General features: G+C 45.3%; 4 protein-coding genes across 8 annotated transcripts; 3 read left to right on the forward strand and 1 right to left on the reverse strand.

Annotated features, from left to right (window-relative positions):
• The first annotated feature begins 6,656 nt into the window (after nt 1-6,656).
• On the forward strand, nt 6,657-23,205 carry ZNF470 (zinc finger protein 470). Of its 2 annotated transcripts, XM_024237905.3 has the most exons (6): nt 6,657-9,616; nt 10,337-10,462; nt 11,856-11,947; nt 15,930-16,056; nt 16,174-16,269; nt 18,245-23,205. In XM_024237905.3, the coding sequence occupies exons 3-6, from the start codon at nt 11,888-11,890 to the stop codon at nt 20,113-20,115; spliced, it is 2,154 nt and encodes a 717-aa protein (XP_024093673.3). In that variant the 5' UTR covers nt 6,657-9,616; nt 10,337-10,462; nt 11,856-11,887; the 3' UTR covers nt 20,116-23,205. The 2 variants fall into 2 exon arrangements, with proteins under 2 accessions (XP_024093673.3, XP_054395139.2); XM_054539164.2 differs by lacking the exons at nt 6,657-9,616; nt 10,337-10,462 and adding an exon at nt 15,446-15,519 and having other exon boundaries at nt 11,861-11,947.
• Nucleotides 23,206-36,824: 13,619 nt separating this feature from the next.
• Nucleotides 36,825-64,804, forward strand: ZNF71 (zinc finger protein 71). 4 transcript variants are annotated; one of them, XM_054539167.2, is made up of 4 exons: nt 36,825-36,889; nt 42,768-42,852; nt 55,158-55,284; nt 62,643-64,804. In XM_054539167.2, exons 2-4 carry the CDS (start codon nt 42,820-42,822, stop codon nt 64,130-64,132), a joined length of 1,650 nt encoding a protein of 549 aa, XP_054395142.1. In that variant the 5' UTR covers nt 36,825-36,889; nt 42,768-42,819; the 3' UTR covers nt 64,133-64,804. The 4 variants fall into 4 exon arrangements, with proteins under 4 accessions (XP_054395142.1, XP_054395144.1, XP_054395141.1 ...); XM_054539169.2 differs by having other exon boundaries at nt 36,866-36,991; XM_054539166.2 differs by lacking the exon at nt 36,825-36,889 and adding an exon at nt 41,716-42,611.
• Nucleotides 55,210-97,600, forward strand: SMIM17 (small integral membrane protein 17). The gene is made up of 4 exons (XM_054539171.2): nt 55,210-55,284; nt 87,154-87,422; nt 89,135-89,211; nt 96,766-97,600. Exons 2-4 carry the CDS (start codon nt 87,254-87,256, stop codon nt 96,874-96,876), a joined length of 357 nt encoding a protein of 118 aa, XP_054395146.1. The 5' UTR covers nt 55,210-55,284; nt 87,154-87,253; the 3' UTR covers nt 96,877-97,600.
• Nucleotides 97,601-104,904: 7,304 nt separating this feature from the next.
• On the reverse strand, nt 104,905-106,942 carry ZNF835 (zinc finger protein 835). Its single transcript, XM_002829840.6, has one exon. The coding sequence runs from the start codon at nt 106,906-106,908 to the stop codon at nt 105,295-105,297; it is 1,614 nt and encodes a 537-aa protein (XP_002829886.1). The 5' UTR covers nt 106,909-106,942; the 3' UTR covers nt 104,905-105,294.
• Nucleotides 106,943-130,591: the final 23,649 nt, after the last annotated feature.

Raw genomic sequence — 130,591 nt, forward strand, 5'->3', positions numbered from 1 at the left:
TTGAACACACAGAGTTTTCCTAGCATTTTGTGGGCACTTTCCCTTTCTTCATTCTGTATTGTTCTGGTGAACTGTCAGTGACACATGCTCCAATTAAGCCAACCAGATTCATTCTCTGTATTTTGATTGGAGACACAGGGACAGGAACAGGGCCAATATTCAGCCTTATGAACCAGTATGGCCAGAATGGATGTTTTTTTTAGTCAATATTCATTTTGATTGGTGGGACCTTTATTATACCTGCTGTGAAGTATGTGGGATATGACTCCTAGGCTGGAATTTGTTTGAATTAAGTCATCCTTTGGCAGCAACCTAAGGATTCCTCCACCTGTCACTGAGATCCATCGAGATGATTCCTGCTTTCTCACATCCTGATTTTAAGTTCAGTTCTTTGAATCTGTGAACTACCTGGTATTCAAATATTTGTAATTTTAAATTAGAGTCAAGTTCTTTGGTTCTCAAGCAAAGAGAGCTAGCCAATACAGAAATTTATACTACAGAATGATTACTAGGCTGTAGAGAAGCAGAGTATTCAAGATGGATGTCCAGTGAGACAGATCAAAGCACAGGTAAATTCCTTATCCTATTTTGTGCTGTGAAAGGATATTCATGATATAGCAGGATCCTAAGCCCATCGTGCACTAGGGGCTGGATAGCTCCTACCAAAAACAAATGTATTGAGGAATACTACTCCCAAAAGTATATATGATACCTCTTTATAATGAAATTGGGTAATTAAAATTTCAAGGCTACTTGAAATTCTGGCCTTAAGGAATTGAATCAGTACCTGTATGTCTCTGTTGGGAAGAATCTCATACTCCTTTTAAGCATGGGGCTGCATTTGCTAAAAAGCAAAGGCAGCAGTAGATGCAGTTATTTGCTCAACAATGATGCTTACTGAATGAAGGGGTGGCCTGCCCCTCCACACCTGTGGGCGTTTCTCCTCGGGTGGGACGAGAGACTGAGAAAAGAAAGAGACACAGACACAAAGTATAGAGAAAGAAAAGTGGGCCCAGGGAACCGGCGCTCAGCATACGGAGGACCCACGCCTGCACCAGTCTCTGAGTTCCCTCAGTATTTATTGATCATTCGCTCTACCATCTCAGAGAGGGGGATGTGGCAGGACAATAAGGTAATAGTGGGGAGAGGGTCAGCAGGAAAACGTGAACAAATGTCTCTGTGTCATAAACAAGGTTAGAAAATGTGCTGTGCTTTGATGTGCACATACATAAACATATCTGGTGCATTAAACAGCAGTATTGCCACCAGCATGTCTCACCCCCAGCCTTAAGGCGGTTTTCTCCTATCTCAGTAGATGGAACATACAATCGGGTTTTACACCGAGACATTCCATTCCCCAGGGACGAGCAGGAGACAGATGCCTTCCTCTTATCTCAACTACAAAGAGGCCTTCCTCTTTAAATAATCCTCCTCAGCACAGACCCTTTACGGGTGTCAGGTGTCGGGTGTCGGGCTGGGGGACGGTCAGGTCTTTCCCTTCCCACGAGGCCATATTTCAGACTATCATGGGGAGAAACCTTGGACAATACCTGGCTTTCCTAGGCAGAGGTCCCTGTGGCCTTCTGCAGTGTTTTGTGTCCCTGGGTACTTGAGATTAGGGAGTGGTGTTGACTTTTAACAAGCATACTGCCTTCAAGCACTTGTTTAACAAAGCACATCCTGCATAGCCCTAAATCCATTAAACCTTGAGTCGACACAGCACATGTTTCTGCCAGCACAGGGTTGGGGGTAGGGTTAGAGATTAACAGCATCTCAAGGCAGAATTTTTCTTAGTACAGAACAAAATGGAGTCTCTTATGTCTACTTCTTTCTACATAGACACAGTAAGTCTGATCTCTCCTTCTTTTCCCCACACTGAATTCACAACCTTGTCACTTCTGTTAAGCAATTAGGGAAATACTGGAATTTGGATTACTGGAATGAGACTAACAAGAAGGATTCAAGGATCTTAGAAAACTTTGACTCTCCCTTGACTCTCCCTCTCAACCCTTAAGCAACCTCCCCACTGATTCTACTCTCCATGCTTCCCTTGTGACTGGAAACAAACCTTCCTTCCTTCCTTCTTCCTTTCCCTTTCCTTTCCCCCGCCTTTCTTCTTTTCTTTTCTTTCTCAGAGTCTTGCTATCCCCCAAGCTGAAGAGCAGTGATGTAATCATGGCTTGCTGCCGCCTTGATTTCCTGGCCTCCAGTGTTCATCCCACCTTGGCCTCTTCGAGTAGCTGGGACTACAGGCGTGTGCCAGCACACCCAGAATTTTTAAATTTTTTGTGGATAGATGGTTGTGCCATGTTGCCCAGGCTGGTCTTGAACTCCTGGGCTCAAGTGATCAGCCTGCCTCGGCCTTCTGAAGTGCTGGGATTACAGGTGTGAGACACCATACCCAGCCTGTGACTGAAAACTTGATTGTCCCTTTTCTCATATGGTCACCATTATTGCTTGGTTGGTAACCAAAATCAGAGCTTAGTATGACCTGTAGTTTGAAATACAGGAAGTTACGAAGGAGAATAATCTCACCCAGAAATATTTAATTTCCTTCATTAATTGTAACATTAAAAATCTAGGGAACATTTTTGCAAGTGTATTTTCAGGGTCAGAAATTACTTTGCATAATATATATGGACTGAAAGAATTCAGAAGTTTATAATGCTGGATTGGATCATTTATGTCCATGCACTTCACTCATCTGCAAGTTCCCCTGTCAGGGCCCAATAGCCTTTCCATATTCCTTTGACATGAAAGAAGCATTGAAAAATGTCCCTATATCTTCACCTTTAGGTGCAGCGACTTTTCATGAGTGATTACATTTGAAAAGGGTATCCGATTTGTGTAGAACTGTGGCATGTGTAGTGGCTGGATTACAGAGCAATCATTAACTATGAGAAGAAAGTAAAAAGGTTATAACAAACCTCAAAACTCTGAGTGTTCTGATTTCTGATATTTCCACTGTAATTAATAATTGATCCCCAGCGTTGAAACTGCACTAAGGTTTTATTTTAATTAAAAACACTCCATGGCATGGCATCCAAATCTCACATTGACTTAAATCAGTGGCACAGGACTGGGTACTCCTGAATGACTGTAATTAAAATTTCTATGAACAATTCCATGGGAATTCGAAAAAGACTTGCATTTATGCAGAGTGAGGGCTTATGGAAGAATTCTTACACAAGCGTAGCTTAGAACAAGGTCTATTGAGACCACAAATGCATACTGTGGCTATTTTTCCAGGTCCTGGGTGTGCATTTGTTAATATCTATGATGTGAGATGTGACTAGATCACCACCAAAAGTTTGTGTTCTTTTCTATTGTCTGGAATTGATCCTGGGATGTGTCTGCCCAGGCACCTTTGCTTCCAGTTTTGTCTATCAGATGAATTTTCTTCAGTGTGGTGTGAATAGAAGCAATATGCCACTCGGGGCTTGGTTTTTAAGAAAAGGATGTTCTGTCCAGACGGAAGTAGAATCTTAATCATATGGAATGGCAAAGCTGAAAGATAGAACTCTGTGTCCCTAAACCACTATTTGGAGGAAAGCTCCCCAGTCATCAAGGAACACCAGCAATGGATTATTATATGAGTGAGAAATAAACTTATATTGTGTTAAGGTAATGATATTTGGATTTCAATTGTAATAGTAGCTACTATAATTCTAATCAATATAACACTTTTGACTAATGATAGAATTCCTATTTTCCCTCACTGAGTCATAGAGTAGGAACTGTGATGGTGTGTTAGTTGCCTGTTGTTGTAACAAATTATCCCCAAAGCTTAGTGGCTGAAAACAGATAGACGTTCATTACCTCAATTTCTTTGGGGAAGGAATCCAGGCACAGCTTAGTTGGGTGCCTCTGGCTCAAGGTCTCTCAGAAGGCTACAGTCTAGCTGTTGGCCAGTGCTGCAGTCATCTGAAGATTTTGTTAGAGGATAATCAGCTGTCAAGCTCAAGTAAGTGGGCAGGACTCAGTTCCCTACAGGCTTTGGCTGGAAATGTTGGTTCCTTTCCATGTGGGCCTCTCTGTAGGGCAGCTTACAATATGGCAAGTGGCTTCCTTGAAAAGTGAGTGAGCAGAAGAGGATGGCCAAGATAGAAGATGAAGTCCTTTTGTAACCTAATATTACAAGTGATATCACCTCGTCTTTGTATTTGGTTAATTAGGAGTCACTAGGTTTAACCTACCTTCAAGGGGAGGGGATTACAAAATAGTTTGAGTAAGAGGAGGTGGGGAACTTTGAGAGACATCGTAATGGCTGTCCACCACAGTCTTCCTCTGTCCCCACTTCCCAGTGATTCATGTCCCTTCCACATGCAGAATACACTCACCCCTTCCAACGCCCCTCTCAAAGAGTCTCACCTCATTACAGGATCACCTCAAAGTCAATAATCTTGTCATCTAACATACGTACAGGTGCTAATGAAGCCCATAAGATATACTTTCTTAAGTATGGGTATTGATCTGCAGACCTTTAGACTTAAAGAAAATAAAGAACAAGTTATCTGTCTCCCCTCCTCCACCACCCCTAACCAATACAGTGGAATCACTGCTCCATAGCAATTCTGAAATCTAGCCAGACAAATGTTTGGAAATTCCTTTATTAGGTCACAAGGCCTGGGATAATTATCCACCATCTGAACTCTTGGTTCTGCCCTCTGAATCCTTTTTTCCTGCAATGCATTTGCAGATCGATAGCTTTCTTTTTTTTTTTTCTTTTAACTATACTTTAAGTTTTAGGGTATATGTGCACAATGTGCAGGTTAGTTACATATGTATACATGTGCCATATTGGTGTGCTGCACCCAGTAACTCGTCATTTAACATTAGGTATATCTCCAAATGATATCAATAGCTTTCTTAGCTTGCTTACTAGTTTTAGGAATCTAGTGGCGTCTCTTCATTTTGTGCTGTCTCTGTCCCTCTCACTCCAGTTGGCAGAGTTTCTACTGATTCTTCTGAAAATGTTGTGGGCTTTATGAGAACCTCATTGGGGGTCACTGCACAAGACAAAAGCCACAGCCACAAATCTCCTTGAGATAAGCTTCTTAGAGGCCTAATTATTTGAGTAAGAGTGTCTGTCAGGTCGCCTTAATCTCTTTACAGAGCTTTTGTGTGGTTAAATAGTACTCTGAGATACCAGCTTTGGTCTTTCTGAGGTTCTGGATTTTACAGCCATGCCCTTAGTTTTTATCTAGACCAGTTTACCTAGCAGCAACTTGGATTTCATTTTTGCTTGGAAGCCCTTTCTTGCTTTTGGCATTGTTTGCCACTACAGAGGCTAAGAATTTTCAAAATCCTAATGTCCTCTTTGTTAACAGTTATTCCCTCAATTTATATCTCTTCTTTTGCATGTTTCTGTAAGCAGCAAGAAAACAACAGCAAAGGGACATTCAGCACATTGCTTGAAAATCTTAGCTAGGTCACCCAGTTCTTCTTCCTGCATTAGCTGCAAATAACAGGCTGCTAAACTTTCTGCCATTAGATAACAAGGACCCTCTTTCCTCCAGTTTTTAATGGAGTATTTCTCACTGTCCTTTTAGCCTTCACCAGCACTTAAGACCCAAAATTTCTGGACAGTCCCTTTTTTATACAAGTATTGGACAAACTCCAAGCATCCCAACAAAGGCTTTAGCATTACCTGTCTCAGTGAGACAAGAGTTGGAGATTGAGTTCAACACAGTGAACTGCCTACTAAAAACAAAATTCAGACAGACTTTTTGTCTGTAGAGACAACAGAGTCTCTACAGTGTGTTACTCATACAGTAAGAATTATTAGATATGTGAAAACATCAGCCATATTCAAGAGAAAAAAGCAATACAAATCCTTAAACATTGGAATTAGCAAACAAGAATGATAAAGCCCCTATTATAATTATTCTGAATGACATAAAGGAAAATGCTATTAATGGATGAGCAGATGGGAATTTCAGCAAATGAGTAAATCAATTTGAAAATGGGAATTCTAAAACTGAGAAATACAATGTTTCAAAGTAAAAATCCACTGGATAGGTTTAACAGGAAATTTGAGGTAGCAGAATAGTTAATGAAGTTGAATATAGATAGAAATTATTTAATCTGAAACAAAAAGGATTGAAAGAAATTAAAAGGACTGAATAGTGCTGGTGATAATGTCAAAAGGTGACTTGTGATAATGCTTTGTGTTCTCTGATCTTCCTAGATCTGTGGTTTGGTGTTCATTTTCTTGCTTTTAGAGACAAGGTCCTGCTTTGTTGCCCAGGAGGGAGTGCAGTGGCAGGATAACGGCTTGCTCAAGTGATCCTCCTACCTCAGCTTCTCGAGTAGCTGGGACTACAAGTGCACAGCACCACACCCAGCTAATTTTTGTATTTTTTTTAAGATGGGGTCTCACTATGTTGCCCAGGCTGGTCTCAATTTCCTGGGCTCAAGCAATCCTCCCGCTTTGGCCCCCCAAAGTGCTGGTATCATAGGCATGAGCCACCACACTGGCTTGGTGTCTTGTCATTAGCTTTAGAAAATTCTCAGTCATTATTCAAATATTTTCTCTCCTTTCTCTCTTCCCCTCCTGGTATTCCAGTTATGCATATATTTCACCTTTTGTAATTGTCCCACGTTTCTTGGATATTCCGTTCTTTTTCTTTTTTCATTCTTTTTTTTTTCCTCTTTGTATTTCAGTTTGGGAAATTTCTATTAACATATCTTCAAGCTCACCCATTCATTTCTCAGAGTGTCTTAGTCTACTGATGAGCTCACTAAAGGTAATCTTCATGTCTGTTACAATGGTTTTCAATTGCTAGGATTTCCTTTTGATTCCTTCTTACAGTTTGCATCTCTCTGCTTATATTACCCATCTGTTCCTGCATGTTGTCTACTTTTTCCAAGATGCTTCTCCTTCTGTGGGCTTCCCTAAGAACTCCTTCTTAAATAGAGTCTGTGCCTTGCAGCTTTCTCTGTTGTAATCTACTGTTATTGACCAGAGCCCCATTAGTGTGGCAGTGAGGTACAGTGGGGAGGGAAGCATTCTATAATCTTATTATTAAATACTATTTTTCTAGTGGGCTTGAGGACTTGTACTGTGATCTTCAGAAGCACTTCTTAGCCTTTCAAAAATCCTGCCTTACTGAAACAGACAGGCTATAGAGGGACTGGAGCTGGCCAACTGCCTCTCCCCAAGGTCCAACAAGACTCTAGTAAGTAGTTTTTCTTGGAGTGCAGGTGTTTATTATGGAGAATGCTGTGGTTACTTTTCTCCTCCTCTTGCCCAAAACCCTGAGATTTTTCCCCATTCTTTACTGAGAGAATTTGATAGGGCTTCTGGAGGTAAAATTCACGAAAGTGTGGGGGCCCATCTAAGATTAGGCCCCTAGGAGTTAACTCACAAGTTAGCCCACACTAAGCCTCCAGCAATTCATCAAAATTATAAAAGTTTCTACCAGTTTATAGCTCCAGTGGCTTCTGCTTCAAGTAAGCTAATCTTGGCTGTAATTTTATGTATTTTTCTTTCTCAGGATTTTGGGGTGTCAGTTACCTTTCTATCTTCAGTTCTCTGATGGATCTAAGAAAAGTTGATTTTCAGTTTGTTGAATGATTTTGTTGTTGTGAGGATGGGAATGAAGGGTTCCGAGCTCTTTATACGCCAGAACTAAAATGAGAATATTATCATTTTTATCCAACTCAAATAACCACAAAAGTTACAAGCTCTAAGATGATATTTGCTGTTTCATAGAGAAAGTATCTTCACAGCTAGACTTGGCTTTATTATGTTGTTTATGATGTCTGACATAAATTGGATCCAGGAGAGTCCAGTCTAGCTGTCACTGTGTGGCCTTGAGTGATTGAGTGTGACTGGGAGGGTGAGTTAATTTCTGGTGAGCCAGTATCTATGATGCTGTGTCTTGGTAAGCTGGGGCTGCTATAACAAAATATCATAGACTAAGTGACTTGACTAAGAGACTTTATTTTTCACAGTTCTGGAGGCTGGGAAGTTAAAGTGCTGGCACATTCAGTTCTTGATGAGGGCCCTGTTGGCTTGCAAATGGGTTACATCCTGCTGTGTCCTCACATGGCCTTTTCTTGGTGGTTGTGTAAACATGGAGACCCCTCCTTCCTCTTTTTTTATAAGTGCACTGACCCCATCTTAAGGGCATAACCCTTATGACCTAATCTAAATCCAGTTACCTCCCCAAAGTCCCACCTCCTAATGTCATCACATTAGGGGTTAGGGTTCCACCATATTAATTTTGGGAGGACATATTCAGCCCATAACATGTTGTGTCATGGTGAGACTGGCAATGCTAGATTTCGTGATTTCCTAAAAAATAAAATAAAATAAAAAAACTAAGCACTTACTATGTGCTGTTTTAGTCACTGAGAATATAACCCTGAGCAGGACGGAAGCTGTGTGCCTTCTTGGAACCCTCCTTCTAGCAGGGAGAGATAAAATGGGGTGGGGGGAGGTGAGAGGCGTACTGTATATCAGAAAGCGGTAACAAGTAGGCATGAAATAAAACAGGTTCCACACGCGCACCATCAGAAAGTCACAAGTGTGCAAAGCAGACAAATCCCAATCTCTCCACTTTTCTATCGGGTAGGCCCCGCCCGCGCCCCAAGCCCCGCCCTGTCATGGTTTTCCTCTCCAGAGGTAGCCGCTACGCCTTACCGACTGCGTTTCAGTGCTGTCCCACTGCTCCTGCACACCCCACGCCTGCGACCCTACCCACCACGGACAGGCGCTCCTGCGAGCTGGAAGCCAGTTCTCTGCGTCCTGAGCCTGGCAGCTGCATCTGAACACTCGGAGCCTGGCGATGGCTTCCAGAAACCCCTGCGCCGTGGGTCGCTTCAGTGAAGGGGCCTGTACTTCGGCGACCCAGACTCCGGGCTGAAAGGCCTCCTAATCCAACCAAGAGGACCAGGAGAGGCCCCAAAGGGGACACAGGGCAGTGACCGCCAGGCTTGGAGAGGAGCCGCTCCTGGCAAAGCCGGCGCCCGATTTCTGAACTCCGCCTCCGTTCGGGACTACACTTCCCAGGGGCTATTGCGGCGGAGGACACGCCCACTTCCGGAGAGGACCCGAAGCCGGGCGAGTGCACGCCCCGCCGGGTGCTGAGGAGAAGGCAGGTCTGGGCTGGGAGGTGGCCGAGGCTGGACTGGGGCGCGGCGGGGGCGGTGTCCCGGCTCCTGCGTGGGAGGCGGGCGTGAGCGTGCGCGTGTGGCCTGGTGGCTGTGAGTGCCCATACGTGGTGAGCGTGTGGTGCGGCGGTGAGGAGGGGCGAGCGCGCCCGGGGATGGCGGCCCGATGTGTGACTGTCCGGTGCGTGGCCGCGAATCTGCGCCTGCGTGCACGTCCCGGCGGCGTGCAGAAGGCGGTGTGTGTTGGAATGAGTGAAGCACTTCAAGTGGCCAAGAGCAGGAAACCCGGCCGGAGGAGGCTTACTCCGTCCTCCCCTGTATCGACTGCGTAGCGCCCAGTGTGGGCAAAGTCCTAGAGCCCGGGGAAGTTGTCCGGGCGGGGCAGCCTTTGCTGAAGCATTTCCTGTCAGCCCTATCTGGAAGGGGCAGAGCTCAGGACATGGCTCCATGTCCACAGGACAGCGAGGAGCGAAGACCATGGGGACTGAGCACACAGGTAAGAGTGACAGATGACGGTTGCGGCAGCCGGAATGGACATTGAGGTTTTGGGTGCTGTCTTTCGGGGTTCAGGTGCTGGAGTAGGATGTCCCCCATTTCTAAGGCTAGTGGACCTGGAAGTCGAAAGATTTGGAGGGTCACCTTGGGTCAGAGCGGAGCTGGGTTTAGTTACGGAGGGACCTTGACTTGGCCAGAGACACCTAACCAGATAACCTGACTCAGGTCCTTGGGATATCACTAAGGGCCCAGGGGAGAGAACACTACCCGTAATATTACCCATTATAGCATTACCTCTGGGTACTCTGCTGCTGTTGAAGGAATAGCTCAGCATTTAGATTTTTACCCGTCAGAGCCTTGTCCCATCTATCACTGTAGGATTTGGGAAGAAGGCGAGATTCACAGCTTCACCCAGAAATGCCGAGGCATTCCAGCCTTTCTATGGCTTAATCACGTTCTAGTCAATAACGGAAGATATCCCCATTCCTTGGGCTTCTCTCCCTCCCCTCTGGCCTCCCACTCCAATAAAGAGAAAGGGGGAAGAAGGGCTATTTTTAGCCATATTGTTCTTTGCTTGTTTAGCTTCCTGCATGCAATAGTAATAGCTAATGTTTAATGAGTGTTTATTATGTACCAGACACAGTTCTAAGACCTTTTGGAAGTATCAGCACCAAACTTCACAACATTATGAAGTAGGAACTATCTTACCTCTTTTTTACAGATGAAGGCACCAAAGCATAGAGAGGATAAGTAATCACTAGCAAGTGGAAGAACCGGGATTCAGATCCAGAACAGGCTGACTCCAGAGTCACTGGCTGTCATGTAGTCTCCTCAACTACTGCCTCAGGTAGGTTTCTTAGCCACTTTTGAGAGTTAAATAAACTGACTCTGAAAGGGTTAAATAACTAAAGAGTTCATATCCGAGAACCTCCACTGAGCAGGTTTGGGGTTTTTTTCTTAAAAAGTTTATGACTCTAAGTTCTTAGGTAAAATGGAGATGGTAATATATACCTCACAGTACTGTCATAAGGATTAAATGACCTCGTACATGTAAAGCACTTGGTACAGTCCCTGCCATGTAATATGTTCATTTTTATCATCATTATGGTAATCCTTTGAGAAGGCAGTGGAATTTAGATGAAAGAAACTAGAATTAATTCAGATACTTTATCCTCTTCCTAATTAAGGAAACGTAGCTCAGTGGAGTCAAGGGACTGCTTCAACACTGTAGTTTGTAACAAAACAAAATGAGATCCTGGGCCTCATGAGGATTTTTTCGTTTGGTTGTCTGCAAGTCACATGGACTCTGTTGTAACAAAAGGAATGCCTCTCTCTGGAAAAGATGGAATTCTCCAAGGAATTTGTCTTATAGAATCTTCACAAATCCTGGCCAACTGCACAGAGGACTTATTTTCTGTTATTTTCTGGTGTATGAGCAAATAACTTTTGTGATAGAGTCAGCCAGACCTAGGTTGGTGACTAGGTTATTTACAAATTTGTATGACTTGTGAAAAAGACTTGACTTCCCAGAGCTTGCTTGTGTAAAATGGTGACAATATACCCGATTCTGTTTGAAGATTGTAGAGATTTAAAGACAGTATTAATATACGCAGCACAGACATGGTGGCTCATGCTTGTAATCCCAACACTGTGGGAAGCCAAGGCAGGAGGATTGCTTGAGGCCAGCAGGTTGATTAGATACCCAACTCCAGGAGGTTGACACCTCCTGGCCTCAAGCAATATAGTGAGCAATTGGGCAATGTAGTGAGACCCCCATCTCTATAGAAAGTAAAAAAACTAGCTGGGCATGGTGGCACATGCCTGTAGTCCTAGCTACTTAGGAGGCCTAAGCAGGAGGATCCCTTGAGCCCAGAGTTTGAAGATACAGTGAGCTATGATCACGTCACTGTACTCCAACCTGGGCAACAGAGTGAGACCCTGTCTTAGAAAAAAAAAATGTACACACACACACGACACCTAGTATTAATAAATCTGTTGTTAATGAATTGGTGGCTGATGGGGAGAGGGGGTCAAGAGATATTATGCTCATCCTGAAAACCCAGAGCAGAGGGGAACCCCAGCTATATATTTCAAGTCTCCCAAAGAGCATCAGGACGGTGGGGTGGGGGAGTTGGAGTGAGGATTGTGAATGAGGACACAAGAAGCTGAAGAGAAGAAAGCATTTTCAGACTTTGATTATTAGTGCTACTTGGTTTCTCACTACTTCTTTTTCTCCCCAGCTCTACAATCCCAGAGTAAAGCTCTTCTCCAAATGAAGAGCCAGGAAGAGGTAGAGGTGGCAGGAATTAAACTTTGTAAAGCCATGTCCCTGGTGAGTTAGTATTCCCCCTCTCCCCACTAAAATAGTTTTGCTTTTCAGGATTTGGTAATACTTGTTTCTTCTGAAAATTTTGTGCTTAAGAGTACCACCCTGAGGCCTGTTTCCTGTTTCTTCCCTTTCTGGTATGTGATGGGGTTGTGAGTGAGGGATAGACTCACACAGCCCAGTGCCCTCTCAGAGGTTCCTTCTCTTCTTCCTGCTCATTGTTTATTTTTCATTCAGGAAATGACCCAGTCTGAGCCCTTCCCTTGTGCTCAGTCTTTTCATAGGCATCTGACAAAGCAGAAGTACAATCCTCAGAGGAAATTTCCATGCCTAGTTTCTAAGTCTCAGTCCTGATTCTCAGAGAGGTTATAATCTGCTGGAGAAATGAAAAGGCAGCAAACACTTATACAGTGTGAGAAGTGCTGCAGGCAGAGAGTAGACTCACAGTGGAATACTTGGGAAGGGCCATTAATAGCCCATATGATGTTTTTGGGTGAATTAGAAAAAAAGGTGCCCCTTCCTCCCTACAGGTGAAGCTCTGTAACAGGCCGCACAATATGGCAAGAGGAAGTCTATCGTATTTTAGCTCCTTCCTGCCTCCTTGGTGAAGGATCCTTGAGCAGGATATAGCCTGCGCCATCCTACTCACTGCTGAGGGCAGGAAGGGTTGGGGGGACTTCACAGAGGAAGTGATTCCTGAGTTATGCCTTGAATGAAATGGAGGAAGTGCAGGCACAGGTGGGATTGGTGGCATTCTGAACAGAGTATGCAAAGGTTTGTTCTCCCCATTTGACCATGGAGCCGTGAACATCTTAAAATGCCAAGGAATGTTTTACATCCTTTCTTCTTTCTAGGTTGAATACCATAATCTGTTTAGTCAGTCCTTTGTTGTTCCGTAGGTAAATTGTTGACAATTATCTGCTATTAATGGAGTGTTGCAGTAATTATTCTTGTAGTTGAATTTTTGCCCTCATCTCTGATTATTTTCTTTGACTAAGTTCCTAGTTTTTCACTCCTTGTGGATTAAAGTTTCTCAAACTGACCCTACTCTGGAACATTTTAAATTTTATTATTTTTATGGCTAACAATAGAAGCTTCAGAGCTACAGTTCATGTTCTGATTAAGATAAACTGCTAATCTAGTTTCACCAGCAAATTGCTTGTTGTAAGAAAGTATTGAATTTGGTTTACAAACTTAGAAAATTAAATTTTTTAAAATGGAGTAGTTAAGTTTTTTTTTTGTTTTTTGTCTTTTTTTTTGAGATGGAGTCTCACTCTGTTGCCCAGGCCAGAGTGCAGTAGTGCAATCTTGGCTCACTGCAACCTCTACCTCCCAGGCTGATTCTTCTGCCTCAGCCTCCCAAGTAGCTGGGATTACAGGCCTGTGCCACCACACCCGGCTAATTTTTTTTTTTTTTTTAAGTAGAGATGGGGTTTCACCATGTTGGCCAGGCTAGTCTCAAACTCCTGACCTCAAGTGATCTGCCAGCTTTGGCCTCCCAAAGTTCTGGTATTCCAGGTGTGAGCCACTGTGCCTGGCAAAATTTTTTTTTTTATAATAGGCATAACAACTTACGGCCAGAGCATGACACCTTTTCTTAGGTATAATGCCACAAAACATACACTACCAAGGTAACTTGTTTCTTAGCGCATTTAGACATTTTAAACAAAAGCATTCATGTCAGTTGCCAGAGGAAAATATTTTAAGAGTGGCAGAATTTGTCATAAAGGTTAAGATGGACTATGCACACTCCACTCTTTTTCCCACTGAAAGTTGCTATAAAACCAGGACAGCGTGCCTGGAACAGCAATCTGAGGTCTCGGTAAAGTAAATAGTAGCAGGCAGGGTGGACACAGTGACTCACACCTGTAATCCCAGCACTTTGGGAGGCTGAGGTGGGTGGATTACCTGAGGCCAGGAGTTCAAGACCAGCCTGGCCAACATGGTGAAACCCTGTCTCTACAAAAAAATATATATATATAAAAATGAGCCAGGTGTGGTGGTGCATGCCTGTAATCCCAGCTATTCAAGAGGCTGAGGCATGAGAATCACTTGAACCTGGGAGGCGGAGGTTGCCAAGAGCCAAGATTGTACCACGGCACTCCAGTCTGGGCAACAGAACAAGACTCTGTCTGAAAAAAAAAAAAAAAAAAGGAGTAGCAGGCAGATTCGGGAAAAAGCCCCAGATTTGAAGTACCACCAGACCATGGTGCGTTTACCTTCAAGAGACTCAAAACCTGCAAGTGGGTAATGGTGTGGACAGAAAGAGCTGCAGGAGAAGCCTTCTAGTTGATAATCAAACTGCTGAAAACTAAAGACAAAAAAATCTCAAAAACCAGCCACTGAAAAATGATGAAGAACTGCCAACCTAGAATACTATGTCCAGGGAAAGTAGCCCTTAGGAATGCAAATAAAATGAAGTTACTCATAGGAAAGAAAACTAAGAACATTCACTGCCAGAATTCTACAAGAATCACTAAAGGAAGTTCTTCAGATAGAAATTATACCAGAAGGGAACTTGGAGCATCAGGGTGAAGGAAGTGCAACAGAAATGGGAAATATTGTATGTAAATACAATAGACTGTTCTCTTGAGTTTATAAAAATATCTTCAATGGTTAAAAACAAAGCTGATAGCTTAACTAAACAGAACAGTATTTTAATATAGGTAATCTAGATTCAGAGACCATGTCTAAACTATTGTAGCATACTACAGTTAGGTAAAATAAAATGTAAGAATTATGATTGAAATACTAAATGAAATGTTTCACCTGTTCTTCTTGGCTTCCTCTTCTTCTTTCTCTTTGTTTTTTCCCTTCTGTCCTTCTTCATCCTTATCATAGGCAACAATTCTTAAGCAATTACATCATGCCAGGCATTTTAGATCTGTTTCTTCATTTAATTTTCACAGTGCTGCCATAAAGCAAGTACTATATTTCCATTTTTCAGATGGGAAAACTGAGGCACAGGGAAGTTAAATTTGGCCAACCTCACCCAGCTAGTTAGTACCACAGACCAAATTCATTGGAGTAATCTGATCTTTTTTCTGATTTATTCAAAACTGGTATTTATTTAAAAGTCTGATGTTGATATAAGTGAAGTCATAAAATAAATTGAAAATCTCCCAGTAACAGTCCAGTGGATCATTTTGTGGGTTGGTTAGGAAATGGATCTCATGTAACAAAACACAGGTTGCTTGATATGTGCTCACATCACATTATTTCTCCTGATAATTTCCCATTAGATTATCAAGAAACAACTTTTGGGCATGTTGGCTCAGGCCTATAATCCCAACTCTTTGGGAGGCTGAGGTGGGAGGATTGTGAGAGGCCAGGAGTTTGAGATCAGCCTGGGCAATATAGTGAGACCTTGTCTCTACAAAATAAAGAAGTAAATAGAAAAACGAAAAACAACTTTTCAAATGTGTTCTTCTCTCCTGATACAAATATATTTTTATTTCAGAAGAAAAGACTATAGCTAGGTGTTTTTTTTCTTTCATTTTTTAGGCATACCTCTTAACATCTCAAGAACACTAAGATTTCTTAGAAAATATTGTGGAGATTGAAATCATGTTCATCAGGTCAGCATCCTTCCTTGCAAGTTTTTCTCACAGTTCCAGAGCTCTTTAGCTTCTCCATGTAGAGAAGTGATTTAGCTCCTAACATGAATAGCATTGCATTAGCACTTGATTATATCCTGTTTTGAGTGTAGTCAGCATTTTTTCATTGGTAATGTATTCTCGCCACCTAGAATTGCAAATGTTTGAAGAGCAAGGAGTATCTCATTTTTTTCTTTTTCCTAATACGTACAGCATAACTAGGCAGAAAAGTTGTCCAATAACTTACCTGACCTGGATCATTTAGACCCTTAGTGCAGTTACTTATACATAGTGTTTTTAATCCCAAAGTGAGAACAGCATAACCCTTTACCCTAGAGTTCACATTGGAATGTGAACACTGAGTAAGCAAGATCATATTTGTGTCATTTTAGGGTTCAGTGACTTTCACAGATGTGGCCATAGACTTTTCCCAAGATGAATGGGAGTGGCTGAATCTTGCTCAGAGAAGTTTGTACAAGAAGGTGATGTTAGAAAACTACAGGAACCTAGTTTCAGTGGGTAAGAGTATCTTCCTCCTTTTGCCTCCCCATGACTTAGTAGTCTTTTATGCCATTATCAGAATTTCCCACAGTTTTCCACAGCATAGGCAATTTTTATATGTTTTTCTACATGCAGGTCTTTGCATTTCTAAACCAGATGTGATCTCCTTACTGGAGCAAGAGAAAGACCCTTGGGTGATAAAAGGAGAGATGACCAGAGGCCTGTGCCCAGGTAAGTGGAGGATACCTAGAGATAAAGGAACTGTTCTCAACATGTTCTTGTCTCTGAAATGTGTTGGAAAACACCTGTCAGACTCCCTCCCAAACTGAAACTTGTTCTTCTAACAGCAGTTTTTGAATGGTTATTCTCTTCCCTACTAGTGTAACTTGCCTCCTTTACCTTTACTGATTTCTTATGCGTACCAGGGTCTATTTCTGAGCTCTTGTTTTACTGATGTTTACCTAATTCTACTCAAGCACCATATTGTTGTCATCGTCCCTGACTTCAAACATTTCTGAATCCTTTAGATAAGCTGATGTTTAGTTTTTTGAACTGGTTTAAATATTTTCCTTTCTTTACAAGGTGAGTTTATTGAGTTAACATGTATTACAGCTATTTTCTTCCCTCTGCCTTTTTCTTTTTTGTATTTCTTGTGTTATTTATTCTTGTTTTGTTGTTTATTAGGTCTGTTTTTTCTCACTCTCTTCTTTATACCACCCCACCCTTTGAATTAGAAAAGTTTTTAGTTCTACAAGTTGTTACCTTTATGTATTTATATATTTTAAGATCTTTTAGAATTTTTCTGCTTGATATTCCAAACATTGTCTTCTGATACCCTTACAAAAGATGAAGAAATTAGCTCATGAATATTACTTTCTTTCCCTGTGTACATCATTTCCCCACTTATATTGTGCTCACTGGGATTTTTGACCCAGAGTATTTTATTCAATTTTTTTTTTTTTTAATTTTCTTGCCTTGCTTTGTAGCTGTTTTACTGATTTAGAAAACTAGATAAGAGACAACAGAAATATATTGCAAGAAAATGAACCTCAAATGAGATGGTCCTGGTTTAATCTGTGTCCTGAAGCGTAGACTTTTCCTACTTTCAGTTCTTCATTTTATTTTATTTTATTTTACTTTTTAAAATTAGAGACAGGATCTTGCTATGTTACCCAGGCTGGAGTTGAACTTTTGGGCTCAAGCAATACTCCCACCACAGCTTCTTGAGTAGCTAGGACTACAGGAATGTATCACCACACCTGGCCCTACTTTCAGTTCTTACAGTTTCAAGAAGAGAATTGTGGGTTACTTGTGGTCCTATGTACATCAATAAATAAGAAATAATGAAAATCAGTAAGCATCCAATTCACAATATTAGAAAAAGAACAAAATGAATTTAAGGAAAACCCAGATAAGTTGTATGTAGTGATTTATACTTCTACAAATAAAAGTAGGAATGAATGAATTAGAAACAGTAGCGCTCCTGAAAATAAAGTATTGTACATAACTTCATTAGAAAACCAACACAGTATATAAACTAAGGACAAATGAGAGAAAACACAAAAACAAAATAATTATAAATAACCACACATGCATAAGAACTTAAAAGAATCATATGAATCTATTTTCCTCAACTCTCCATAAAATAATTTGAAAAAATAGATGATATTCTAGGAGAATATAATAATGTAGGTTACCGTAACTGATACCAAGAGGAGATATAACATTTAAACAAGTAGGTTACCATCAAAGAAATGTAGAATGTTGTATAGGAACTGCCTCCCCCAAGAAAAGAAGCCACATCCCCAAATAGTTCTTTAAGGAAAAATATCATCAATGTTGTTTAAATTGTTCTGGGATAGAGAATAAAAAGAGAGCTTAAAACATTTTCATTTATGAATACAGCATATCCTGTGATACCAAAATTACCAAAATAGCACCAAAAAGAGAAATTAGCGACAAACCTTAATTATGAATATTGGTTCAAAATCTTAAAAGGTCATATTGAAATAGTATACCATGACCAATGAGGATTTATTACAGCAGTGCAAGGATGGTTGTATCAGCTAATCTTATATAAGAACCATAAAAACATGTACTTCTGCTTGTGGGTTTCAATAACTATGTGATTCACATTTTCATTTTCGAAATTTCCATTATTCTAGCATTTAATAAAGGAGACATTTGCTTTCTTAATATCTTTCAGACTTGGAGTGTGTGTGGGTGACCAAGTCATTATCTTTAAACCAGGATATTTATGAAGAAAAATTACCCCCAGCAATAATAATGGAAAGACTTACAAGCTATGACCTTCAATGTTCAACATTAGGGAAAAACTGGAAATGTGAAGACTTGTTTGAGAGGGAGCTTGTAAACCAGAAGACACATTTTAGACAAGAGACCATCACTCATATAGATACTATTATTGAAAAAAGAGACCACTCTAACAAATCTGGGACAGTTTTTCATCCGAATACATTATCTTATATAAAACAGATTTTTCCCATGGAAGAGAGAATATTTAATTTTCATACAGATAAGAAAAGCTTAAAAACACATTCAGTTGTGAAAAAACACAAGCAAGACTGTGGAGAAAAGAAACTTTTAAAATGTAATGACTGTGAGAAAATATTCAGCAAAATCTCAACCCTTACTCTTCACCAAAGAATTCATACAGGAGAGAAACCCTATGAATGTATTGAATGTGGAAAGGCCTTTAGCCAGAGTGCCCACCTTGCTCAACATCAGAGAATACACACAGGAGAAAAACCTTTTGAATGTACTGAATGTGGGAAAGCCTTTAGCCAGAATGCTCATCTTGTTCAACACCAGAGAGTTCATACTGGAGAGAAACCTTATCAGTGTAAGCAGTGTAATAAAGCATTCAGCCAGCTTGCACACCTTGCTCAACATCAGAGGGTCCACACTGGAGAGAAACCCTATGAATGTATTGAATGTGGGAAGGCTTTTAGTGATTGTTCATCCCTAGCTCATCATCGAAGGATTCACACTGGGAAAAGACCTTATGAATGTATTGACTGTGGGAAAGCTTTCAGGCAGAATGCTTCTCTTATACGTCATCGGCGATATTATCATACTGGAGAGAAACCCTTTGACTGTATTGATTGTGGGAAGGCTTTCACTGATCACATAGGACTTATTCAGCATAAGAGAATTCATACTGGAGAGAGACCTTACAAATGTAATGTGTGTGGGAAGGCTTTTAGCCATGGCTCATCTCTGACAGTACATCAGAGAATTCATACAGGAGAGAAACCTTATGAATGCAATATCTGTGAGAAAGCCTTCAGCCATCGTGGGTCTCTTACTCTTCATCAGAGAGTTCATACTGGAGAGAAACCCTATGAATGTAAAGAATGTGGGAAAGCTTTCCGGCAGAGCACGCATCTGGCTCATCATCAGAGAATTCATACTGGAGAGAAACCTTATGAATGTAAGGAATGCAGCAAAACCTTCAGCCAGAATGCACACCTTGCGCAACATCAGAAAATACACACTGGGGAGAAACCTTATGAATGTAAGGAATGTGGTAAGGCCTTCAGTCAGATTGCACACCTTGTTCAGCACCAGAGAGTTCATACTGGTGAGAAGCCTTATGAATGTATTGAATGTGGGAAGGCCTTTAGTGATGGCTCATATCTTGTTCAACATCAGAGACTCCACACTGGCAAAAGACCGTATGAATGTCTTGAATGTGGGAAGGCATTCAGACAGAGGGCATCCCTGATTTGTCATCAGAGATGTCATACTGGTGAGAAACCTTATGAATGTAATGTTTGTGGGAAAGCCTTTAGCCATCGTAAATCCCTTACTCTACATCAGAGAATTCATACAGGAGAGAAACCTTATGAGTGTAAGGAATGTAGCAAAGCCTTCAGCCAGGTTGCCCATCTTACTCTACATAAGAGAATTCATACTGGAGAAAGGCCCTATGAGTGTAAAGAATGTGGAAAAGCCTTCAGGCAGAGTGTACATCTTGCTCATCATCAGCGAATTCATACCGGAGAGTCATCAGTTATTCTCTCCTCTGCCCTCCCATACCACCAAGTCCTATAGATTCAATCTTGTAAATGGTTCTAGAATCCATCTGCTTTTTTCCAGCACATGTCCCATCATCATAGTCCAAGACGCAACCATCTCATATGGATTTCTGCGGTAGCATAACTGTTGCCTGTTTTGCTCCTATCAACTACATGTTTAACACTGTAGGCAGCCTAACCTTTTAAAAATAAAAATACATATTTATGTTATTTTCCCATTTAAAACACTTGATTTGAAAAATATATTAATTCATTTCAAGGATTTAGCACACACTGGCATATAGTTATTGCTAAATAAATGCTAGCCATTAAGGTAAGGTTTCCTTACAAACTGTCATATTAAGCAGCAAGTAAACCAAACAGTAAGTCAAGAGTAAGATTTTAGAGCAGACAGAAGATTACTCTCCTGGTAGAGAGGAAAGATGAACAAACTCAGAATTGAAAGATTTATGGTACACGAGGTAACATGGTGGCTTATACTCCCTCTGTGACATTGTTGATGAGCAACTCTCACTTGACCTGACACTGAGAAGAGAGAATCGGCCAATTAGAACAAAAGCTTTTAGCTGGGTGCGGTGGCTCATGCCTGTAGTCCCAGCACTTTGGGAGGCTGAGGCAGGCAGATTGCTTGAGCTCAGGAGTTCGAGACCAACCTGAGCAACATGGTGAAACCCTGTCTCTACAAAAAATACAGAAATTAGCTAGGCGTGGTGGTGCACACCTGTAGTCCTAGCTACTCAGGAGGCTGAAGCGGGAGGATTGGTTGAGCCCAGGAGGTAGAGGTTGCAGTGAGTCATGATCACACCACTGCAATTCCAGCTGGGCAGCAGAGCCAGACACTGTCTCGAGGAAAAACAAAAAAAGAACAAAAGCATTTGGTAGAATGTAGAACTAACCAGGGTAGGTAGTAGTAAACTAAAAGTAACAAGCCAAAAAAACGTGAATAGACTAATAGCCATGAAACAAACTGAAAAGGGTAGTTCAATACTCTGGCCTTTATAAAAGTACCACAGACAATTCATGTAGTATTTAAATTGTTCTAGCATAAAATAAAATGCAATAAGACCTTCCATCTTGTTCCATGAGATTGACAAGACATGCCAAAACATAAAAGTATGTACACTGCAATTAGTTTCTGAATGTAGATGTTACAACTTAAACTTATTTTTAAAATATTTAAAAATAGGAAGGCTAGACATGCCTCTGTATAGAAAATCTGATAAAAATATTTCTCCCTAAATTGTAAATTCATTGATATTCCAATAAAAATTTCCATCTATTTTTTAGTTAAGAAGCTGATTCTGATCATCTGTAGAATTTTGATTTTAACAAAGAATGTAGTTTACATTGGGAATGTGATACTAATACTAATTGAACATTTGCTAATGTTTCACATACTGTTTTAGATGCTGGGGGATACAATAAGGTACAAGATGGACAAAAATACGTGCTCTTACAGATCTAGTAGAACAGAAAAAATTAAATGCATGCCATGTGATAAGTATTAAAGAGAAATGATCTAAAAAAGAAGCTAGGGAGTGCTGGATCAGGCACCTTACTATCACCAGAACATGTTGGTATTAGAGGATGAGGGAAGCACTAGAGGTAACTGCGAGACACAAAAGGCATAATGAAAATAGTCATGATAGTCCCACGGCAGATATTGTTTATGATGCTTTGAGTGTTGGAGGAAGGGAGGATTGATGGTTTAACAGAGATCATGGCAGTTATGTTCACTCATACAAATGTTGATTTAGAAGCTGGTGGAATGGTATTTTTTGAGTGACAGCTTTATTGAGACAAAGCAATTCTGGAGAAGAACACCCATATCCTTCTCTCTGTATCCATCAGCAGAAGTGAAGAGGGAGCCCCAAAGCTCCACTTAAAGTGTACAACTTATGGCTTTTAGTTCATTCACGGAGTTGTGCAACCATACCACCGTCAATTTTAGAACATTTTCATCACCTCAAAGAGGAATCCCTTGTCCTTCTGTAGTTATGGCCATCCCTGGAAGAGTACTTTTTTTTTTTTCCAACTGAAGCACCCGGAGCTCTTGGGTTCCCTCTTAACTGCTTTCTGTGGAAGTATAGAGGGCCATGTGAGGGAAGCTCTTATCCAGGGTACATGACTGCTAGAAAATGGAGCTTGGGGCTTCCTCTTCACTTCTGCTGATAGAAGCATAATGGCTAGGGGATGGGTAGTCTCACTAGAGAATGTGGAGCTTTCAGACTCTCCTTATATATGATAAAAAGGACTTTTCATTGTAGTGGGGAAAAGGTGGTTTGATCAAATGGCATTGGGAAACTTAGCTCACTGGAAAAACAGATCTGTACCTTTCACACTAATGAAGGCCTGAGAGATTAAAGGTCTAAATGTAAAATTAAAGTACATGAAAAACAGAATAATATTTATGTACCCTTGGTTTGAAATAGACTTTAAGCACTAATGCATAACCCTAAAGCTGACATTAGGCTTTTATATGGTGGAAAACATCATAGTCAATAGATAAATGAGAGACTGACACAAAGTGTTTGCAACAGATATAATAAAGGACTGTAATTCGTGATATTCAAAGTACTATTACAAACCAATAATAATCTGCAACTTAGAAAAATGGACTAATGTCCCATTCACAAAGGATGAAATAAAAGCAGTTAATGAAAATTATCCAGTATCACTAGAAATCAAGACATGCAAATTAAAGTGATTATCTACTTTTTCCCCAAAAGACTGACTAATAGAGTGATAACATTCAGTATTGGTGAATGTGTGGAAACAAGGGAGTTCCATTGTTGATTACATATCTGTTGCTTTATGTATATATCCTTTGAATTAATATTCCTTGGAGACCAACATATACAAAAGTAGATAAATGTATTAGTGGCAAAAAAATTAATGGTAAACTATTAAAACAAATGTCCATCAGGGTAATAAATAAATTAATTATGGTATATAGCCATTCAATAGGAATTATGCAGCTGTTGAAAAAAAATCAATGTGTATAGTCATAGAAAGATAGCTGTGCTATACTAAATGAAAAATTGCAGACCTGTATTGTAGTATAGGCCCATAATTGTAATATCAAAAATAAAAATCAAAATATATATTACAGTGGGCATCTGTTTTTCTCTCCCCAGTTTCCCTTGCCTCCTCCTTTTGGCTGCACTATGTCATCTTTTCCTTTTGAGTAACTGGCCATACCCTACCATATGTTTCTGATGGACGTGGCCGATAAAATTGTCTCTGAATTTCAAAAGGCATTTGGATCTGTGTTATCCAATGGCAACTCCCTAAAAGCTGATGCAGTTATTCTTTTGATTGGTCCTTGGAACCACCCTGGTTTTTGTACTTTCTAAGTCTGTGATTCCTCAAGCTACCCATTATCTTTCCGGTACTTGATTTTTGCCTCCTGTTGGTCAGTTGCTTGCAAGTAAAGAAACAATCATACAGAATTTGGTACGAAGATTGGGTAATAGGCATTAGAATCCTTGGAAAAATCGGGTATTTGGAGTTGCTTTTTGGATGAGATGGGGCAAATAAGACTTATTTTCTAGACTGGAAAGCATCTCATGGTGTGCGATGAGCAAACACCTGATTATTCATTATAGTCACCTGGGATGAATAGAGGTCTAGGGTTCTGGATAATGACAATTTTAAAAGGATGGAGAATGCTGAGTCCAAAAGGTACATGTAATACTGGTATCTAACTGCTTTGAATAACTTAAAGTTTAGCTCTTGAATTTCTAGCATTAAGGCAAAAAAAAATTCAACTAAGGGATTTTGTATGATATGTTGAAAGATGTCTTACATTGTTTAAAGTCATAGGGTTAAGATGGCTCATAACCAAATTTAGAGACTATTTTTATGCATTGTTAAAGTGGAATGCTGGTTAAATTTTATACTTTATTCACAAGAGTCACTGTGAATTGAATTGTGAATTCAGTTCTGAATTGTGTTCCCACCAGCACCACCAAATGCTGGCCTCTACCACCACCAAATTTACTTGTTGAAGTCCTAAACCCCAAAGTGACTGTATTTGGACATAAGGCCTTTAAGAAACTAAGGTTAAGTTAGGCCATAAGAGTGAGGCCCTAATCCCATAGGACTAGTGTCCTTATAAGAGGAAGAGACACCAGAGCTCTGTCTCTCTACGTGTGCACAGAGGAAATGCCATGTAAGGACACAAGAAGAATGCTGCCATCTGCAAGCCGAGAGGAGAGACCTCACCAGGAACCAGCCCTGCCAGCACCTTGATCTTGGACTTTTAGTCTCCAGAACTGTGAGAAAATAAATGTTGGTTGTTTAAGCCACCCAGTCTGTGGTATATTGTTACGGCAGCCTGAACTGATTAATGCAATTACCATATAATTTATTGTCCAAACTGGGACATTTTTGAGAGTGAAAGGGGTAGCTAACTGCACAGGGCACTTGACGACAGGTGTTCATATCCTCAGCAAAGCAGGATATATGGTCATACTTCTTGTGTAACAGAATATTGAATAGAAAAAAATATAGCTGTACTATTGGAAAGGTGATATTGGAGATGATTGAAAGGGTTGGAATATACTGAACTTCCGGATTCGTGTGATATACCACCTATTAACATCTGTTTGCATAGGTACATATGGCTGCTCTGAAGAGACAGCTAACAATTCATCTTATTCCCCCATTCCATTGTTGCTCACATGGAATAACAAAGTGAATTTAACATGACCATAACATTAAATGCAAAAATCAGGCTGAGCACAGTGGCTCATGCCTGTAATCCTAGCACTTTGGGAGGCCCAGGCAGGAGGATCATTTGAGACCAGGAGTTTGAGACCAGCCTGGACAATGAAGCATGACCCTATACCATATCTAAAAAAAAATTAAATTTTCCAGTCATGGTGGCACCTAGCTGCTCGGGAGGCTGAGGTGGGAGGATTGCTTGAGCCCAGGAGTTTGAGGCTGCAGTGAGCCGTGATCACACCACTGCAATCCAGCTTGGGTGACAAAGCCAGACCCTGTTTGAAAAAACAGATAAATAAAATCATACATACGTACAAAATTAAAATAGGGCAAAGAGTAACTGTATCTTAGAAGAATTTTTGGCCATTAGTTTACTAGTGTAGATTAAGAAAAGTCCAGGGCATTTGTGGAAGTGAAATTTGAGGAGGCTGAATATATTGACAAAGTGGCTTGAGTAGCCTGCCATGGTTCTAAGAATTTGTTGAACTCATCCATGTACCAAATGCTGGCTGCTAATAAATTACATTATAAGGCCAGAAATCTCTTAACATAACGTAAAGGATGTTGTTCAGACTTCAAAAGGCAGGAATACTGGATTGGTTCTTGTGTTGCAACATCGGGTCTCCTGACAAGAATCCAGAAACCTATACATTCATTCTTCCCATGAGAAAAACACCGTTTGTCTAGTGGATTTTAAAATCATTATACTGACTCTCTGGCAGGTCAAGAATGCTATGTAGAGAGATTGTAATTGAAGGAGCATCTCTGATCAAAAGACTAATTGAAATGGGAATGACACCAAACTGCCCCACCAGGTGAGCCTCCTCTGGGACTAATGTGACTTCAGAGAGAGCCTTTAACTCAGCATGCCCTGAGAGTCCTTGGGCAGATTGTTTGGGGCCTTGGGGAGGCTTTTTGGGGCTCCTGGAGGCAGAAGCAAAGAACAATTTAAAAATAAGATTTAAAAAATTCTACCTACAATAGCATCAAAAGGAATTAAATACTTAGGAATCAACAAAAGTACAAAAGTTAGATTCTGAAAACTATAAAATATTATTGAAAGAAAATCCCATATTTATGCATTGGAAATCTTAATATTATTAAGATGGCAATGCTTCCCAACATTATCTACATGTTCAATGCAATCTAATTTCCTTTTTGTGGAAATTGACAAGCTGATCCTAAAATTCATATGGAAGCACAAGGGACTCAGAATAGCCAAAACAATATTTAAAAAGCAAAACAAAGTTGGAGACTCACACTTTCCAATTTTAAATCAAAACTGTAGTAACCAAGACTATGCATTACTGGCATAAGGATAGTTATAGAGATCAATGGAATAGAAATTAAGGTCCAGAAATAAACCCATACATCTATGCTCAATTGATTTTCAATAAGGATGTCAGAACAACTTAATGTGGGATAAGAAGAGTTGTTTCAGCTGGGCACGGTGACTCACGCCTGTAATCCTAGAACTTTGGGAGGCCGAGGCAGGTGGATTGCCTGAACTCAGGAGTTTGAGACCAGCCTGGAGAATATGGTGAAACCCAGTCTCTACTAAAAATACAAAAAATTAGCCGGCTGTGGTGGCGTGCACCTGTAATCTCAGCTACTCGGGAGGCTGAGACAGGAGAATTGCTTGAACTCGGGAGGCAGAGGTTGCAGTGAGCCGAGATCATGCCATTGCACTCCAGCCTGGGTGGCAGAGTGAGACTCTGTCTCAAAAAAAAAAAAAAAAGAAAAGTCATTTCAACAAATAATGGTGGGATCACTGGATATCTACCTGCAAAAGAATGAATTTGGGGCCGGGCGTGGTGGCTCACACCTGTAATCCCAGCACTTTGGGAGGCCATGGCGGGCGGATCGTGAGATCAGGAGATCGAGACCATCATGGCTAACACGGTGAAACACTGTCTCTACTAAAAATACAAAAAATTATCTGGGTGTAGTGGTGTGCGCCTGTAATACCAGCTACTTGGGAGGCTGAGGCAGGAGAATGGCATGAACCCAGGAGGCAGAGCTTGCAGTAAGTCAAGATCACGCTGCTGCATTCCAGCCTGGGTGACAGAGCAAGACTGTCTCAAAAAAAAAAAGAAAGAAAGAAAGAATGAATTTGGACCCCTACCTCACACTATATATGAAAATGAATGCAAATAGATCAAACATCTAAATGCAATAACCCAAATCGTAAAACTCTTAGAAGAAACATAGTGGTATATATTCATGACCTTGGATTTGGAAATAGTTTCATAGATACAACTGTCAAAGTACAAGCAACAAAAGCAAAACAAGTTGGACTATATCAAAATTAAAAACATCTATGCTTCAAGGCTGGGCATGGTACCTCATGCCTGTAATCCCAGGACTTTGGGAGGCTAAGGTGAGAGGATCACTTGAGGAAAAGTTTGAGACTAGCCTGGGCAACATAGTGAGATCTGGTCTCTACAAAAAAAAAAAAAAATAATAATAATAGATGAGTTGGTGCATGCCTGTAATCCCAGCTACTTGAGAGGCTGAGGTGAGAAGATTGCTTGAGCCTAGGAGATCAAGGCTTCAGTGAGCTGTGAACGCACCACCACACATCAGCCCGGGTGACAGAGCAAGACACTGTCTTAAAAACAAACAAACAAAAAAATATATGCTTCAAAAGACACCATCAAGAAAGTGAAACAATAAATTCACAAGATGAGAGAAGGTATTTGCAAATCATTTATCTGTAAAGGACATGAATCCAGAATTACAACTTAACAATAACAAGACAAATAACCCAATTAAAAATAGGCAAAAGGTTTGAATAGACATTTATCCAAAGAAAATATATGAATGAAAAACAAGTATATGAAAAGATGCTCAACGTCACTCACCATTAGGGAATGTGTATCAAAACCACAATGATCTGCCCCCTGAAAGGGCCAGACAGGGGAAGGAATGCTGGGGTGGGGTTTTGTCATCCTGGGGATGGATAGGTGACAGAGCCTTCCCAATGTTCTCACTTTCCAATGACAGCTGGAAATGTGGTGGTTTGTGAAAATGAAGGCAGATGAGTCGTGAGAAGAATGGGCTAAAAATCCTGTAACGTGTGCACACATATTTATTCCGTCTTTATTTTGTTCTAACAAAACACCTTGCATAAAGGAACCAGCCACGTATTCCTTTGTTCCCGCTGAAAGAGTTTTTTCTTTATTAAAAAGAAGTACACACATATTGATCTACTTTAAGCACACACACATTGATCTTTACGTCCAATGTAATTCAAAAAAAACAAAGTAAGATTTTTAATTGACCATTGTAGACTGATTCTGTTACCACAACTGGACTCTGAGTTCTTTGGCTCTCATGTAAGTAGAATTTAACATCAGGCCAAACAGAAATTTTCTCAGGCAAGGTTTAAGAGGCTTGAAGCTCAAGCTATGCAAAGTCACTTCCACATTTTTGGGTATCTTTTCAGCAGCACCCCACTCTACTGGTACCAATTTACTGTATTAGTCTGTTTTCATGCTGCTGATAAAGGCATACCCAAGACTTGGGAGAAAAAGAGGTTTAATTAGATTTACAGTACCACATGGCTGAGGAGACCTCAGAATCATGGTGGGAGATGAAAAGCACTTCTTACATGGTGGCGGCAAGAGAAAATGTGAAAGAACTAAAAGCGGAACCCCTGATAAACCCATCAGTTCTCGTGAGACTTATTCACTGTCACAAGAATAGCATGGGAAAGACCATGCCCCATGATTCAGTTACCTCCCCCTGGGTCTCTCCCACAACACGTGGGAATTCTGGGAGATACAATTCAAGTTGAGCCTTGGGTGGGGACACAGCCAAACCATATCACTATCCTTTGGGAAACATAAAGTTAGGTTGCCAACTTTATAGCACTTCAAAGTTTAAATTATTGTAGGAGGACAAGTTCCCATTTCTTTCTTTTTTTTTTTTTTTTTTTTTTTTTTTTTTTTGAGATGGAGTCTCACTCTGTCATGTCACCCAGGCTGGAGTGCAGTGGCGCGATCTCAGCTCACTGCAAGCTCCACCTCCCGGGTTCACGCCATTCTCCTGCCTCAGCCTTCCGAGTAGCTGGGACTACAAGCGCCCACCACCATGCCCGGCTAATTTTTTGTATTTTTAGTAGAGATGAGGTTTCACTGTGTAAGCCAGGATGGTCTTGATCTCCTTGCCTTGTGATCCACCTGCCTCGGCCTCCCAAAGTGCTGGGATTACAGGCGTGAGCCACCAGGCCTGGCCAACAAGTTCCCATTTCTTACTAAAGAGAAGTCTTGGCAATAACTGAACAATGTCTCTGGCAGTTTACCCCAGAAGGACAAACCTTGACTTTTACAGGAAGCTGGCCAGGAGTGACATAGGAGCCATCTGATAAGTTGAAGGAATTGACATTTCTAGATCACAGTGGAAAAACTCCCACCACCCACCCAATGTGGCCTTCACACTGACATGTTTGTTGTGTTCCTTGTATCCAAGGAGCCTGGAACTCAGAATGCATGTACCTCATGGAACATTAAGGAACAGCCTTCATAAGGGCATAAGGGCTGCTGTTCTTGTGACTAAACACTATTAATACAGTGCCCAAACGGGGACAGTCTGAGTTATACACAATTTAGAGTAACTCCAATTGATTCCTCCGTTTTTAATTAATAGCATATTGGTGTTTTAAATAAAGTATTTTCAGAAGAGTAAAAAGGGCTTTAATTAAATCTGAGTAATTTTAAAGGAAATATATGATCAAAAAAGAGGAAAAATTTGCCTCAAAATAGACATAAATGGCTTAAATGAATGTTAAAACTGAAAATCAAAATAATTTAGAATGCACATACTAATTTGGAAACAGGTAAAATAGACATAAGGGTTTTATTTGTAGGGGGAGGGTCTGTAAAGTTAATTATGTGAACTTCTGAGTTGTAACTATGTATTGTTACAATCTACTCTCTGACTATTTCCTTCTTTGGGGAACAATGATTTAGATATCCTGAAAATGCCACATCAGTAAGTTGAACAAGAAGAACAGGAGCTTTAAGAACAAGATTCAAGATGAAACAATACAAGTTTTGAATATTTTATAAATAGCTAAAGGCAGAAAAAGTTGCCAATTATCTTAGACTTCCAGAAAGTGAAAAAGAAAAACAAACAAACTAAAGTCTTAATTGAAAAGAAGAAGAAAGAAAGACATGAAGAAAGAGATAGAGAATGCATGTTGAGAGTGGGGACAGGTAAGTACCAGCTGAACTCTTACCCTGGGCTGTTGGTCCTGAGGATGTGGTATAGGTTCAGCCTAAGCACTGGCTCCACCCCTTGAAATAGTTTGGATATTTGTCCCTGCCCAAAATCTCATGTTAGATTGTAATCCCCAGTGCTGGAGATGGGGCCTGGTGGGAGGTGTTTAGATCATGGGGCAGGTCCCTCATGGCACGGTGCTGTCTTCTCGATAATGAGTGAGTTCTTGTGAGATTAGGTCCTTTAAAAATGTGTGGCACATTTCGCCCTTCTGTCTTCCTCATGTGTTTTTGCCATGTGATGTGCGGCTCCCCTTTCACCTTTTGCCATGATTGTAAGCCTCCTGCGGCCTCCCCAGAAGTCAAGCAAATGCCAATGCCATGTTTCCTGTACAGCCTGCAGAACTGTGAGCCAATTAAACCTCTTTTCTGTATAAATTACCAGGTATTTCTTTACAGTAACGCAAGAATGGCCTAATACACTCCTCAAGGACCTCATCTCTGAGAGATCACACAATTCTTAAATCAGAGGGGCAGTTCATTGCTGAATCCAGGAAGACAGGCCCCAGGTCCAGGTTTTGGAATGAGTCCTGGAGGCAGTAAAGGGTCTGCTTGCCTGGTGGGGAATATTCAGGGGCCATCACTGAGGAGGGGGCCCATTCTCTGAGCAGGTGAGGACCAGCAGCCAGAGCTCCCACCAGCCCACAGGGGCAAGGAGGGAGGCCACCTTGGGCAAAGGAGATGAAGGAAAAGGAGGCGAGGGTGCTGAATGAAGGCTGCGGTCCTGTCCTCTGCCTCACCCCCAAAACCCAGAGGTCAGCCTCCAGCCCCTCACACTCCACAGAGAGGCCTTGGGAGGCTTGATGGGAACCCATTGAGTACTGAGCTCCAGGTCCCAGGAGAGCTTATAGCCACCCCCAAGTCACCATCACCTGCTGCTCTGGTAGGGGCCCTGGCTTCTGCCTCCAGGAACCCCTAACAAGCCTCCTCAAGGCCCCCAACAACCTGTGCAAGGACTCTCTGGAAATGCTGAGTTAAAGGCTCTCTGAGGTCACACTAGTCCCAGAGGAGGCTCACCTGGCAGGGGAGGTTGGTGCCATGGTCTGGAGGCTCTGGGTTGAGGATGAGCATTGGAGTTGGGGGGCCCAGGGAGGCCAGGCAAGCCCCCATTCAGGAGGAGGTAGAGACTGAACCCCCCTCACAGACCCAGGAAACAAAGACCACCATCCTTGGGTGTCCAGGTTCCGGGATCTCTGGAGCGTGGACATTCAGCTGCTGGCTCAGAGGCGGGAGGAGAGAGGAGCAGAGACCAGGACTCAGAGAGGACTTCAGGGGATCCCCCAAGACTGCCCCCTTTTCAAATCTGAGCCTGCTCCTGCCCACTCACTGGGAGAGGTGAGAGGGTCCCATTTCAGCCCAGCTCGTGGAGTGAGGGGCCCACACTCCATCCCTTGTGCCCTCCCTAGAACCAATTCCGTACCTGGCACATGCACTGACAGCCCGTTAATTCAGTGACATTATCTGACAGTAGGTCCTCTCTCTACCTGAACATAGCACCTCCCTGTATCCCCCATCTAGGCATCTCTGATGGTCAGGGAGCAGTTATAGGTTTGGGGGTGCCCCAGGGAGGCAAATGGGCTCTGGGTCTCCTACATTTTATGGGGAGGGTCATTTGTGGCCACTGGATCATTCAAATTAAAACCATGGACTTGGCACCCCGAGCTGGAAAAATGTCAGACAGGACATTCTGGGGGAGGTTAGAGGCACAGGGCACCAGGACACACAGGCCCTCCTGCACCCACACTGAACTCCTTCACTCACAGCTGGAATCGTGGATCCTGAGCCAGGCACTCTGGAAGAAACATCTGGGGAGGAATAGCTGTGGTTGGTTCCAAAGGACCAACAACCTGGGTCCCCAACAACCCCTCCCTTCTGTACCTCCCTTGGGATCACTCACACTCCCCGCGCCCCCACACACACATAAAGCAGAGGCCACAGCAGCAGCTCAGTGGCATCTCTGTGCTGGAGAACCAGGCCCACCCCCATACCATCCAGTTCCTCTTTTGGGGAAGAAAGAGGAAAAGCCCCACTGGAAGCCACTGGGAAAGGTCAGGATGGTGATTGAACCCAGAAGGGAAACTTCAGATACACAGTCCTTGGAAATCAAAGAAGGTCTAAATAAATTGAGAGAGATTCCATGTTCATGGGTAGGATGACTTGGTATTGTTCAGATGTCAGTGCTTCCTAACTAATCTATAGACTCAACCAATCCCAATCAAAATCCCAGCAAGTTATTTTGTAGATATTGAGAAAGTGATTATAAAGTTTATATGAAAAGACAAACATGCTCAGAATAGCCAACACAATACTAGAGAAGAAGAACAGAGTTGGAGAGCGGATACTACTCGACTTCAAGACAGAGCTATTGTAATCAAGACAGTGTAGTGTTGCCTAAAGAATAGAGAAGCAGCAATGGACCAGAATAGAGATCCCAGAAATAGAACCACATGAATATAGTCAGCTGATCTTTGTCGAAGAAGCAAAGACAACTTAATGGGGAAACAACAGTCTTTTCAACAAATGATGCTGGAACAATGGGATGTCTGCATGGAAAAAACAGACACATTTTTCAAAAAATTAACTTAAAATGGATCATAGACTTAAATGTAAAAATGCAAAATTATAAAACTCCTAGAAAGGAACAGGAGAAAATCTAGGTGACCTTTGGTTTAGCAATGAGTTTTTAAATATAAGATTGAAAAGCACAATCCAAAATAATTTAAAAAAAGGAAAAAAAAGAACAATCCGTGAAAGAAAAAAATTTATAAGTTGTTCGTTAAAATTAAAAACTACTCTGTGGGCCGGGTGCAGTGGCTCACACTTGTAATGTCAGAACTTTGGGAGGCCGGAGGAGGGCGGATTACCTGAGGCCAGGAGTTCGAGACCAGCCTGGCCAACATGGTGAAACCCTGTCTCTACTAAAAATACAAAAAATTAGCCAGGTGTGGTAGCAGGCGCCCGTAATCCCAGCTACTCCGGAGGCTGAGGTGAAAGAATCGTTTGAACCCGGGAGGTGGAGGTTGCAGTGAGTTGAGATCGTGCCACTGCACTTCAGCCTGAGCGACAGAGGGAGACTCTGTCTCAAAACACAACAAAACAAAAAACAAACAAACAAAAAAAACTTCTCTGTGAAAAAATACTGTTAGACTTAAAAGACAAACCACCATTGGGAGGACATGTTTTCAAAACACATAGCTGCTAAAGGACTTACATACAAAATATACAAAGACCTCATAAAACTCAACAATAAGAAAACAATGCACTTGAAAAATGGGCAAAAGATCTAACAAAAACTGCAAAGAGGATATACAGATGGTAAATAAGCATGGAAAAAGATGCTTACCATCATATTACCATCATATGTTATTAGGGAATTGCAAATTCAAGCAACAACAAGATATGACTACACACCTATTAGAATGACTAAAATCCAAAAAGAACTTTCAATATCAAATGGTGGCGAGATTGTGGACAGCAGTTCTCATTAATTGCTGTGGGTATGCACTTTGGAAAACAGTTTGGTGATTTCTTACAAAGCGAAACATACTCTTGCATATGATCTAGCGATCACACTCCTGGGTATCTGGCTAGGATTTGGAAAAACTGCTCTCATAAATTGATGCCAGGAATGTAAAATGGTACAGCCGCTCTGGAAAACAGTTTGACAGTTTGTTAAGAAAAAAACTAAACATACTATATGATCTAGTAATTACATTCCTGAACATTTATCCCAGGGAAATGAAGAGTTAATGTTCACACAAAATCTTGTAATAAGAAAACAATTAACAGTGGGAAGAGGCAGCTTACTGATTGGGAGGAAATATTGGCAAACCATATATCTGATAAGGGGTTAATATTCAAAATACATAAGGAACTCCTTCAACTCAATTACACTAAAAAACAAATAACTCGATTTAAAAATGGGCAAAGGACTTAAGTAGACATTTTCCCAAAGAAGACATATAGATAGCCAACAGGCATATGAAATGATGCTCAACATCACTGATTTTCAGGGAAATGCAAATCAAAACCACAGTGAGATATTACTTCACCCCAGTTACAATGGCTATTCTCAAAAAAAGGTAACGTGTTAGTGAGGCTGTGGAGAAATTGGAACCCTTGTTTACTGTTGGTGGGAATGCAAAGTAGTGGTGCTTCTTGGAAAACAGTTTGGAGGTTTCCCAAGAAATTAAAAGTAGAACTACCATATATTCCTGCAATCCCCATCTGGGTATATGGCCAAGGAATTGAAACTAGGATCTCAAGGAGATCTCAAGGAGGTTGCAATGAATAATGCACTTCCATGTTCATTACAGCATTATTTACAATAGCCAAGAGATGAAGATAATGTACATGTCCATTGACAGATGGACAGATAAAAGTGACACACACACACACACATACACACAATGGTGTATTTTTAAGCCCTAGAAAAAGAAATCCTGTCATATGCGACAACATGGATAAATTTTGAGCACATTATGCTAAGTAAAAGAAGCCAGTCACAGGACAAATACTTTATGATTCCACTTACATGTGGAATCTAAAATAGTCAAACTCATAGAAACAGAAATTAGAATGGTGGTTTCCAGGGGCTGGAGGAGGCGAGAAGATGTTACTCAACGAGTATAAAGTTTCTGTTATGCAAGATAATTAAGTTCTCTCTATATAGCAACTTGAATATATCTCCAGAGAATTGTGCTGAATGAAAAAAGCCAATCCCACTATTCACATACTGTATGATTCCATTTGTATAACATTCTTGAAATGACACAATTGTATATATGGAGGACAGACTAATGATCGAGTCTGGAGGAAAGTGAGTGTGGCTATAAAAGGGCAAGATGAGGGATCCTTGTGGAAATATTGAAGAGATCCTTGTGATGGAAATGTTCTGTCTCTTGAATGGACCGACGTCAGTATCCTACTTGTGATATTGCAAGATGTTGCCCTTGGGTGAAATTACCTAAGAGACATAGGTCTCTCTGTATGATTTCTATATTATGTTTTACAACCTGACGTGAATAAATCCACATTTATCTCAGAATAAAATATTTCATTTAAATACATCATTAACCACCACCTAAGGCTAGCTGCTGTTGACAGTTTTGTGGCCACTCGGACGTTCAGCAAATGTTTTTAAACTTGGCTTTGTGGTTTACTATAGAAAAGGGTCTCAGCCAGGCACCTGGTTCCTACCTTTCCTCTTGTGTAAGCTCCCCTGTCTGTATTACCCAACTAATTTGTAAAGTAGCTTGGCTGTGAAGATTGTTTATAAATCATAAAAGTGTGGAGACCAGGGGTCAGAACAAAGGAAACTCACAACAACAAGGATTAATGCTTTTTTCTTATATCTAAAGATAAAGGGAATTGACATTTAGTTTAAAGATCTAGTTGTTTTTTATTTGCAATTCTAGAATCCAGCCACACCTCCTTCTATAAAATAGAACTAGTGTTCTGGTGATCCAAGCAGAGGAATATGGCTTCATACACAGAAACGGGCTGAGGAAAGCAGAAACAGAGAACAAGAGTGGATGGGTCATTTCAAAGTTACTTTCCCTGTCAAGGTTAAAGCAAAGGGGATTTCTTTTATCATGCCTGCTAAAACTGGCCTGTTTGGGACTTGGCTATTATCTCTCTCTCTCTCTCTCCTGAGAGGAGGTCAGATAACAACTTAGTTGGAGTTGGTGGCCTGGGACTTCAGCATGAGTACTCCATTTCGGTTTGATCTGTTGGGCCTAGTGCAGGAATTCAGTCCAAACCGATAGTCTCCTATACATTTTATTCTACACCTATGCTCATTTTCTTCTTTGCACATCTGTATGCTTTACAAATGTCCTACAAATAAGCATGATTATCAGGTTTAAAGTTGCCTGGGACGGTCCCTCAGGCCAGTCTATTGGCTGGACTGCAGAAATGTCTGCAGCAGATGTGACATGCCTCTTTTATTTCCCTCATTTCTCTGCCTCCACCCATCCCTTGTCTTTTCTATTTTCCCTCGTCCCTCCTCCCTCTCCTTACCCATTCTTTCTTCTCTTTAGCCTGTCCTGCCCTCCCCAACTCGACTTTCTCTTTCCTTCCTCCTTTTCCCACCCTTCTTCCTTATAGTTCTTTTCACCTTCTCGTCCCCCTTCCCACCCTTTCTTCTTTCCTCCTCCTTGCCTTCTCCATTCTCTTCCTTTCCTGCCTCCCTGCCCCTCCCTCCTCCCACCCCGTTCCCTCTTCTGTTGGTTCTTCTGCTCTCTGACCTGTTGTCTTCCCTTAGTCTCTCCCCAGCCCTTCCTCCTTCCCCTCCATCCTTCTTCCAACCCCTCCTCCTTCTCCATCTCTTCTTCCTTCTCTCCAGCTCTCCTCCCCAAGTCCCTCCCCATCCTATTTCTTCTCCCTGCTCCTCCCCATCCCTCCTCCCCTTCCATCCTTCTTCCCACCCCTCCTACTTCTTTTCTCCCTCCTCCCCCCTTCCCTCCTGTCCCTCCTCCTCGCCCCTCCTTTCCCTCCATCCTTCTTTCCACCCTTCCTCCCTCCGTCTCTTCTCTCCTTCCCTTTCCCTACCTCCTCCCCCTGGATCCTCCCTCTTGCCCCCGCCTCCTTGGCAGCGGAGGCCTCTGTGAGATAGAGGAGCTCAGTTGGCTCCGCTCGGCCGGGCTCGGCTGAGAAAACCCGAGGGCAGGTGGCGCGCGCGGGCTTCTGGGAAGCGTAGTCCGGCGCAGTCCGCGCAGGCGCACTGTGGCCGGGCGGGCCTAGCGGGCGCGGTCATTGTCCTGGCAGAGCGGCGAGCCGGTGAGTGTGGCTGCGGGGTCCCGCCCACCCTCTACCTGTGCCGGGGGCCGGACCCTGGCCCCGGGGAGGGCGCGGCCTCGGGGAGAGGGCGTGCAGGCCCAGGTACGGGGAGTGCAGGGCTGGTTGCAGGTCCAGGGCGTGCGGGCGCAGGAGAGGGCGTGCAGGCCGGGACCGAGGTGCGCCTGGAGAGGCTGAGCGGCCGAAGAGAGGCTGAGGGGAAGCTGAGGGGCTAAGGAGAGGCTGAGGGGAGGCTGAGGGGCTGAGGAGAGGCCAGGGCCAGGGAGGGAGAGGCGTGAGTCGGTTGGAGGTAGGAAAGTTGCATGAACACCAGGGCCATCCTGGGGGGAAGGTGGCCTGGGTGAGAGACAGGCAGTGCATATCCTCCTGAGGATGAGGCTGTGTCTTTGTGGATATTGTGAATGTGTCTGTGTGTGTGTCTGTGTGGGTCTGTATGTGTGTGTGAGACAGATTGTGTCGTCCTGAGGGTATGGCTGTGTCTCTGGATATTGTGATTGTGTGTTTGTGTGTGTGTGTGTGTGTGTGTATGAGAGAGAGAGAAACTGCGTGTCGTCCAGAGGCTGGGTCTGTGAATGAATGTGAATGTGTCCATGTGTGTCCGTGTGGGCCACGTGTGGTAGCGTGTGTGTGTGTGTGTGTCCCACTTCTTCAGAGTCTTGGTCTCTCTGTGGAGCTGTGTCTCTCCAGGTCCCTGCCTATGCATGTGTGGTGATATCTCTGAGTGACTGCCTGTGTCTTTGTCTGGTGTTGTGGGTGTGTCAGCCTTGATTTCTGTCCATGGGTGTCTCTGTGGGAGGGTGCCCTCTGGGTGTCCACTATGTCTGCTCTTTCCATGCATGTCTCTTGGCATGAGTGTAGGGGTGTGTCTCTCCAGGGGCCAGTCCTGTCCGGATCTTTCCTATCTCTGTGTGTCCACTTGTGTCTAGAGTATTTCTTGATGTTTGCATGTGACTCTGCAGGGGTGGGTGCGTCTGGGTGTGCCTCTTCCAAAGACCGTATGCCTGGACAAGGGGGCCTAGCAGAGCCACTACCTTCTCACCCTACACTTCTCCTAGTCTGCCCGCCCACAGTTCCCTGGCTTTTTCCTGCCCATAGAAGGCTCTGGAGGCGTAGGGGCCTGGGAGTGACAGGGGCCGGGTGGAGGAGGGGAAAAGGAAGGCTGTTTTTTCTGCCTCCCACAGGATCTTCTTAAAGTGGGATCAGACTCCCAAAGGGTCTTTGTGCCTTACTCTGTTCTGACCAAGGAGAGGTTGATTTGTTCAGGGAATGTGTATGCAGCCAGTGCTGGCCATTTATAGGTGTCCCAGTAACTCTGAGGTAGGGACCATTATCATCTTTATCTTACAGATGGGGAAACTGAGTCTCAGACTAAGTGACTCACCCAAGGCTACCTCAGGCATCCAGGTTCCAGAGCCCCCACAATTAACCACCAGACAAATGGGAGATCCTTTTTTTCCCTTTCTGCTCAGCTGACACAAGGTTGCAGGATTTTCCCCAGGGGAATCCCCGCTTGGAAACAATGGAAATGGAAGAAAGGAAGGAAATGCTAAAAAGCTCGGAGGAAGAAGAATCCAGATCTAAGGCCAAACTGGGTTCAGCAGTCACTGGCCATACTCTTGGGCAAGTCACTTCCAGGGCCGCTGCATGATTTTTAAGGGTACTTTGCCTTCATGGGCTCCTTGCTCCATTGTTTTTTTAAAGCACTAAAAATTACATTTTGTTATTTCATTAATATGAAGACAAATATAATCTAGGCTGGATTAGATCTTTTCTTACGATTTTAAAAGAAATTAAGACCTTCCTATGGGCCCCTAAAGGTTTCATGGGCCCCAGGCTCTGTGCCTACTGGGTAAGTGGGCTCTGGTCACTGCTGTGATCTGGCAAAATGGGCCAGTGTTCTTGACCTCATAGGACAGGGGTGAAAGTCAGAGACCACTGATCTGCAAGGAATATGTTTTTTTAAATTAAATTCTGTTTCAAACATGTTGATGGTAATATGAGGTTTCTACACCCAGGGAAACAATTCAAAGAGAAAGAAAAAATAATTAATAACTCCTACCCCCTTCTCATTCCCACTCCACGCCCTCCAGACACAAACCCAGCCTCATTCTACAGTCTTCCCCAGGCTGGAAAACGCTGTACAGATGTGTCCACATCCACATGTGTTGGTTTGTTTTTTCACAAAGGGGCTGAAGTTATACATAAAACTGGGTAACTTGCTTTTCTAACTTAGTGAAACCACAGACATGTCAAAAGATGTAGAACTAACTTTGCTTCACAGAGGTGACCTGATATTTCATACTATGGAGACCCTACCCTTGATTTGATTCCTTAAGTAATGTTTATTAATTTTGTTTTCAGCGTGTTTTTTTGCCTCTAGAAACAATGCTGCCATAAATATCTTTTTTTCCTATATGTAACTTTTACACGGAGCTTTTATTGGTGTGGACGGATTCCCAGGAACAGGGTTGCTGGGTTATGGGATTTGTGTATTGCCAGCTCACTTTCCAGAAAAATGTTGAGCAACTCACATTCCCTCACCAGTGTGTGAGAGGGCCTGTTCCTTTGAATCCTGGCCAGCACTAGAAGTTAGCTCATCTGTTCATTCAGCTTGATGTCTAAGTGCCTCCTGTGTGTTAGACATTGTCCTAGATATCAGAAATACAATCTAAAAGTGATCATCCCTGCTCCCTGGGGGCTTCTGTTCTCATGGAGGGAAGACAGATGACAAACTTGAAAACAACTATTTTTAAAACGACAGTTGTCAATAGTGGTTTGTACTGCAAGAAAATAGAGGGGGAGAGAGTTGCTGCTGGAGGTCAGGTGATTGTGGGTAGAGGACTTCTCCAAGGAGGTAACGTTGGAGCTGACCAGGAAGCAGGGGTAGTCATGGGAAGAGCATTCCCTCCAGAGCGAACAGCAGATGCAAAGGCCAGGGGGCCTGGGGCCAAGCATGGGAGAGGGGAGTAGAGGAGATGGAAGGGGAGAGGGGAGTAGAGGAGATGGAAGGGGAGAGGCCATCAGGGACACATCATAAGGGCTGTGTGGGCAGCAGTGAAGACTTTGAGTGATTTCTAATGGTGGGGGAAACCAACGAAGAGTTTTGAAGAGTTTTAACCCAGAGGATATTTTCACTGAGTGATTACAGTTGGCCAGATGTGGTGCCTGTGTACAGGCATTAAGTAGTAGGAACGCCGAGCCCACACCTTTGTGATCCTTTTGTTCTACAACAGGGCTTCTCAACCTCCACACTACTGACCTTTGAGCCTAATCATTCTTTGTTGTGGGGCCTGTCCCGTGCATTGTACAATGTTTAGCAGCATCCCCGGTCTCTACCAACTAAACGCCCATAGTACTCCCCTGCCAAATTATGACAATTTGGCAAATGTCTCTAGACGTTGACAGATGTCTCCGGGGGGGGGGGCAAAATTGTTCCCGATTGAGTTCCAAAGGCTTCTGCCATCTTGGCCTTATGTATATGCCCCCCTACAATTAAAATTACTTTTCACTTGTGGAAGTTGGGGCCATTTGGCCTAAGGAACGCTCTTCTTTGTCTTAGTGGTTCTTATGCTTTAAGAGGTGTCAGAATCACCTGGGAAACTTGTTTAGAAATGCTGATTCAGGGGCCCTACCCAGGTAGTTTGATTCAGAGGGTATGAGGTGGGGGGCAGGAATATATATTCTGAGTGATATTTTAATAAGCATCCCCAGTGATTCTGGTACTTTGAGAATTGGTGCACCAGCTAAAAGAGCATTGTGTTGGAGAGGACTGAGGTTTTTCTGGGTGATCCTGAAGGGTTGGAGATGTAGAGAGGCATGTTTCTGTTTATAGCAGAAGAAAAACTCATTTCCAGTCAGAGGTGTTGGTGGCATGGGTAGCGAGCCCCCTATCACGGGAGAAGCCAGGACTGAGCCAACACGTCTCAGACTCCAAGAATTTGTCCTCATCTGTGTCATGGATCCTAATTTTTTACTTTGCCATTTACTTGATTTGGCTCACTGATTTTTTTTTTTTAATTTAAATCAACTTAGTTTAAAAGGGCATTCTGTGTGACTGCTGTAAAAGGAAGCTGAGTTTTGCTGTAAGAAGGGAAACAAACTTTAAAACAAATGGAAGTAAAGCCAGGTAGTTCTAATGAGATATTATGGTTACCCTAAGTTTGGGCCTGAACCCTGCTTTTCTTTTTAATTTTAATTTTTAATTTTTGTGGGTGTGTAGTGGATTTATATATTTATGGAGTACATGAGATATTTTGATACAGGCATACAATATGTAATAATCACATCAGGGTAAATGGGGTATCTGTCACCTCAAGGATTTATCCTTTGTGTTACAAACAATCTGATTATATTTTTAGTGTTTTGTTTTTTTTTTTCTGAGATGGAGTCTCTCTCTGTCGCCCAGGCTGGAGTGCAGTGTTGCAATCTCAGCTCACTGCAAGCTCCGCCTCCCGGGTTCACGCCATTCTCCTTCCTCAGCCTCCCGAGTAGCTGGGATTACAGGCACCTGCCACCACACCCAGCTAATTTTTTGTATTTTTGGTAGAGACGGGGTTTCACCATGGTCTTGATCTCCTGACCTCGTGATCCACCCGCCTCGGCCTCCCAAAGTGCTGGGATTACAGGCATGAGCCACCGAGCCTGGCCAGTTATTTTTAAATGTATCATTAAATTATTATTGATCATAGTCACCCTGTTGTGCTGTCAAATAGTAGGTCTTATTCATTGTTTGTGCGTCTGGTTTTTTTTGTTTTTTTGTGTGTGTTTTTTTTTTTTTTTTTTTTTCTGAGACGGAGTCTCGCTCTGTTGCCAGGCTGGAGTGCAGTGGTGCAATCTTGGCTCACTGCAACCCTCTGTGTTTTTTTAATACCCATTAGACATCCCCACATTCCCCCCACCCTTCCACTACCCTTCCCAGCCTCGGGTTTCTTCATCATTCTAGTCTCTATCTCCATGAGTTTGTTTTAATTTTTAGCTCACACAAGTGAGAACTTGAAAAGTTTGTCTTTCTATGCCTGGCTTATTTCACTTAACATAATGACCTCCAGTTTTATCCATGTTGTTGCAAATGACAGGATCTTATTCTCCTGCTTTTCTTTTGTTTCAAGGGGCGAGTGATGGGTTGCAGGGATGTTAAGATACCTCTGCACTTGAGACTTTGTCCTGAGCTTGTCAGGAGAACTGGAAGATAATTGAATCAAGATGCATTTCTCTAGGCGAATCTGGCTCTGAGAGCCCCTGGGTGGAAGTTGCTTACACTCATATCTGCTAGTTGAACCTCATGATAACCCCATGAAGTCTGGAGGAAGTGCTCAAAGAGGCCACAGGTGGTTCTGGGGCATCTCAGGGGGCCTCGGTCCAGCACTCACACTCAAGGAGAGATCCAGGCAGGGCCATTGGGAGAGGGCAGGGTGTCTGGTGGCCCTCAGCAGCCTGCGGGAATGTGTGTGAGTGTATGTGTGTTAACCGTATCTGTGGGAGTGTACATGGGAGTGCGTTTGTGAGGCATTGTAGCCTGGAGGCTAAGCATGTGGACCCAGACATACTCTGCCTGACTCCAGTCCCAGCTTTGTAATCTTGAGCAAGTGGTTTAATCTCCTCGGGCCTCAGTCTCCTCATCTGTGAAATGGGTGGGTAGAAATAGTACCTACCTTCCAGGATGGTTGGAAGATCAAGTGAGATACATTCAAGTTCCCTACATGCAGTAAGCCCTCTAAATACTCACTGTTGATGTATGTGTATGTGTGTCTATCTGCCTGTCTGCTTGTCTCTCAGTGGGTGTGTGTCTGTCCTGTCTACATTTGTGAGGCCAGCCTAGGCCTGGTCTCTCAGCATGCCTTCCTCTCTCTTCTCCTTACAGCACTGTTGGCCACCCCAGGCCTGTCTTCCTGTTCACCGTGGGCAGCAGAGGGATGGCTGCTCAGCTGCTGACTGATGAGGCACTGGTGAGTCATGTTGCCCTGTCACTCTCCTTTCCAAAGGCTGGATCCTGCCTTGGGTGAGCCTCTGCTGCTCGAACCCTTTCCAAGGCCCCCAGTCCCATCTTCTGGGGCTGTGTCTGCCCTGATGAAGAGGGCTGTGCTTACAGATGATGCTGACCCTGGCTGTGGGGTCACTTGTAGGGGACAGGGAAGTTTTGGAATGGCCAAACTAGCTCTCTGGACTCTCAGGAGACACAGGTGGGCACCTGTGGGAGAGTGGTGGTTTAGACATGTGACATTGAGTGAAAACTCGCGCAGGACCATGCTGGATGTGTGACCTTTAAAATGGGCAAACACACTAAATGCTCCTTGTGAATGCCCACATGTGTGATGAAAGCACAAAAGCTTATGGGAATGAGGCCCACAAATTCACCCATGATTTTACCCCAAAAGATAATCACTCTGGAATGTTTGAGTCTGGCTAAGCAATTTTAATGTTAAAGATTGCTTTTTCATCAGATATTTCATCCTGAGCATTTCTCCACATCATTAAAAACTCCTTTGTAACATCCATCTTAATGACCACATAAAAGTGTTGTTCAGTGGCCATACCCTGGTTTACTTAATGGTTCCTCTGTTGTTGGACCTTTATTGGTTTCCAAGTATTCTTTTTTTGGTTATAAACACCGTCATGAGGGACACTGGGCACAAATCTTTCCTTGTGTCTTATATGATTTCTTTAGGAGCGATTCCTTGAAGAGGAAGATTGGGTTGGGTATTTTTGAGGTATTTTGATATTACTTTCCAAATCAGTTATGGCGGTATGTATTCCCACCAGCATGTCTGAGCGGGTCTCCGATGATTTATATGGCTGTTGTCAGGCATTTATTCTGCATGTTGGATAAATTTAGATTGGTGCAATATTGCACCATGATAATAAATGATAAATGGATATAAATGACAAATGCTATAAACCATGATGAGCCTGATAGGGGACAAGTGGTGCCACGTGATTTATTTCTGAGTAGCATTGTTTGTATTATTAGTGAAGTTCAAGTCTTAGAAAATGTTTACTAGCCATTTCTGTGGGCAGGGAAATGATCCATCTTGTGCTTTAGCAGTCTACAGGAATCTGAGTATGCTTTAAAGACTTTACAGAAGCAAATGTGTGCATGTAAATATTTGTGGCAAATATTCTTCCCAGATTTGCTTTTTGTTTCTTTATTTTACTTTATTTTTTCTGTATAAAAGCATTTCATATTTTTAAAATCAAACCTGTTGGTTTCTCCCACTGTGGTGTCTTTCTTCATCTTTAAGCTGTGAAAGGGTTTCTCCATCCACAGGTCACATAGCAGCTATATTTTCTTCCTTTTCACCATTTGTCATTTGAATGTTAACAATGAACTTTTGAATCTACCTGTAATTGATTTTGCTATATAAATGTGTCAGTAGACTTATTTGGGAGCTTTGGTTTACTCTGTCTTCATTTGTTTGGTACCTTTGTTGAGGTACACATCACATATCACAAAGTGTACAATTCACTGATTTTGGGTACATTCATAGAGTCGTGTTAACCATCACCACAGTCAATTTCAGAATATTTTCATCATCCTGAAAAGGAGCCGAGTACCCATTGGCACTCATTTCCATTTTCCCCCATCAGTCTGCGGCCCCTGGCAACCAATCAGCTTTCTGTCTCTATGAATTTGACTATTCTGGACATTTCAAATAAATGGAATCATACACGGTGTGGTCTTTTGTGACTGGCTTCTTTCACTCAGCATAATATTTACAAGGTTCATCCACGTGGTAGCACATATAGAGCTTCATTCCTTTTTTTGACTGAACAGTATTCCACTGTGTGTTTTACACATTTTATTTATCCTTTCATCAGCTGATGGACATTTGGGTTGTTTCCACTTTTTGGCTATTATGAATAATGCTGCTATGAATATTCATGTATAAGTCTTTGAACATATGTTCTCAGTTCTCTTAGGTGTGTACCTGGAAGTGGAATGTTGGGTCATGTGGTTAACTCTGTTGAACCATTAAAGGAACCACCAGACTGTTTTCCTAAGCGATTGCACCATGATGCCTTCATTTTTATCTCATCTGTGATTCTTGCCTTGAATTCTTCTTTTACCTACATTACTTAGAAAGATTTGTTGATTGTTTTTATTTCAACAGGGTTGGGAGTTTTGGTTTAAGTTTGGTTTTTTAAAAATTACTACTAGTGTAATTACATTCTGATTTTTTTAAAAATTGAGGCTGTCTGGTTTCAGCTCTTTAGAGTTTTCCCTGTGGTGAAACAGTTTGTGTCATTACACAGGAAACCGAAAAAGATGGAGTACCAGAAAAAGTGGCCTTGGACACGTATGTGCAGAGAACTCAGAGGCCCTTTGTAGCACTTCTGTCCCAACACGATGGGCTCTCAGACCTGGAAGGCTGTGTTCTGTGTCTCAGCACAACCCTGGTGCCAGTCTGGGCTTGGTGCCTGGAGACTGCTCAGTGAATATTTATTGAGTGAATTAGGTGGGTGTACTTAGGGAAGACTTCAAGAAAGAATTGTTATATTACAATTTTGTTAAATAAATAAATATAGGAGTGAGAGGGAACTTTTGGAGGTAATGGATCCGTTTATGGCCTTGATGGTGGTGATGGTTTCACGGGTGTATATTCATCTGCAAACTCATCAAGTTATGTACATTATTAAATATGTACAGCTTTTTATATATCAGTCACACCTCAATCAATTAGTTTAAATTTTTAGAAAAGGAGGAATTATTAGCTGGGCTGGCTGAAAGATATATTGGGCCAAAAGATCAAATAATATCATATAAGGATCTATAGTTGTATATAAGATATATATTAAATATCAAAATTAAATAATAATAGCAAGAGTCAACATTTACTGAGAGCTTCCTCCATCACACGAGGCACCGTGCTTGGACCATATTTGTACACATTTAACCTCATGACCCTGTGGAGGGGGACATTGTTATCAGGAAGCCTGCCTCTCATATGAGGCTCAGAAAGAGAAAGACAGTTATTCAAGGAAACACAGCTCGTGAGGGGCAGAGCCAGGATTCTGTCGCAGATTGTGGTTCCTGAGCCCACATTCTGAACCACCAGCCCAACTGCTTTCTATCAAAGGTGACCTCTCAGGCAGAGGAGGCTATCCTGAGCTCAAGCCCCAGAAGGGTACCCTGGGACCATGGAGGGAGTAGCCAGCAGGGGTGAAGCCTCCCCTTGGGATTCAGTTGGTGGTGGGGAGACTCAGTATGCTGGAGAGAGCCAACGAGCTCTGGGTGTCAGTAACAATAGCTGGCAGTTATTGAGTGCCTACTGTATGCTATGCACTACCATTCTGAGTATCTTATATAAATAAGTGGGCAGGTGGGGCCTGTGGGAAATTGGAGCTCTCTTGCCCCATCAAAGGGCCAGCCACCACTCAGCTCCAGCCTAGAGTGGCCAGATATTCTGGTGTTTAAAGAGAAACTAGAAATTCATTTTCTTGGTAAATTGTGAATTTTTTTTCATGTGAGTAATAATTAAAAACAATTTTGAAACCCTCATAGGAGCAAAATAGAAGTGTGTACAGCTGGCTTCAGGCCCAGGCACATCTCACATGAGGTGCGTGCTCAGAGCTCCCGTTCTTTCCTTGTGCCATGGGGGTTGTACCACTGAATCAGTTCAGAACAGCAGGTCCCTCTGTAGGACACAATAGGTCTCTCATTACTCACATGCCATGCTGTGTGGAAGCCCAAGCAGCCATAAGGAAAAGCGATGTGGAGAAAAAGAGATGCCCACCAAGGCCTCAGCTGTGCCATCCATACCAGCTCAAGAGACAGACATGTAAGCAAAGAAGCCAGCAGACTACTCTAGCCCAGCTGCCATCCAACTGCCACCACACAAGAGATGCCAGGCACGAACTGCCCAGCGGAGCCCATCAACCCCCAAATAGTAATAAATTGTTGTTTTTGAGCCATTAAGTTCTGAGATGGCTGCTACCCAGCAAAATATAACTGGATCGGAAATTTAATCTGTGGCCGTGGCTCAAGATCTTCATGTGGCAGAGTCATGCATGGATGATGTGATCAGCCAGCAATAATGTGAGACATGCAGGCCTTCATCACACCAGGGAGGAGGTCGGCTGTCAAGCACCATCTCTGGAAGTGGCTTCAGGATCGCTTGTGATCTATCTGGAAGAGAAGCGCCAGCTGGGACACTCTGCGATATTTATCCAACTGTCTTCTTTATAGGCAAAAGACATACCATCCATCTCAGGGTCTGATCCAAACTAAACTGCTCCTTGGCCGTGATGCCAGCTAGATCGGTATTATACATGGATGAGGCCATCTAATATTGGGGCTGAGAGTTAAACTGACTGGGTTTAAAATGCTGCCACTCCCATCTGTGTGACCTCTTGTGCCCCCGTCTCCCCCTTTGTAAAAGAGCTCATAAAAGTGCCTACATAGTAGGGTTGTTTTGAAGATGAAGTGAAATGATGTGTGCAATGGGCTTAGAACAATACCTGGCATGTAGTATGTGCTTAATGAGCATTAGTTATTTTTATCATTATTTACTAATGAATTAGTATGGAAGAAACCTGGTGCCAATACCATGTCTGTCTTATTCACAGTTGTATGCCCAGTGCCTGGTGCATAGCAGGTGCTTAATAAATATTGGTCAAATGAATGCATGAAAGGGTGAAGTATCACTCTGTGTGTTTCCAGGAACCACCAGTGAACATATTTAGAATATGTCAGAATATGTATTAGATACGATTGACCTAGAATTCCTGTTTAGGGGGTAAAAATTCAACCATACTTTTCTGGTAGCCTGGAAAATTATAAATTAAAACACCAGTTAAATTTCCGATCCAGTTATATTTTGCTGGGTAGTAACCATCTCAGCACTTAATGGCTCAAAAACTACAATTTATTACTATTTTGGGGTTGATGGGCTCAGCTGGGAAGTTCGTGCCTGGCATCTCTTGTGTGGTGGCTGTTGGATGGCAGCTGGGCTAGAGTAGTCTGCTGGCTTCTTTGCTTACATGTCTGTCTCTTGCTCTGCTATGGATGGCACCGCTGAGGCCTTAGTGGGCATCTCTTTTTTTCCACATGGATTTTCCTTGTAGCTGCTTGGGCTTCCTCACAGCATGGCATGTGAGTAATGAGACATAATGAGACACCTATTGTGATGACTGGCTTCTCCCAGAGCAAGTGTTCCAGGAGGCTGAGGCAGGAGCTGGAAGTCTTCTGCAATCTAGCCTGAGAGTCCCAGAACATTACCTCTGCCAGATTCTATTGGTCAAGCAGGTCCCTAAGGCAAGCCCACATTCAAGGATAGGGGAACTAGATTCCACTAGTGAAGGATTTGAGGCCATTTTCAATCAGTCTACCCACTTACTATTGTCTACTAAAGCTGACTTATATTGAAAGAGACTGTGAAAATGGGTAATTTGATCCAGCAAAATATAACTGGATCAGAAATTTAACTGGTGTTTTAATTTACAATTTTCTGGGCTACCAGAAAAGCATGGTTGAATTTTTACCCCTTAAACAGGAATTCTAGATCAATGGTATCTAATATGTATTCTGATATATTCTAAATATGTTCATTGATGGTTCTTGGAAAGGTACCCGCATTTTCCTTGCTTGGGCAGCAGGACTGGGCATTCTGATTCACAGCCCTGAGAGTATGATAATTGAGAGTATGAGAGTTGTATGCTCATTTTGGGCAAATACTCAAAGCAGGTAGCTTTTTATGTGTCTTCCTATCACATACGATTACTTTCTCGGGCCTGTTCAAGGTACCATGTAAGAAATTTAAGGATTCAGTCATTTGCTGTACAAACATTTATTGAGTACCTACTAAGTGCCAGGCACTGTTCTAGGGCCTGAGGATTCTGTGGTGGCCCAGGCAGACACAACTTCACAACCCCCCATGAAGTTGATGCTGTTATCCCCTTTTAACAGAGGAGGAAACTGAAGCCTGCAGAGGTTAGGTAATTGAAGATGTTCACTTTCATACATTCACATAGCTAGAAAGTGGCCAAGCCAGGGTTTGATAACAGGTCTTTGTACTTCCCAGACATGCCCTTAAGACACTGCACTGTCTTTCAAAAAACAAACAAACAAAAACACTCACCCCCCTGTATTAGTTGTAGCTGTGTAACAAGTTACCCCCAAACTCAGCTGCTTAAAGCAACAATTATTTACTATCTTAAAGCAACAATTATTTACCATCTTACACAGTTTCTGAGGGTCAGGAATGGGGGCATGGCTGTGGCTCAAGATCTTCAGTCTTCTCAGGGCTTCCCGGGGTTGGAGAATCCCTTCTGAGAGGCTCACACAGTGGTTGATGGTGGGACACCTTAGCTCCTTGCTGACATTGGTGGGAGGCTTCAGCTGCTGGTCAGATGGGCCTCTCCAAAGGACTCTACAGGGCAGCTGGCTTCCTCCAAAGTGAGTAATCCAAGGGAAAAAGAGAGGGAGTGTGCCCAGGACCAAAGCGGTGATCTTTATAACCTTTTTGTCTTTTTTTTCCCCTAAATTTCTTATTGTGCTAAAATACACATAACATAAAATTTGCCATCTTAACCATTTTTAAGTGTACAGTTGAGTGGCATTAAATGCATTCCTAACGTGCAGCGCCACCACCATCCATCTCCAGAACTCTTTGATCTTGTAAAACTGAAACTCTGCAGCCATTAAACAAACACTTTCCATCCCCCTCCCCTCCGCCCCCAGCAGCCACCATTCTACAAGTCTCTATAAATTTGACTTGATACTTCATTTAAATCATGGAATCATGCAGTAATTTTACTTCCGTGTCTGGCTTATTTCGCTAAGCATAGTGTCCCCAAGGTTCACCCTTGTAGCATGTGTCAGAATTTTTTTTTTAAAAGGCGGAATAATATTCCATTGTATGCATAGACTGCATTTTGCTTATCCACTCATGTGCTTACGTACACTTGGGTTGCTTCCACCTTTTGGCGATTGTGAATAGTGAGTGTGCATATAACCTTTTCTTGGAAGTGACACCACACTAACCTCTGCTGTATGTTGTTTATCACACAGAATCACCCTGGCACAGTGAAGGGGCTACATAAGGCTGTGGATACCAGGAGTTGGGGATCATTCAGGGCTGTCTTGGAGGCTGCCAACATACACATACACATACATACACGTAAAACATGAAAATATTCACAGTGTCACTCCTCTGATACAGCTGCTGTTCACATTTTGACACATTTCCTTCCGTCTTTTTCCTGTGTATTGTTTTCATGTGGTTGAGATAAAATGGTATTTAGAATTTTGGAAACCCAGAAGCAACTCTACATGGAAAAGCTCTGCATAATCTTGTAATGAAAATAGCTATATAATTGGCCATGGGGGTGGGCTATTATTTAATGAATCCCATGCCATGGATGTTATGGTTGTCCAAAGGCTTGCCCATATAAATAAAATGGAGTGGACATCTTTGTGCATGAAGCTTTGCCCAATTTTTGGATTATCTTTTTGGGATAGATTTCCAGAAATAAAATGTCTGAACATTTTAAAGACATAAAATGTGTAATATTAACCTTTTAATTGAAGAAACAATAGGTAAAACACACCTATTTGAAAATTAGTAAACTGGGAAAATGAATTCTCCCACTTCCCCTCCCCATCCTGAAACTACTGGCATCACCTGCTCTTACCAGATTCTGTTTTGGTTAAGAGCTTTATTGAGGTATAATTCACGTATCATAAAATCCGCCCATATAAAGTAGACACATTAATATCCAGTGCTTTTTAGTTTATTTACAGAGTTATGCAACCAGTACCACAATATTTTAGAAAATTTTTACCACTCCAAAAAGAAACCCCATACCCATTGGCAGTCACTCCCCATTTTTCTCCAACCCACCCTCACCCCTAGGCAACCATATATCTACCTTCATTCTATTTTGCCCATTCCGGACATTGTATATAAATGAGGCATACGATATGGATTTTGCCCATTCCGGACATTGTATATAAATGAGGCATACGATATGGATTTTGCCCGTTCCGGACACTGTGTATAAATGAGGCATACGATATGGATTTTGCCCGTTCCGGACACTGTATATAAATGAGGCGTACGATATGGATTTTGCCCGTTCCGGACACTGTATATAAATGAGGCGTACGATATGGATTTTGCCCGTTCCGGACATTGTATATAAATGAGGCATACGATATGGGTTTTGCCCGTTCCGGACACTGTATATAAATGAGGCATACGATATGGATTTTGCCCGTTCCGGACACTGTATATAAATGAGGCATACGATATGGATTTTGCCCGTTCCGGACACTGTATATAAATGAGGCATACGATATGGATTTTGCCCATTCCGGACATTGTATATAAATGAGGCATATGATATGGTCTTCTGTGTCTGGCATCTTTCACTTGGTGTCATGTTTTCCAGGTTCCTTCATGTTGCAGCATGTGTCAGAGCTGTTGTGTGGACGAACCACATTATTTATCCATTCGTCAGGAGATGGACATTTGAGTTGTTCCCACTTTGGGACTATTGCGAATAACATTGCTATGAGCATCAGTGTATAGTTTTTGTGTGGCATTCTGTTTTCATTTTTCTTAGATATCTACCAGGAATGGAAGTGCTACTTCATAAGGTAACTCTGTGTTTATTCACTTGAGGAAATGCCAGACTGTCTTCCAAAGCAGCTGAACCATTTTACATCCCCACCAGCTGTGTATTCTTACCAGTTTCTTGCATTCATTTCCATAAAGAAGTCTGCGCCTGTATAAGCACATATGTGTAAATTTCCCTTTATTATTTCCTTTTATGGAAATGTTAACAAACTAGACACACTGTTCTGGGCATTGATCTGTTTTTTCATGTAACTGTATATTCAGGAGATCATTCTGCATCTGCAGCTAAGGAGCTGCCCCCTTTTTTTTTGTTATGGTTGTGTGTATTCCACTGTGGTGGATTCACTGACCTAATTTATCCAAACCCCTACTGATGGCCATTTGGGATGTGTTCAGTCTTTTTACTTCTTCATCTGATACTGTAATAAATATCCTTACACATATATGTTTTTGCATGTGTGTTAATATATCTGAATTAGTCTAAAGTGTTCAAAAGAATTTGAATATTAGTTTTGATAGATTTTGCTAAATGCCACTCCATAGACATTGTCCCAGTCTGTTCTCCTATCTGGAGTGTCAGAGAGGAATGTTTCAGTATTTGAGTTGGAGAGAGTATTTCCTTTCGAGAGGGATGTTGCAGTATTTGTCCTTTTGTGACTGGCATATTTCACTGAGCAGAATGTCCTCAAGTTTCACCCATGTTGTAGCATGTGTCAGAATTTCCTTCCTTATTAAGTCTGAATAAGATTTCATTGTATATAGAGACCACATTTTGTTCTTTTTGTCTGTTAGTGTACACTTGGGTTCCTTCCACCTTTTGTCTATTGTGAATAGTGCTGTTAGGAACATGGTTGTGCAAATACAGAGTGCACCTGTAAAATTCTAAATTAGATTCTGTCCCTCTCCTGCTCAGACCTTCCAAAGAATGAATAAGAAGGAGCCAGCTTAGGCCAGACCTGAAGGAAGAGCATTTTGGGCAGAGGGAACAGCTAGTGCAAGTGCCCTGGGGTATATTCAAGGAGAGAAGGCAGGCTGGCGGGCTGGAGCACAGCACAAGGGGCGGAGCAGGTGTGGGGATAGGGTGGGGGTCAGAGGTCAGAGTCAGGACTACATGTTTAGGCACCACAAGTTTTCATTACCTGCTGCTCTGGATGGTTCATGAGAGGCAGCAGCCTGCAAGGATGAGGACTCAGGCTCTGGAGACAGCCCATGGGGTTCAAAGCCTGGCTGTCCCACGCAGTAGCTGTGTGCTTTGATCCAGGAACCTACCCTCTCTGTGCCTTGGTTTCTTTATTTCCACCTTCCAGCCTCCCTCCAGTGCCCCCTATTGACAGAGCTTCATGGGGAGTAGCTGCTAAGGCAGAAGCACCACCAGATCGCAAAGTCAAAGCCCGCAGATCTCTGTGCAGAGTGTGGAAGGGGGGCTTTTGGGGATGAAAGACAATCACTTAATCACTTTTAAATAGGCATACTATATTATAATGTTAGTGCCTGCCTCATAGGTCTGTTTTAAGTTAATAGTGAATGAATCAATATGTGCCAAGCACAGTATCTATTTCTCAAGGCTGCTGTAAATCAGTACCACAGACTGTGCAGCTTAAACAAAGGACATTTATTCTGTCACAGTTCTGGAGGCTGGAAGTCCCTGATCGAAGTATCCGCAGGACCACGCTCCCTCTGAAGGCTCAAGGGAAGGCTCTGTTCCAGGCCTCTCTCCCACCTGCTGGCAAGTTCCCTGGCTTGTGGCAGCATAACTCCATTCTTCACACAGCCTTGTCCCTGTGTACATGTCTGTCTCTGTCCACATTTTTCCTTTCTGAAATGCAAGTTAAAACCACAACACCACCTTACCTGAGCCAGGATGGCCATTATTAAAAAGTCAAAAAACAATAGATTGGCGTGGATGTGGTGAAAAGGGAATGCTTATACCCTGCTGCTGGGAATATAAATTAGTACTTCTTTGGAAAACAGTATTGAGGTTTCTCAAAGAACTAAAAGTAGATCTCCCATTTGATCCAGCAATCTCACTACTTGGTGTCAACCCAAAGGAAAATAAGTAATTATATCAAAAAGACACCTGCACGTGTATGTTTATTGCAGCACAATTCACAATTGCAAAGATATGCAGTCAACCTAAGTGCCCATCAACCAATGAATAAGAAAAGTGCCCAACAACCCATAGATAAAGAAAATGTGATACACACACATATAATATATATGTATATCACGTTTATACACATACACACATACATACACACACATACCATGGAATACTGCTCAGCCATAAAAAATAATGAAATAATGTCTTTTACAGCAACTTAGATAGAACTAGAGGCCATCATCCTAAGTTAAGTAACTCAGGAATGCAAAACCAAATGCTGTGTGTTCTCACTTATGAGTGGGAGCTAAGCTATGGATATACAGAGGCATACTGAGTGGTATAATAGACTTTGGAAACTCAGAGCGGGGCAAGGTGGCAGGGGGGTGAGGGATGAAAAACTACATATTGGGTATAATGTACACTATTCAGGTGATGGGTGCACTAAAATCCCAGACTTTACCACTGTGCATTTCATCCCTGTAACCAAAAATTACCTGTACCCCTAAAGCTATTGAGATTTTAAAAATTGAAAAACAAATTTCCCCTTTCTATAAGGACACCAGTCCTGTTGGATTAGGGCCCCCTACCCCCACTCCAGGATGACCTCATTTTAACTAATTACATCTGCAGCAGCCCTGTTTCCAAATAAGGTCATGTTCTTGAGACCTTGAAGGTTGGGACATCAGCATATGAATTGGGGGGGCTCATAATTCAACCCATACCAACCACTTAGAGTAGTACCTGGCACATAGCAGCTGCTGCATAATGACTGGTGTTGCCTACCTCATCATCACCAGCCACCCTGCTCTGCCAGGTTCTTTCAGTCCATAGGCTTATGACATCTACCACAAAGCTTGTGACATCTACCACAAAGTGCTGCTCCTTCCACGTGGACTTCTCTCCACTCCCCAGCAGTCTCATCTGCCTTTTCACCTTCAGGTCTTGATCCAAGCTCTCTTCCCTACCCAGACTCTCCCACTAAAGACCCAACCACCAGTTCTCTTCACAGACTACTCAAAGTCTTCCTGGGCACCCCCCACAGCTGGCATTACTCAGGGACCTGGAGACCTTTGTTCATACCTTCATGATTGATTGTGTTTACCAAATTATGTGTCTTTGTCTGCCTCTGCCATGAGGAACTAGTTCTTGAACCTTTTGTGTCTCTGTATCCCAGCACTGGGCTTGCTGCCTGGTGCTTAGTAGGGGCTCAGAAAAGTTAGCTGTGCCCCTGGATTCCATCTGGGGCTCTTCCTCTGCTGTGCTCCTAATGCATTTGTTGATTCACTGGGTTAGACTCACTTTGCCTTCAGTTCTTTTCCATCTGGTTCTCAGATCTGTGACCTTCTGTTCCAGAATGTTTCATATGGGATTTATTTCTCTGTCAGAGTGCCAACCCAATATAACTAGACACAGAGAAAACTGTGAGTGATCCCTTTAGAATTCTGCATCTTATTGAAATCACTTCAGCTACATCCCATCTGCCTCCCCTAAATCCTCTTGGCTTTTCTGGCCATTCCTCCACACCTCTGTAAGGAGGGCCCTGCGATGAGCGGATGTGGGTTTCCTCTTACAGGAATCAGTGACGTTCAGGGATGTGACTGTGGACTTCACCCAGGAGGAGTGGCAGCAGCTGGAGCCTGCCCAGAAGGACCTGTACAGGGATGTCATGCTGGAGAACTACAGGAACCTGGTCTCACTGGGTAAGGGGCAGCTTCGTTGAGTTACTCATCATTGGCCCATAACTTCAGGACCACAAATAAATTAAAAAAAAAAAAAGATCAACAGATCTGACTACATGGAAAGTTTTAAAATTTGCTCTACTTGAAGCTAAAAATAAAGTTGATCATGATGGTATGGGAAATAATATTTCTCACGTGTTTTACATTCAAAGGGTCATAATTATGTAAGCAGCTCCTGGGAATAAGAAAAAAACTAAGCGAATGATAGAATGGACCAAACTTATGACCTGGTGATTCATAGATTTAGAAATACACAAAGTTACACTTTATAAAAGTTTTTTTAAACCTTACTACTGGAGACACACAAATTGAGGTACTAGCAGTTTTTGCCCATGAAGTGCACAAAGATCAAAAAAGAATAATAGCCCATATTATGAGGCTGTAGAGGAAAGGACTCTCATTTAAGGAGTATAAAGTTGGGACAGCTCTTTTGGAGGATAGCTTGGCCTTATCAGTCAAATATTGAAGGATTCCATTTTTAGAGATCTGTCCTTTAGAAATTCTCACGTAAGTATGCAAAGTTTTCCATGGGAAGAAAAATCAAGGAAAACGACCTAAATGCCCAGCTGTATAAGACTGACTGAACGTATCAAGGCCTATCAATATGATGGAAACCAGGCAGCTCTTCAAAGCTGAGGACTGTTTGTAGGCACTGCCGTGAAAAGATGCCCCACAACATACTGTTAGGTGAAAACACTCACTTTTGGAATCGGAGTGTGGTCCTATTTCTTTAACAGCTTTTCTGGAGGTATTATTGACCTGTAATTAACCACGCATATATAAAGTGAAGAGTTTCATGCATTTTGACATAGTGCATACCCAGGAAACCATCACCGTGATCAAGATAAAGGACATATCCATCATCCCCAAGAGTTTCCTCATCCTCCTTTATTACCCCTCTCTCCCCTTCCTCAACCCCCATCCCCAGGGATCCCCTGGTCTGCTTTATGTCACTGTGGTTGAGTTTACATGCTCTCCAGTTTTATATACATGGAATCATACAGTATGTACCCTTTTTTTTTTGGTCTGGCTTTTTTTGGTTTGACTTGGCATTATTTTGAGATTCACCCATGTCATTGCATGTCTCATAGTTCATTTATTTTTATCTCTGTGTATTATTCCACTGTATGGGTATGCCACAATTTGTTTAGACATTTGCCTGGTGATCAACATTTGGGTCATTTCCAGTTCTGGGCTATTACAAATAAAGCTGCTGTGAACATTTGTGAACAGTTCTTTGTGTAGACATTTCCTTTTCCTTCTGTTGAGTGGAAAGTCTGGATCATGTGCTACATGTATATTTAACTTGTTTAAGAAACTGCCAACCTGTTTTCCAAAGTGATTGTACTATTTCACATTTCTACCAGCAGTGCACAAGCTTCATTCTAATTGCTTTATCTTTTAAATTTAGCCTCCCTTGTAGGTGTGTGGTCTCATCACTGTGCTTTTCATTTGATACTGACACTTGTAGGTGTGCGGTCTCATCACTGCGCTTTTCATTTGATGCTGACACTTGTAGGTGTGTGGTCTCATCACTGCACTTTTCATTTGATACTGATAATCTTTTCATGAGCTTATTTGATGTTTGTATATTCTCTTTGGTAAAGTATCCGTTCAAGTCTTTTGCCTGTTTTTTTTTCTGCTGGGTTATTATTGAATTTTGAAAGTTCATTATGTATTCTTGATACAAGTTTTTTTTTTAGATATATGCTGTGCAAATATTTCCTCCCATTCTGTGGATTGTGTTTTCACTTTCTTGATGGCATTATTTCTGACTCTAAAGTTTTTAATTTTGATGTAGTCCAATGTATCTATTTTTTATTGTTCTCGTTGCCTGTGTTTTTGGTGTTATATCTAAACAATCTTAACTCAAAGTCACGAAGATTTATTCCTGTGTTTTATTCTAAGGTTTTAGTGGTTTAGCTCTTCACTGAGGTCTTTGATCCATTTTGAATTAATTTTGTGAATGATGTAAGAAAGGGGCTCAACATCATTCCTTTGCATGTGAATATCCAGGTGCCCCAGCGCAATTTGTTGAAGAGCAGTTTTTAATTCAATGAAGTCCAGTTTATCAACTTTTTGGTTTTGGTGTCATTTGTAAGAAATCTTGGCCTATCCCAAGGCCTCAGAGGTTTTCTTCTGTAAGTTATATAGTTTTAGGTTTTACATTTTGTTCTTTGATCCATTTAATTTCTTAATATGATGTAAAGTATTAATCCAAGTTTATTGGGGTATGTGGAGGGGACAAATGTATGTCCAGTTGTCCAACACCATTTGTTGAAAATACCACTTTCTCCAATGAATTGCCTTTGCACTTTTATCAAAAATCACTGTCCATACAAGTGTGGGTCCAATTCTGAATCCTGTTCTGTCCATCTGTTTGTCTGCCTTTGCACCAATACCAAGCAATGTCATCCTTTCAGATCTTGCTTTTATGACTTGCGCCAGTCTAGAATGACATTCTCCTCAAGATCATTCTGGGTTTTCTGCCCAAAGCTCCATGAATGACAAGGATTTACAGTCTGACTGGTAGGAAAAGGCACTGTTCCCAGCCCTGTGTCAGCTCTGGGCACTGTTTTCAAATCCTTTCAGACGGTTTTTTCCTGTGTTGGGTAGTTTCCTGACATGCACATTTTGACCAATAGTCTGCTAAATACTGGAGGGAGTTCCTTGCAGGTCTTCAGAACACTCTCTGTGCAGCTCATTCCTCTCTAGTCTGTCCTGGGAACTCTATCTGCCTTGGTCTCTCAGCTCTGTCTCCTCAACTTGGGGAGTTGGCCAGACTGTACCTCAATTTAGCTTTCCTTTGTCACAGCCTGGAAACTTCCAAGGCAGTAAGCTGGAGCAGTTGTAGGACCCACGTCGTTTGATTTTCTTCTCTCAGGGATTGTTGCCCTTCATTGCCTGATATTCAGTGTCTTCACAACCATTGTTTTATATATTTTGTTTTAGGCTCAAGGGAATCTTATCCTTTATACTCCATCTTGGACAAAAGCCCCATTTGGGGGAAAAATGTGTGTGTGCATGTACAGGTGTGTTGTGTGTATTTTTTTAAAGGTATGCTTTGGAGGGGAGTCTAAAATATAAACCAAACTGTTAACTCTGGAGAGTAAGATTACAGGAGACTTCCATTTTCTTTTCTTTTCTTTTTATTTTTTTTTGTTTTTGAGACAGAGTCTTGTTCTGTCGCCCAAGTTGGAGTGCAGTGGCATGATCAGAGCTCACTGCAACCTCCGCCTCCCAGGTTCAAGCGATTCTCCTGCCTCAGCCTTCTAAGTAGCTGGGATTACGGCACCTCAGCCTCTCAAGTAGCTGGGATTACAGGTGCCCGCCACCACACCCAGCTAATACTTGTATTTTTAGTAGAGATAGGGTTTCACCATGTTGGCCAGGCTGGTCTCGAACTCCTGACCAAGTGATCCACCTGATTCAGCCTCCCAATGTGCTGAGATTACAGAGACCTCCATTTTCTCTGTTACTGTTTTGGTGTTTGATGTTTTAAAAACAAGTGTGAATTACTTTGTAATCAGAAACAAGCATAGAAAGAAAACTGAAAAACTGTGAAGGACAAGAGATTTAGCAATGTGAAAAAAGAATGCACCTACATTTGTATCAAAAGGACTGAATAGCGCTTTGCACATTAACGGCTTTTGGCGAAAGTGCCCTCTGCAGAAACTTTGGATGTCTCCCATGACAGTGGCCATGCCGCCAGGCTTCCTGCTCTTTTGCTGACCTGACTACAGAAAAGGTGTGATCGGGTAGTTTTAATCTGGCTGGTGTGGAACTGTGTTTTCACAGCTGTCGTGGTTAAGCGCTGAGTGTTTGCTGTTTGCAGATGATCTCTACTGCAGGGTTTTAACCTAAGAAAGGGAGGTGGCTTCCTTCCCCCTGTCCCTCTGCTGGTATTCTGCCCCCAGCTCTCCTGATTTCTCCAGGTCATGTTCACTCCAGGAGACTTCCAGCTGTATTCACAACCAAGACTCCTGGTCCTCTCCGATTGCTGCCAGCTCATATTCCAGAGCATCTCAGACTCCATCGGCCCCAAACCAAATTCGCCATCACCCCTGGAGACAGTCTTCTCTCCACCGAGTCTACACCCCACACTACCATCTGTGCCAGCATCTGGGCATTGTGCCACACCCTGACTGGGGTCTCTAAACCACGATCATTCTCCTGCATGAAGTACTTCTCAGCTCTTTTCCTCTGAGATGGGAAAAGTGATGCATGGTGATATAGCCACTCCTCAGGAGCCACAGCTCGGGGGCCACACTGCCAGGGCTTGAATCCTGCTGTGCCTCAGGTGTATTGTGCCCTCGAGTACATCCCTGACTCCATTCTTGTATCTCCGTTTCCTCGTCAGCAAAATGGGGATGGTCATAACTGTCTACTACTGTATGTAACTCAAGTATGATTGTGAGAGTCTTCAGAGATCCATGCAAATTGCTCAGCACTGTGCCAGGCATGTTGCCAGTGCTCCATACTCGCTTATCTGGTACCTTCTGTGTGCAGGCTGTGTGAGAAGCTGGGGGGTGAGCAAGGCCCTTGCCTCTAGTGGAGCTGACTCCTGCTAGGGGCTGATAATAATTAGATCAAAGGACAGGCAGAGAAAAATTGCAACAGGTCACTGAGTGTTCATAAAGAAGTGGGCAGGAGGACCTTCCTTCCTTATGTAGGGTGGATTGGGAAGGCTCCCGTGGGGTTGTGGGGAAACAGGCCTGAAGGATAAGGACGTCCATGGCAGGTCCACAGGACAGTGGGTGCAGAGGCCCTGAGGCAGGAAGAACACACAGACAAGAGGGAGAGCATGGTGATGAGAAATTGGGAGGGAGGGAGCGCAGGGGACAACTCAGGCAGGCCGGCTGGGTGCTGAGGGCCCTGAGGCTGCTGGAGGTCCTGGCATCATTCTCAGTACAGTAGGGAGGCCACGGGAGGGCTTGATCTGACTCCTCAGAAGACCGCACTCCTGGAGGAGTGGAGGACGCATCGCAGGGGTGAGAATGGGGTGGGGAGGACAGAGGAGCTGCTGTCGCATTTCAGGCAAGGAGCCGTGGTGGCCAGCCAGCTCTTTACCGGGAGATTTGGTCTGCTTCAGGCTGTTTGCGCACAGCGATGCTTGCCAGCAGTCAGGACGGTGGGAAGGAAAGGGCAAGTCAGGGTGTCTAAGTCTCTCTGAAACAATTTTTAAAGTTTTACATTTAAAACTGTGAAAAGTATATAGAGAACATAAAATGTACCATTTTAACCACTTTTAGGAGTACAGTTCAGTGGCCTTAAGGACATTGATGTTGTTGTGCAGCCATCACCGCCATCCATCCCCAGAGCTCTTTTCATCTCCCGCAAATGAAACCCTATCCCCATTAAACACCAGCTCCCACCCACTCCTCAGCCCCCAGCATCCTCTGTTCTATCGTCTGTCTCTGGGAATCCGACCTCCAGGTACCGCAGATGAGTGGAATCACATGGCATCCATCCTTTCATGTCTCATTTATTTTACTAAGTCTCTTTGATGGGCTTTGCTTTTTTAAAAAATGTTTTCCATGGGGAAAGTCTGAAATCCCAAGTTTCGTATTGGATGTGTTAGGCTTGGGCTATCCAGTTGAGATGCTGGGCTTTTTTGAACAGTTTGGACATAGCCCAGAAAGCAGGTCTGGGCTGGAGGTGCATGTTTGAGCAGCATCAGCCTGTGGATAACATTTAGATCCAGACTCACTTCGTGTGGCTTTGAAGGTCCGGTGTGATTCAGGAGAGGGGTCTGAAACTCAGGTGGCCTCAGGAACTACCAGGTGGATCATTTATGTGGGGGAGGGGGACAGCTGCTGCCCCATGCAATGTCTTGTTGCCCATAAGAATGAGGCTCCATGTGGCCATATCTTCACGTTTTTTATGACCTAGCAGCCACATGGACAGCAACTTTTAAATGCTGGTAATGAGTCCCCTGATGCAGAGTCTAGACTCCACCTAGGCTAGAAGTCGAGGTTTAGAAATGAACAGGATACACGTGGAGGGTGATTGAAGCTGTGGGCACGGAGGTAGTTAGCCAGGGAGGGGTGGATAAGCAGATGAGAGGGTCTGAACCCAAGTTCCACGGAATGCCTGCCACCCAAGAACCAGGCAGCAGAGAGGGGTGTGACGGAGCAACAGAAGCAATTGTGAGACCCCAAGTCATGTGATTATTGTGGGCTCAAGTGAGCGGTCCTGTGTGTGTGAACACTTAGTGCTGAGGCTGATGAGAGGGCCGGGCTGTGGGAGGGCTGGGGCCAGCCAGGGCAGGTGCGTGATGAGCTAGTGGGAGCCGGAGCCCCAGCCAGGGGAGGGGATCTTGCAGCCAGCAACCCTGGGGCAGCCACACCAGAGAAGTGGCAAAGGGGCAGGAGAAATGCCCAATTTTTCTCTCATTTCACTTTCAGTTTCCTGCCTTTGGCCAAACACACAGGAAGCCAGTGGGCAAAGTCAGCATCCTGAGTACAGGACAGGTCAGAGAAGGGTGGAGAATAGAAAGTGGGTTGAAGGAGTAGAGAATAATCAACACATGCCATATAAATGCTAGCTATTTATTATTTCTTTATTCTTTTTTTTTCAATATTTATTTATTTATTTTTTAAGAGACAGGGTCTCACCCTGTCACCCATGCTGGAGTGCAGTGACGTGATCATAGCTCACTGCAACCTCGAATTCCTGGGCTCAAGTGATCCTCCCACCTCAGCCTCTCAAGCAGCTGGGACAATAGGCATGTGCCACCATACCCGGCTAATTTAAAAAAAAAAATTTTAGTAGAGGCGGCAGGGGGGTCTCACTATGTTGCCCAGGCTGGTCTCAAGCAATCCTTGCCTCGGCCTCCCAAAGTGTTGGGATTACAGGCATGAGCCACTGTGCCTGGCCATCTTATTATTTCTGATAAAAACTGTTGCTTGAGGAGCATGACTGGTTGTGGATCTGCAAGATGAAGTGAGGAGGCCCTGCAAGTCAGTAGCCAGCTGCAATCGTTTCTACTCAGGTTTTCAGAGCGTGCCCTTCGTTCTCTGAAAGCCCAGCTCACTGCTGCAGTTTCTCTCCAGGAGTGCCTGTCATCCCTCTTCTGAAGGGACATTTGCTCTCCCTGCTCACCTCCTGTGTTGACTCTGCCTCATAAACCACATTGGCCTCAGTTCCATGCCTCCCTCCTCCCTCCCTCTCTGATCCAAGGTTCTTCTTTGCTAACTCGCTCTGTGCCTTGGGCCTCATTGGGGTCGGTTTCATTTGCTCCTTCCTGCTGTGGAGCTTCCTCACTCCCAGCATCTTTAACTACAAGTATTTGCATCTTCTGTTTTTGTTTTTTTCAGACTGGGAGACTAGACCTGAAATGAAAGAGTTGGATCCAAAGAATGACATTTCGGAAGACAAGCCCTCCGTTGTTGGGGTGGCCACGGGGGGACCCGCGAGGAATGGTGCCAGGGGTCCTGGCTCAGAAGGAGTGTGGGAACCAGGCAGCTGGCCAGAGAGGCTGTGGGGAGATGCAGGTGCCGAGTGGGAGCCATTGGGAATTCCCCAGGGGAACAAACTCTTGGGGGGCTCAGTACCCGGATGTCATGAACTGAAGGCATTTGCCAACCAAAGCTGTGTCCTGGTCCCACCACGGCTGGACGACCCCACAGAAAAGGGGGCCTGTCCACCCATAAGGCGTGGCAAGAACTTCTCCAGCACTTCAGACCTCAGTAAGCCCCCCATGCCCTGCGAGGAGAAGAAAACCTATGACTGCAGCGAGTGTGGCAAGGCCTTTAGCCGAAGCTCGTCCCTGATAAAGCACCAAAGGATCCACACGGGAGAAAAGCCGTTTGAGTGCGACACCTGTGGGAAGCACTTCATCGAGCGCTCGTCCCTCACCATCCACCAGCGGGTGCACACGGGCGAGAAGCCCTATGCCTGCGGGGACTGCGGCAAGGCCTTCAGCCAGCGCATGAACCTGACTGTGCACCAGCGCACGCACACAGGCGAGAAGCCGTATGTGTGCGACGTGTGTGGGAAGGCCTTCCGGAAGACCTCCTCTCTCACCCAGCACGAGCGGATCCACACGGGGGAGAAGCCCTACGCGTGCGGGGACTGCGGCAAGGCCTTCAGCCAGAACATGCACCTCATCGTGCACCAGCGCACGCACACCGGGGAGAAACCGTACGTGTGCCCCGAGTGCGGGCGAGCCTTCAGCCAGAACATGCACCTGACCGAGCACCAGCGCACGCACACCGGGGAGAAGCCGTACGCCTGCAAGGAGTGCGGAAAGGCCTTCAACAAGAGCTCCTCGCTCACCCTGCACCAGAGGAACCACACCGGCGAGAAGCCCTACGTGTGCGGCGAGTGCGGCAAGGCCTTCAGCCAGAGCTCCTACCTCATCCAGCACCAGCGCTTCCACATCGGCGTGAAGCCGTTCGAGTGCAGCGAGTGCGGCAAGGCCTTCAGCAAGAACTCCTCGCTCACGCAGCACCAGCGCATCCACACCGGCGAGAAGCCCTACGAGTGCTACATCTGCAAGAAGCACTTCACGGGGCGCTCGTCCCTCATCGTGCACCAGATCGTGCACACCGGGGAGAAGCCCTACGTGTGCGGCGAGTGCGGCAAGGCCTTCAGCCAGAGCGCCTACCTCATCGAGCACCAGCGGATCCACACCGGCGAGAAGCCGTACAGGTGCGGCCAGTGCGGGAAGTCCTTCATCAAGAACTCCTCCCTCACTGTGCACCAGCGGATCCACACGGGCGAGAAGCCCTACCGATGCGGCGAGTGCGGGAAGACCTTCAGCCGGAACACGAACCTGACGCGCCACCTGCGGATTCACACCTGAGCGCCTCCGAGCAGGGCTCTCCCTGGCGGTGCTCCGGCCGGACGCCAGATGGCTGCGCGCTTTGTCAGCAGTGCTGTGAGAAGTTCTCCCCTGGGGTGGGGACTCGGGGTCAGGGGAGCTCAGGAATGTGGGGTTGTGGAGGCGCTGGCTGATCACACATGCCCCCTCCTTACTGAGCATCAGAAAGCAAGCCCCTCGGTGTCTGACGTATCTGGGGACACTTCAAGGTTCACTGTAGCTGAGCCATGGCCGCTGGTAACAGACATCAGGGTTCCAGACTAGCCCTCTGAGTAACTGTCCTACGAGCTTGGACAGGTCACGCCTGCCTCCACATCTCTGTTTCTTCAATGGGAAAGTGGAGCTGGTGGAGGGGAGGGAGGAGACATCTCCCTCTTTGTCAGATACATCCTGGAATCCAGATGCAGCTTGTCACCATCGGCATTTTCTCGGTGGGTTGGGAGTGTGAGGGCCTTGCTATCCCTCCACCCACCGTTTCCCTGCAGTGCGCGCTGGCAGCCACCAAGCTAGGAAGTGGCAGGAGTTTGCCGGTTGTTTGTGAGGGGAAAATTTTTTTTTCAGAGTTAGCAAACAACAGTAACTACTGCTTTGAATGCCAAAGTTTCTTAGAGTGGTCTGTTACATTTTTTAAAAATAAAACTTTTAATTAAGGGAGACTATGTTATTTTAAACAGTCTTCTGTTTTGGCCAGTTGTCTGGTCAAAATCGGCTTCAGTGATTGTGGGAGGGGCAAGAGGGAAAAGAAACAGCAGCAGGTTTGATATTCAGAATGAAATATGCATGGATTCAATAAGTATATACATCTGAGCACAGACTATTTTTATAGTGATTTTTGCAGCTAAATGTGAAGGCAACTGTCTTAAGTCCCTTCCTGCTGCTGTAACAAAAGACCTTAGACTGGGTAATTTATAAACAATAGAAATTTGTCACTCATGGTTCTGGACGCTGGGAAGTCCCAGATCAAGGCTCTGGCAGATTTGTTGTCTGATGGGGTATGTTCTTCATAGGTAGTGCTTGTGTCTTGATGTGTCTTCACGTGGTTGTAAACGGCGGACTTCCTCAGGCCCCTTATAAGGGTGCTAATCCCAGTCACAAGGGCCCTGACCTCATGACCTCCCAAAGGTCCTCCCTCTTCATACTGTTACATTGGGGATCAAGTTTCCAATATGTGAATACAGGGAGGCACCAACAGACCATATCAGTAACTTCGAGTGAGTTTCCTAAGGCTGATTGAAGCTCTGTTTACACATAAGAGTGTTCCCCAAAGTGCACTTTCTCTGGGGCCTTTTAGGCCATCCTTTTTATTTTGTTATTTGATACTATACTGGTTGCTAATGTCCTGGCATTTGCAGTTGTTCCGCACTCCCTGACACTGGTGTACACAAATAAATAATACAGAAAAAAAAATTATACCAGCAAGCACATTCTGCAAATAAGAAAAACAGCCACTCTGGCATGTATAAACAAAGTGGACCGTTTTTCAAATTCTGGCAGTCAAGTGGGCCTCAGGGTGGGTTTGATTCAGGCTGTCATCATTGGAGCCATAGCTCTGGTTCTCTGTGATTCTCTGGCTCTCCCTTCGTGAGTTAGTATCATCCTCAGGCTCGCTTCCCACATGGGATTGTGGTGGTTTCCAGCAGCGAGTCTTGATCAGACATTGCTTTAGTTGCATCTGTTATGGGAATAAATGAGAATATCTGTGCACTGCAGAGAATGGAGTGTTACAACAGTCAACAAATATTAGCTCATATATACACAAGATTTTACTACTCTTTAGTGGCAAAATGGAGGGGGAAGACCTTCTAAGGCCCTTTGGAGAGATGAAATGGCTCATTTAACCCTCGCAAGATCCTTGAGGTAGGGATTCATGTGCATGTCGTATAGATAAGGAATCTGAGGTTCAGTGAGGCAAAGTAAGCTTCCTGAGGGCACACAGCATGGAAGTGGAGGGGCCAGGGTGTGAGCTGGGATCCGCCTGGGCTCCAAGGTCCGTGCTCCTTGCCTACACTGGACTAATTCTAGAGATGGACATATTGAATTTCTCAGGACTTGACTCCTGGCCTTGGTTTCCTGGACTCCCCAATGTGTGAAGCAGAGAAGGGATCGAGGCCGCACCACCACTGTCCCCCTCTCCCATCCAGAGAACCAGCCAGGCCACCTCTCAGGTCCCTCCTGTTTCTTTTCCCTGCAACCCAAGCTGATGTGGAGGGCATTGAGGCTCCTCTGGAGGGATACTGTGGTACCAGGTGGGTCTCACATCCCTGGTCTCCCGCCTCTTGGGCAAGCTCCTCACTCAGGGCTCCACGTTTCCGCAAGAGGAACCCTGAGGGGGCTGGAATAATGGCCACATTGATGGAGTCACTTGTCCACCTCTGAGGGGGTGCTCTCATCACCCCCACTCTACAGATGGGGAGACAGGCTCGCAGAGGTTCAGGCACCTGCCCAAGGTCACACAGCTCCTGGATTCAAACCCAGTCTGACTCCAGAAGCTGGACTGCAGTCCACAGCACCACTCCACCCCCTAGTTCCTCAGTCAGGTACTTACTGAAGCCAAATTAAATTTACCCCTGTGAAAATGTGGGTTTGGCAGGGATCAAGCAGGTCAGGAACCTGCTTTTTAACAAGTCTTCTATCCCATAATCTGTCCAAGGCACTATTTGGGGTTATGTGCTGGCCTTTGGGTTCACCCTCATGGGGCTCTGTGTCCCTGTGTCCCCAGGCCTGACCCAAGCCTGGCCTTGAAGTAGAGGTCGTGGGTGCCGGGTGGGGTCTGAATGACCCCTTTACTCACTTGGAGTAAATGCCAAACTCCTCACAAACCCCCGTGTGACGCAGCCTCTCCCAGCTCCCGTCCCGCTCCCCCTCCTCACTCTGCTTCAGCCACACTATGCTTTTGTCCAGTCCCAGCGCTGGCCCAGCCCACTCCCACCGCAGGGGCCTCTCCCTTCTTGGCCCGACACCCACGCTGAGCTTCCTCAGGTCCCTGATGCTCAGTTTCACGTGTTGGCCTGGCTGGGCTCCAGTGCCCAGCAGGCCCATCGCAGTGAGTCCTGGTGGTGCTGAGAAGACACTTTATAGATGTGGATGCCACCCACATCAGCTGACTTTAAGTAAACGATTATTATCTGCAATGTGGGTGGGCCTCATCTAATCAGTTGAAGGCCTTAAGAGCAAAACCAGTTTCTTGGAGAGGAAGAAACTCTGACTCAGGATTACAGTGCCAACTCCGGCCTGAGTTTCCAGCCTACCAGCCTGCCTTATGGATTTGGGACTTGCCAGCTCCCACAGTAGCAAGAGCTGGTTATTTAAATTAAATCTATTTACATATAAAAGTATACATATGCCATATGTATAACAAGAAATATGAGGTATATAAAAGGATATGTATAAGATATATATAGGGTAGGGCATGGTGGCCCACACCTGTAATGCCAGCACTTAGGGAGGCCAAGGTGGAGGATTACTTGAGACCAGGAGTTTGAGACCAGCCTGGGCAACATAGCAAGACCTCATCTCTACAAAAACGTTAGAAAAATTAGTCAGGTGTGGTGGTGTGTGCCTGTAGTCCCAGCTACTCAAGAGACGGAGGTGGGAGTATTGCCCGAGTCCAGGAATTAGAGGTTGCAGTGAGGTATGATCGTGCCATTGCACTCCAGCCTGGGTGACAAGGGAAGACTCTCTCTCTCTCTCTAAAAAAAAAAAAAAAAAAAAAAAAAAGTCAGTCAAAGTGGCTCATGCCTGTAATTCCAGCACTTTGATAGGCCAAGGCAGGCAGATCACCTGAGGTCAGGAGTTTGAGACCAGCGTGGCCAACATGGTGAAATCCCGTCTCTACTAAAAATACAAAATTAGCCGGGCATGGTGGCATGTGTCTGTAATCTCAGCTACTTGGGAGACTGAGACAGGAGAATCATTTGAACCCGGGAAGTGGAGGTTGCAGTGAGCCGAGATCATGCCACTGCACTCCAGCCTGGCCAACGGAGTGAGACTCTGTCTCAAAAAAAAAAAATCTATATGGGATATATAATGTATATATAATAAATATATAATATATGTAATAGCATATATATGATATATCTATATGGGATATATATGATCTAAATAAGGCAATCTATATGATAGGACATATATAAATATATTAAGTTGTATCACTACTGCCTCTCTGGAGAACCCTAACTGATATGAGGCCCTCCCTGATCACCCTTCTTCCCCTGCTTCGTATTCCCCATCACACGCACTGCAGTCTGTATTGATACTTGTTTTCTTTCTTTACCATCCATCTCCATCACGGGCATTCAGGTAGAGATCTGGATGTTGCTGGTTCTGCTCGCTGTTGTTCCCCCAGCACTTGGCATGGCACAGGCACATAGTAGGTGCTCAGTAAATGTCCGTTGAATGAAAGAGTTAATAGAAGGTGCTCAATAAATGCTTCCCGGCTGAATCATGAATAAGCAAGTGAGTTTTCTGAGGCAGCAGCCCATTCCACCCTGGACCTAATGTAGTCCCTGGAGACCTGGATCTGACTTGGATTCCTCAGCCTTTTGTCCACAGCCCCTCTCTGATTTAAAATGTAGGTTTTATTCTTATTCTGGGAAGGTGAGGCCCATAGGTCAGGAGACACCAGGGAGTGAAAAGAGAGTTGCTACAGTTCCTGAGAGGCGAGGGCAGTGCCAGGCCACACAGGGAAGCCCAGGGCAGGTCAGGAGGCGGAGGGGCTGGGGGAAGATGGGGGCAGGAGCTTCTCTGTCGCTTCCATAGCAAGGAGCAGGATTGGCTTCTCTGAGTAATTTAGCAGTTCTGGGGCACAGGGGCTGCCCTGGTTGTCTGGTTCTCAGCCCTGGATGAGGGCAGGTGCACAGAGCCCCTGAGTGTGGGAGCCCAGTTGGGGAGGTGCTGGGTGTGGGCTCTGAATTGGGTGGTTTGCTTGTGAAAGGCATGCTTTCAGGGGGATTGTTTGCTGTCTCTAGGAACCACCCAGATCTGGGAGAGACAGTGCCTCCAAGGTCGGCAAGGCTTCAAAATGTCAAAGCATCAGAAAATAAAAGGCATGGTTCATACAATCTTTGCTCTAGCCAGAGATAATCCCCTGCAGTCAGCCTTAGCATGGGCAGCTGGAGAAGGCTCTGGGCCCAGGCCTTGGCTGAGGGGCAGCCTCAGGAGACCCAGGCTGCAGAGGGAAGGCCCTTCTGCTCCTCCCTGCCTGGACACCGTCTTATTGTAGGAATCCCAGTCAGTACCCGGGAACCCAGTGCACCCGCCCCAGAGCATGACGAAGGGGCCTCCTGGGTGGACTGATGCCCCTGGCAGCGGCAGATTCCTGGCCTGAGAATGGTCCAACTGAGAGGCTGGGCCTCAGCTCACAGCCTCAGATATGGGGGAGAGGAGGAAGCTCTTCCTGCAGAATCCCAGCGTGGTGGCGGTTTCCAAATTACATGAGATGAGCTAGGGATCCTCTCCGAGATCACAGACTTTTCTGTGACCCCTGACAGGCCAGGTGTAGGGCCATAAACATGAGTCATTTGAGTCAAGCAGGTGCACTCTCCAACACACACGTTACGGCCCTAATAATATTTTATTATACATACTATTATTTATTAATAGAAAGTTTATATTTGTAATAGAGTCTTAAATATGTATATATAAGAGCTACATACATTAACAGGGCTTACATCATTAATATAGGATAATACTATTCTCACTTTCAATTGAGGAAACAGGCTCAGAACACTAATAATTTGTTGGAGATCATGGAGCTGAAAAGCCAGACTTTATGTGCAATGTTTCTGATTTCTAAATGGCAACAAATTTACATATTTATTAAGAAACGCTATTTTGGGTCAGGCGTGGTGATGTGTGCCTGTCCTCCCAGCCACTCTGGAGGCCAAGGTGGGAGGATTACTTGAGGCCAGAAGTTGGAGACTGCAGTGAGCCATGATTGTACCACTGCACTCCAGTCGGGGCAGGAGAGTGAGAGGCTGTCTCAAAACAAACAAACAAAAAAGATATGCTCTTTGGGCTTGGACTGGACAGGCCACACAAAATACCCCTGGGGAAGAAGGAGATTTGACTCCTGGCTTGCAGCCTGTGTAGGGCCACCAGGTGATCAGGTGGGGTCTGGGGTCAGGGAATCCTGGGCCCAGCTGCTAGTTCCACCACTTACAAGCTGGCGCTTGCTGAGCTCACTTGGTACCTGGGGATGGTCCTAGCATCTTACGCACAGGGATGAGGCTCCGGGTGAGGTTGCAGATCATGTGCTGGTTGGCATGGACTGGATGCATCAACAAGCCCCAGAGACCAGGAGAAATCCCATGCTGGAAAGTATTCCTCATGCATCAAGTCTGATTCTGCTGCTCTCCCTCAGCAGGAGGATCTACTCCATGGGGTGATTCAGGGATCCAAGCTCCCTCCACCGTAATTTCTCAAGTAGACATCTAGGCAGCAGACAGGGGAGGGCAAAGCCATTTCTGGACACAGCTCTCCTCTCCTTCCACTGGTGAGCAGTGTTCCTTGCACCCTCCTGCACTCAAAGGGTCATGGGAAGTGCAGTCTCTGGTAGGGGGTCAGCCAATTCCCAGGACCAGCTCCACACCCTGGAAGAAAGGTGCAATGGTCTGAATTTGTGTGTCTCCCCAAAATTTACATGTTGAAACCCTAACCCCCAAGGTGATAGTATTAGGAGATAGGGCCTTTGGGAGGTGATGAGGTCGTAAGGGTGGGGCCTCATCAATAGGATTAGTGCCCTTATGAAAGGGACCCCAGAGAGCTCCCTTACTCCTTCCTTCATGTGTGGGCACAGCAAGAGGGCTCCCTCTGTGAACTGGGAATGGGCCTTCACCACACACTGAATCTGCTGGCATCTTGACCTCAGCCTTACCAGGCTCCAGAACCGTGAGCAATGAATGTCTGTTGTGTATAAGCCACCCAGTCTGTAATATTGTTCCAGCAGCCCAAAAAGAAAACACAGAGTTTGAGGGGAGGCTGGGCCTCCTGCTACCCAAAGCCCAGAGTGGTACCAGCACATGTAGACATCAGGTACAGGTATAAAAGGTTAAATTCCCAGTGTTTGGTGGGGGGCATTTCTGAGGCATGACAGTAACAGAATAAATTGCCACCCCTGCCTGGTCCCAGCGATGCTAACCCCTTGCTGGGATGATTGCAGAGGTCTCCCCGCCTCACTCTTGCTCCATCCTCCCTGCCCCGAGCCTGTTCACCACGCAGAAGCCCTTCACGTCCCTCCTCTGACCATAACCCTCCATGGCTAAATTATATTCAAAGACATACAGACTGTGTTGGAATAAATTATATTGAAAGACATACAGACTGTGCCTATTTGAACCAGATAAAAGTTCTAAGGGCTGGAGAAACAGCTATGAACAAGACTTACAAAACCCCTGCCCTTGTGGGGTTGATGTTCTTCTGGGAAGTGACAATTTTTTAAAGCCGTGGAGAAAAAAATCTCAGAAAGAAGTGGATACTATGCAGAGGGTCGGGGCAGGTTCCAGAGTTAAGAAGGTGGAAGGGGGAGACCCCCTGAGGAGGAGACAGGAGGAAAGCAGAAACTCGGAGGCAGGACAAGGTGGGTAGGGATGTGGGGGAAAGTGTTTCAGGAAGAAGGAAGAGCCAGGGCAGAGGCCTGGGGTTTCGCTCACGCCTGAGGCAGTGACAGGAGGACAGAGAGCAGACGGGGGCTGGATCAGGAGGGGCGCTGGCCGGTGGGGTGAAGACTGCAGCTTGACAGGGTGAGGTGGGAGCCATGGAGGGTTATGGGCAGAGGAGGGACGTGATGGGCTTCTGTGTGGAGAACAGGCTGGGGGCAGGGAGAATGCAGCAGGGGTGAAGGGGGGAGACCCCTGCAATTGTCCCAGTGAGGGGTGAGCATGACTGGGACCAGGGAAGGTTGGTGAGAACGTGATGGATTCTGGGTAGGTTTTGAAGGTAAATCCGTGATACAATGGACTTCGGGGACTTGGGGGGAAGCGTGGGATGGGGAGGCGAGGGATAAAAGACAACATACAAGGTGCAGTGTGATGGGTGCACCAGAATCTCACAAATCACCACTAAGGAACTTACTCCTGTAACCAAATTCCACCTGTACCCCAAAAACTTATGGAAAAATAAAATAAAATAATAATAATAAAAAGAAAGTTAAGCCAATGGGATTTATGATCCAACACAGCATCCAACTCCACTGTATAAATCTTGGATCTCCAATAGGAAAGCACAGCTCTGAAGGGGTCTGGGCTGGTGAGCGTTGCAGGCTGAATTGTGCCACCCACCAAATTGATGTCCTAACCCCAGTACTTCCCAATACAGTGACTGTATTGGGAGATGGGGCCTTTAAGGCCTTTAACCAGGTGGTCAAGGTCAAATGAGGTCACAAGAGCCAGCCCTAATCCAATCTGCTGGTGTAATTACAAGGAGATTAGGACTCAGACATGTACAGAGGGTCGACAGTCTACAAGCCAAGGAGGGAGCCCTCCAGGAAACCAGCCCTGCCAACAAATGACAGTGTGTACCTTTGGAGGCTAAACCCCAAGAGGCCTCTGTGCTCTCTCTTCCTCTCAGGTCCCTGCTCAGCCATGTGCACTGGCTTGAGCTAGCTTGCTGGAGGTTGACAGGCCTATGGGGGAAGTCATCCTGGTCAAAGGTATTCTAGGCCAGCCAGCACAACCCCCAGCCCACAGTCCAAGCTCTGGACAGATACAGGAGTAAGTCCAGCCAAGATCAGCCAAATTCAGATCAGCAGAACTGTCTAGCTGGTTCATAACTTCATGAACTATAATAAATAATGGTTGTTTCTGTTTTAAGCTTCTAAATGTTGCCATGGTTGGTTGGTTATACAGCAATAGCTAACTGATACACCTTCCCAGAGCAATGTCTTTATTGGTACTCCCACCACCAATGTATAAGAACACTTATCTCAGTTACTCCCTGACCCATCCTGGGGAATAACTGCAAACTTCTGATTTTTTAGATCTTCAAGGTTCCAGGTGGGTGTGTAGAGACTGCTCATTGTTCCCCAACATCTGGTCTCTCCTTCTTCCATAGTACTAGAACCCTTACATTTTAGCTGCACTTCCCAGTCTCCCTTGCAGCTAGGTGTGGCCATGTGACTAGGTTCCAACCAATGAGGTATAAGTAGCAACATCATGTTGCCACTTCCAGGAGACGGACTACTGCATTCAGATTCTGGTTTTGCCACTTCTCTGTTGAGGAACTTTGGAAAGGTGACTTAGTTTCTCTGGTGCATCAGTTTCCTCATCGGTAGAGTTGGGATAACAATAGTATCTGCCTTATAGTGTTGTCAAGAAGAAGTGAAGTAACACAATGATGCATTTGGAACATGCTTATGGCCAAATGTGGTGGCTAACGGCCAGATGTGGTGGCTAATGCCTGCAATCCCAGCACTTTTGGAGGCCAAGGTGGGCAGATCACTTGAGGTCAGGAGCTTGAGACCAGCCTGGGCAACATGGTGAAACCCTGTTTCTACTAAAAATACAAAAATTAGCTGGGTGTGGTGGTGCACACCTGCAGTCCCTGCTACTCAGGAGGCTGAGGAATGATAATCGCTTGAACCCAGAAGATAAAGGTTTCAGTGAGCCGAGATTGTGCCACTGCAATCCAGCCTAAGCAACAGAGTGAGACTCTGTCTCAAAAAAAAAAAAAAAAAAGAACAGTACTTACACATGGGTAGTTCTGTTATGTGTTGTTATCATTACCAGTATAATAATACTTTCATTTTATTTTTTGAGAATGGGTCTTGCTATATCCCAAGGCTGGAGTGCAATGGCGTGATCATGGCTCACTGCAGCCTCAACCTTCTGGGCTCAAGTGATTCTCCCACCTCGGCCTCCTCAGTAGGTGGGACTACAGGTGTGTGCCACCACATCTGGCTATTTTTCTTTTAAATTTTTTTGTAGAGATGGGATCTCTCTATATTTCCAAGGCTGGTCTCAAACTCCTGGGCTCAAGCAATCCTCTCACCTCGGGGGTAATAGGTGTTAGCCACCACACCCAGCCAATAATACTTTTATTATCAGCTCCTAAGGTTGATGTAAGGTTTAAGTATGACCAAGCTCCATATCTATTATCAGAACAATTTTCCCTGATGCTCATTTGTCTACCAAGACCAGGAAAAACTATTAGGAATTATACCCATCCATCTACTCCCTCCTCCCCAGCACCACCCCATAAGGGTCAATAGATTTTCCATTTCCTTCCTGATATGTACTCATTTGCCCAATAAATCTTTTTCAAGACATGAAAATTCATAGGGGGATCTTTTTGGGCCCAAATTTCTTGTAAGAGATGCCTACAGGGATGTAAATGTTCATTTATAGCTGATCACCTGTTTTACAGAGAGGTTGAGAGGTGGAAAGAAATGGAGGGAAGGAAGAGGTAGGTGTGAAGTTGGCATTTTTCATTGTTGATCCAATGTAGCACAGAGACGTTGGTGTGAGCAGATGCATGTGGAAAGGAGGAGGAGAAATTTGGGTCAGGAAGGAACCTGAGCTATTTTTTTCTCTCAGTGGTGGGTGAGTAGCTGTTTTAAGGAAAAAGAAATTGGAAAAAAGGAAATAAGAGAGTGAATGCCTAGTATATAAATACTGAGAACTTCTGCACCCTCTGATAAGTAGGAACCCCAAGAAATAAGAAGCTTTGGGGGTGAGCGGGGTGTCGTTCATTCAATAAACATCTGAGCACCTATTCTGCGCCAGGCACTGTTCCAGGGTCTGGGAACCGAGCAATGAACAAACCAAAGTCTTTTACCATATGGAACCACCACTCCTAATTTCTGGGCATGATCAGAGAATGGGATGAAATGGAGAGTGAAGGGGAGGCCGCCTTAACTTCAGTGGTCAGAGAGGGCCACTCTAAGCAGGTAACATTTGAGCAGAGACCCACTTGGCAAAGAGAAGACAGTTACATAAGTATCTAAGGAAGGCATTCTCCTTTCATCCAAGTGTTCACTGATGCTTTGCTTAGAAGCATTGGCAACACCCAAGAGTCCATCCTTAGAAGACTGGCTAAATATATCAGGATTCAACCAGGTGAGAAATGAGTTGAATATTTGAATATGGTAGGAGTTCTGAATTACAGAATTAAATGAAAACAAAGAACCATTGATGACAGCACGTGTGTGTACTCTCATTTGTGCTTTCTTTAAGTGAGGGGGCTTCAGGGACTTTCACTCAGCAGCTATTTACCGACTTTCACAGAAACATTTCAATAAATTAGCAACCTATATAGAAGTAGTAGTGCTTCTCTGCCAATTATCAGCTGTGTATATAAAGTGTATCAGTCAGTTTTGCTGTGTAACAAACCACTCCAAAACTTAGTGACTTAAAATAACAAGCATTATTAGCTCGTGAATGTGGCCACTGGGGCTAAGTTAAACTGGATAGTTCTGGCCTCAGCTGACCTCATGCGTTCAACTGTGGTCAGCTGTGGGCTGCCTGGTCCAGAATAACCTTGTCCAAGATGACTCGCCTCTCCTCCCTGGGCATCTCATCCTCCAGCAAGCCAGCTCAAGCCAGTGCACATGACTGAGCAGGGATTTGAGAGGAAAAGAGAGCATAGAATTCTCTTGAGATGTGTGTGTGTACGCATTGATCCTCAGCCTCAATTTTCCTATACATAGAATGAACCTGGTTACTATAACCCATTCCATAATAACAATGCCAGATGCCTATCAGCTGCATGCTATGAGATATGCACTGTTGTTATTGGATAAGTTGTGATAAGTAAATTATTTTTTTTTTTGAGACACAGTTTTGCTGTTGATGCCCATGCTGGAGTGTAATGGCACAATCTTGGTTCACTGCAACCTCTGCCTCCCAGGTTCAAGCGATTCTCCTGCCTCAGCCTCCGAAGTAGCTGGAATTACAGGCGCCCACCACCACGCCAGCTTTTGTGTGTGTGTGTGTGTTTAGTAGAGACGGGGTTTTGCCATGTTGGCCAGGCTGCTCTCGAACTTCTGACCTTGGCTGATCCGCCCACCTCACCCTCCCAAAGTGTTGGGATTACAGGCTTGAGCCACCGCACCCTGCCAGTAAATCATATTTTATTGATGCTGAGTTGTTAGTTATTTACATTTTAATATTTCTCACATTGAAATGTGTCTTACAATTGTTCATATCTTTGGCTTTTCTTCTTTTTTCTTTACAAAGTTCTTAACTTCTTTATCTTATAAGCAATACATCTGAAAGGAAAATCGTCACATTCATGGCATGTCATAGTCAGGAAGAAAAATTAGGTTGCATCCTGAGGTTGACCAAACATACCAGATTCACCCTGTTAAGTCCTGGTCCCCAAATAAAACATTGAGCACTTCCTGTAAGCTGGACTCCTTAGCAAAAAAAAAAAAAAATATATATATATATATATATATACAATGACTACCACATCCAGAAAGTTTGTGAACTCTCTTCAAATCTCAGCATGGCAAAACTCAGATATATAATATAGATTATATATCTATATTATATATATCTATATAATATATAATATATATCATATATAATATAAAATACATTATATACTATTATAATATATAATATATATTATGTAATATATAATATATAATATAATATATAATATATATTATATAAAATATATTATATAAAATATATAAAATATTTTATATTATATATTTATATTATATAAATATATAATATAAAATATTTTATATAAATATATAATATAATATATTTATATTATATATTTTATATTATATAAATATATTATATAAAATATATTATATTTATATATATTATATATAAATATTATATAATATTATATAATATATAGTATAATATATAAATATATGTTATAAGTATATATCATATATATATCATTCATAATATATATATTTATATATATATATATCTGAGTTTTGCCATGCTGAAATTTGAAGAGAGTTCACAAATTTTCTGGATGTGGTAATCATTTAGTATTATTACCGCTTTTTTTTTTTTATCATGAAAGAACAAATGTAATCTTGGTAAGCTTGGTAATCTTGTGTTTTTTTTCTTTTAAATACCTTTTGTGTTTTTAACTTGAGAAGACTTTATACATATATCTATGTGCCCACAGATAATATCGACATTGTTTTATGTGTTGTTGGGTTTTCACATCATTCATGTCAGACTGCATCTGTAGATTTGCAACTTGCTCCCCCCGTCCTCCCATGAAATGATGTGTCTTGGAGACCTTCTCATATCCATCCGTGATGATCTATTTTGTATTGGTGAGGACACATTAAGCTCTCAATAAATGTTACTTGATTTATAATGATTCTGTCTTTGGAATCATTTTTTCTAGCGAGACTGCAGAAAAGCCCTGTGGGCTGGAAGTGGCTAGGAGAACCTGTTTCTCTAAGCAGACTTGGCAGCTCGCTGCCCTTGTATGATTTACCCCATACACCCCCAAGTGATGGTATCCTTCTAGGTTTTAAATAACAAGGTGAGTTTTCCCATTTCAATCATATTTCTTCCCCTTGCAACCCCACCTTAAATAAATGGAAATTTTTTAGTAGTAGTGAAACAAGAAGGTCTTTGGGGACATATTGCTCTGGGTTTAATCCTGGATATGCCATTTCCAAGCTGACCTGCCCCAGGGGGTCCGAGGCTCCGAAATGATCACAGTTTGGAGACGGCCACATAAACTAGATACATCCACACAATATGATTAATTCCCTGCAGTTGCTGAAAAGCATGAAATAGATTCCTCTCCTTGTGGGATGGTCCCTACTGATAGGATTCCCTGCTTGGTGCCACAGAACCCTTCCTTATGGGCCACAGCAGATGCACCAGAGGATAGAACAGGTCACTGGCCCATGAAGTGGTCTTATGGCAAAGTCTTACTCAACAGGGGTCTATGATCTTGGATGTCTCAACCTGGCAGATCATAGACTTCATCCTGCCAACTGATGAGCACAGTTCAGGTCACGTCACTCATTTTCCTTTTAATTTAGTGAGTTACCATCATTAAAACATTGAGATTGTTTACATTTACAAACACCATCTCTCATTCATTCGACTGTTTCAAAACAACATTCATGGGCCATCTGGTATGTGCCAAGACATGTTCCAGGTTCTGGAGGCTCAGAGGTAAATTAGAAACACAAAGCCCATACCATCATGGGTCTGTACCATTTTAGAAACAAGGCAGACAGTAAGCAAAAAGAAATATTCATAATGTAATGGGTTTCAGCTTACTTTGCGAAATTGAAATATCAAAACTCACTGGGCCAGCAACTCCATTAGAGGACATAATAGAAAGATAGTGAAGAGCCTTATCACAGTGGTTCTACGTAAACAAAGAGCTCAAAGTCAGAGGCTCAAAGCTCTCTGGCCCTTGAAGAGTTGTGATTATCATCCTATTAGGCATAGAGGATATGCTTCAGGCATACTGGGTGTCACCTGCAATGTCCAGCATGTAGTGAGTGCTTTATGAATGTCTTTCTCTTGAGTGATTGTGGAAGCTGTGCCTTTTCTGGTGACCAGATCGTTGGGAAGAACACTTATTCATCATTCAACAATTCCAGAGAGGTTTGATTTTGTGAAGGACTCACTCTTGCAGAGGGTGTACAATTCAAAACCCACATAATTCAAGACTAACCCTGACAAAAAGATGGTGGGTGTGTCTATTCACCAGCTAAAGTGACACTAAAATAACAGTCACAGTTTACAATGTATGTGATTGGTTGTATTTGGAAGCATGGGAAATTGTAGCCACGCTGCATTTCTGTAAATCTACAATAACATCCCTCTTGTGATCCCAGCTTGCAACATAAAAAATAGGGCTTTGCAGGCTGAGCGCGGTGGATCACGCCTCTAATCCCAGCACTTTGGGAGGCCGAGGCGGGCGCATCACGAGGTCAGGAGATCGAGAACATCCTGGCTAAGACGGTGAAAACCCGTCTTTACAAAAAAAAAAAAAAAAAAAAAAATTAGCCGGGCGTGGTGGCGGGTGCCTGTAGTCCCAGCTACTCGGGAGGCTGAGGCAGGAGAATGTCGTGAACCTGGGAGGCGGAGCTTGCAGTGAGCCGAGATCACGCCACTGCACTCCAGCCTGGGCGACTGAGCAAGACTTCATCTCAAAAAAAAAAAAAAAAAAAAAATAGGGCTTTGCCAATAACTCGCATATACTTATATAGCTGTCTCCTCCCCACTCCACTGCTTCTCCCAACCCAGAATAACCAACAGCCTGAATCCGGGGCATACCTTTCTCTGAATTTCCTTTCTGTACTTTCTCCCTCTTCAGAGCTGTTTGGGAAACTTCATGTTAATAATTTCAATCCGGTTGTAGCCAGGCCCTGCTGTCCTAAGAACCAAAGCTGTCACTTAAAAATGACTTTGCAGTTCTTGCCCTCATTTGCTTTCATCCCATGCTCTCCACAGCCCAGAGATCTTTGTTTCCAGGCAACAGCAGGGCTTTCCCCAGGCGGACAGGTTCTTTGAAGGAGGGAAAAAAAATCTCCAGCTAGTCTGTGTAGAGCGTCAGCACCACCGAACGCTGATGCTTGAATGGTTTAGTACCGCGGACAGCTCATGCCAGACAGATTCAGCACCACGGACAGCCCCCTAAGGCAGCACGTGAAGTGAATGGTTTAGCACAGCAGACAGCTCAGGCTTCGCAGGACAGCCCTGATGGAAATGGTTCAGCACCACGGACAGCCCTGCTAATATCCATCAGAACCACGGGCAGCTCAGGCCAGAATGGTTCAGCACCACGGGCAGCCCCCCAGCCTCGCAGGACAGTCCCCGCAAGCCTCGCAGGGTAGCCTGTGCCTGGACTATTCCAGCATCACGGAGATCCCTGCTGGACTGGTTCTGCAACATGGATAGGAACAAGTGTCATTTCGCCACCACCTGTGCTAGATGTAGGCATTCCTGAGTCCACTCTGCAACCCTCACCCCTGAAGGCTCTGAAGGGGCTATTTGGGTAATCCAGGCTCTTCTGAAGTTGATCTCAGAAATGGAGGCATCCAACAGTTAATATGCCCGAAAGGGAACTCTGGATTTTCCCCCCAAAAAACCTTGATCCCAGTTAGTGCACTTCAGGGCACTCAGTTGCTCAGGCCCAAAGCCCAGAAGTCTCCCTTGATTCCTCTCTTTCTCTCACACCTCGCACTCCACCCATTAGTGAGTTCGCTCAGCTCCACCTGTAGAGCAAATCCTGAATCCACCCACTGCTCTCCATCCCCACTGCCACTGCCTCACTCCAGGCCACCGTCACTTCTCACCTGGTTTACTGCAAGAGCCTCCTAAGGGATCCTCCTACTTTATTGCCCCTTCTAGTGCATTCCCCACACAGCAGTTTCAGTGACCCTTGGAAAATATAAACCAGAGTCTATCACACCATTCCTTAGTACCTTCCACTACTTTCCAATACACATACAATAAAATTCAAAGATCTTCCTGTGGCTTTCACGACTCTGGATGCCCCTGTATCCTTATTTTTTTATTTTTTATTTTTTTTGAAACGGAGTCTCACTCTGTCGCCCAGGCTGGAGTACAATGGCGTGATCTCAGCTCACTGCAACCTCTGCCTCCTGGATTCAAGCGATTCTCCTTCCTCAGGCTCCTGAGTAGCTGGGACTACAGGGGTGCGCCACCACGCCCAGCTAATTTTTGTATTTTTAGTAGAGACAGGGTTTCACCATGTTGGCCAGAATGGTCTCGATCTCTTGACCTCGTGATCTGCCCACCTCAACCTCCCAAAGTGCTGGGATTACAGGCGTGAGCCACCGCGCCCGGGCGCCTCTCTGTCTTACATCCCATTACACTCTCGCTTTCCTGGTCACACTGGCCACACCACCTCCCTGTTTGTTCCTCAGGGCCTTTGCCTCTGGTGTGCTCTGTCCATGGTGCTGAACGCATTCACGTGTGGATTCAACTATAACTGTTTCCTTTCCACCGTTTGGTCCTTAGCTCAAAATGTTACCTTTTCTAAAAGGCCTTCCCTGACCATCCCCATCTAAAGTGGCTTCAAAGTTACTATCACAGTGATTTATTTCACAGAATTTAGTACTTCACAGAATTCAGCACAAACTATATTTCATTTTGCATTTATTGGTTTACTTGACACTGTCTGTTTTCATCATTAGAATGTAAGCTCCATTAGGCCACAGACATCAGTTGCCTTAGCTACCCGGAACAGCTTCTTCATATGGCAGTTGTTTAATAAATATTAGTTGAATGAGTGAATGAATGAATGAGTGGATGAATTCTCAGCCCTGCATTAATTTTTCTTTTCCTGGCTAGTCACGGAGCCCCAAAAAGTTGTCAGCAGCACTCACCTCATGGTAAAATTGTGGTCCAGGGTTTGTGTTGGGGTCCCCAAGATCATCCTCAGGTTTAATGATTTCCTGGGAGAAGGACTCAAGAGAGACTCAGCACATAGTCATACTCACAGCTATGATTTACTACAGTGAAAGTATACAAAGCACAATCAACAAAGGGAAAAGGCCCATGGGCATAACACATCTGTACTCCACCCCTTGACTTGCCATGAGGCTATGGCAAGGCAGGATAATGAAGAATTGGAACCAATAATTCAATCTACCACACCTAGTGGTGGCATGTAGCTATAATTTTTTAATCGTGATTTTATTTCCCTTTTAGATTATGGCACTTGAAACTGGTTTTCCATTTATAGGAGTGCTGTAAAGTTTCCATTAAAGGTACTTCTTAAATGGTTTTAAAAACAAATTCATTTTAAATAAAAATATTAAGTAAATAGGAATGTGGGGATGTTGTGTGTCAATGAAAGAAATAATGAAGATGCTATTCATTGCTGCAGAAACAGGGCAAACATTGAAAAAGGATGTTTGAGAGGTTGAAGTTTGAGAAATATTAAAGTAAGACATAAAACAGGATTTCCCTTCATTGTTTTCTTCCGTTTCGGGAAGAAATCACCTCTAAGGGGTCATTCAGTAACATTCCTTTGGGCCAGGCGCAGTGGCTCACGCCTGTCATCCCAACAGGTGGCCAAGGCAGGTGGATGACCTGAGGTCAGGAGTTCGAGACCAGCCTGACCAACATGGAGAAACCCCCATCTCTACTAAAAATGCAAAAATTAGCCGCGTGTGGTGGCACAAGCCTGTAATCCCAGCTACTCGGGAGGCTGAGGCAGGAGAATCGCTTCAACCTGGGAGACGGAGGTTGCGGCGAGCCGAGATTGTGCCACTGCACTCCAGCCTGGGCAACAAGAGCAAAACTCCATCTCAAAAAAAAAATTTTGTTCCCTTAGAATTCTGGGGAAGCCCCTCAAACTTGAGTCCATTTTGAAACAACCATAATTCATCTGGACTATCAGGATCATAACTGGAGATTTTTACCCCATATTGAGGACCTGCTGTTCAATAATTATAATGATAATACCAGTGACATTTACTGAGCACTCAAAATTAGGAGGCATATGTATTAACTTATATGATGTTCACAATAATCCTATGAGGTAGAAAATATTATTGCCCCCATTTTGCAGGTGAGGAAACTGAGACCGAGTTAATTCACTTCCCAAAGTTATACAGCTAGTACATGGTTAGATCCGCATCTGGACGCCCAGTTCCTAACCCTCTCAAGACTCTGTGACCTGGGGCAGCTCACCTGGTCTCCTGCTCTAAATGTCTTGTTATCAAAGGAAGTGATGAGGATTGGATGAAATGTCTAATTCTTGACACTTCATCTCTCTTCTCTGCACACTCTGAACTATCTTTGGAATGGCAGGAAACTCATCTCCTAAACATAGAAATGAAGAAAATTTCCCCTCCCAATTACATAACCTGTCTGAAAACTCCTAGGCAAACCCGGTCTCAGTCCTTCCATAATCTTGCTGTGTGTCCTTTGTACAACTCATGTAACTCCTTTGTGCCTCAGTTCCCTTCTCTATTAAATGGGGATAATAATACTACCACTTTGGGCTGTTGGAATTAAATGAGATAATATTAACGAGATGCCTTGCCTTACAGCTTTTTTTTTTTTTGATAAATGACAGTTATTTTTGTTTTTCTGAATAATCAGGGTAATTCAATTTTCTATCCATTTGGAAAAGGAGGTTAAATCCTTACCTCATATCATTCAAAAAAATTCCAGAAGGTTCAAACAAAATAAATATATAAATAAGACTGTAAGATATAAGATTATACAGGAAAATGTGTTTATGAGAGTAAGGTGAGGCCAGGTGAAGTGACTCATGCCTGTAACCCTAGCACTTTGAAAGGCTGAGCTGGGAAGATCACTTGAGGCCAGGAGTTTGAGACCATCCTGGGCAACATAGTGAGACCCTGTTTCTACAAAAAATTTAAAAATTAGCCAGGTGTGGTGGCACATGCCTGCAGTCCCAGATACTCAGGAGGCTGAGGCAACAGCATCACTTGAGCCCAGGAGTTCAAGGCTGCTGTGAGCTATTATTACACTACTGCACTCCAGCCTGGGTGACAGAGTAAGACCCTGTCTCAAAGAGACGGGGGGAGGGGGGGTTTGGGGGCGGGGAAGAGAGGGAGAAAGAAGGCTGAGGAAGGACATCTTAAGACCCTAAAAGCAAGAAATAAATAAAAAGGATATCTTGGATTTTTATTAAAATTCAAAACTTCAGGCACTGTGTAAACACAATAAAAACATAAGGGAGGAGCCAGGAGAAAATATTTGCCACAGATAGAGTAATAGACAAAGGATTAATGTGCAGAATATAGAAAGAATGTCTATTAATCAGTAAGTAAAAGCTATATAAACACATAGAGCAATGCGGAGAGGAGGAGATAAACAGGTAATTCACAGAAGAGAGAATAAGCCTGTTCAAAAACATGTGTTTAATTCTCCTCACTAGTAACCAGGGGAATGTAGCTAAGATGATGCAGGGACACCGTTTTCCCCCTACCTATGGCTTTGCCGAAAATTTTAAAAATTTAATGTAGCCTCCATGAGAGCAACTTGGCTGTAGTCACTGAATTGTAAATTTGAACAACAATGGTCATTGATAATAATAGCAGCTATTAGGCACTGTTGTAAGAACTGTACGTGTATTATTATTATTGTTATTATTGTTTTACTTTCACAGTAATCCTGGGACTTGGTAACCATAATTATTCCCACTTAACAGCATGGGCAACCGAGGCACGGAAATGTTAAGCAACACACCCCAGGACTCACTCGTAACAAATGGCAAAGCCAGCCACTGCCCCAGGCGGTCGGGCCTCAGGGTCCCCGGGCTGCCACCCCCTGCCCCAGCTCCTTCTCCCTTCTGCCCACCCCGGAATCCCGGTTTGCAGACTGGAGAACCACGGGGGGTGTGCGCAAAGCCGCTGGCCTTGGGGCGTCTGTCGCAGGGGACCTCGAACATAACCTACGTGCTCATCAGCTGGGGATGGACCAGCTCGGTACCACACCCCCCTGCAACCACGCCGCGGGTACCACGCCTCTGCGGCCCCTCCACTGCCTTCCCCACGCCCCTCCAGGTGCAGGCTTCCCGGGGGTGGAGGAGGGGAGGAGGACGCCCACGCGTCCCAATTCCCCCACTTCCCACCTCCCCCCACCACCCCGCAGCCTCCGCGTCTGCGCAGCCGCAGTCAGTGCGGCGCCAGCTCTGCAGAGCCCAGACAGGGTCCGGTTGGGGAGGGTGAGTCCTTCGAGGGACCCCCGCGGGCGGGAAGGAGGCAGAGAAAAGGGGCTGGGGGCGCGGGCGGCGATCCGGGGATGTGCGCGCGAGTGTGGATGAGCAGAGTGTGTGTGCATGGGCGAGGGTGAGGGGCAGAACCGCTCCAGGGATAGGGTCCGGGGAGAGGGCGTCTCCAAGCCCGTCCGGTGGGAGAGGGCCGGGGTCTATCGGGGTCGGGTCCGTTTCTCCGCAGCGGCGGTCTGTGTCCTGGCTTGGGAGTTGCAGGTGAATTCCAGCCTCCTCGTGAGGAGGGGAGCACAGACCTGTGTACCCTCGTGGGGCGGCACGGGCACGTGCGCTCGTCTCGCTGGGGCCCGGTGTCGATGTTCGCTCCCCCTGGGGTGTTCAGCGCACCTTCCCGAGTGTGCACCTGTGCGTGTTCGCGTTGTGTGTCCGCCTGGGCCCCTGTGGACCACCCTGCAACGGTGGGAGCGCAGGCTCTCAGCAAACAGGTGCAGCAGCCCCGCCTCCACTCTTCTGAGCTGTGTGGCTTTGATCAAGGGACTTCCCTGTCTGTTAAATGGAAACCTAATAGTATCTGTAGCGAGAAGTATGGCGACCTTTATGTGAGAAAAGGGATTCGCAGGGCTCAGCAGGGCTGGGCACAAGGAGAGTTCTGGGCTCCGGGAAACACTGCCGATATTGTTATTGCTTTTACTGTGGTTGCTGGTTGTCGTTGTTGTGACTGCGTCTCCATCCTCTCAAGGGATAACTTGTTTGCTATTTCACCAAGAACACTGAGGCTGTGGGGTGTGAATCTCCTCCCCCCACCATACCTCTGTCTCTTCCCCTTTCCTTCTTCCTCCTCCACTCACTGCGGATCCAGCTTCTACTGACCTTGACCTGATGGCTCTTGTCTTTCCCATCTGTCACCCCGCTTGCCTGCATTTTCTCCTTTCCCATGCCTTCTCCTCCCGTCAACCTAGATCCATGATTAATCACGTCTCATATTAAAAACAAAGCCACACAAAACCCCAAAGCAATAAACAAATCAGAACTCCCTAATGGTACTCTCTAACACTCTTTCCCACGAAGGTCCCATAGGAATTTTCTTCCCCGGAAAATGTCTAGGCAGCCTCCTCTCCTCACCCCCAACAGACTCCCCAGCCCACACTGAGGTTGCAAATGGGCAACCCCAGGGTCTAATTCAGCCCCACAACTTGTGCTATTTGACTAAAGGTGTCTTCCTATTAAACACTGGAAATAATTATCGACATCATGAAATGTAGAAAATGCCACCTGAAAATGTAGATTTCCAGTCTTCTTTTGAGAAATCACAGGATGGGCAACACCAATCCCATGCGTTTGCTCTGCAGACGTTAGCTGAGTTGCATGGTGCAGCTTCCTCAGACATGAGACCTGATCTCTCTTGCCACAGTCCCCACTGCCCCTGTCATCCTCCCCATGCCATATATCCACTGCCATTTGTTCATGTGCTCCTTACAATAGAGAAGTATTTCTCTTGACCTACATTTAATTTTCATTGGTAGAAAAGTGACAGGAAAAGAGTCCTCTTGATTGATTCATTGATCGATTTTTGAGAGAGTCTTGCTCTCTCACCCAGGCTGGAGTGCAGTAGCATGATCCTAGCTCACTGAAGCCTTGAACTCCCAGGCTCAAAGGATCCTCCCAGTAACTGAGACTACAGGCTCGTGACACCATACCTGGCTAATTTTTAAACATTTTTCTAAAGACTGGGTCTCACTCAGGCTGGCCTCAAACTCCTGGGCTCAAGCAACCCTCCCACCTTGGTCTCCCAAAGTGCTAGGATTACAGGTGTGAGCCACCTCGCCTGGCTGATTTATGTATTAATTCATGTCGTTTCCTATCCCATTCGTTATATACAAATGTGCAGACTGGAGAACCATGTGTGGCTGTAGGTGTGTATATGAGTATGTGAGTGTGTATGTGTGTGAGTGTGAATGTGTGTGTGACTGTGAGTGTGTATGAGTGTGTGTGTTTGTGTTGGTCTATGTGAGTGTGTGTGAATGTGGATGTGTGTGTGTTTGTGTTAGTGTGTGTGTATGTGACTGTGTGTGTGGATGTGTGGATATGTTTATGTTTGTATGCGTGTATATGTACGTGAGTATGTGTGTCTGCATGTGCCTGCCCATGACAATCATTCCCTTTCCAGCTTTGTCTCCAGAGTGCTCTCTACCGCTTGACCTGCTGTGTGCTTTATTTGTGCCCTGCCTGTCTCTTTGTCTCCCTACTAGAATGTAAGCCCCAGGAGGGCAGGAATCTCCACTTGATTACTGCTGTATTTCTAATGCTTACAATCGTTCCTAGCCCCTGCTGGCCCTCTGTAACGATTCACTGAATGATGAAATGTCCATCAGTCCTCAGGTTCTGAATCCTGTGCCTGGGGAACCAGAGAGGACCCTGGAGCGGGAGGAGAAAGAGAAGCTTGTCTCAGAAGCTCCACCTCCTCCTGAGGCAATGCAGAGTCTCAGGCCTGAGCAGACACGGGGGCTGCTGGAGCCTGAGAGGACCAAGACGCTGCTGCCTCGGGAGAGCCGGGCCTGGGAGAAGCCTCCCCATCCCACCTGCACCAAGGACTGGGAGGCTGTGGAGGTTGGGGCCTCCAGCCATGACAGTGATGAGAAAGGTGAGAGGCAGGGGTCCTTTGGGAAGTGAGTGGGTAGAGAGGAAGGAATTGGCAGAGCCTAGGGAAAGACTAAACATTCAGCCCTTCACTCATCCATTCAACAGCTATTCATGGAGCACTGTGTCAGTCAGCTTTTGCTGTGTAACAAGTCATCCCCAAACTTAGGGGCTTAAAGCAACAATCACTTATCAGCTCATGATTCTGTGGGTCAGAAGTTTGACCTGGCTTCAGGGGACACTTTTCCTGCCTGTGCTTGTCTGTGCAGCCTCAGAGAGCTGGTGAGGCCACTGGTCGATCTCAGACGGCTTTACTCCCATGTCTGCTGGTGCTGGCTGTTGGCTGGCTTGGTGGTGCTGAGGACAGGCCATGTGTCTCCAGCAGGATTTTTCGGGGTTATCCTCATGGGGTGCTTGCAGGGTTCTCAGGGATGGCAAGAGAGGGAACTCCCCAATTTTCAAGCACTGGAAGATTTGAAGAGGAAAAACACATGATCTCATTTGCATTTCAAAAATATTCCTCTAACTCAGTGGATTTCAACTGGGCATGGTCTTATACCCCACTTCTCCTCCCCAGGCGATTTTTGGCAGTATCTGGAAACATTTAGGATTATCCTAACTGTGGAGATGCTGCTGTTGTCTGGTGGGGAGAAGCCAGTAGTTATGCTGATAAACGTCCTACCATGCACAGGACGGACCCTCCCCTCACAGAAAGAATGGTGCAGCTCCAAATGCTGTTAGTGCCAAGTTTGAGAAACCCTGAGTCTCACTACATGTGAGAATGCATTGTAGGGCTAGGAAGTCAAGAATAGAAGGTGGGAGGCCAGTTAGGAGACTCCTGCAACTGTCCAAGACAGAGGTGAGGTAAGTGGAGAGATTTGGGACATCTTTGGGAGGAGGAATGAGTTCTTGCTGATGGATGTGGAGAAGGGGAGGAAAAGAGAGGTATCATGATGACTTTTAGGGTTTTGGCCCAAACAGATGGATAAAGGGTGGTGCCATTTGCCGACATCTCAATGGCACCCCATAGCAGAAAGGGGCTGAACCTTATACCAACGACTAGGCACTGTCTTTTTCCTCAGGGGATGAGCAGGCCTGGGACAGAAGGCGTGGATAACAGAGGCCAGCTCTGCTAGTGAGGCTTGGCACTCCTGGCTGGGGCTAAGGTGCAGGAAGAGTGGAAAATGCCAGGATTTGCCCAGTCTATTCAGCTTAGGGATGAGAAGGACGCTAAGGTTCTGACTATGGGGACATGTCCCAACTAGTGTCTGTTCTTTGGAAGCTGGGGAAGCCTTCATCATCCTGGTTTACTTCTGCGGCTTTTTCTTCTGCTCCTTCACTCAGTTTCTGCTGGGGGCCTGTAGAGAAGGAACTCTTTTATCTACTGGACAGGTAAGGGACTGAAGACTCAAGTGGCAGGGCACATCAGGTGACCCAGTTGAAGTTTTCTAGGTAGTTATAGAACAGAATTCAGGTCTCTCATTCTCTCAGCCCCATCTGAACCATCATGTAGGCATGTGTGTTTGTGTGTGGGGGGTTGTGTGTTTGTGTGTGTGTGTGTGAGAGAGAGAGAGAGAAGGAGGGTGAGGGAGAGAGAAAGAGAGAGAGAGGAGGCTATTACTAGAAAAGGGACAAGATGCCAGTGGGAAGAGCCCACTCCCACCATCTGGCCACTCACTCATGGCTCCTTTTTCCTCCACTCCCACCCTCACCCAGACCTGTCTTCTCAAGAGACTGGGCTTTCCCAGGAGTGGAGCTCGGTGGAGGAAGATGACGAATCAGAGGGCTCCCAGGTACACTGGGGGGTTTGTTCTTTTTCCACAAATGTCCCACTCTGTAGATCTCAGCAGTTTGTCACATTTGCATTCTCAGCTTGGAATTTACCTGCCCCATAAAAATCTCAAGCGATCTCTTGTGTCTGATCTCTGTGGTGATCAGACACAGACTGGAGGGTCTCCATGTGGTGTGTGTAACTCAGTTCACATGTACCCTCCAACACTTCCTTCATAAATCCATCTACCCATGCATCCACCTCTGTACTTCATCTTCTATCCACTTATTCATCAACCCTCCCTTCCACCCACCCTCTTACCTTTCCAATCACTCATCCATTCATTCATCTACCTCTCAAACATCTACTAGCCATTCACTCATCTGTCCACTCATTCATCCACCTAAACTTTTATTCGCCTACTCCCTTGTATACCCATTCCATCCATCCATCCATCCATCCATCATCCATCCATCATCCATCCATCCATCCATCATCCATCCATCCATCCATCCATCATCCATCCATCATCCATCCATCTATCCATCCATCCATCCATCCATCCATCCCTATACTTCATCTGTTTATCCACTTATCCATCCATCCATCCAGCATGCATCAACCCATCCCTAAATCTCAGCTGTCTGTCCACTTGTCCATCCACCCATAAACCCTCCCTTCCACCCACCCTCTCACCTTTTCATTCACCTATCCATTCATTCATCTACCCATTGAACATCCACCAACCATTCATCTGTCCACTCATTCATTTACCCAACCTTTCATCCCTTATGCATCCATATACCCATTCCATCCATCCATCCATCCACCCATTCATCCATCAATATATCCAGTTATCCATATACATACTCATTCACCCTTTTAATCAGATGCCATCAATCCATCTATTCAATCCAACCACCTACATACCCATCCCCTATCCACTCATCTGTCCAACCACCTATTGATCCCTCTACTACCTGTTGGCTGTGGTGAGGATATGGCTAGTATGCATCCACCATATGCCCACTCATTCATTCATCCATCTGTATCTATTCACACATCCAGTCATAAGACCACCTACCAATCCATTCACCCATCCACCCACTATTCCATTTATCCATCCACTAACCATCTACTGAGTTTTAATCCACATACTACAAGGAAAACAAATTTCTAATTATCAAACACATTTCTTTCACTCAAAAACCTAATATTTTCTTTTTTGAGGAATAAGACGTCAATATAAGAAAACCAGTGGTTCTTTCATTTATACATTCATCTCATACATGAGAAAAATCACATAATCACTCTCAGTGAGCACATGAGAGTCCCATCCATCTCCCAATCATGTCAGGAATGTAACTCTGGCTGCCTCAAGCCAGAAAATGGATTTACTGACTTGTGGTGCAGGGGTGAGGGCGAGGGAAACAAACTGGCCAACAAACCATGATAGTGCAGAAATAAGTGCTGGGCACAGTGGGGTGGCCCAAAGGAAGAAGTTAACTGCATGCCAGGAGGTTTATTCTTGGATATCCTAGAGAGGAGGACACACCAGGCCTGGGGTTTTCAGGATAGTAAGAATTCCACAGGCATAGCAGGGAAGGGAGGAACATGTGCACAGGCAAGGTGGTATAGCAAGGTACGTTTGGGGGACACTGAAGTTAAGGGCAGAGTAGTGGGAGGTTTGGGTGAAAATATGGCTGGGATGACATCATTCATTCATTGCACGTCTATTTCTTGAGCACCTACTCAGTGCCAAGCAGTGTTCAATGCACAGAGCATACAATAGTGAGACAGAAATGGTCCCTGCCTTCATGGAGCTCACAGTCACCGAGGTAGACAAATGACAATTGAAATAAGCAGCTAAAATATGAATTGCGCTGAGTGGTGATAACTGCTGTGGAGAAAAATGAAGCAGGAAGGGGGTTTGGGAGTAGGAGCTGGGGCTGGGGGTTGCTATTTTAAGAAGGGTGTCTAGGAAAGTCCCCACTGAGAGGGAGCTATTGAGTGAGGACCTGAAGGAGGTGGGGAGTGAGACTGGCAGGTGTCTAGGGGGAGGGGGCTCTGCGCAGAGGACACAGCAAGTGCAAAGGCCCTGAGGTACAGACGTGCCTGGTACATTTGAGGAACAACAAGAGGGGTGGTGGTCAGTGTGGCTGGAGGGTGGGAGGGAGGACTAGCAGGTGAGGTCATGGAGGCGATGGGGTGGACGATGTAGCGTCTCATGGGCCATGGTGAAATGTGAGTTTTACTCTGAGTGGGTTGGGAGCCATAGGCGAGTTCTGGACAGAGAAGGGACACGTTCTGATTTGGCCTTTAGCAGGACTCCTCTCACTGCTAAGTCACACACCGAGGAGGCTGGATGTGTTTTGCAGGCAGTGGGAGCCATAGAAGGGGTCCGGGGACTTACAGAATCACTCTGGGAGCCCATGTAGAAGGAAGGTGGGTTGGATGTGGCTGGGGTTAGAGTTTAGAGGGGCAAAGGAGCAAGTCAGAAATGTGTAGTTAGGGAAAAAAAGGTAGAAACGAAACAGAAGAGTTGCCACTTTCCTTGTGCATGTTACAAGCTTCATGCTATTCTTTTTTTTTTTTTTTTTTTTGAGACGGAATCTTGCTCTGTCGCCAGGCTGGAGTGCAGTGGCATGATCTTGGCTCACTGCTCACTGCAACCTCCGCCTCCTCTGTTCAAGCGATTCTCCTGCCTCAGCCTCCTGAGTAGCTGGGACTACAGGCACACACCACCACGCCCAGCTAATTCTTGTATTTTTAGTAGAAACGGGGTTTCACCATGTTGGCCAAGATGGTCTTGATCTCTTGACCTCGTGATCCGCCTGCCTCGGCCTCCAAAAGTGCTGGGATTACAGGCATGAGCCATGATGCCCGGCCAGCTTGACGCTATTCTAAGCGCATCTTATTATAACTCATCTAGTAACTTAACACTCATTAACTCTCATGATTAACTCATGAGCCTTGTGAGATCGTTAGCATGGTATCCTCCTCTGCAGATGAGGAAACTGAGGCAGAGAGAAACCAGATGTCTTGCTTCAGGTCCCACAATGAGTGGGTAGCAGAGGTAGCATAGAGTTTGGGCTTGGAGGGGAGAACAGGAGCCAATGGGACCCAGGACGTGTTGAGTCGGGGACCTGATGACATTTCCAGACCTGTGGGACGTAAAAGGTGAAGGAACAGGGGCAAGCCCAGGGGCAACACGTGAATTCTGATGTGGGGACAGGGCAGAGGGAGGTTCTAGCCTTCAGCATAGGGATCAAGGAGGCAGTTTGGAAGAAATGACAAGGTCGATTTTAGACATGCTGCTTGGGAGAGGCCTCTGTGACATCATTCATTCACTCACTCATTCGCCCAGTTGTAATTCATTGAGCCAGCATTGATGGAGCACACACCAGGGGGCTGATAGGGGAGGGCCTCTCATTGGCAGGCCCTAGGTCAGTTTTCTGCATGGACAGACCCTCCTTCCTGCAGACAACCACCCTCTTTCAAAAAAGGAAGAGGAGCAGGCTGTCTGGAACCAGAGGCCTTTGATGACAGTTAACAGCCTCATCATGGGCCGGGAGCTGGACTTTGTGCTCCACTTACCTTAATTTACTTGGTCCTCTTATCAGTCCTTGATGTAGGACCTGTTATCCCATTTTACAGATGGGAAAACTAAGGCTCAGAGAGGTCATGTGACTTTCCCTTGTCATGCAACGTGTAAATGGCAGAGCTAGGATTTGTACCCAGCATGTCTCTTAACCACCAGGTGTCCTGCCTGTTTGGGGCTTGATCCTGCCCCGAGAGAGGACTGGGGACAGAGATGAAGGCCTCTCCCTGTTCTCCTAGTCACTATACCTCCTGTGGAGAGGAGCGAGTGAAGAAGTGGAAGAAAGAAAAACAGTTACTTTCCGGGAGGGCAGAAGTTCCCAGTCTGTGGGCCCAGAAGAAAGCAAGCAGGGGAAAACGGTCCCATCATTACCGTTCCCTAAAATGCAAGCATATGTAACACCTGCAAATCTTATCTAAGTGCATGAGATTTCAAAAAGATCAATGCCCAGAAATAACCCCTGGTAAAAGTTGCTGTGACAGGCCAAATTCATCCATAGTGTGAGAAGTTGGGGTAGTGGTTACCTTTGAGGTTGGGGGATTTGCGGGGTTGATAATGATCTGCTTCCTGTTTGGGGTGCTAGTTACATGGTGTGTTCACCTTCTGAAGTTCCCTCAGGCTGTACACCTAGGATGTGTGCGACCTCCCCTTTCTACATTCCACTTCAACAGAATGTTTTACGCTGGCTGGGTGCAGTGGCTCACATCTGTAATCCCAGCACTTTGGGAGGCAGAGGCAGGCAGATCACTTAAGGTCATGAGTTCGAGACCAGCCTGCATAACATGGCAAAACCCCGTTTCTACTAAAAATACGAAAATTAGCTGGGCATGGTGGCGCATGCCTGTAATCCAAGCTACTCAGGAGGCTGAGGCAGGAGAATCGCTTGAACCTGGGAGGCAGAGGTTGCAATGAGCTGAGATTGTGCCACTGCACTCCAGCCTGGGCGACAGAGTGAGACTCTGCCAAAAAAAAAAAAAAAAAAAAGTTTCTGTATATATCCTTGTGTATATCTTGCCAAATATGTTTCCCTATATACTGAGACTGAATTGAGATTTGTGTGCCAGTGCTTGATCGAGGGTTGTGCTCTCAGGTGAAGCCCAGCGGGGAGTGAGGGAAGCTGTAGAGGAGAGGAGAGGAGCCAGGCAAATATACTGGTAGAACTGAAGTCCAGCCTCCGTCTTATCCCAAGGGAACCCTGGAATGTGAATAGAGAGTTGTTCTCCTCTGGGCCAGGTGCAGTGGCTCACGCCTATAATCCTAGCACTTTGGGAGGCTGAGGTGGGTGGATCACGGGGTCAAGAGTTCAAGACCAGCCTGGCCAAGATGGTGAAACCCCGTCTGTACTAAAAATACGAAAATTAGCTGGGCATGGTGGCGGATGCCTGTAATCTCAGCTACTCGGGAGGCTGAGGCAGAGAATTGCTTGAACCCAGGAGGCAGAGGTTGCAGTGAACTGAGATTGTACCACTGCACTCCAGCCTGGGCGACACAGGGAGACTCTCCTTCTTAAAAAAAGAAAGAAAAAAAGATAGAGAGAGAGTTATCCTCCTCTAGGTCAATGGAGTGGCCTTTTGTATCCCATATGAGTTATTGTTGGCTGTGGACTGCCCTGGAGGGCGAATTAACCTCCTGGGTAATCTTCTAAGAAGGAGGATCTCATTAGCAAAGGGCATTTGTCAGAAGAGAAGGAGCAACTACAAACTGTAAACCATATAAGTAGCAGCCAATACCCCTAGCATCCAGGGGAGAGCTGCACCAGCCTGAAAAACAGAAATAGAGAGGAATTAGGTGAGGCATCTATGGGTTTATTATGTGTGATGTGTATAAAATTATTGGATTTCAGATTACCTGTATTTATTACATTTTCTTAACTCTATATTCTGCTTTTCAAAATTGAAGTATAATTATTTCCAATAAAATGCACTAACCAGAGAGTGTTTACACATGTACATCCATGTAACCAACACCCCAATAAAGATATTGAGTGCTGTCATAATTCTAGAACATTCTCTTATTTTCCCTTCTGGTCCATCTCACTCCCCAGCCCTGGAAGCAACTACAGTTCTTGATTTCCACTTGCATGGATTAGTTTTGCTTGTTGTTGAATTTTATATAAACACTGTCATGTAGTAAACTACATATATATTTTTTAATTCCAAAAAAGGAAATTATGGCAAAATTGTTATTCCTCCAGTTGGCGTTTTCACTTAATACATGCTGGGCAGTTTTCCATTTAATACATATTGATTATCTTCATTGTATTTCAAAGTTACTTTTTCCTGCTGCTAAATATTCTCTAGCTTGGTTGTGTCAGACCCATTTCCTTGGCTGATGAATTGTTAGGCTCCCATTGTTGTCACTGTTACAGAAGGCAATGCTACAATGAGCGTTTGTTCAGTTGGCCCAATTTTATGCATGGATTATGAGGAACTTTATAAAAATTCATATTATCTGGTTCTCCTCAGATACACTGAACCAGACAATCCAAAGGGGATCCCAAGATATTTGAAAAACTCTCCCAACAACTTTTGGTGCTCTACCAGGTTTGGGAACTGCTTAAGTGGGTCATTGTCCCTAGGTATCTGGTTGTAAAGGAAGATTTGAAATGAGGTGTCATCCAGAGGGAATCAGCAGGCTAGAGGGAGGAATTTGTTTTCAAAGATTAGAAATGTGAATTCCATCAATGATTTATAATATACTTTAATAATTCATAGTCTGTTTCCTTCCATTTTTCTTCTCTCACAGGATTTTTTTCAGTGTTCACCATTGCCTAACTTTCCAGATAATCCATTATGTCTTGTACATTCACCAAATTTCCTTGATATTTTAATAGCAATTACACTAACTTCATCATTAATTTGGAAAATTATCATCGTTAAACATTTTGTCTTCTCATCTCTTATCATGGTATATTTTTTCATTTATTAACTCATTCAACAAATATTTACAGAGTTCATACCCTGTTCCAGGCACTGGGAATACAGTAGCAAACAAAGCAAAGGTTTGCCCTCTTGGTGCTTACAATGTCACTGGAGGAAGAGACAATAAACATACATAGCATGTCAGGTGGTGATAAGAGCATGGAGAAAAAGACAAGGGGCATGCATAGTGCAGGGTTAAGGGTATCTGGAGGAAGGGCATTCCAGGAAGAAGAACTCGTAACTACAAAGGCTTGGAAGTGACTGTAGCTGGAACAGGGTGAGAAAGGCAAGGAATGACATCAATGTTAGAAGGAGCACTCTGACTGGCCCATGGACAAGAAATTGGGTGGGATTATCAAGATAAGAAACGAAATTCTGTCTCAAGAGTACAAGATAGATGACAGTGGCTTTGGCCAGCGTGGTGGAAGTGAAGGGGAGGGAAATGGTCAGATTCTGAATGTTTTGAAGATAAAGCCAACAGTATTTGCTGATGTCTTGAATGTGGGTGGTGACAGAAAGAGAGTCAAGGATACAACAGTTGGAGGTCTGGAGGGGCCTGAAGGGGTAATGGGAGGAAAACTGCATGAGGAGCTTTCTTTCTTTTTTTTTTTTTTTTTGTGGGGGACATTAGAATATTTGTTTGGGGACATGTGAAGTTTAAGATGTCCATCAGATATCCAACGGGAGATGGCAAATAGGCAATGAGATATATAGTTGGGTCAACGAATACACATACATATGCATGCACACACATATCTCTTGAGGGGGTGGGGTCATTAGAGCATAGATGGTATGTTAAAACTGAGATTTAATATACCAGTGAGATTTTGAAATTGTCATCCCATTATTCGAACATTTCCTCTAAGAGAGCATAGTTATTTTACATTCTTTTGTTTATCTTATATCTAGTTACTCAGTTGTACCATTTTAAATTCAAACAGCTTTTCTCTTGATATGACATTTCATTTCCGAACATATAAGTCTATTTTCCTGCAAGTAACAATGATGGCCCCTTCCTTTCCAATATTTATCCTTTTCCTTTTTTCTGTTTCAGGGCTTTGTGGAGTGGTCAAAAGCTCCACAACAAACAACCATAGTCTTGGTAGTGTGCGTGCTTTTTTTGTTCCTGGTTTTAACAGGGATGCCTATGATGTTTCACATTTAACTATAATGGTGGCTGTTGTTTTAAAAGTTTAATTTAATGAAATAGATGCCCTATGTCATGTTAAGGAATTGTGCTAGTTAAAAATCAGGAATAGGTGTTGAATAGTTTCAAATGCCTTTCAAACATCCTTTGAGATGATTTTTAAAAAATTTTTGGTGTGAGTTTTCACATAATTTATTTCCATGAAATGAAGACATCATTGATTGTAAAACATTATTTTGTATACCACGGAGAAAGAAAAGTGCTAATTAATCGTAAGATGCCACCAACTGGAAGATATCTCCTGACTTTGAGAAGATGAAAAAATGTGCAACTGAGGATTGATGAAATCTGGTACATTTCCTAACATCAAACCAACTTTGCATTCTTAAGGTTTTGGTGCACCAGTCTTTTCATGCACTAAATTATATTTATTGATATTTTATGTAGGATTCTTGCCTCTATCTTCACATGTGAGATTGGTGCTATTTTGTGAAGTTTTGGTATCATGGTTAAGCTTGCATCATAGAAAGACTTGGGTAACTTTTACCTTTTCTATGCTTTTAAATAGTTTCTGTAGCTTAAGAAGTATCAGTCCCTTGACATTTTAAATGAATTCATTGTTATAACCAGGTCATAGAGTCATGGAGAGAACGTTTCAGCTAATTCTTGGGGAGCTTTCTTAGTTCTTTACAATGTTATCAGTTTATTAATACTTTTTACCTCTTGCATTTATTTTGGCGAATTACAGAGGTTTTTGTTTTTTTTTTGAGACCGAGTCTCACTCTGTCACCCAGTCTGGAGTGCAGTGGCGCGATCTCAGCTCACTGCAAGCAGAGGGTTCATGCCATTCTCCTGCCTCAGCCTCCCGAGTAGCTGGGACTACAGGCGCCCGCCAGAGTAGCTGGGACTACAGGCACCCGCCACCATGCCCAGCTAATTTTTTGTATTTTTAGTAGAGACGGGGTTTCACCGTGTTAGCCAGGATGGTCTCGATCTCCTGACCTTGTGATCTGCCCGCCTTGGCCTCCCAAAGTGCTGGGATTACAGGTGTGAGCCACCGCGCCCAGCCCAGAGTTCTTTTATCCTCTAGAAAATTCTTCATTCCATAGAGCTTTTTCATATTATTAGCTTAATTATGCATACTGTTTTATAATTAAAAATTTCTCTTTATTTTGTTCTATCCCCTGTGTCCTGTCAACTGCTGTTTGTGGCTTACTCATTATTAGATTTGTCAAAGTTTTATCTAGCTTACTATTGTTTTTCCAAAGAACCAGCATTAGGATTCACTTATATCCGTTATTTCTTTTATTTGTAATTTGTTTTTCTTTGATACATATTGCATTTATTTTTTATTGTTTTTCTTCTTTGTCTCAGTTTTTATACCGAATACTTGATTTATATTCTCTTTATATTTTCTATAATAGCATACTTATTAATACAAATGTACTTCTGGATATGGCGTTGGCCACATCTTAACATTTGATTATTCATTTTTGTTTATGTTGTCTAAATATTACATTGTAGTGTGTCTAAAGAGTGCTTTGAAACTCAGTGATTTGGTTTATTTTTTGTTTAAAAATAGTTTTGTTTTCTTGTTTTACTGCACTGTGAACACAGAATGTGGCCTATAACACATCTGCTTCCAAAACTTTTTAAAAAGCTTTTAGTGTGGCCTAGAACATGTCCATTTTTTGTAATTGTTTCACGAACATTTAAGATGAAGATTTCTTCTCTGTCTGTAGAACTGAAAACTTTACATGCCTGTTGGTTAACTCAGTATCATCAATTATATTGTTCAGATTCATGTGTTATCTAATTTTGACCTATTGCATTCATTAAAAACCAATAAGGTTATGTGAAACTTTGTTAGTACAATTGTTTTTGCTAATAAATTTTTATAATCTTTGCTTTACGTACTCAACAGCTGTGTAATTCGATGCATATAAGTGCAGCATTGTTATGTCCTTGTTAATTAAGTAATATATGTAAAGCACCATAGGACAGTGGCTGGCAGATAGTAGGCACTCAATAAATGTTAATTAAAACCTGATTCTGAATCCTTTGTTAAATATAAAATGATTGTTTTCAGTCAATTTAATCCTTTGCCTTAAATTTTACCTTGTCTAATACTGGTTCACATTACCATCCTGTGCTCTTCTGTCTATGTATATGAGGTTCTCTAGAGAAATTAACATGGAAAAGTATGGATTCTCTCTCCATTCCTCTCTCAGGCTGATTGCCTGCAACAAGCAACCAGCCCTTAAAAGAAAGGAAAACAGGCCTTAACTATTACATTTTTTGAGACTCTACTGGAAATAAGAGAAGCTCAATTCAAATGAGCTTAAGCAAAATAAGAATAATAATAATAATTATTATTATTATTTGTTCATGTTACACCAAAGTTTGGGATAAAATTGGCTTTATTTACAGCTGGTTCTGGGGGACCTAAAAATATCACTGGGGCTTTTCCTCTCCTCACCTCCCTCTCTTTCTTCTACATGGCTGGGGACAGCTATCAGGGACCCTGTGATCATCGGAGACCTGGCAGATTCTCATCATGCACACCCGCAACTCGCATCCTTGTTCTGCCTTGGGGACAAGAGTCCTGAAATTAGGGGAAAGAGAGCAGCAACTGCAAAGGCCCTGAGACATAAACCAACTGCTCAAGTAAAGGATGGAGAATGGACTGTAGCAGGGCAAAGGCGGAAGCAGGGAGATGAGTATGGAGACTGTCTTAGGTGTCCAGTCAACAGGGGATGGGCCGGGCATGGTAGCTCACGCCTGTAATCCCAGCAATTTGGGAGGCCAAGGCAGGAAGATCGCTTGAGGTTAGGAGTTTGAGACCAGCCTGGGCAACACAGTCAGACCCTGTCTCTACAAAAAATAATAAAAATAAAAATTGTCAGGCATGGTGGCATGCACCTGTAGTCCCAGCTACTCAGGGAAACTGAGGCAAGAGGACTGCTTGACCCCAGGAGGCTGAGACTGCAGAGAGCCATGATCAGGCCACTGAACTCCAGCCTGGGTGAAAGAGTGAGACCTTGTCTCAAAAAAAAAAAAAAAAAAAAAAAAAAACACCCAAAAACGAAAAGTAGGGGATGATGTTGGGGGGCTAACTGGGCTCTGATTAGCTCAGACAGTGCCACAGGTCTTGATTGATTTTGTGGAATATTGAAAATAATCATGGCCGGGCACGGTGGCTCACACCTATAATCCCAACACTTTGGGAAGCCAAGGTGGGCAGCTCACTTGAGGTCAGGAGTGCAAGACCAGCCTGGCCAACATAGTGAAACCCTGTCTTTACTAAAATACAAAGAAATTAGCCAGGTGTGGTGGGCACCTGTAATCCCAGCTACTCAGGAGGCTGATGCAGAAGAATCACCTGAACCCGGGAGGTCGAGAGGTGGAGGTTGCAGTGAGCAGCAGAGATTGCGCCATACCACTGCACTCCAGCCTGGACAACAGAGCAAGACTGTCTCAAAAAAAAAAAAAAAGAATAAAGAAAGAAAGAAGGAAGGAAGGAAGGAAGGAAAGAAAGAAAGAAAGAAAAAGAAAGAAAGAGAGAGAGAGAGAGAGAAAGAAAAGAAAGAAAAGAATCATGATACTATCAGTAATATAAATCATATTAGCAATGGTCTGCTAATTAGTTCTACAGTATGCCAGGGACCTAATTTCATTGATGACAGAAGTATCCACTCAAGCCACTGACGTTCCATTCTCTACCCAACAGCTGGATAGATCCCATTAAAACATAATCAACCAGATTGGGCAACATAGTGAGACCTTGTCTCTACAAAAATAAAATAAAAATATTAGCCAGGCATGGTGGTGTGCACCTGTAGTCCCAGCTACTATGGAGGCTGAGGCAAAAGGGTCACTTGGGCCCAGAAGTTCGAGGTTACAGTGAGCTACAACTGTGTCACTGCACTCCAGTCTGCACAACAGAGAGATACCTTGTTTCCAAAACAACAATAATAATAATAACAATAACACAATTAGGACCATTCATAATCCTCCCATTTCAGGTAAAGCCAGTCTTCACAATGCCATTCAGCCCTATTCCAGGTGGCTTCTGTTCCATCCTCCTTATCTTGCTCCCTCCCACACAGCCACACTGGCCTCCTTGCTGTTTCTCAAACTCGCCCATCATGCTTACTTCAGGACTTTTGCACTGTTCCTGCTCCCCGGAATGCTCCTCCCCCGGAAGCTCACATGGCTCCCTCATCTCCTTCAGGTCTCAAATGTCACCTCCTTAGAGAAGCCTTCCCCGACCACCCTCAAGTAGCATCTCTCTCCGCAGGTCCCGCTCTACTCGTCTTCACAGATTGTATCATGACCTGACGAGTAATGGGTCAATGCAGTTCCAGTCTAGCGTCCTCAATGGCCATTCCTGCTCTTTGGGTGGTTCTCTGTGGAGGAACTGTGAAGATGGAATTGGGGGAGGAGAGGGCTGTGGAGTTCAAGTTGTGCCTCCCAGGAACTCCTCACACATCCATGTCAGCTTGTGGCACCTCCGCACGACCCTACCCCCATGCTCTTGAAGCTGCTGTCTCTTCCTTTTTTTTTTTTTTTGAGACGGAGTCTCGCTCTGTCGCCCAGACTGGAGTGCAGTGGCACGATCTCGGCTCACTGCAAGCTCCGCCTCCCGGGTTCTCGCCAATCTTCTGCCCCAGCCTCCCAAGTAGATGGGACTTCACGCCCGGCTACCACGCCCGGCTAATTTTTTGTATTTTTAGTAGAGACGGGGTTTCACCATGTTAGCCAGGATGGTCTCGATCTCCTGACCTTGTGATCTGCCCACCTCGGCCTCCCAAAGTGCTGGGATTACAGGCGTGAGCCACGGCGCCCGGCCGCTCTGTCTCTTCCTTTAACAGGGCACGTTGGACCAGGGTGGTATTTGAATATAGTATCTAGGGAACACTGTGTAGGGGGAAATAAGTACTAGAAGTTGGTAAATACGGCAAATCTAAAATCACAGGGATTAGGCCAGGCGCAGTGGCTCACGTCTGTAATCCCAGCACTTTGGGAGGCCGAGGCAGGTGGATCACCTGAGGTCAGGTGTTCGAGACCAGCCTGGCCAACATGGGGAAACCCCATCTCTACTAAAAATACAAAATTAGCCAGGCGTGGTGGCGTGTGCCTGTAATGCCAGCCACTCGGGAGGCTGAGGCAGGAGAATCACTTGAACCCGGGAGGCAGGGGTTGCAGTGAGCTGAGATCGAGCCAGTGCACTCCAGCCTGGGCAAAAAGAGTGAAACTTCATCTCAAATAAATAAATAAAATAAAGTAAAATCACAGGGATTAAGTGGACCACCCCTTGGGCCAGTCATGTGGCCTGTGGTTAATAATTCTCATAGTGAAATAGCCCGATTACCGGCGAGATGGTTTGGGAGGGATTAATGAGAAGGCTGCATGCTGCCACCAGAGGGCGGCTTCGGCATCCAGTGCTGTGAGGGTTCACAGAATCCTAGGTCCTCTTTACCTTATCTGTCAATCCTTACATTTCAGAAGCTCAGAAATATTTTGGATAATTTTTCCTCCACGGACTCAGAGGACTCTAACCTCCCGGGTGCTTTTCTCTTTCTACAGCTGGAGGGGTTCATGGCAAATTCTCATCACCCCTCCCTATTGCTGCTCCGCCACTCAACAGGAGTTCACAGCTGACCAATCTGCCCACACCAAAGACACTTTCCAGCGTCGCCGCCCATGGGCGTCCCAGCTCCGCGGGAAACTCTCTCACCAGCGGATGCAGCCCGACGCCTGCGCACTGGAGAGGCGCCAAGCCCCCTGAACCTGCGCACTCCGTCTAGGCGGGGTCTCCTCGAAGTCCTGGCGGAAGGGTTCGGAGGACCGACGCCGACCACGCCCACTACCACGCCCCCAGCCCTGCCAGTTCCCCACAGAGCGGGTTTGACCCAGCTCTTTCTGCTGCTCTCTTGGGTGATAAACTGTGCCCCATGTCTGTAAACTAGGGTAGCATTTCACGCATTCATCCTTTCACCCGGCACCACCTGAGCACCTACTGTGTGTCGAGGCCTGGACTGGGCGAAGTTCGGGTCTCTGTGGTCCCTGATTCTGAATGGCTCTAGGGCTGGTGCTGGGATGTTCAACTTACTCATTCGGTCACTCAGCTTTTCTTGAGGACCTACTGTGTGCTGAGACCAGGGCTGAGCAAACTTTGGGTCACAGGAAGAAACCAGAATGCATGGTCCCTGCACCTGTGGGCTCCAGGGCTGGTGCTGAGGATGTTCACCTGTTCATCCATTTATTTGGCCTCTCCTGAGGACCTACTGTGTGCTTGGCCTGGGCTGGGGGATGTTGGGGGTGAGGGAGATAAGGAGAAACTAAATGTGTGGTCCTTGTCCCTGAATGACTCCGGGGCTGGTGCTGAGGATGTATAACTATTCATACTGTCACTGACAATTATTGAGGACCTACTGTGTGCTGAGGCCTGGGTGGTCAGTCAGGAGCCAAGGGAAGAACCAACTGCTTGGTCCATGGCCCTAAAAAGCCTGGGCGACAGAGCGAGACTCCGTCTCAAAAAAAAAAAAAAAAAAAAGAAGAAGAAACTTCTGCATATCATATGCTACCATTTGTGAAGAAAGGTGTACTATATATCTTTCCAGAATATTCTATGCATATAAATATTCATATATATGCTTACATATAGTAAGCAGTGGCTTCTAGTGAGGGGGACTTGGTAGCTGGGAGACACAGGAGTAAGAACAGTTTTTTTTTTTTATCTTTATAAATTGTGGACTACATGAGTGTATTCCCCCATAAAATTATTTTCCAATGATTATAGTCATGTGAAGTTATGAGATTATAACTTTAATTCAACATTGTAGTAGGTGGATTACATTCATAACTCCTACTTTTCACCCTTCCCTGGGACCACACTCTTAGGAAGGCTCTTCCTGTGCTGATCCTAGGCTTGGCTAGGCAGCTTGCTTTGGCCTGTGGGACTAGATGCAAACGTGACAATATCAGAGGCTTGAAAGCATGCCTGTGTGTCCACTTCCTCTCAGACTCCTGCCACCTCCCTGAGAACACACCCAGGTGAGATGTGAGTCAGGAGAAGAAGATCAAATTGGCCCAGCTGAGCCCTCCTGGTCCAGGTCCAGACCAAGCCTGGTCCAGACCAACAGAACCAGCAGCTGACCTCTAGATGCATGAGAAATAGTAAATGGATAAATGAGGGCTGGATGGTTTGTTACACAGCAAGAGCTGACTGATACAAGCATTAAAGTCAGGTCTTTGAGTTAGGGGAAAAAATGCTGGAGATGGGTAGTTGTTTCCTCATACTGAAAAAAAGACCAGGCCCACTCTAAAAATCTTTTGTAGAGGAGAAGCACTCCCTTCTTCTAGATAACTTCCAGCTCTAGATTTCTCCTGATCATTTTCTCTAAGCACTATTTCTATCTTAGTGAATCCAGATTTCTTCTTCAGACTCTGCTCCTTTAGTAAATATGCCAACTTGGCCAAAGGAACCAAACCTTTTATTCACTTTAATTCAATTAAATTTACTGAGCAAGGGCTTACTCAATAAAATCAACAATGAAAAGTTCAGCTGGCCAGACACGGTAGCTCAGGCCTGTAGTCCCAGCACTTTGGGAGGCCAAGGCAGGCGGATCGCCCGAGGTTAGGAGTTCGAGACAGCCTGGCCAACATGGTGAAACCCTGCCTCTACTAAAAATACAAAAATTAGGCCAGGCACGGTGGCTCATGCCTGTAATCCCAGCACTTTGGGAGGCCGAGGCGGGTGGATAACGCAGTCAGGAGATCGAGACCATCCTAGCCAACATGGTGAAACCCCGCCTCTACTAAAATACAAAAAAACTAGTCCGGGCGTGGTGGCGGGCGCCTGTAGTCCCAGCTACTCGGGAGGCTGAGGTAGGGGAATTGCTTGAACCCGGGAGGTGGAGGTTGCAGTGAGCCGAGATTGCATCACTGCACTCCAGCCTGGGCAACAGAGCGAGACTCTACCTCAGGAAAAAAAAAAAAAAAAAAAAAAAAAAAAAAAAAAAATTAGCCAGGCTCCTGTAATTTCAGCTACTCAGGAGGTTGAGGCAGGAGAATCACTTGAACCCGGGAGGCGGAGGTTTCAGTGAGCCGAGATCGCTCCACTGCACTCTAGCCTGGGTGACAGAGAGAGACTCTGTCTCAAAGAAAAAAAAAAAAGAAAGAAATTAAAGGCAAGCCATAGGTGTTTCTGCAGGTCTACTTGCCTGTGCCCCATTTATAATTTTGCACCAGGAAGACTGCAGGGGAGTCTGGCAGATGTGAGGTACAGTCCTAGCCCTGTGTCTTCCCCACTGTGTGCCCTCAGGCAAGTTAACAAGCTTCTCTGAGCCTCGGTTTCCTCACAGGAAGCGCAGGGGATAACACAGTATCTCCCCCATAGCATTGTGAGGTTGGAAAGGAGGCCCTCAGCTCTTAATCTTCTGCTGGTCCACGCAGGTTTCTGCCAGGGCACCCCTGTTGACAGGTTTCTCCTCCCTGTGAGAGCCCAGGTGTTGAGTCAGGCGTGGGAGCTGGGCAAAGGCGTCCCGAACTGTCTGCATGCGTCCTCTGGTGTCGGATGAGCGCGGAGGAGAAGCTGAAGGCCTTCCCGCAGCCGCTGCACTCATAGGGCTTCTCCCCGGTGTGCACGGTGTGGTGCTGGATCAGGTAGGAGCGGTTGCTGAAGGCCTTGCCGCACTCGGGGCAGGTGTAGGGCCGCTCGCCCGTGTGCGTGCGCTGGTGCAGGGTGAGCGAGGAGCCCTGGCTGAAAGCCTTGCCACACTCGCCGCACTTGTAGGGCCGCTCTCCGGTGTGGATCTTCTGGTGCTCTATAAGCGAAGACACGTGGCTGAAGGCGGCCCCGCATTGCAGGCACCTGTAGGGCCGCTCACCGGTGTGCACGAGGTGGTGCTGGAGGAGGTGGGAGCGGTTGCTGAAGCGCTTGCCGCAGTCGTGGCAGGGGTAGGGCCGCTCTCCGGTGTGCGTGCGCTGGTGCTGCGTCAGGTGCGACACCTGGGTGAAGGCCTTCGCGCACTGGCCGCACGCGTAGGGCTTCTCGCCTGTGTGGATGCGCCGGTGCTCGGCCAGAGAGGCGCTCTGGCTGAAGAGCGCGCCGCAGTCCTGGCAAGTGTAGGGCTTCTCGCCCGTGTGCACGCGCCGGTGCTGGGTCAGGTGCGCGATCTGCGCGAAGGCCTTGGCGCACTGGCCGCAGCGGTAGGGCTTCTCCTCCGTGTGGATGCGCTGGTGGCGGATGAGCGCCGAGGAGAAGCGGAAGGCCTTGGCGCACGCGGAGCACTCGTAGGGCTTCTCGCCGGTGTGGATGCGCTGGTGCTCTATCAGGGACGAGCGGTTGCGGAACGCCTTGGCGCACTGGGCGCACGCGTAGGGCCGCTCGCCCGTGTGCACACGCCGGTGCTGGGTCAGGTGCGTGACGCGCGTGAAGGCCTTGCCGCAGTCGGTGCAGCGGTGCGGCTTCTCGCCCGTGTGCGTGCGCCAGTGGGACGCCAGGTACGAGCCCTGGCTGAAGGCCTTGCCGCACTCGTGGCAGGCGTAGGGCTTCTCGCCCGTGTGCGTGCGCTGGTGCAGGGTCAGGTGCACGCTCTGGCTGAAGGCCTTGCCGCACTCGGGGCACGCAAATGGCTTCTCCCCGGTGTGGATTCTCTGGTGCAAGATGAACGCGGAACAGTAGCTGAAGGCCTTCCCGCAGTCCCCGCATTTCCACGGCTTCTTGGGGCCTCCACCTCTCTCCCGCTGGCGGCTGTCTGGATGCCTCTCCTTCGGGCTCTCCCCAGGCGCGCTGCACCTCCAGGGCCTGCTGTCGTCAGGGACACTGGCTTGGGTAGCAGCAGGGCTCGATATGGTTCTTGGGATTCGGCTGAATTCATCGCGTTCCTGGATGCCGTCCGCGGCAGGGTCTCCATTGCAGGCCACAGCCTCTGGCTCTGGACAGCTTTCCTGGTTTTCCTGCAGGTCCTCAACCTGGCCCTCGTGTTTCCAGTTTCCTTCCAACTCTGCGCCTTGGAGGGCGACGCTCAAGAGTCCCTCCATCCTCGATCCCTGGGCTGCTGTCTTGATCTCACATCTTTTCTCTGGGTCTGAAAAGAAAAAGATAGAAAAAAAATTAAACATTGCCACTTGTCCTGAGCTGGAAAAATGGCTAACAGCTGAACTGGGAAGAACTTAGCATGGGGTCCCTGGACCTCTGTGCCAATGACATTTTGGGTCCAATAATTTGGTGTGGTGGGACCCATCCTGTGTGTTGTGAGATGTTGAGCAGCGTCCCTGGTCTCTCCACACTGGATGCCAGGGACACTACCCCCCAACCCCTGAGTTATAACAATGAAAAATGTCTCCAGGCTGGACGTGGTGGCTCATGCCTGTAATCCCAGCACTTTGGGAGGCCAAGGCAGGTGGTTGCTTGAGCCCAGGAGTTTGAGACCAGCAAACTGTCTGCTGCCTGGGCAACACAGCAAGATTTCATCTCTACAAATGAAAAAAAAAATTAGCCAGGCATGATGTTGTGCACCTGTGGTCCCAGCTACTCAGGAGGCTAAGGCAAGAGGATCACCTGAGCACAGGAGGTTGAAGCTGCAGTGAGTAGTGATCACACTACTGCACTCTAGCCTGGGTGACAGTGTGAGACCCTGTCTGAATTTTTTTTAAAAAGTCTCCAGACACTGCCAGGTGTCCCCTCCCCTGGGGACAAAATTGCCCCCAGTTGGGAATCACTGATTTAATGCAACTAAAAACAAATTTAAAAGATCCCTGAAAAAGAAAAAAAAAAGCATGAATCTGTCAGCTCTTAAAATATGGCCTTGTAATCTGGTGCTGTGAACTGAATTGTGCCCCCTCAAAATTTATACATGGAAGCCCTAACTCCCAAGGTGATGCTTTGTGGAGATGGAGCCTTTGGGAAGTGATTAGCTTTAGAGGGGGTCATGAGGGTGGGGCCCCCACAATGGGACTGTTTTTTTTTTTTTTTTTTTTTGACATGGAGTCTTGCTGTTACCCAGGCTGGAGTGCAGTGGCACAGTCTTGGCTCACTGCAGCCTCCACCTCCCGGGTTCAAGCAATTCTTCTGCCTCAGCCTCCTGAGTAGCTGGGACTACAGGTGCACGCCACCATGCCTGGCTAATTTTTGTATTTTTAGTAGAGATGGGGTTTCACCATATTGGCCAGGCCGGTCTCAAACTCCTGACCTCAGGTGATCCACCCACCTCGGCCTCCCAAAGTGCTGGGATTACAGGTGTGAGCCACCGTGCTTGGCTGGGACTAATGTTTTGATAAGAAGAGGAAGTGACACCAGAGCTCGCTGTCTGTCAGGTGAACACATGGCAAGAAGGCAGCCATCTGCAAGCCAGGAAGTGAGTCCTCAGCGTGGTCTGACCATGCTGGCACTCTGATCTCAGACTCCCAGCCTCTAGCACTGAGAAGAAATAAGCGTTTGTTGCTTCAGCTACCTAATCTGTGATTTTTTTGTAAGCTGGAGCTAAGATAACTGGAAAGACAGTTTTCTTTTCTGGGGAAAAATCAGTTGAAATTTTAATTCCCAGTGTGACAGTGTTTGATGTGGGGCCTTTGGAGGATGATTAGGTCATGACGGCACTCTCCTTAATAGGACTAGCGTCCTTATAAGAGGAGACACCAGGGGGCTCAGTTACTCTGCTCTCTCTGTCCTCTCTGCGTGTGAGGACACAGGGAGAAGGCGGCCGTCTGTAAACCAGGAAGAGAGCCCTCACCAGACAGAATCAGCCAGCAGTGATCCCAGATTTCACATTATGGGGACACTATTCAACTCACTATGCTCCCCTTCTACAGGGCTCTGTCCGTGAAGGAGCTGCCCAAGGTCTCCCAGGCTCAGAGGTTCATGCTGGCCCCTGGGCCCAGGGTCCTCATTAGAGATGGTAATCTCAAGCTGTTGTAGGTTACCTTGTCTGTGCTTTCCACATTCTCAGTGGAAAACAGGGATCTGTTTTTCTATGAGCCCAGGAAATCACTGTGCTTTTTAGAAAGCCGTAACAGAAGCCATACATTTAGTTACTTTTAGTGGGGCTGTGATGCTGAAGGATTTATACCAATTGCCTGGTGTACACTGGACATGCATGCTAGACAGAAACTCACCACTGACTTCTAATGCTTTAGTTCTAACAGAATGGGAAGACAGATGGACAAATGACCTCCAGGTGCTGAGAGAGGGAAGGAGGCAGCTGCCTGTGGATCCACTGTGCTGGGGCTAGCCCCAGAGGACGGGGCTTACACTGCTGGGGGGTCCTTTCCAGGCTGTGTGGCTGCAGGTAAGTGGCTACCTGCTCTGAGGCTCTGCCTGGTTTTCTCTCTCTAAACAGGGCTCCAGCCTCCCCTTCTCCCGAGGGCGATGGCAGGGGTCTCAGGAAGCTTGGCCTCATGTTATGTGTGGACTCAGCCCCTCACACAGGCATTCCCTGAACCAACTAGTAGGCTGCATGCATACAGCAGACAGTGCTCAACCTTGGGCTCCTCCGGGTACATTCCTGCTGCTGCTGGACAGGCTATGTCTGAAGCTTGTCTTCCCCACTTCCTGTGTCAGATCCTAACCCTTTGTGGTGGTGCTAGGAGGTGGGGCCTCTGGGAGGTGATGATGACATGAGGCTGGAGCCCTCAGGCGTTGGATTCCTGCCCTTATAAAAGAGGACCCAGAAGGCTCCCTTGCCCCTTCCTCCAAATGAAGACACAACAAGAGGGCCTGGTCTATGAACTAGGAAGCAGCCCTCACCAGACACCAACCTGCCAGCACCTTGGCCTTGGACTTCCACCCTCTAGAACTGTGCGGAAATAAATGCTGTTTCTTTCTTTCTTTTTTTTTTTTTTGTTGTTTTTTTGTTTTGTTTTTGAGACAGAGTTTCGCTCTTGGTGCCCAGGCTGGAGTGCAATGGCACAACGTTGGCTCACTGCAACCTTCGCCTTCCGGGTTCAAGCGATTCTCCTGTCTCAGCCCCCTGCATAGCTGGGATTAAAGGCATGTGCCACTATGTCCGGCTAATTTTTTGTATTTAGTAGAGATGAGGTTTCACCATGTTAGTCAGGCTGGTCTCGAACTCCTGTCCTCAGGTGATCCACCCGCCTTGGCCCCCCAAAGTGCTGGGATTACAGGCATGTGCCACCGTGCCCAGCCAATAAATGCTGTTTCTAAGCCACCAGAGTATGGCATTCTGTCACACCCCAAAGGACCTAAAATAGGGCTTTTCTTTCTTTCTTTCTTTCTTTTTTTTTTTTTTGAGACAGGGTCTTTCTTGCTCTGTTGCCCAGGCTGGAGTGCAGTGTTGCGATCATAGCTCGCTGCAGCCTGGGAATCCTGGACTCAAGTGATCCTCTCACCTCAGCCTCCCAAAGGGCTTGGATCACAGGCAGGCACCACCAACCACACCTGGTCAAGACACGGCTTTTGTTTGGGCTATTCTTTCTGCCTCACATGCTCTTCCCGCAGTGTGTGCCTCAGCAAGAGGACAAGAGGAGACCCTGAGGAAGGGAGTGATGATGTTTGTGTTCAGGGTGGAGAACACAGCAAGTGCAAAGGTCCTGGGGCAGGATGGTGACAAGGGTGATAGAGAAAAGGTAAAGGGGGTGTGGGGCTGGACAGAGCAACTGAGGTGCAAGGCAGGGGAGACGCAGTAGAGCAGGGTGGGGGTCAGCTCACACAGGAAGTCATGTGTGCTGGTAAGAACTTTGCTGGTGGGGGCCAGGCTGGGTCGGCTCAGGTGCCACGTCCACCGGCATCCCTGGAGTGTGTGGGGGTACCCACCTCAAGTGTGGGGGGAAGGCAAGTGGGTTCACAGCGGGGTTGGGTAAACCTGCGGCGTTGTGCACACACACACAGGAGCCCAAGGGGAGACACAGGCTTGCTCGGGGGCAGTAGAAGAAAGCTGTCTACTCCCAGTACTTCTGACACGTGGGCTTTCTCCACACCAACAACCAAGTCTCCAATCTGCTCTGGCTGGGAGGCACAGGAAGCTACCAGCCATAAAACTGCCTCAACCCCTCCTTGGGTTTGGTGATTTGCTCACATAACTCATTGAACTCAGGGACATGCTTTATTTACGGTTACTGGTTTCCAATAAAGGATAGGAACAGCCAGATGGAAGACACACAGGGTAAGGTATAGGGAGAGGCTCAGAGCACCATGCCCTCTCTGGGTGCTCGACAACCCTGGAGCTCAGCAAACCCTAAGTTTAGGGCGGTTATGGGGGTTCCATGACACAGGTGTGACTGACATAGGTGTGATGACACTGGCCATCGGTGATGAACTCAACTTCCAGCCCTCTCCCCTCCCAGGAGGTAGGGGCTGGCTGAACGCTGGAATGCTCATCAGGGCTAGCTCCCGTGGCAACCAGCCCATCCTAGGGGCCTACCAGGAGTCCTCCATTAGCATAATTGTACTTAGGGGTCTACCAGGAGTCCTCCATTAGCATAAACACAGGTGTGGTTGAAAGGGGCTTATTAAGAGTTGCAAAAGACACTCCTTTTACCCCTGTCACTCAGGAAATTCCAAGGGTTTTAGGGGCTCTGGTACCAGGAGCTGGGGATAAAGAGTAAACATATATTTCTTATTATATCACAAGATCACAGGTAGACACATGCATTATGTCACACTCTGACACACACAGGGTCATACACAATCATACCTGCCCAGACACACACAGACATGCAGAGACACCCACACCCATATCCAGGGACACACAGTCGCCCTCCCAACCCCCATGCAAGGAGGCAGGTGGGAAGCCATCACCTGCAGCCACACTCATACATGCACACAGGGTCCCGGGCACACGTAGCTACACACACACCCAGCCCCACACGTAGCTCCCTGTGTGAAGAGGTGCACAGAGAGGGACAAGGTCACACATGCCACCTGCTCCACACAGGCAGGCCATTACCGGGACACACCCACAGGGGATGGCTGGACACATGTGCAGCCACACTCGGTGGATAGAGCTCCAGCATAGCCAAAGCCCACGTGTGCAGCGTCTCCATCGTGTGCAGAGGCACACACTTCAGACAGCACGGCACACTACAGGCTCATACACCCAGGTCACCCATCATTGTGCTGGCAGGCACATGGGCCGAGCCAGCCTACACGGTGGCACACCCAGACATGCACACGTGGGGTCACACACCTCACACCCAGGAGGACTTTCAGACTTGCCCAAAGTCAGTCACACGTGTATGTGACATGCTGTGATATGCAGACACCGCTTCACATGAACGAGCACATAACACACCAATAAAGTGTCACATGCCTTTACATGCAGTCACACACCTGCCTGGGCTGGCACCACTGAGTGAGCAGGTGCAGACACAGTGACACTCAGGGACGGGCTCACAGGCAGTCACACATCTTCACGGCCTGGCACCGCCAAGTGAGCAGGTACAGACACAGTGATGGGCTGGCACCGCCGAGTGAGCAGGTGCAGACGCAGTGCCACTCAGGGACCGGCTCACAAGCAGTCACACACCTGCACGGGCTGGCACCGCCGAGTGAGCAGGTACAGACACAGTGACGGGCTGGCACCGCCGAGTGAGCAGGTGCAGACGCAGTGACACTCAGGGACGGGCTCACAGGCAGTCACACACCTGCACGGGCTGGCACCGCCGAGTGAGCAGGTACAGACACAGTGACGGGCTGGCACCGCCGAGTAAGCAGGTGCAGACACAGTGACAGGCTCACAGGCAGTCACACACCTGCACCGGCTGGTACCGTCGAGTGAGCAGGTGCAGACGCTGTGACACTCAGGGACGGGCTCACAGGCAGTCACACACCTGTACGGGCTGACACCGCTGAGTGAGCAGGTGCAGACACAATGACACTCAGGGACGGGCTCACACGCGGTCACACACCCGCAGGAACACGCGCGCACGCGCACACTACACACCGTTCCCCTCGCCTCCCGGTATCACCTCCGAACGCGCTGGCCGGCCCCCTCCTAGCCTGGTGGAGTCGGCTCCGCTTCTACTCAGTCTCTGGTCCTCCTGGGCCAACGCAGACCCTGGTGCCTCCTTCCTTAGAGGAGCGAAAGTCAAGACTTCTGTTGCTGCGTAGGAGCCCGCGCACCAGGCCCGGGTGGACTGCGCCTGCGCATCGGGCCCGCCTGGCCCTTAGGAACTACGACTTCCAAGAGGCGCTGCGCGCTCGTCGGCACCGCGACTAAAGCGCGCAGTGCCTGGGTCATCGAAACTACAACTCCCAGAAGGCTAAGCGTCTGCACGCGCTGGGTCCGCAGGGCCCTGACCCCTGGGGGCCCGAGGAGCGCCAGGCTGCTGCCCCGAGCCCCGCCCACTACAGCCTCAGTGCCTGGCGGTGGGCGCAGCCAGGAAGTCAGGGGTGGGACTGTTTTCTTGCTCAGGGGATGAGGCCGAGCCCACAGGCTTAGAAAGAAGGAACCTGAGTCCGGGCACCTGTCATCCCAGCACTTTGGGAGGCCGAGGAGGGTGGATCACCTGAGGTCAGGAGTTCGAGACCAGCCTGGCCAATATGGCGAAACCCCCGTCTCTACTAAAAATACAAAAATTAGCCGAGCATGGTGGCGTGCGCTTCCAGCTACTTGGAAGGCTGAGGCGGGAGAATGGCTTGAACCTGGGAGGCGGGGGTTGCAGTGAGCTGAGATCGCACCACTGCAGTCCAGCCTGGGTGACAGAGCGAGACTTCGTCTCAAAAAAAAAAAAAAAAGGAGAAGAAGAAGAAAGAAGGAAGCTGAGGTTCAGACAGGCTAAGTCCCTATTGCAGGCTGCGCAATCTAAAAAGGTAGGTGCCAGGGTTTGCAACCCACACTTTTGTTTTGGTCTCAGGTAGCTGATGTCATTCCAGTCTATGGCAAAGAAGGTGGCAAATCCATTAACATAGATGAATAATTTCATTTTACTTTTTAGTTTTATTTTTTAGAAACAGTTTCACTTTGTTGCACAGGCTGGAGTGCGGTGGTACAATCACCGCTCACTGCAACCTCGACCTCCCCAGCTCTAGTGATCCTCCCGTCTTAGCCTCCTGAGTAGCTGAGATTGCAGGCGTGTGCCACCACACTGGCTAATTTTTTTTAACTTTTATTTTTTGTAGAGATGAGGTGTCGCTATGTTGCCCTGGCTAGTCTCGAACTCCAATCCTTCCACCTCGGCCTTAACTAATTTTAATATTAATAGTTGACATGTACATGGCATTTACTATTGGCCAGCATTATTTTAAGGTGCCTACTCTGAAGGAATTCTGTTAGCCTTCCTAAATTATTCCCTTGGCCATTAGAAACATAAGCATGACATCATTTTTAGATAATTGGAAAAGCAGAGAAATCTGTGAAGATAGAATGGGAAAAAAATGCATTTCACTAAACCAACAAACCATTGATTGTGAGATACCACATTACTTTATGTAGCCCCAAGGCTGCCCTTAAACCATGACACATGCTTTATTTACAGTTCATATTTTACTTATTCGTAGACCTCAAGAGGCATTGTATGCTTGCCTCTTCCTTCTGGAAGCTTCATGAGAAGGGACATTTTCCTCAAAGGATGGACAACAGAAACAACTCAAATATTCATTTCCTTTAAATATGGTTTTTAAGACAATTTTCTTTAGAAAGCCACATTTACCTGTTGGGGGTTGATTTATGCTCACCCCCCTCCCAAATATATGTTGGAATCCTAAACCCTTATTCCTCAGAATGTGACTTTATTTGGAGATAGGTTCTTTACAGAGGTAATAAAGTTAAAATGAGTAAATAGGGTGGGCCGTAACCCAATATGACAGCTGTCCTTATAAAAAGGGTGCATTTGCACGCAGAGACACGCATAGAGAGAACATGATGTGTAGAGGCACAGGGAGAAGGCCGCCATCTGCAAACTAAGGAGAGAGGCCTGGAGCACATTCTTCTTCATGGTTCTTAGAAGGAACCATCCCTGCCTACACCCTGATTTCAGATTTCCAGCCTCCAGAAGCGTGAGGTGATAAATGTCTGTTGCTGCAGCCACAGGTTGGTGGTGCTTTGCTACATTAGCCTTAGCACCTGATAGATGGTCTCTTTACATGTCAAGCACATTGCAGTGCACATTTACACACAGGGAGATGGAAGCTTCTGGAGGATAAGTGATTTGTTTGTGATTTTGAAGGTTGCAAGTGGAGGAAATGGGATTCGAACCCCTCTCTGTGTGATGCCTATGCCTCCTCTGTATTAACATTTGTTTTTACTTATTTTTATTTTTTAGTTTTTGTAGAGATGGGGGTCTCACTATATTGTCCAGGCTGGTCTTGAACTCCTGGGCCCAAACGATCCTCCTGCCTTGGCCTTCTGGTGTTGGGATTACAAGCATAAGCCACTGCTCCAGGCCTACACTTCCTCTTTAAAGCACTTTGCCTCTTTCATTTCCTAGCCTGGAGAAAATGTACTTCTGTGGTCACTAAGAAAACACCTTCACAATCAGGCAAAAATGTCCCCAGAAAATGCTGGCTTGGGCTGCTGAGGAAATGCACCATCAAATCAGGCCACACAACGTTTTAGAGACCCTGAGGCAGGGACTCCATGTCCCAGCTATGTTTGTTACACACCAGTAGGCAGCCTCTACCCAGGGGTGGAAGATTCTAGGCCCAGCTATAGGCTCTGGCAACCAGGGCAGGCAACTCCTTCCAGGAACCCCAGGTTTCTGTGGTTTTCTTTGGTCACTTCCATTAAGTCTTAAACACCCCCTGGAAGAAAATGAAAGTGTGACGTTGAGGAACGTGAGATCAGATGGCAGAGTAGTTTTCTAGAGCCACCATAACAAAGCACCACAGACCAGGGTCTTAAACAATGGAAACATTTCTTCACAGTTCTCAAGGATGGAAGTTCACGATCAAGGTATGGCCAAGGTTGGTTTCCCCTGAGGCCTCTCTCCTTGGCTTGCAGACGACCGTCTTCCCCATGTCTTCATATGGTCGTCCCTCTGTGTGTGTCTGTGTCCTAATCTCTCTCACACACTTTTTTTTTTTTTTTTTTTTTTTAAAGAATGTCAGCCATGGGCCGGGCGTGGTGGCCCACACCTGTAATCCCAGCACCTTGGGAGGCCGAGGCGGGTGGATCACCTGAGGTCAGGAGTTCCAGACCAGCCTGGTCAACATGGCGAAACACCATCTCTACTAAAAAAAATACAAAAATTATCCAGGCATGGTGGCAAATACCTGTAGTCCCAGCTACTTAGGAGGCTGAGGCAGCAGAATAGCTTGAACCTGGGAGGTGGAGGTTGCAGTGAGTCGAGATCACGCCACTGCACTCCAGCCTGGGCAAGAGACTGAGACTCCATCTCAAACGAAAAACAAACAAACAAACAAAAACAAAAAACAATGTCAGTCATATTGGACTTGGGACCCACCCTAATGACCTCATTTTATCTTAATTCTCTTTCTCCATCTCCAAATACAGTCACATTCCAAGGAATGGGGGATTAGGACATCAACATAAAATTTGGTGATGGGGCACAATTTGGCTCATCACAATGGGTGAAATGGGGCATTAAGCTCACATCCTAAATCTAAAACCCACAAGAGGCTGGAGTACTTTGCTTTCCCTGGTTCATGATCACTGTGCTAACTGGAGCGTGGTCACCTTGAAATTGGCTTAGAAGAAGATTTATGATATCCTCCCAAGTCAAGGGCTCTGGCTCTAAACACTGGCTTAAATAAGAGCTGAGTGAAAGTCCACAAATCTTGTTACATCAACTTCTGCTGGATTTTGTTGGACAGATGCTGAAGTCCTCTGTGGAGAAACACCTTAGCAAGTTGTCCAAGTAGTTCCTTTCTAGAGATCTCATGACCAATGAGCAATTATTCTAGATTCCCCATGGGTTGAAATATTCTGAATTTTATGCTGCATTATCATTATAACTGGCTTATCTCTGGCTTAGCATCACATTTGTGACCTCCTGCCTTCTGAATGTTTAGTGTCCACCTGGCCTCTAACCACCAAAAGATCCTATTATTCCCACCAAGCTCATGGAATCCAATTTCCTTATGGCATTTTCTCCACCCTACAATGGATAGCAGCCACAGGGCTCTTTGCCGATCCAGAAGCCTCTTCACCTTACAGTTTTGGTGAGGCAGGTCTCCCATGGGCCCTCTGGGGGTATGTTTAAGGGTAGCTGGGCAGTTTGCCTGCATAGACCGATGTCTACATTCACGTTTCCTTAAGCTTCCAGACTCCCCCCTCTACCGTGTACTAGGAAATGGCTGGGATTTTGACCTCAAGAGGGTTGCCAGTCCATTCCAGCTGCTATCACAAGACAGCATAAACAGGGCAGCTTATAATGAGCAGAACAGGTGATGTATTTATTTATTTAAACAGAGATGAGGTCTCCCTGTGTTGCCCATTCTGGTCTCAAACTCCTGGGCTCAAGTGGTCTTCCTTCCTCGGCATCCCAAAGCGCTGGGATTACAGGTATGAGCCACTGTGCCTGGCCTTGAAAAGAATAGTTCTGAAGGCTAGAAAGCCTAAGATGAAAGTGCCAGGAGATTCGGTGTCTGGTGAGAGCCCAATTCCTTGTTCGTAGATGCCACCTTCTTGCTGGCTGTATCCTCACAGGGTGGAAGGGAGAAAAGAGCTTTCTCGGGCCTCTTAGAATTATGCTAATCCCATTCATGAGGGCTCTGCCTTCGTAACCAAATCACCTCCTCAAAACCTCACCTCCCAACACCGTCACCTTGGTGATTAACTTTCAACATAAAAGTTTTTTTGGGGGCTGACGCACACATTCAGGCCTAGCAGAGGTGGAGTGATCTGCAGACCACTGTTAATTCAGGCTTCACCGCTCCAACATTGGAGACTCTTTTTTTTTTTTTTTTTTTGAGACAGAGTCTCACTGTGTATGCCAGGCTGGAGTACAGTGGCACGATCTCAGCTCACTGCAACCTCCACCTCAAGCAATTCTCCTGCCTCAGCCTCCCGCATAGCTGGGACTACAGGCGTGTGCTACTGTGCTCGGCTAATTTTTGTATTTTTAGTAGAGACAGGGTTTCGCCATGTTGGCCAGGCTGGTCTCGAACTCCTAACCTCAGGTGATCCACCCTGCTCAGCCTCCCAAAGTGCTGGGATTACAGGCCTGAGCCACTGCGTCCGGCCCTGGTCCCTTGATCTAGGATTTCAGCCTCCAGAACTGGGAGAGAATAAGTTTCTGTTTTTTAGGCGACCCGGTCCGTGGCGCTTTGTTGTTGCAGCCCAAGCTCACTGATATAGAGGCTAAACAACCGCCATGCTTCATTTACTTAATCAGCTGTGGGTCGGCACTGTGGGTTGGGTTTAGCCATGTAGTTCTTCTGTCTTGGCTGGGCCCACTCGTGCATCTGTGCTGAGCTGGGTTGAGTGGCAGCTGGCCCATCTGTAGCCTCTCCTCCTCTGCCAGGACAGCCTAGGGTCATTTCCATGGCAGCCTGGCAGGGTTCCGAGAGAGTTAGTAGGAGCCATCAAGCCCGTTGAGCATAAGGCTCTGTACTGACAGCTTTGCACTTCCACTGCAAGCTACTGGCCAAAGCAAACCACAGGTGCAGCCCAGATTTGAGGGGTGGGAAAATGGCCGCAGGGCAAAGGGAATGGATTCAAGGAGGGGTGGAATACTAGGACCAGTTTTGCAATCTGTCACGTGCACATACACACATGTGGTGAATTGGATACAGCCTGGAGTGTGTAATTACAAACACCCCTCTAATAAAAATGTGCAAAGATCTTTCAATTACTCAAGTGATGTTATTTCCAAACCTTTCCTATCAGAGTCAACCCCCTTTAGATAGGATTATTCTCATGCTGGCTGGGCACGGTGGCTCACGTGTGTAATCCCAGCACTTTGGGAGGCTGAGGTGGGCGGATTGCCTGAGGCCGGGAGTTTGAGACCAGCCTGACTAACATGGAGAAACCCTGTCTGTACTAAAAATACAAAATTAGCTGGGCATGGTGCCTCATGCCTGTAATCCCAGCTACTCGGGAGGCTGAGGCAGGAGAATTGCTTGAATCCGGGAGGCGGAGGTTGCGGTGAGCCAAGATGGTGCCACTGCACTCCAGCCTGGGCAACAAGAGTGAAACTCCGTCTCAAAAAAAAAAAAAAAAATTATTCTCATGCTAAAATGTATTCCCAACTATGACTTGAATTTCTCTATTCTTTATTGGTAAAAGAAAAATTCGGCCAAGTGCGGTGGCTCACACCTGTAATCCCAGCACTTTGGGAGGCCGAGGCGAGAAGATCATGAGGTCAGGAGATCGAGACCATCCTGGCTAACATGGTGAAACCCTGTCTCTACTAAAAATACAAAAAATTAGCCAGGCGTGGTGGCGGGTGCCTGTAGTCCCAGCTACTTGGGAGGCTGAGGCAGGAGAATGGCGTGAACCTGGGAGGTGGAGCTTGCAGTGAGCTGAGATCGCGCCACTGCACTCCAGCCTGGGCGATAGAGTGAGACTCCGTCTCAAAAAAAAAAAAAAAAGAAAAAGAAAAGAAAAGAAAAAAAAAGGAAAAATTCAGAGGTGGCATGTGCAAAACTTGCACCGTACATTTATATAGCTGATATTCAATTGAAGAACATGTATGCGATTTTCAGATTCTTGCTGTGATAAATGATGTTTCCGTGAACATGGTTTTTACCAGTTTTTAAAAATGGGTGATATAATAAATAGAATGTGAAGCTGTATCAGTCAGGGTTCAGAAACAGAATCAGTAGGAGATACTATGTACCTATCCACATATATATTATAGATGTATATATTAATAGATATAAATTGATCATGTGAGCTAATTCCTTAAAATCTTTCCCTTATCTTTCTCTGTGTTGTCTATATGTATACATATATAATAGGGATTCTGGTGGAAGGCTCTGAGATCAAGGGGGAAGGGAGGGGGGGCCATGAAAAAGTCACTCTAAGCCAGATTGGAGTCCTTAGCTCTGCAGACCCAGGAAATTCAGATATATGTGTGTATATATACCTGTCCCTATCTATCTATCTATCTATCTATCTATCTATCTATCTATCTATCTATCTGTCTATCATCTATCTATCTATCTATCTATCTATCTATCATCTATCTATCTATCTATCATCTAATGTATGCAGAGATTGAGATTTATTTTAAGGAATTGTCTCACACAGTTGTGGGAGTTGGTTTGTAGGGCCAGCCAGCAGGTGGGAAACTCAAGCAGACACTGATGCTGGAATCTTGAGGCAGGATTTCCTCTTCTCTGGGAAACCCTGAGTTTTACTCGGAAGGCCTTCAACTGATTGGATGAAGTCCACTCACATTACCGAGGGCAACCTTTTCTTAAAAAACCTGGTTGTAGATGATAACCACATCTACAAAATACCTTCACAGCTACGCCTGGATTAGCATGTGATTGGATTACCGGGCACTGGACCCCAACTAGGTTGGCCCATAAAACTCACCGTTAGCAGGAGTCTTATGGGGAGTGGGCAGGGAGGGGTATGTAGAGAGAAATGACTGAGGAAGACTGATGAGATAAATGTTGGTTCTAAGTACAATTAGGAAAGATCACCAAGTCCTACTTTACCAAAAAAAAAAAAAAAAAAAAAAAAGAAAGTAGGCCAAACGTAAACCATGATAAATGTTTTTTGTTTTTTTTGTTTGTTTTGTTTTTTCTGAGACGGAGTCTCGCTCTGTCGCCAAGGCTGGAGTGCAGTGGTGCGATCTCGGCTCACTGCAAGCTCCACCTCCCGTGTCCACGCCATTCTCCTGCCTCAGCCTCCCGAGTAGCTGGGACTACAGGTGCCTGCCACCACGCCCGGCTAATTTTTTGTATTTTTAGTAGAGACGGGGTTTCCCCGTGTTAGCCAGGATGGTCTCGATCTCTTGACCTCGTGATCCGCCTACCTCGGCCTCCCAAAGTGCTGGAATTACAGGCGTGAACCACCGTGCCCAGCCCCTATTTTGTTCTTTAGTCACTTGCAAAGATACATGTCAAGCTTCATTGAATCACTTGAGGGCACTATTGCATCACAGAAGGAAGGACACAACCTGCTCAGATCTAACCTATCCCTTTAAAAATAGGGGAAAAAAAAGAAGATTCCAGTGGAAGGCTCTGGGATCAAGGGGTAAGGGAGAGGGGCCATGAAGAAGTCACTCTAAGCCAGGTTGGGGTCCTCAGCTCTGCAGACCCAGGAAATCCAGTTTTACTCCCACCCTCCCCGCAGGAATAGTCCTTGCCAAATGGGCTCCTGGAAGCACAGGGAACACCTGAAGTGCAATCTTCTTGGTGCCCCCTGAAAACTCCTTCAAGTGCTTTAACCTCCCTGTGCCTTATCTGTGAAATGGTTTTTGTTTGTTTGTTTGTTTGTTTGTTTGAGACGGAGTCTCGCTCTGTCGCCCAGGCTGGAGTGCAGTGGCACTGTCTCTGCTCCCTGCAAGCTCCGCCTCTCGGGTTCACGCCATTCTCCTGCCTCAGCCTCCCAAGTAGCTGGGACTACAGGCGCCCGCCACCACACCCGGCTAATTTTTTGTATTTTTAGTAGAGATGGGGTTTCACCGTGTTCGCTAGGATGGTCTTGGTCTCCTGACTTTGTGGTCCGCCTGCCTCGGCCTCCCAAAGTGTTGGGATTACAGGCGTGAGCCACCGTGCACAGCCTTTATTTTTATTTATTTATTTATTTATTTATTTATTTATTTATTTATTTTTGAGACAAAGTCTTGCTCTGTCACCCAGGCTAGAGTGCAATGGCGCAATCTCAGCTCACTGCAACCTCCACCTCCTGGGTTCAAGCGATTCTCTTGCCTCAGCCTCCCAAGTAGCTGGGACTACAGGCACCCACCACCATGTCTGGCTAATTTTTGTATTTTTAGTAGAAACGGGTTTTCACCGTGTTGATCAAGCTGGTCTCGAACTCCTGACCTCAGGTGATCCACTCACCTTGGCCTCCCAAAGTGCTGGGATTACAGGCGTGAGCCACCGTGCCCGGCCTTTTTCTTTTTTATTATTATGATCATCCTAGTGGGTATGCCCCTCTCACCTTGAACCATCCAGCCACAGATGCTCCCTGCATATCCCACGAATATGGCAAGGCCTATGTGCATGCTTTTCCAACCTCAGGGCCTTTGCACATGCTTTTCTCTCTGCCTGGATGCTGCCTTCCTCTCCTCCTTGCCTGACTTTCCTTCCTCAGGGGGCACTTCCACCCAGTTTCCTTACGAGGGATCCCTCACTTCTTCTTGTTCTTTGCACCCTCTGGTTCTCTCCACAGCACTGACTACAATTAAAATTACATTATGATGTGACCGGGTGCAGTGACTCACGCCTGTAATCCCACCACTTTGGGAGGCTGAGGCAGGAGACTTGCTTGAGACCAGCCTGGGCAACATAGTAAGACCCTTATCTCTACAAAAATTTTAAAATTAGGAGGCATGGTGGTGCATGCCTGTAGTCCCAGCTACTCAGGAGGCTGAGGCAGGAGGATTGCTTGTGCCCTGGAGTTCAAGGCTGCAGTGAGCTATGATTGCACCTCTGCACTCTAGTCTGGGCAACAGAGCAAGACTCTGTCTCTTAAGTAATAATAATAATGGCGATGATGCATATTGTTTGTTCACGCAATAAAGCCCTTTATGAATGGAGCCTGCTACTGCCTCTTTCTTACACCACATAGTTAAAAATGATAGGCATTACTATTTGAAAATTTGGAGAACCAATTAATGTAATTCAAATGTGGTGTATTCAAGTGCTATAATCTGAGTAAAGAATAAAGATTTTTTTTTTGTTAATTTTACAAAATATAATATATTACATGAAAGAACCAGGGCCATTGCTGGTGTTCAATCTCAGACTGAGGACAGGAGAAAATGAGATGAACGAATATAATTTTAAAATCGTAGCGTGCACTGCTAGTTGTAGAGTTTCATGAAACAGATATTGGCTGTGTGCAAGTTGAAGCCTAAGACAAAGGGAAAAAATCACTAATCTTATCTTTATGTTTATTATCTTTTTTTTTTTTTTGAGATGGAGTCTCCCTCTGTCGCCCAGGCTGGAATGCAGTGGTGCAATCTCCGCTCACTGCAACCTCTGCCTCCTGGGTTCAAGTGATTCTCTGCCTCAGGCTCCCGAGTAGCTGGGATTACAGGCACCTGCCACCACGCCTGGCTAATTTTTGTATTTTTAGTATAGACGGGTTTCAATATGTTGGCCAGGCTGGTCTTGAACTCCTGACCTCGGATCCGCCTACCTCAGCCTCCCAAAGTGCTGAGATTACAGGCGTGAGCCACTGCGCCCGGCCAATCCTATCTTTATTTTATTTAAAATGTTTACCACTTATTTTTTAAAGGATGGCATTAGAATATGATTGATCTTGGTCATCGAGTTTCTTGGAGATGAGATGAGATGTCCCAGCTCAGAAAAGACAAGAAAATTGGGGCAAGTTCCTCCTTCCTTCATCTTTTGTTTATTTAGACCCTCTGTGGATTGCATGATGCTCAGCCACATGGGGGAAGGTCATATGCTTGATTCAGTTCACCAGTTCAAATGCTAACCTCTTCTGGAAACATCATCACAGGCTCACCCAGAAATAATGTTTATCTGGGTATCCCATGGCCCAGCTGCCACACAGAATTAACCTCACAGTAATAATTATCATCATCACCATCACCATCACAACCACCACCATCACCATCTTCATCATCATCATCACCGTCACCACCACCATCATCATCACCATTTATTTTTTATTTTTTTATTATTTATTTTATTTATTTATTTTTTTTGAGAAGGAGTTTCGCTCTTGTTGCCCAGGCTGGAGTGGAATGGCGCAATCTCAGCTCACCGCAACCTCTGCCTCCCAGGTTCAAGCAATTCTCCTGCCTGACCCCCCCCAAGTCGCTGAGATTACAGGCGTGCACCACCATGCCTGGCTAATTTTGTATTTTTAGTAGAGACGGGGTTTCTCCATGTTGAGGTTGGTCTTGAACTCCTGACCTCAGGTGATCCACCCGCCTTGGCCTCCCAAAATGCTGAGATTACAGGCATGAGCCACCGTGCCCGGCCCATCATCACCATTTATTTTTATTTTGTTTCATTAATACATGCAGTGAGCTGAGATTGTGCCATTGCACTCCTGCCTGGGCTACAGGATAAGACTCCGTCTCAAAAAACAAACCACATATAAACATACCCATTGTAACATATCTTTTGTATTCTCTTTTTATTCTAATTTGAGGCAATTTGTATGATATCAAGTGCCTTTGCCATCAATAGGTGGCATTCTAGCATAATGGAAAAGTAAATAACATTTCTTTAAGCTTTTCTTACCTTTTCTTTTTCTTTTTGTTTTTTTAAGACGGATGGAGTTTCGCTATTGTTGCCCAGGCTGGAGTGCAGTGGCACCATCTCAGCTCACTGAAACCTCCAACTCCCGAGTTCAAGCGATTCTCTTGCCTCAGCCTCTGGAGTAGCTGGGATTACAGGAGTGCACCACCATGCCCGGCTAAGTTTTGTATTTTTAGTAGAGACAGGGTTTCACTGTGTTGGCCAGGCTGGTCTTGAACTCCTGACCTCAAGTGGTCCACCTGCCTCGGTCTCCCAAAGTGCTGGGATTACAGGTGTGAGCCCCCATGACCCGCAATTTTTAAATGTGGCAAAATACACATACCATAAAATTTACCATTTTAAGCAATTGTCTTACTAACAGTAACCTTGAACATAAGCCTCAACATGTTTTCAATTTTTTATTTTTAAAAACACGATAGGACATAAGATTACTTACCATTTGGAACATTTTTCAGTGCCCATTTCAGCGGTATTTAGCCCATTCTCACTGTCTGCATGGTTTCCACCATCTTGCTCCAGTATTCTTTCAGTCCTGCAACACTGACACGGGACCTGCTATGGTTTGAATGTCCTTCCAGATTCATGAGTTGAAACCTAATTCCTGTTGTGGTGCTGCCTTTTGGGAAGTGATTAAATTAAGAGGGTCCTGCTCTCATGTATGGATTAGCACCTTCGAAGTCTCACTCTGTCACCCAGGCTGGAGTGCAATGGTGTGATCTTGGCTCCCTGCAACCTCCGCCTCCAGGATCCAAGCGATTCTCCTGCCTCAGCTTCCCTAGTAGGTGGGATTACAGGCATGCGCCACCATGCCCGGCTAAGTTTTGTATTTTCAGTAGAGACGGGGTTTCACTCTGTTGGCCAGGCTGGTCTTGAACTCCTGACCTCACGTGATCCACCCGCCTCAGCCTCCCAAAATGCTGGGATTACAGGCATGAGCCACTGCACCCAGACTTGATTTAACACCTTCTAAAAGGGTATTAATTGCCTTGCTGTCCCTCCTACCATTTGAGGAACCCTAGATGAAGCAATCTATTTGGAATGGGACTGCAGCAGACACCAAACCTGCTGCTGCCATAATCCTGGATTTCCCAGTCTCTACAATTGGGAGAAATAAATTTTTATTGTTTACAAATCACCCAGGTCACAGAATTCTGAGTTGTCAACACAAATGGATTGAAATGGTACCCATTAAACAGCACTACCTACGTCCCCCTCCCCAGGCCCTTGGAACCATCATTCTACTTTCTGTCTGTATTAATGTGGGCCCTCTGTATGTATTATAGAGGTGGGATTATACCATATTTGTCATTTTCTGACTGGTTGTTTCACTTGGTATCGTGTATCGTTAGTTCATACTGTAGCATGAGTCGGAATTCTCTTTCTTTTAAAGGCTGAGTAGGGCGGGTGCGGTGGCTCATGCCTGTAATCCCAGCACTTTGGGAGGCTGAGGCGGGTGGATCACCTGAGGTCAGGAGTTTGAGATCAGCCTGGACAACATGGTGAAACCCTGTCTCTACTAAAAAGACAAAAATTAGCCGGGCGTGGTGATGGGAGTCTGCAATTCCAGCTACATGGGAGGCTGAGGCAGGAGAATCACTTGAACCAGGGAGGCGGAGGTTGCAGTGAGCTGAGATTGAACCATTTCAGTCTAGCCTGGGCTACAGAGCAAGACTGAAAAAAAAAAAAAAAAAAAAGCTGAGTAAAATTCCATTGTATATAAACATGATATTTTGTTTACCTGTTTACTTTTAATGGAGACCTGGGCTGCTTCCGCCTTTGACTATTATGATTAATGCTGCCATGAATATGTTTGTGCAAATATCTCTTCATTTCACTTTCAAATCTTTCTGGTATATACCCAGAAGTGGCATTGCTGGTCTGATGGTAATCTTACTATTAATTTATCAGGAACCATCTTCCTGTTTTCCACAGCCCCTGCATCGTGTCCTATTTCCAACACCAGTGCAGAAGGGTTCCAATTTCTCCAAACCCTGCTAACACCTGCTACATTCTGCTTAATGGATAGTAGCCATGTTAATGGGTGTTGGTGATCTCTTTTTTATTTTTGAAAGGAAAAATAAAATTGCTTTACTTCTGCCATGATGACAATTACTTAATAATAGGATGTGTGTGTCTTTTGGGCACTCCATGACTTCTCAAACTTTGGACTCAGACTAGGCCATGTCACCCTCATTTCTTCATCCTTGTTAGTTTTCATGTGACAATTGCTTTTCTTCACAGCAAGCACTGACACCCCAGCATCACGCACATGTGATGTCAGCAAAGGAAACGTGGACACAGCTAGTGTTCACACTGTGAACACCTGTAGCTTGGAGAATTACATGTGGTGTCAGATGTCAGCTATGCTGTGTTTCCCTCAAATTTAACATTACCTAGGTGCAGGGTTGCAGCTTCGAGGACAGAACAGCAGGAACAAAGTAGGAATTAGTAGGGGTAGGGGAGAGAATGAAGGAGCTGGTCTGGTTGCCTAGCAACACGCAGTGTCCTTGGAGACGAGTCACCATGGAAACAGTGGGAACAGGTAGCAGGGGAAGGGCGAGTCTGCCCCAGCCAAATGCAGCTGCAGAGAACAGGAAAGTGATGTGGGTGTCCCACAGTTCGTTTGTTTTTCTTTTAAATAACCTCCTGATTTTATATTCAGATGGCTTCCATTTATACTTTCACGTATTATTTGTATATCTCTCAGGTTAGCTTTTCCTAAAATGTAGTTCAAGGACTCCTGGGGGAATCAAGATTCTTTAAGGTGGTTCACAATTCCAAAGTATTTTGGACATTAACACCAACATTAACACTTTGGCTGGGCGCAGTGGCTCATGTCTGTAGTCCCATCACTTTGGGAGGCTGAGGCAGGCAGATCACCTGATGTCGGGAGTTCGTGACCAGCCTGACCAAGTCGGTGAAACCCCATCTCTACTAAAAATACAAAAATTAGCCGGATGTAGTGGTGGGCATCTGTAATCCCAGCTACTCAGGAGGCTGAGGCAGGAGAATCCCTTCAACTCAGGAGGTGGAGGTTGAGGTGAGCTGAGATCACGCCACTGCACTCCATCCTGAGCAACAGAACAGGACTCCATCTCAAAAAAAAAATTTGCCTTTTCTTTTTCTTTGTCTCTGTATGGTGTAATGTTGTAAGTGTTTGAATTAAGTAGTCAGTTAGAGAATCTAGCCATCTTGTAGTAACGGGGACATGAACAAGGTATGCAAAAATGTAAAACGATGCCATGTCTATTGGAGGGAGAAAGAATGGGGGAGCTGGCCTTGTTTCCAGACTGTGCTCAGCATCCCTGGAGAGGATCCACCGTGAGTTGGAGTGGAAACAGGCCGTGGAGGAGGGGCTGTTCCTCCCCAACCCCCTGCAGCTGTAGGAGTGAGAGATGGAGCAGGCAGAGTCAGAGCCCAGCAGGGATGGGGCTTTCCGAGAGAATCGCATGAAAGAGAACATGAAACAGAGATCTGAATCCGTGTAGAAGGAATTAATTTGAATGATTGAGCACAGAAGGTGACCTGGGGGTGGGAGTGAAGGTTAGTGGAAAATAGTTTATCAATGGAGTGCTGATCTTCAAGGGCCAAATGGATGGTAGCATCAAATAGTTTAATCAATGGAGCGCTGATCTTCAAGGACTGAATGGATGGTAGCATCAGGTGTGCAGAGGAAGCTACCTGCAAGGTGAGAGGTGGTGTTGGAGATGGGATACTGGGACTGGGGGGATGGAGGAATTTTGGTCGTGGTATTAACAAGCCAGATGGGAGTGGATGGCTGAGGGAGTTTAGACAATAGCCCTGGAGGACGGGAAGTTAGTATGTAGACAGTCGAGAGTGTTGGGAGGATTAGGGCTTCTCTACTCTGGCAATATTGAAAATTAGGGCTGAGAAAACTATCACAAGGGCAGAAAACCAAACACCACCTGTTCTCACTCGTAGGTGGGAGTTGATCAGTGAGAACACATGGACACAGGGTGGGGAACATCACACACCGAGGCCTGTCGGGGGGTGGGGGGCTGGGGGAGGGATAACATTAGGAAAAATACCTCATGTAAATGACGAGTTGATGGGTGCGGCAAACCAATGTGGCACACGTATACTTATGTAACAAACCTGCATGTTGTGCATATGTACCCCAGAACTTAAAGTATAATAATAATAATAATAATAAAAGAAAATTAGGGCTGAGAATTCTGTATGTTGTGGGGCAGGATGTTCTCTGCATCGTAGGGTATGGAGCAGCATCCCTGCCTTCTACCCAGGGGATGTCACTAGTCCCCCCTTCACTTATGTCCACCAAAGTATGTCCAGACCTTGTCACTTGTCCCTTGGGGGTGGTCACCCTGTTTCTAAATAACTCCTCCACCTGAATATTAAATCACCTGAAATGCAGATGGAGATGGTTTTGGAGAGGGTGACATTGCAAATCCGCAGACGGTAAGATGCCCAAGGAGCAGGGGACTTTTGTGAGGATGTTTGTACCAACCAGCCTTTTACTTTCTGTGTTCTGATGTTTTGATATCTGTGACTTTGATGACCCTTCAGGGACTGCCCCTCCGAGGCCTAGTCAGTCTTCAGAGCTGATAAACCACTCACCGAAGAGCTTTGCCGTTCATATGCGAACCGCCAACCCAGAGCCCACACTTAACCTCCTGCTCTATCAGGTGCTCACAATTCAGGACACTGTCCACCTGCCCTAATCACTCGGGGCCAATTGTCAGATAGCCATTGTATCCCAGAGCCACTGGAATTATCTAAACCAGCCACTCCTAAGCACACCTGCATTGACTTGCTTGTTCCTTCCCAAGAAAAATAAAATAGAGGCTCATGTCCACATTCCCCACAGCCCTCTGCCTGCCCCTCCCCATGACCCTGTAGCTCCTCATGTGGCCGTGAGTGACATGGTGTGTTCCTCTCATCGTGAATGTGAACAACCATCTTTTCAATGGCAGTCCTCTGCTGACCTGTCTCCCTATTGTGTAGAAGATTGTGTAATGGAAGTAACTATGAATTCCATTTTCTGTGAGCTCTTGAAAACCCAGAAGCATCTCCTTGTCTGTGTGTGTGTCTGTGTGTGTGTGTGCGTGCAAGTGTATGGTTGAAGGGGAGTTTGGGAGACTCTCCATGGACAGCCAAGTTGGAGTCTCAGGCCATTTTCCTTGTCCCGCATCTGCCTTATTAGGACTCTGCCCAAACCACAGATGCCCAGGCCCAAAGCAAGACAGCCTTGGATCTCTCCTCTGGGAGGGGCCAGTGTCACAGGGTAAATCCCCAAATCGGGATTCAGCCCAGGAGGCCATGTAGGCTCTTGGCTTTGCACAGGAAAGAATTCAAGAGTGGGCTGACAGAGCGAAGTGAAAGCGAGTTTATTAAGAAAGTAAAGGCATAAGGCTGGGCAGGTGTCTCATGACTGTAATTCCAGCACTTTGGGAGGCCGAGGCGGGAGGATCACCTGAGGTCAGGAGTTTGAGACCAGCCTGGCCAACATGGGGAAACCCCATCTCTACTAAAAATACACACACACACACACACACACACACACACACACACAAATTAGCTGGGCGTGGTGGTGGGCACCTGTAATCCCAGCTACTTGGGAGGTTAAGGCAGGAGAATCACTTGAACTCAGGAGGCGGAGGCTGCAGTGAGCTGAGAATCGCGCCACTGTACTCCAGCCCGGGTGACATAGTGGGACTCTGTCTAAAAAAAAAAAAAAAAAAAGTAAAGGAATAAAAGAGTGGCTACTCCAGAGGCAGAGCAGCCCCAAGGGCTGCTGGTTGGCTATTTTTATGATTATTTCTTGATCATGTGCTAAATAACGGGTGGGTTATTCATGAGTTTTCTGGGAAAGGAGGTGGGGAATTCCTGCAACTGGTTTCTCCCCCTTTCAGATCATACACGGTAACTTTCAGATTTTGCCAGCAGGACTCCCCTCCTTGAATGTCCAGAGACTGGATGGCGACAGGTGGTGGAGGAGTGGGCTCAGGGCCAGATGGCTTGGAGACCTCCCCTCTCTGATCCCAGTGTCCTCCTCTGTAAAATGCAGACACTGCTAGGTCTGTGTTCACAGCCAGGGCTGCTGGGGATGGCTGTGCATATTGTACTCTGCACTCAGGCAAGCATCCAGGGAGCTGAGCTGGATGTAAAATTCAGCATGAACTCTCTCCAAGTTGTGTTCATGCCGGGGCTGCAGGATTCTCATTCAGCATCCCATTAGTCTATCCAAAGTCCCATATCCTACACACTGCATCGGCACAATTGGTGAATTTGGGAAAAATCTTATTAAACAAAACAAACCCCCAAATACCAGCATACCCATTTTGAAAATATTTTGTTTTTTTTCTTCTAAATTTCAGGTGCTGCAAATGGACGTATCCAGCACCCTTGCTATCGCTAGATGGCAGTCTTGCATAATTAAAAAACTAGCTTTCATTAATTTTT

Source organism: Pongo abelii, chromosome 20, assembly GCF_028885655.2.
Source record: "Pongo abelii isolate AG06213 chromosome 20, NHGRI_mPonAbe1-v2.0_pri, whole genome shotgun sequence".
In the NCBI taxonomy this organism is placed as follows: domain Eukaryota; kingdom Metazoa; phylum Chordata; class Mammalia; order Primates; family Hominidae; genus Pongo; species Pongo abelii.

Bases quoted from the DNA above. Each gene is read 5' to 3' on its own strand.
- ZNF835 (XM_002829840.6), bottom strand. From the start codon at position 106,908: ATGGAGGGACTCTTGAGCGTCGCCCTCCAAGGCGCAGAGTTGGAAGGA.
- ZNF71 (XM_054539166.2), top strand. The intron at 42,853-55,157 runs GTGAGTCATGTT...TTCCTCTTACAG, and splicing joins TGCTGACTGATGAGGCACTG to GAATCAGTGACGTTCAGGGA. The intron at 55,285-62,642 runs GTAAGGGGCAGC...TGTTTTTTTCAG, and splicing joins CAGGAACCTGGTCTCACTGG to ACTGGGAGACTAGACCTGAA.
- ZNF470 (XM_024237905.3), top strand. From the start codon at position 11,888: ATGAAGAGCCAGGAAGAGGTAGAGGTGGCAGGAATTAAACTTTGTAAA. The intron at 11,948-15,929 runs GTGAGTTAGTAT...GTGTCATTTTAG, and splicing joins TTTGTAAAGCCATGTCCCTG to GGTTCAGTGACTTTCACAGA. The intron at 16,057-16,173 runs GTAAGAGTATCT...TTCTACATGCAG, and splicing joins CAGGAACCTAGTTTCAGTGG to GTCTTTGCATTTCTAAACCA.
- SMIM17 (XM_054539171.2), top strand. From the start codon at position 87,254: ATGCAGAGTCTCAGGCCTGAGCAGACACGGGGGCTGCTGGAGCCTGAG. The intron at 87,423-89,134 runs GTGAGAGGCAGG...ACCCTCACCCAG, and splicing joins CCATGACAGTGATGAGAAAG to ACCTGTCTTCTCAAGAGACT. The intron at 89,212-96,765 runs GTACACTGGGGG...TTTCTGTTTCAG, and splicing joins ACGAATCAGAGGGCTCCCAG to GGCTTTGTGGAGTGGTCAAA.